General features: G+C 41.5%; 1 long non-coding RNA gene across 1 annotated transcript; it reads left to right on the top strand.

Annotated features, from left to right (window-relative positions):
• Positions 1–30,699: 30,699 nt before the first annotated feature.
• LOC115566747 (uncharacterized) lies at positions 30,700–141,035 on the top strand. The gene is made up of 2 exons (XR_003981076.1): positions 30,700–30,939; positions 139,189–141,035. It is a non-coding gene; the product is annotated as an uncharacterized LOC115566747 (long non-coding RNA).
• Positions 141,036–144,179: the final 3,144 nt, after the last annotated feature.

The raw sequence follows: 144,179 nt of genomic DNA, 5'->3' as shown, positions 1-144,179 counted from the left end.
AATAGAACAATCTACAGACAAAGAAATACAATCATTATAAAACAAAGTTTACACAATGAAAATAATGTACAAGAAATAACAAATGGACGGTGTCTTAGCACGAAAAAGAAGGTACGTGGTACAATTATTTTTCATTTCTTAAACGTGTATTTAATTAACGACACAATGTTGAAGACTTGGAGTCCTGCTACATCTATTTTATGGAGTGTTGAGTGTTGTGGAGTCTCACAGCCTGGATTCTGACACTGATCTGTTGTCTGGTGGTACAGCAGCAGACACTGTATGTTTTGTTAGATGGCAAAACATACAGTGATGTGACTGACCCTCTCTAGATGGGTACCAGTGATGTTGTGGTTGCCAGTGGCTTGATATTTTAGCAGAACCCATGCTGCTCTCTGAGAAGATTGCAGGTACAACTGGAGGGATGAACTTCCCTAATTCATTGTGGGATTGGTGTGATCAATAATCAAAGCAGTTCATTGTTTGACCTGGTTTCCGAAACTTTGATCGGAATAAAACAAGAAGCTCCTGAAATAGCCCATACAATGCAGAAATTACAATGTGCGAGACTGTCATCGTTCCCTTTTTCTCAAGTTTTTCCAATGATACAAAATTCAGACCTTTTTTGGGGCTGCATACATGCTCAAAGGCATGATATACCCATGGAACATTTACTCTAAGCATCACAAGCTTTTCCATTCAGTATGTTGGTGCCTTTAGTGACAAATGGGAACACTGTTTTTATCTAACGGACAAAATAGTAGTTCCCTTTTCTGCAGCAGGAGGCAGTCGGCTGATCAGTCGGGTCGAAATAGAATCGTGGAAACACCAAATGTTTAGACTGACTGAGGAAGAGCCGAGTGGCACCTTGAAATAAACTGGGACAGTGACAACACTGTTGAAACTGATGACAAACCGCTGACAGTGAAGTCCATAATCATTCAGACCATATCATTTAAACCATTGTATTTAATCTCATTATGACCTATTTCAGTTACACAATAAAAGCAGGCATAGGTGTTGATTGATTGCAGTCTAAATAAATATAAGTACTATAAAATAATGACAGACACTTGACAGCTTAATTGTCAACAAACACTAGTAGCAGAAGTATTTTAAGCTGTGCTGGTGGCTACCCTCACTGGCTCAGAGAGTGTGAATACATTTAGAACAACGTCTGTGTTCCCGGTTTAGGAATTTTAGCTGTCTGTCGGTTTTGATGTCCAAACTCGAGGTTGAGCCCACTGGAGGTTTCGTGGGCCTAATTAAAGTTCGATGAGCCCAGTGACAGCCCCCTTTTGCATGTCCTAACCAGGTCGTTTTCCACTTCATAAACACGTCTCCTGTCTTGGACTCACATCTCATCCTTGACTTCTCCCGTGAAAGGTCGCGGCGATAACGAGGAGAGGACAAGAGCAAAGATACTGGAGGCTTCGCTAATGAGATGGGGGAACAAGGACGCAATCAACGGATACGTGCGAGGTACTGAGGATGGTTACCATATCACCTCTTTGGAGCGGAAAAGGAGAAACGGCGTGCCTGAGCAAGAATAGAAGGAGACTGCCGGTGACCACTGACTCATAGGCACATTTTTCATCCACACATCATCACACTAATGCAAGCCAGGGCAGGTTTACAATATGTGATGGTAATTATTTTGTTACTTACACCTCAAAGTATCAGATTATAATATATATTGCCAGAACACGTATCTAGGAGAGCAGGGCACAACTGATTATCTATAAATGCATCTTTAGGTGTGAAAAAAATTAAGTTTAAAGTAGCTTTTTCGATTATAAGAATGAGACATTTGATGTCAGAAAACACCTTAATTTTTGTCATTTTGTCAGTGTGTCGATGCAGTTTTGTCTAAGCGCTGATACCTCTATCTGTTTTGCACGGACACTGCAATATTCCCCAGTTCGTGTACGTCAAACTGGACAGTCTGTCCGATCTCAGCCTCTGAAGTTGTCCTAATTGCCTCTTTCATTAGTCTCCTTTTTGCTCAGTCACTCTCTTTTTCATTGACAACCAGACAGATTTACATCTGTGCTATCCTCTTTCCATTTCTTAATTTATTTAACTGGACTCAAAGGGATGTTCAGTAACACTGAATCGCCCTATTATCTATCCCCTGACCTGTCCTTTTCCACCACCTTCACGTGGAGCAAGTTGGAGTGGTCCTTTGTCCTCATGGTGGAGGTTTTGCAACAGTACTGACTCACCAAACATTAGACTGACTCCATCAAATTACACTGCTGGTATAAGCCTGTGATTGGGCAGCTGTCTCACGTGGCATTCATCCCTTCCTTCCGCTATCTCGCTGTTACTTTTTCAAAACCCCTGTCACTAACTACAACAACAACATCCTCTGAGCTAGCGTCCTACATGCTGAAAAATAGCAATTTACCCATCGCTAAACAAGCAGCTGTTGTTTTGTCTTTCTTTAGTGGGGATTAAGCCATGTTAATGTCAAGGCTTGCCTCCCAACATGGAGAACAAGTTCCCCCACAACACTTTTTTTATTTGCTGGAGCACAGTCACTGAATGGTGAATTTAGCGTTGCTCAAAAAGATGGTGATTTGTGATGGTTTGGTTGTGGCAGGATCCAAAGGTGGACACCAAGACTGGGAGTAGGTGAAATAAAATGTATTTGTTATAGGCTCAAACAAGTGTAGGTGTTGGGATAGGTGGAGGTAGGCTCGGGCTTAGCGTAAGTGCTGATGGTGCAGGAAGACTGAGGCTCAGGGGAAAGTAAAAGATTTTGAAATTTAAAAAAGTCACAGTCCACAACAACAGAGGGTCCACAACAATGGACAATGTGAGAATACTGATGTGTTTTTTTGAGCATTAAAGCATGTAAATTTATTCGAGTAATAACACAAAATAAAATTGTAAGCAATAAGGCATGACAACCAAGCTTGAATACGTTTTTATTGTGACAGCCAGAGATGCATATTTAGATTGTCTGGGAAAACACTGGGTGAAACTGTTATACTTCTGTATCGTGGGTTGACATTTAACATTACAATAAACCCAAAAATCTATTAAGGTTTGCAAGGGAAAATATATATATAAAACAGTTCTTTCAGGAACATGTCAGAGGAGATTATGATAAACATTTCTTTTGCAGAGAAGGCTGCACCTGTTTGTGACCAAGACTCAAGAGTGCTTTGTTTTTAAGTTATGTTACCTGTAAGTTAACTGTAATGAATGACATTCCATATTTGAATGACGAGCTTACATCACTTACATCACGTGACGTGAGTTATGCTACTTATAGAACTTCCGTAACCTAAGTTATGAGACTTGAAGTAGTTATTTTAACCCCAAATAGATCTTCTCCTCAACCTAACCAAGTAGTTTTGTGCCTAAACCTAAGCAAACTACAACCATTTGTAGTCATAATATGTCATAATATGTCAGCAAGCTTTATTTCTAAAGTCTAACCAGACATTGAACATAACCTATTATTGCTTGACTGCAGAGTCCTTCACAAGCAAAATGGATGCTAGAGGGGTAGCTTGAGCATCATAGTTAATGTTAAGGGCCACTGGCCAAGCTGCTGTATTTAACAAGTTGGAAGTGAGAACGCATTGTTCCTAGAATTGTTTCAAGTCCTTTAGTGGGCTACCATCAATAGCAGGTTGACTTATTGTTCTCTGGATATCTGAGGGAGACCACGCACATACTGGATTTTGTTGCAAAGAACTATGGCAACAATTTCCATTTGTCCATGCGAATACAGACAAGCCACATGTTTGTGTGTGTGGGGGGGGGGACGTTATACTGTCACACCAAACAGTTAGTTTCAGGACAAACTCTCTTTTAAGAGAAAACTCTTACCAATGTCATGTGTGGATGAATATGTAGTTGTTGTTAGCAGTCAGTTAGCTTAGCACAAAACTGTAAACAGTGGCAGACACCTTGCACCTAACACCGACACTGGTTTAAAACAATAAAAATATTAGTTATTGAGTTTGAAAGCTGCTTTTGTTACCTTTGGACAGAGCCAGGCTAGGTGTACCCATACCTTTTGCTAAATTAATCTAAATGGCTGCTAGTTCCAGCAAATTTACCTTAAAGATGGTGTAGTGTGATCTTCTCATCTGACTCTTGGAGAGCAACTGAATGACCACATTTCCCAGGATGCCAAGCTATTCCAAGTACTATACATTGTGGAAATGTTAAAAATGGATACAAAACTTAACCTGCAAATGCTGAAGGCCTGTTTCCTCTTGAATGACATCACATCTGTCATTCATTTTTGGCTGCCAACTTTAAGTTCCTGTGTCCTTGGCTGTGATATTATAAAACTTAGTGTCACATTCAGATGTAAATAAACATTCAAGATATATTGCCAACTTTGCAAAACAATAAGATAAAGGGGCACTACCTGCAAGATTCACAAATCGCATTACTGATAGACAGGACACTTTCCAGTGTGATTGTCAGCTTGACTGACGGAGGAGTGAGGCCATATACTGCAGAGAAAAACAGTGGTGTGCCTTTGTGCTACAGCATGCACTTGTCTTGAGTGCTCCCGTGCGGGGAGATGACATACACAAGTTCGAGGAGGCATGGGATGAGTGCAGCAAGGGAACTATTGACATGAGGACATGCTGAAAAACATTGTTATGTTTCATTTAGCCAGCTGCCACTCTGAGCAACTCTTTGTAATGTTAAACAGCGAGGTCATGACATTATTATAAATCTATTCAAAATCGACCAGAGACATCATTTTGTAGACAACACGCAGAGTAGGATAAAAAAAGGAAAAACTGGCAATTGATCTCCTGCTGTGATAGCAGTAACACTGGGGGACTGATCTGATCCGTGGCTTTGTTATAGGACTGTTTAAAAATGCAGTGCACATAAAGACAGCCAGTGTGAAGGCCAACAGCCAAGTAAAGTGGCTCAAAAAGATCTCCAGGTCAATTGCAATGTGGAGGACTAACTGTGATGACACTCAGGACTGTGTGAAAAATATAAACCCCGAACAGACTGGAACTGGCGCAAACTCCAAGTAAATCATGATGTTATTCCGTAACTGCTGGTTGAATTAGGAAACTGACAAGTTTAACAGGGATGTCAGTGTTTTCCTAAATGGACAAAAAACTAAAACATTCAACCAATTTCTATACATTACATAGCATGTTAATCTATTTTCCATGGCATCTTCATTTATCTATTTAATTTTGATTAAATTGGCTGTGACTTTCCTTAAAAAGAGGCAAAGAAGGACAAAGAGGAAGCCCTCATTAAAGATGTCCTGTGACGTTTTTGACCACTAGTAGCGCTGTGGAGCATCGCGATATGCCAACAAAGAAGAGGAAGAAGATGGTTGCCAAACAATGTGTCTTGGCGAGAACCATGGAATTGTAAATATTTAACTTTTGTTTGTCAAGATCAATCCACACAGTAAAACCATATATTAGGAGGACACTGCCAAAGCCAAAACCACATGAGGCGCTTATCGCCGAATATAATATTGGTTTACTGCAACACGATGATGATGAGATTTAAAATCAATAAATAACGTAACCTCTTACCTTAATTTAACATTTTGCTTTCCCAGAGTATTTGCTGTGACCTTGTGCCAAGGCAACGCTGGCTTCCCACTGTAAGGATATTTCTGTGCATCTGTATGTGGACGGGAAACTCAAGACCACGTATCAATGTAATAGTAACACATAAAATAAATGGTTGGCTTGTTGTTTTTATTTACATAATTTATATTTAATCAATCCATTACCCCCCCTATTTATATGATTTCATTACGGAAACAAATGATCTTGTTGATCTATTTATACGATGGTTAATCACTACAACTCCAGAATAAGCTCTTATTACTCTAACCATGGTGCCCATCACTTCCACTGCAAATGCAGCAAGGTGTTCAAGGCACAGGTGCATTTAATTTAATCATGCCCTATGATTAAATATTGATGATTACTCTTGAACTAATCATGTCTACAAGTCAACGTCTACCTGACCCCCAACGTGCAACTTAATTAGGTTAATTAATGCTGTTTTTATAACCGCCATCAGAATATTGTTGTTTATCTCTGTTGGAGAGCTGGAATGCTGTCTCACTTTATGTTGCTATCAGAATAGAGTCTGTGATGTGTCCTGTATAAAGAGCATGCTTTGTAAGATTGTATTCCAGATTCAAGACTGCAGGTCACAAGTATGATGTTGGTATGGTTTGGTATGGAGCACAGCAATTTAAGATTGTTTATCCCTCCCTAATAGTCTTTCACTCATCTCACTGTAATGATAAGGTGTATCATTTTTTTTTTACGGGAAATACACCAAAGTCTACCAACTCACATGTGTATTTGATCCTGAGAGTATAAATATGAAATGACCTGGACAAGTAATTTAATATGCAAGATGGAAAAATCTAACAGCAGCTAAAAGTGTTCAAACTATCAACCACAGCGCCGCTGACACACTAATCTTAGCCCAGGGCAATCCTGGGATAACTTAGCCCTTTGCACACAGAATTTGTTAACTCAGGGTTAACCCAAGTTCAGAGCTACATGATTTACACTGCATTTCACCCTGAGCTAAATCTGCGCTGGAACACAAATCTTAGGTTTACATTTAGAACTCCCTTAGGCCGGGCCTGACACCTCCCTCAGCCTGGGGCTACGAGGATTTGGAGAATGCTTTTAGGTCTCGGCTAAGGGAATGAAGAAAAGCCCACATGATTAGTTCCTAGAGGCAGTACATACCAGCGCAGACTAAGCATGTGAATGCGAAAAAGACTCTGTTTTTTGCCAGCATAGCCAAGCTCTCCTCTCTGTAATTACAGAGAGGAGATAATAATTACTCAAAAAAGAAAACAGGGGAAAAGTGTTTCATCTAAGGAGACCATCATGGTTAAACAAAGGGTGTCTACCCCCTTCTCGAACTGTGGAGATGGAATGAGGTCTGCACAGCTGTGATGCCTTGGTGCTGCAAATGTGCACTTAAATTATGACAAAATGAAAAAATTATTAAGTAGTATTAAGCAGCATTATTCATGATCACCAACGCTTGTGTCTCAGCAAAACAATCCCTGCCACTCACACACGGACCTCAAACTGAAAATCATTTTCACAGCACTTTGGAAATTCTGTATCAATAGGCTATCAGACGTGAGGTGTGGGTTAAAGGGTGTTGGGATCCACAGTTCATTTCCTCTCGGCACACTCCACTGGTTCAAAAACTCAACAAAATGGACTTTGAGAGTGAGAGTGGAGAGGGAGTGGGCCTCTGGTTCAGAGTGGCGGCCTTGGCTTTCACCACTTCAGCCTCTGTAGCTGAGTGCTCCCGACCGGAAACAAGGGCTTTGATTTTTTGCGTAAAACTCAGAGACCAAATAATAGCGTCATCTGTCAGTCAATATGTTATCAGTCAGATAATGGCGTACCATATCCTGCGGTAGCTGTCTTCGTCTTGACATTCGCCACGTCGTGTTTGAGTGACACATTGAACCCCCCATACATGACAGGAAATCCTCTGAAGCTTGCCATTAATCTTTCTGATAATCCAAGAAAAAACGGGATGAGGCATGACCTAGACATAAAAAAAAGTGCAATGCAATATATGTGTACATTTCTGAACAAGAATAAGTTTTGTAACGTTACATATAATGTAGTTCCCGGCAGGTATAAGTTTATTACAGTTTTTCTCCATTGGTTTGAATTTTTCATTCATTTCATCAAATTGCAAATGTCTTAGTACATCTTTGCAAATGATTAAGTGCAGGTAGCCTACAGTTAGCACAGTTAGCCTACATTTAGCACAATTTCCAAGTGAATAGATCTTGTTGATCTAAACTGATTCTCAGTCTAAAGGTTGTTCCCTCCAAAACATGTCAGCATCATTTCATTGTATAAGTTATCACATGCACAATAGTCTGTTCAATTGTCTAAATAAGTCAAGAACAATGGTGAGAATGGTGTGGCCACTCACATCCCCAGTCTTGGCCCATACAATACACAGAAGCTCCTCATCTTCTTGGACCACCTTCATTGTGATTTGATCCATGAAAATGAGAGAGGTCTCGTAGGGCCTCACCTGCCAAAGTACGTAATTGTGTGGGACAATGTGAATTTCCACCGTGGCCCGCTCATCAGGGCCTGGTTCACTACTCATCCAAGGATGGTCATGGTGTTCCTACCACCTTACTCTCCTTTCCTCAATCCTGTTGAGGAGTTTTTATCCTCTTGGAGGTGGAGAATGTGTGAGCATCAGGCTCAAAATCAGAGGTCCCTGCTCCATGCAATGGATGCTGCATGTGATGATATTACAGGAGATCAGTGCAGGGGATGGTTGCGGCATGCGCGCCGGTTCTTCCCACGTTGCATGGCAAGGGAGAATATACGCTGTGATGTGGACGAGAATCTGTGGCCAGACAGACAGCAGCATGTGGACGGCCAGGAGGGCGAGGATGGTGGCCTGGAGAGGGAGGGTAAGGACAGCGACCAGCGAATAAATGTTAGTTTTGAATCTCCAGCTTTATTTACAGCACTGTAGGCTACATATAATTTTCCTTGCTTTTTGTTTATGCGTTTATATTACAGTATATTGTGCTGTATACATTTTCTTTTAACTCTGATGTGTGAAAGTCACTTTATGTGTATGAATAAAAATGGTTACAATTGCCTTGGCAGTATGAGTGCAATGTGTGATGTCAAACCTTGGAGGGTACTCTCTCCGTAAAATCCTATTTATTTATTTATTTTTTCAGTTTTCTACACAATTGTATTCTGTTAGCTAGACAAAAAAAACCCAGTAACCATTGTCAATAAAGGACTGGGCTAAGACTGAGAGGTGGACATGAGGGATATTTCAATGGTCCTCTGCCATAGTGACAAAACATTTAAACATTTTGACTCGCAGTGCTCACACAATGCCAAAGGGACAATGCATTTTGGGGGCACTGACTATTTATATGAGAAAGGAATTTAGTTTTGACACATGAGTGAACTGTTTTGGGAGAGATATGAGCTTTTGCAGGTGAACCATGGTGTCGTGCTTAACCATCCAGGTTATTTTGGCAAAAGCACCAAGAGTGTTGAGAACGTCCGGTCTGTTTCGAGAAATGAGCCAAAGCAATTGAGAAGGATCTTTTGCCTTTAGGTGGCACTGACTGTTTATATGGGAAAGGAATTTAGTTTTGAAGCACGAGTGAACAGTTTTGGGAGAGATATGAGCTTTTGCAAGTGAACTATGGTGTTGTGCTGGACTGTAAGACTGTTTTGCCAAATGATCTTTGAGTTTTGAGAATGTAATTTCTGTTTAAAGAAATGAGCAAAACCAATGGAGAAAAACTGTACCGTGTAGTAGTCCTCCTCCTCGTCTGCGGTGTATAAAGCGCCTGAAAATGGGAATTATGAGGGATTAGTTTTTTTAACCAGTAAAAAACTAAAGATAAAGTTCAAACCAAGTTTTATGTCTTAATTCGTCTTTCAAAGAGAAATGATGGTCGAATCATCAATTCTGGTGATGGCGCGGCTGTGAAACAAGTCTACTCAACCAGAATTTTGTAATGAGCTGTAAAACGGAATCTGTCAAATTTGACCTTGAGGGGAATTTAATCAGCTTTAATTCTTCTTGTCAGCATCGGGCATCATGGAGGCTGACTGATCTTTGCACTCCTGGCTGGTAGAATGAAGGCTCATAGCTGCTACTGGAATAGTGATGACTTAAAAAAACCAACTGGTGTCTGAAGCGAGGGAGCAGACAGAAGTCTATAATGCTCATGAGGTAATCATCAGAATCAGAATTTCCTTTACTTGTTCTGCTAATGGGGACATTTCTTCATCACAGCAGCCAAAGGACAGTAATATTGTAATGAACAATAATAATATTAAAAGAATAAACAATACAAAAGTAAGAAATACAAAATAGAACTCTCGTATACATTGTATATAAATGTATGTCACCATCTCAATGTCTGTTCCCAGGATGTTGTCTGTGCCTGCGGAAATCCACCACCAGCTCTTTGGTCTTCCCAGAGTTGAGCTGGAGGTGGTTCTGCTGGCACCAGTCCACAAAGTCCTTAATAAGTTCTCTGTAGGCTCTGTCGCCCCTGTTCCTAATGAGGCCGACGGTAGCAGAGTCACGTGAACAGCTGTTTCTTGTGCAGTTTGTTGTGAGTCCAACATGATCAATAATGCAAACTAAAATAACGTAGATTATGGTGCAGCAATCTTCATGTGGAGAAAAATCAAATGTGTGTGCTGAGCTCGAGCTCAGCGGTGCCTGTTTGAGATTAAAGTTGCACGGGCTGAGGTGTTTTTGCCGCACCCAAGATGCTGGAGATTGGAGACAGGGACCGGCCCAAAGGTGATTTATTCCAACAAACAAAATTAGATGCTGGGAGCGAGGAGGGCGGACGGGAGGGATGACGCTGCGAGCTGAGCAGGGAGTCGATGAGGACCTGCACACATGGAGAGGGGAAAAGCACAAGCATGAGATGGAAAAATAAGCGCTAGAGGGTAACGTGAGTGCAGGTATAATCACCAGTTGGACGGGGCATGAGTGGTAAAGGGACCAGGGTCATGCAGAGGCAGCTGATGAGTCTGATGCTGAACAGGTGCTGAACAGGCAGGAACCGGTAAACCACTCCCACGAACACAGACACACAAACAGGGAAGGAGCAAGTGAGAGAAAATGAGGGGGGAAACAGGTAGGGAGAAAACAACTGGGAAGACAAGAACAAAACAAGCTGCCACGGCACAAAAGTGGAAATATAACCGTTGTAATGTGATCAGACCATCATGTAGGTCAACAGCAGAGCAGCTTATTATGACCTATTTTGTAATTTTCTGTTAGGCGGTGACCTAGTGGCTGAAGTAGTTATTACAGCAGAAAAGGATGTAGTCAGAGTAGTTTGCATCGGGAAGGACTTTGGAATGGACGGTTTGATCAAACAAGCACAGGAGGTGGCCATTAGTCCACGGTGAGATATTTCTTGATCTTACTACATATGTTAGACTCGTAGCTGAAGTTAGATTAGTAACATATCAAGATAACAAACCCCAATGTTTTCCTAAACCTAACCGAGCAGTTTTAAATCTAACCAAACTGCAACATACGAGTATGCTTCTCGCTCGTATGCTGCAACGGTCATATAGTTTCGGTGACGCTAACACGTGACTTCTTGGGAGTAACTGGCAATCATTAAGGTGTGAGGAGGTGTTGGATGTGATGGAACGTTCACGTCATGCCACAAATTCCCATCATACATCCCTTTGTGCCCAAAGCAACATGTCACAAAGGCAAAAACCCTCTTTCTTCCTGAATCTCCTTACTGCCGTTGTGATCCAAACTGATGCATCCTTCGTTTAAAGAAAACGAGGAGGTGTCTGACAGGCTGTTTGCCAGAAGTCTCACAATGTTTTCCTCTGCTCCTTTTGACAGTGACAGGTGCTAATTGAAGATAGCTTGCTGATTGTCACAACGTCTTCAGAATGAGCTGAGCAAATTGTTGGAACCGAAAGCAAAAACCAAGGCAGGGGAAAGGTTAAAAGGATTTATTGAAAAGACCAGCAAGTAGATGGAGCGTGGCTGGACGCGACTTAGCTGGGGCTCTGCGAGGTGGCTTGGATGGTAGCTGAGTCGAGAGAGGCTGGGCTGCGTCTGAGTGGAAGAGGCGCTGGAGCTCGCGACGGCAGGCTCTAGGAGAGAAGAAGCGAGGAACAGGTCAGAAATCACAAAGGCAACTAGAGATCACTCGAAGAGCCATGAATAACACTACGTGGGGAGTTTAACAATCTGGCAGCCAGGAGAAGAGAACACTAGCCCTTTCGAGCTGGCGCTGATGAGGAGATGAGCTGAAGGTGAGTGAGCTGTAGGAGCTCCCGCCAATCAAGGGCGCCACGAGACTCAGACACAGACACACAGCCTCTAAAATGCAGAAGGATAACATGGAGTCCATAACATCGAAGCAAAGGAAACCACACTTTGATGCCTCTGCTGACAAAGTATGAATTTTCCATCCAACACACTGGCATAAACAGAACAGAGGTCCAATTCCCGCCGTCTTCTGATAAATATCCCCTCTTTACTGAGGTCCAACTAAACCCTATTAATGTCTCATAATAATGTTTTCCCCTGCTGCCCTCATCATGAGGAAGAGTTACAGGAGGGTTGATAATTATTATTATAATTAGGCTTCATCTCTGTTTGCCGAGACAGCAGAGCCAGCTGTGGTTCTCCTCCTTCAGAAAACAACAAAAAAAAAAACCTCATGATTTATGCAGAGCAGCTAGAGGTTTGCCACAGAGATTATTCTCAAAGTTATACAAGACTAACTTTTATCTGGATACACCAAGCCCCTAGGAGAGGATACTTATGCTAAAGCCATTGCATTTAAAACGTTGTAATGCACATAAACGTGAGACTGCCCTTGACTACATATAATGTAATGCAAATATGTATGCAAAGTAAATCCTGTAGTGCAACCTTGATGTGGGAGGTATATATGCGTACAATATATATGATAATATAAACATGTTATACAGGAACGATGCAAAGAAATTAATTATATAGTGTATATTAAATTGGAAACAAATACCATGACAAAGCTAAAATAATGTAGGAATACAATTATAACAACATAATTATATATCATAATTCTTATTATTATCATACAGTGCTATGATAAATAAAGTGTAAAAAAAAAAAAAAGGTGAATTACATATGTTACTACCACGCCCTTCTCATCATAAAAACTACTATGTAGGCCTACTGTGAAAGCAGGGTATCACAAACTATATGTTTCTTGTTAGATGGTGACCTCTAGTGGCTGTAGTAATTATAACAGCAGCAAAGGAGGAAGCCAGGCAATGTAATGTAAAGAGTGGCAAGTCAGGACAGGTGGGAGGATGGGAACGGGTGGTTGGGTCAAACATTACAGGACTTATATTCATGAGGCTGCTGTTCATGTCAAGTGTGAAAGCGAAATTCAATGGTGATACTTTTTAACACAATTTACATCGTACACATTAAGTAACTGAAGCTACACATGTTATGTAGGTAGACTTTGTAATTGAAATCACATAGGTAACACAGTTATTTTAAGCCATAGCTCAATGTTTTCCCCGGATCTAACCAACTACTTTTCTTGCCTAAACCAAATTGCGATTGCTATTTGGGGAACAGCCATATATTTTGCTTTGGGAGTCACTGGCAAGGTGTTGGATACTTCTTCTTGTGCTGCTACATCCACAGTATGAATAATACGGGTGCAGGTGTACGATCTGAATGAATGATTTGAAATAAAACTTGAAAATTGTAAAGTCAACCAGGGCATCGGTCAGTCTGACGGGACCACAGAAAGGCTCTAAATCAAATGTTATATGGAAGGCGTTGCATGAAAACATTGGAGAAATACATTTTCGGCATATGAGCTTAGAGAGAGACGCTCCCATTTCAATCAGGGGCTGGCCTGCTTGGATTCGTCATTCAGAGTTTGATGCAACCATGGCTGTCAAACTGAATTAATGTGAATATCCCAGCTTCGTTGCAAATTGTGTCACTGATGATATCTTGTTGCTCAAATCTTCACTGGATGTGATGCTGCAATCACCACTTAATTGGCGTGTTTAGAGGGCTGAGTCACCGTCTGCAGTGTATATTGAAGATTCAATCACCATTTATCTAATCACCTCTGATTAAATAAAAAAAAAAAAAAATCCTTTAGTTTTCTAACTTATTATACAGGAATTCTTGAGTCAAACAAGCTGTGTGCTTGTAATGAATATAAAACAACTTTGCCTTTAGGGAGGGGCAATAAAGCTTTGGAGAGAGGCATGACAGGATATTTTCTCTCTGAATATAATTTGAAACTAATGAGCCGATGACTTGATAAACAATGTTTAAAACTTTTGTAGGGCAAGGTCAACCTGCCTTTTAATAACGATGAAGGTGAGATGAAACATTGGCTCGTTTTCTGGATAGATTTGAGCTATTCAGCATGAATTAGGTCACCGGACACAGAAAGGAGGGATGCATCCGTGCAAATCCCCTGCAACATAACATTTTGGCCAAAATGGGGAGTGTCAGCAGAATTAAGAAAATAATGGTCCATCCCTTTACGGCAGCTGTGAGACATACATCGTCTCCTTTGAGTTTTTCAGTCACGCTAGCTGCATGGTTGGAGATGATAATGTCTGTTTGTTAGCCAGCTGTGAGGTGAATTGGCACAATATTTCTATACAGTTCTCATGTTCCTTAGCGGGGACGCGTGCAAGATAAGTTCCTTGATGTACCACTAACAAGTCCTTGTCCATAATGTCTGTCTTTGGCTGTATAACACTCCGACTGGCGTGGCCCTGTTATAGTAACCCTCCCATTCTACAATAACCACCCTGTCAGATGTGTCTCCTGACGCTCAGCATGTTCTCCGCTCTCGAGCCTTGTGGTTGTGCCTCATCTTAAATCTAATCGTTAGAGGAACTTCTCCAGTGATAGCTCCAATGCTCTCGCCCGTGTCTGTTGTTTTGACAGTTTCATTCTGTGTTTCTTAATGAAACTTTATCAAGTAAAGTTTTGTCTCTGCTGACGAAATTCCAGGAAGGAGTTTTTCTTCTGTCTGCTCCTGTTACCTGTCAAATTGAGCCCTGGTTTGACAAGAGCCTGACAAAGATCTTTGTTAGACCGATCATTGCCATTATTGAAATTGCTGGGAGGTATAAGTGCACTTTGTGGATCTTTTGTCTGATTTCATTAATTGGACCATTTCCCTATGCTAACTGCAAAGTGTCTGGCACACGCATCCAAATTAAGAACAAATGCAATTCATCAGCATACTCAGGTGGTAACAACAGACTTTGCTCTCAGCACATGTTTCATTAATCCCTGGTAGGATTTCCTTATTGTATTTCTTTGTGCAAGGACAAATATGAAGGCATCACCATATTCTGCTTCTGTGTATGCAAATGCATTACCTTTAGCCTATAGTACAAAGTCCTTTAGATTTTTATGAAATCCAACTAAACTGGCAAAAGCACAGTGGAAAGGTCAGTCAACAGAGACGCATGACAAAACGGTCTGCCATCAGCAGATACAAAACCTCTTAAGTTGCAATAATTAACCAAAGTCTTTTGCTGTGTTCCGGTTACTGCAGGAGGTGAGAATTTCCTAGTTGAAAACTCTGACTTCTGACTTCCAAGCGTTCTAGGTGAGCGGCGCCAACAGTTAAAAAACTTTGCTGACCGCAACAAACTGATGTCGGAATCTGTATCTGAGTGTTCCATTCACTAACCTGAGTCAAAAACTGTCGTCTACAAATACATCCTACCATCTCCTCCTGGCCGCTGCCTCTGATGTATGACGTCAGACAGCTGCTCCTTCATGAAGTGCCAGATGGACGAGCCGTGAGTTTACAAATGGGAATTCCAACTCTGAGTGGCACTACATTGTATTTTTTCTCGTAGCAGTTCGTAAATTTTCAAGTTCTGAGGTCTGAGTGAGTACTCTGGTCTCAGTCATGCTGTTCAACATGCTGTCAGATTATATCCCCTGTTTGTCAACTAGACACAGTGTTATAACTAAGGATCTTGCTTTTATAGGGGAGAAAAAATGAATTTCTCCCATCGCCGAATCGTATCTAAGGTTGATTCTGTTTGCTGCAACAGTGATTCCAGTGCATAACAAGCGTATAAAATGGCTGTGATTGTTCCAGGTATAAGTCGTACCCTCAGGTATTGCTTTGAATTAGATTTCTGTCTTTCGAAAAACGTATGATTGCGAAACGAGGCAAAGAACTAATGGTCTTTTTTTGTCGGCACGTGACCATGGTATAAGCCGGATAATCCCCTTCAAGGTCGCCCTTATCAGGAATTATAGTCTTTGACGGCCGGGCCTCCCAGTCATTAATTAATTTCTAATGATGGACACCTTGTCAGACATTATCTCTTACATAAGCAACACCAAATGCACGTCACGAGTCAGTGTAAGATATTATCAGTTCCCTCTGTCCAACCACCCTGCCGGACACTTCACTGTGGCTGACGGTCAGTGTTGGCACAGATGGGAGGCAGGGCTGCTGAGGAACCTGCTGAAATGAGGCTTTAGAAAAAACATCAAGTGGTTAAAAAAAATAAGTCGATTCAGATTTGCAGCAGAGAGAGTGGCCGCTTTGACCTCCAGTATGGTCTGTCGGCATTAAAAAGTTTGCGTCCTGCCATTTAATATCACGTCATTATATATACTGACCTCTCAGCACCCCAAACTGTGGCTGACTCACATTGTCCCTGAGTGTGGGAAGCTCTGGCTGAACACACCAGAAGCCTCTCTCTCTCTCTCTCTCTCTCTCTCTCATAAGCTTACAAAATTCTTCCACTTTCATGCTCAGCTAGACTGTTGCATATTGGCCAAACATGCTGAAATAGACCTTCCAGACAGTTCATTTGTCACCAGCATTCGAATCCAGCTGTGTGACTCGGTTTGGCCCAGAGGAAATCTGACGTTGTCCTCATGATCATTCTCACGATCCATCACTGTGACTTGTTAACCAATATCGTTTCAGTCTTCTAAGAAGAATGAACCTGTGGTCATTGCCGTTGTATTGATGATGCTGAGTCTTCTGGTACTGGATTTGACTCACCCTTGGAAAAAGCCAACGAATCAGTCAAGCGCGGCGGCTTGGTCACAACATGTTCACCCATCATCATAATCGAAAGTGCGCCAAGTTCCTCAGATTCATCTTCCTTAATGTCCCCCCTGTCTTTTTTTTTTTGTTCCTTTAACTCCTTTACCACGCCCTTGAAGTTCATGCCAGTTTTGCTTTCCCCTCGCAACCGTTTCTAAATCTGGATGGCGTTTGTGATCGGCACCACACAAGAACTCTTCATTGCGCTGCTTATCTACAAGCTTTGAACCACATTCAGTGTACATCCTAGGCAAAGAAGCAGCTGGTGGATGACTCCCAATCCCATGACGGCTTACACTTTTCCCATGCACTTGCAGCCTCTTTCATGTGTTTATAATCCCGGTTTGGATCTTGCAATTCTTCATCCACCATGTTGTTCATCTTTCTCATGTGGAAATCATCAAAAGCTCCTCTCCACGAAAAAAAGGCTCATGTAATTGTGGGTACAGTGATTCTGTGCAGGCTGGCAATTTGCCCACAAAAGGATCATTGTAGCACGTGTAACAGACTCATGATTCAACATGTGTTTTATCCTCGATTGGATCAGGAGAATGAGCTGGTTGATTGCCATTTTTGTCTTATCTTTGTATTGTATTGTTTTTTTTGTATCCCTTACCTCTTTAACGTGCACATTCCTGCCTCCTACAGAATTCCGACTTATCGGAAACTCGAATCAGATACCGTGGCACCATTCCTTTCGGCGTGAAACTCAACTCTCGAAACAAATCTGAAAAATCACATTTCATTTCTCTTCCTACGGAAAACGAAAAACACCCTTATCTTTTGACAGGAAAACATCTTTTTCGGTACATTGCAATTTCAGAAATCCCAGCGAGAGGAGAATCACTTGAAAAGAATCAGTGACCCACCTCAGTGGAGGATCCCGCTTCCGACACCAAAGTTGTTCTGATTGATGACTTCATCAATTACTGGCCCGACCCTTTGGAGTTTGGAGGGTTCTGGCAGCAATGAGCGCTAGGGGAACAAAGTGACACGAAGCAGAGTTCAGCCACACAATGTTGTCAAATTTAATAAAGGACACAGGGATAAAGTTTGAGATAAGAACAAAGTACATAGAAACAAAGATGGAGTTATAAAATATGACCCTACCTGCAAAGCCCAATGCCCTGACTGTGATTGTAAATGTTACCCCCCCAGAGCCGAGGCTATAGACCATAGTCGATAAGCCTCTGGTTTCATGCTATTGTAATTGACTTCCGCTGACTTGTAGCTTTTCGCAGTCTGGATCTACTCTGCTGTGAAGAATGCAGGAAGATGCAGACTTTTAATTCTCTTCTGTGGCAGTGAACAAAGTGTTCAGCCTTTCAGTTACTGTTTTGCTGCAGACTGAGCCTAACTGGACAGTTTATGACTGTCAAAGTAACTTAACTACTCCTGACTCAGCAACAGACTCATTCAACCCCACTGCCTACAGGAAATCATCTATCTATCTATCTATCTATCTATCTATCTATCTATCTATCTATCTATCTATCTATTTTGTTTAATAAATTTTTCCTCATTCCAATTTACCTGATTTTTTCTTGTGTATTGCCACCAGTTGTCAATATGCATTCACACCTGCTTGTGTGAGTGCACGTGTTTCGGTCTAGACTGCACAGAGCGGGAGCACAAAACGGTCACCTACTCATCAAACATTGCCCCCTTGTGGTCAAAAACACTGTCTTCACGTGAAGTCAAGACAAAGTCTAATCTTAATGCAACTTATCTTGTAGCTTTCATCAAGCCGTGTCCATGTCTCATCCTCCCACACGTTTCTGTCTCTATTAAAACCATTAAGTAGAATTAGGCCATCTTAATTAAAATCCTGTCTTCTTTCTTCTAGATGCCCGTTGTCATGGAGACGGGGCGGCTTTACCTGATCAACATCTGGTTCAGAGTCAAATTCGGCCTAATCAGGTTGACTGTCTCTTTGTCTGCCTGCAGTGCACTTCTCTCCCTCTCTGCACCATAAAAGCGGCAGCGTCTATTCATCACTCCACAAAAGTCAGACACAAGACTGAGCAAATGGAGGTCGTGGAGATCAGCACTACGGGTGCTTTTATCATTCTGTGGGTTAGGGTTAGTGAGGAGTTAGCTTTGTTTTTTTAGTTTATTGCAAATCATTTAATGCTGCAAAAAAAAAACCCAAAAAACATATTTATCTTTTGCCTTTTGGATAATGGGACTCGCCAGTTGGCATTTAAAAGCAAGTATTTGATCTAAAGCGCTTGAATTCAAATATATGGAGGGAAGGAATTCACTGTGAAAGCTCTGCTCGCAACCCTGCTGACAACAAGTTGTATCTTTTAATGAAGGACACACAGAAGCCAGGTGAGAGATACGTTTACCAGTAGGGTTGGGTGGGGACAGGAGATCAGATGTGTCAGAGGTGTCAGAAACAGAATCTGCAAGAGGGGCAAGACAATGCTTTGTAAACAAAAAGTAGGCTTTCATGCATGAATTATTAAATCACAGAGTAACATTTGAATACGTAATACGTGTAAAATCAAACCAGAAACACTTTTTTTGTTCATGATATTTTGAAGGGACACCATGCATCAATGGTATGAAAAGCGAATAAAAGAAAACTGGGCAGTTGAAATGACATTCGTAACTAAATATGATGCAATTCAAAACTTTTGTCCGAATGTAAAAATATTTTCTTTCACATCTTTCTTCTGTGACTGACAATACAGCCGTACACTCCAGCGGATGTTGTGCACCCGAGGGTACATTATGGGTGTTGGATGTTCATTTAGATGGAATCTGAGGAATATCGATTTTTGCTTTCTAATCAAAACTATTGAAGTAAAAATAACATTATAATTCTAACAATACACACAAAATAAAGAGAATAAAAGACAGGTACGATGTTGCCTTTGTTACATAACAGCCTCTGGAGTGGAGAGTCACAAAAAGATATTGATAAGATCTGACAAAAAGCATTTCTAACACTGTATTTAATAAAAACAATGTGTCTGAGAATAAGTGGATTTAAAAGTTATTCTAGAGGGATTTCATTATCCCTCCACCATTTTGAATTTATGATGCCATATTTGAAAATGACAGACAGACAACATTCTAATCAAATGGAATTATGGACAAGCTTTTGGGGATCTTGCCTTCCAAATAGCTTTTCCCTGTAGTGAACACCATACATGTGATGTCATTCAGTTTTTGATGGCACATGGAACACAATGGAGCAAAGCAGGTTAATTGCTGCCTCTTGAGATTAATTGTAATTCTCACACAACATGAAATAGAGCGATTTCCATGTCTTCCTTGAAGTGAGAACATCACATCAATTAGTGCACACTGGTCCTCATATTGCGGGCGGCAGGACGTATAATGCTCTGGAGATTTCATAAACAGAGCTTTGGTGACCTCTTCAGGTTCAACGTATCCCGTACTGTGAATTATGCCATGTGGGATGTTCTCATTCAGCAGGATGTGACAGGCATACCAACCAACACCAGTGTTGAGGTAAAGGGTAAATCAGGACATGTGCGTTTCCATTTCAATGAGTCCCCCAAGCCCGTGCCTCCAGACTTATTTGGCCCAATCTTTATAGTGCTAAGGAGAAAAGGAGGAGTGATATTCACATCTGATGTAACCTTTGTTTAAGCTGCCCACAGGGAGCCATGGAGAGGGGAATTAATTCAACGGTTTGAAAATGTTTCAGACGGTGGGATTTTCTTGAACTAGCACAGTTTTGAACTCTTTATGCTTAGGGTTTGATGGACGTGTGACACAGAAGGGCAGTCGAAGTCACAGAGAAGTACATATTTACTCTTCTTTACAATCACAATTTTAGTCGAAACACACTCAAAGTTTAAATGAATTACTATGTTAATTATTATATGAACAATGACATTACTGAATTTTATAAATTTTGAAAATAAGTGTTTGATTACTTTTACTTGCTTGATTTAGCACAACTGTAGGCAATATTTTAAGTTTACAGGATATGTCTTAAAGGAAGGTCAGTCATTATTGGTAAAAAACAGACAGACTATGCAATCTTTAGCAATGCTAGTGGCGTGGCTCCTACAGGTCTGTCGGTCAGTGCACCACTTTGGTCCAGACTGAAATATCTCAACAACATAACCATTGTTTGCCATGGCATTAACAACAGATGTTCAAGGCCCCTTGTGGATACACTCAGAAAACTTTGGTGATCCTCTGACCACCAGCAGGTCAATGTTTTCAGCTGATGTGACACAGTTCATCTCAACATCTTTGACGGACTGCCCCCGGAGGATGATCTGTTAAAACCTTGATTTGTCGTTTCATCGCACATCATCGTCATCTTAGAGGTGCAACATGTAAGATATCTCAAATTCATATTCAGAACAACTAGGGGGCTGTGTAACTGCTCACTGCTGCTAACTGTAGCTGACATTAGCTTGTTAGCTCCATTAGCTGTGCAGTTAGTGGTTGAATGGTGAACTCGGTGCACCGGGGGAGTGTTGGTGTTTACACTGCTATCAAGGGAGCTTTGACTGGTTAGCATGCTAACCTCTGTAAATATGTATCTTTACCACACAATATATACATGTCATAATGTCAGAGCTGTAATTTCTAAACATTATCAACATTGTGTTGATAATTGTAGTTTTCCTTTTCAACTAAAACTCTTACATATTGCACTTTTAAAATGGCACTGTGCTTTGACTTACAACCCTATACCTGCAGAAGTAATGACATTCCCGACAGCCTCAGCCGTACTTTGTGTTTAACGCCAAAAAGGTATGGAGCCAGAACAGTGACTTTAAAATTTGGCATCCAAAAAAAAAAATTGGCATTGAAAACAAAACCAGTACTGAAAAAGGAAACATGGTCATTGAAACATTTGTATTGAAAACAGTTGTATTGGCATTGAAACAAGTATTGGCACTGAAAAAAGAAAGTAATTCAAATAATTCAAATCTGAAAATCTTATCATTTTATTTTATTGAGATTTTTTTGTATTTTTCAATGACAATCTTCAGATTTTTTCTTCATGTCACTTTTTGTCAGTTTTTTTTCAGTGTCACTGATTTTCAGTATCAACTTTCTGTCACTGTTTTGGCGTGGAGAGGGAGGGGCCTGAGGGGAGGGGCAAGTAGAGCGTGGTTTGCATATCATTTGAGAAGGTAATGTGGCAGCAGCCTGTGGGAAGGCGGGGCTGGACGGTTCAGCCACAATACCGTTGTAGCCGGCCGTCTCTGGGCAACACAGAGTCCAAGCTCTCTCCTGATGTGCCCAAGTCTCTATATATCTGGTTCTGTCCCGGAGCTCCGGAGCTCCGGTCTCTACATGCATATGGAGTGTAGTAGTAGTACCGGGGCGCCGAGCACGGAGCATTAGCCACAGTTAGCACAACAGTAGAACAGCCTGTCGCTCTGAGCCGGGGCTGCAGCGCCGACAGCAGCGCTCCGTCTGCTCCCCGAGCTCTGTAACTCCGCTACCGGAGACCGGAGACCAGAGCTCTCCTATAAACTCAGTTCATGTGAATAATATCACTATTCCTACAATGACTCCTTTGAGTCAAAGCGAATAAACTCATCAAGTCAGTATGCGGGTAAAGTCAGCTGTGATTGTGCTACTGTGGTTTATAGTAAAGTACAACAGACGGCTGTAATCAAGTAACAGACACATATTTTCATAACTGACTGACTTTTCTTCAAGCACTCTCTTTTATTGTCCGGTCTCTGTATGCGTGTACAGCGGTGCGGTGGCACAGAGCTCGGGGAGCAGACGGAGCGCTGCTGTCGGCGAGGCAGCCCCGGCTCGGAGCTACACAGCTGGGGCTAATGCTCGTTAGCTCCGTACTACTACCACACTCCATACACATATAGGTACCGGAGGTCGGGAGCTCCGGCCTCCGGTAGCGGTATGGTGGCACAGAGCTCGGGGAGCAGACCAGAGCGCTGCAGTCGGCGCTGCAGCCCCGGCTTGGAGCAACAGGCTGTTCTACTGTTGTGCTAACTGTGGCTAATGTTCCGTGCTCGCCGCCCCGGTACTACTACCACTCTCCATATGCATGTAGAGACCAGAGCTCGGGAGCTCCGGGACAGAACCAGATACACAGAGACTTGGACACATCAGGAGAGAGCTTGAAGAAAAGTCCGCAAGGTAGTTGGACTCTGTGTTGCCCAGAGACGGCCGGCTACAACGGTATTGTGGCTGGACCGTCCAGCACCGCCTTCCCGCAGGCTGCTGCCATTACCTTCTCAAATGATATGCAAACCACGCTCTACTTGCCCCTCCCCTCAGGCCCCTCCCTCTCCATGCCAAAACAGTGACAGAAAGTTGAAACTGAAAATCAGTGACACTGAAAAACAACTGACATTGTAAAAGAATCTGTCACTGAAAAAAAAGTGACATGAAGAAAAAATCTGAAGATTGTCATTGAAAAATACAAAAAAACCCCAATAAAATAAAATGATAAGATTTTCGGATTTGAATTATTTTAATTACTTTCTTTTTTCAGTGCCAATACTTGTTTCAATGCCAATACAACTGTTTTCAATACAACTGTTTCAATGACAATATTTATTTTTTCAGTACTGGTTTTGTTTTCAATGCCAATTTTTTTTTTTGGATGCCAAATTTTAAAGTCACCGTTCTGGCTCCATAAAAAGGTTTCTATACAAACACACTAAATCAGTACATTGAATGTGTTAAACAGAAACATGTTGTTCAAGGTTCTCACTCATCCAAGTCATAGTAATTCTAAGTGCTGTATCGTAGGCAACTGGACTTCAGTTTCTTGAAGACAGTTCACCTCTCATCCAAGAGACTTCTTCAGTTCTATCTAGGAGGGGAGTTGGCAGGCTTTTAAACTCTGCGTGGGAGTTGACCCAACGAGCCTTCATAGGCTCACCTAGCCCTAGCAACCTACATGAAGGCCGGTTGGGTCACATCCCACAAGTGGCCCTTATGAATCTCAAACTCAGAACTCACTCTTGTCCTAAACGACTCTGTAGGAACTCCCACACAAAGTTTAAAAGCCTGCATATTCCCCTCCAGTTAGTTAGAACTTGGATGAGAGGTGAAACGTCTTCAAGAAACTCCAGCTGTCCATGATACTGCCTCTGATACAGCACTTGAAAATTAAACAGAAACATGCTTGCATCAGCACACTAACATGCTGATGCGAGCATTTAGCTCAAGTACAGCCTCACAGACTCTCTAGCATGGCTGTAAATTAACAAGAGTCTTGTCAATCAACTTATAACTCATACTCACAGAGTGCAGACATGAATTGACTCAAAAATCAACTTTCTTTCCAAGTGAACCTTTAAATCTAAATAATGCACAAAATACGACAGTTAAACGGTGATGTCTGTCATCATAGGAATTCAGGGAACAACTGTGATGATTACAGTTCTCCACTTGATGGCAGCATTGTGACTTGGTGGAACATAACGTGCTTGCACACAATGCCATGAAGACCATAGAGACTTTATGAGTACTGTATGGACTACATTATTGATCCCTTATTCTGTATTCATTGAGATAATGTTGAAAACACACATTGCGACGGCGATCGGCTTGACTATTGGCTTTTCCAGTATTCATTAATTCATTCAGCATGCATGCGTTGGTTTAACTGTCTGATTTAACGCAACTGTCTGGTTTGATTTAAGTGTCTGGTCAGTCAGATGGTGTTCATTTCATGTTCGATCATCTCCGTCCTGCGGTGTGGCTCCTTCTCTGAATATCTTTAGCACATGAACTTGTTTGAGCTGATAAAAAAAAAAAAAACAAGTCTTGATGAATTGCGTAATTTCCATTCACTTTCACCTTGGGAAAATAGAAAGCGCCGGGGAAATGAACACAAAGAAATATAGTTTCTTACAGCCCCGGTGTAAACACTGTCTCGGCTTCTATTCAGCCCACCGGACGATAATGCGAAAAAAAAAAACCTATAAAGAAAGTTCCCGGACTGTTTTTAATTCTCGAGGAGTGCTCATTTAGTTATTTCCTGTTGACTTGTTTTTGAAGAGTGGTCTTTATTTCTCCGAGGTTAAAATTCAATGAGGAAAAACCCAATGGAGTGTAATAAGAAAAACAAAAATAGCCCTGCATGGCCAGCCAGGAGGTATAGAACGCCTTTTGTGTTTCATTATTTATGGTGAAGCCATACACTTCTTTTCCTTTGTTTCCTATTTTTTTAACATGTCCTTTCCCCTTTGTTGCCGGGAATTATGCACTGCCTGTAGTGGAGCTGCCATGCTTCACTGCTTACTAAATCGACAATTCCCCCATAGCCGAGCATCGTTCTCAAGCACATCATGCCAGGGCCCGTTTTGATGACATCATCATTGCTGTCACTCTCATTGTGGACCGACCCCTCTGGGTAAAAAGGGTGTCACGGACTGCTGCACACCCATATCTGCTCGTCCGTGGCCAAACACAGAAGTATCCCCTATCAGGAGTCCCTGCAGTGTGGCTTCGCAGCGGCAGCTTATACTTGATGACTTCATCTTAATCACATTCAGTTTAATTTTCTTTTATCTTTGCGCCGCCATGCCACACTGGCCGCGAAAACGCTCCACAAGTGGGTGCACACGAGCTTTCCTCTGAGCGCACGCGTCTACACACGGGAACACACACGTCGGCAAAGTGCACGTAAGTCCGCTTTCTGTTCAGTTCGACAGAAAAACTTCCTTCGCCGATGCCGCATGTTTACCACTGCTTTTAAACTAGAAGACTTCTAATCCAACCAATAACCACTGAACGGGTGTGTTACATACTGTTTAAGTGATCGCACTCGACGCTTAAACGAACAGGTAACTTGTCATACTTTCTGACATTAAATACAGCTCGTAGGTTCTTTAATTGTTCTGGAGTTGCTGTTTCATAGAATTTCTTATGAGTGCTCCCACTGTGAAATGACAAACATGTACCGTACACAGTTCCCTTTAATCTACTTTAAGATGAAAAACATGGTATGGGTCATTAATGGTGTTTTTTAAGTGGTTATGCAGCCCAAACGGATGACTATTCACAATCTAATAAACATTAAGGTGAAAATCTTTAACAATAAAAGTTACACTGCAGTAAGAAAATATCCAAAACATGACGATGTATCAAAATAATTAACAAAACAACAAACATAAATACATGTGATTAATAGAGATGAAACAGAATTAATAATTCACATGTTTAAAAAAAAAAAAGATGCACATGTCTAATTTTCAGCAGTTAATATTTGATATGCTCTCAGAAACTACTGAGAAGTTCTTAGAACCAGTTTGGCTTTTTTTGTGTTTGTTGTTGAAATGACATTTTTTGTAATCCTCAAACATTTGCACACTGGAGTAGGGATATGGTGTATTTTTAAGTCTTTGTGTAGCTGGGACTCACATTTTCCATTTTTCCCACCTCTCCATGCCTGTCAGTACAGTTAATAGCGCGTACTTCTCCAGCCCAAACCAGCCCAGACGTGTCTATACAGTGAACTGTATGTAAAAGTACATAAATTCTGGCGCGTGGATTGAGGGAAAAGAATCAGAAAGTAGCATGAAATGCCAACACTAATGTCAAGCACCTCAAATTTGTACTGAAGTAAATGTACTTAAGTAGATTCAACCACTGCATAAATAATGCTATATATATATATGTTTGTTATTTTACATTTTATATGGGGCAGGAAAAAAACATATTAAAGCACATACTGTATATATGGAGGCCCCCCCAAAAAAGTTTTACCAAAATCAATTAAAAAAACAAACAGTTTTGGTGCTGATGTTATAAAGTTCTAAGAAGGGCAAACTTATAATACTGAACAAAATGGTTTTAATGTATAGAAAACAGAGTCTGTAATAATATTATAAGCATGAATGTTGGCTTATTCTAGTGTTATGAGCAACAGCAACACAACGCATTTCTCAGTTGCACTAACAACAGTGCAGAAATACTCACTCATTTGCATTTGACACAAAACGTTAATGAGGGAGTCGTTAACAATGTATAACAGTCACATACAGGTAATTGTCCGACCACAGCCGCGAGTGTGCAGCAGCCTGCTCTCTGTTAAAGTGAGCCGGGTCTCCTCACTGTTCCTTGAACACTTTTGACCTTGCTCCGTGACTCCAGACACACACTTAGAGAAACATGGTTTTCTCAGACATGGCAGCGAGCCAAAATAAATAACCTGCCCTCAGAGTGTCGGCAGGACCGCAAGAAATCCAAAACCCCAGACCCGGCCCAGCGGCACTCACTCACAGGGCTATCAGCGAATGACTTGCTGAAATTTTAATTGTCCGAATGCATCATGTGGTTTGGAAACAAAATCAAATCAGGACGGATCATCCTTCCTTCTTTGACACTCATCCAAAGGAGAGCAGCATTTTTGATTAGGGTTTCATTTATTTATTTTAGGTGGCTCTGATTTCAAGGTCAGGTTACACCAACTTGGGGGACAAACGGATGACATTGTATGGATAGGTAATTCAAGAGTCTGCATGCTTCGATCCTCACAGATAAGAGGGAGATAAGAGACAGGTGTCTTGTAGAATAGAGGACATCCATCTAGAAATTCAATCGCCAAAGCTCAGTCAAAAATGGTGTCCACGAAATAAAGGGGATTGATATCAATACCTTCCCTTCAATTAAGTAGATCAGAATTTCATACAGCACATACGTCCCGGTGCGTCTGCGGTAAAGGATTGTCTTCTCTATCTCTGCAACACCTTTTATTCAGCTTGACAATAAAAAGGATGTAATTGCGGACACCGACTTTATCAAACATTTTACAGGTTTTTAATAATGAATGAGGTGTAAGTGCGATTTGTAGGAAGGGAATGTGTCCTCACTCACTTCCCCTCCTGTCCGGTCTCGCCATCGTATCACTTGTCTGATGTATCACAGCTGTAAATGTGATTAAAGAAATGCTAGCCATGGACAGTAGACAGGACAGCTCGTGCAAGATGGAACTGCGCGTCCGTGCGTCACAATGATGTATAATTCACCACCAGCATGCAGTTCTGATGTTCAAAATTAAAATTTTGCAAGTGCACGACAGTCTCCTCCTCTCCTTCCACCAACCATTTCTCAAAAGTAAAAAAAAAACAACAACCTTGCAATCACTGGGTCCTAATGTCGAGCTGCTGAAGGGGCACTTTTCAACAGTCTGTGTTCATAGTCTGTGTGAATGATGGGACCGGACGATGGTGAGCAAATATTGGAAAAAAAAAAAAAAAAAAAAAAAGGGTGATGAAGATCTCTGACATTCAAGGTAAGGACATATGGTGGAGAAAAAAATCAATGATATTCTACTCAGCAGGAGGGACAAATGGAGTGAGACCTTATGCAGAGTGCCTGATCTTTGTCAAGCAGATGAAGACCAAACTGATTTCTCTACAGCTGTATATGTAAATGATGATGATATTAAAGGTGCACTATTTATTTTTTCGGTAAGACATTTCATCAGAAGAGAAAGGTCTTTTATGCCTAAACGGACTACACATACTCGTCTTTTCTTGAATGAATAAACATTCAACTGACCTTAAAGGACAACACAGTTTCATACTGTTTTACTTTGTTTATATGTGGCGGACCCTGCCACCAAACATTGTTCTTGGGGCCTTATTTCCCCTTGAGAGCAGCTTGTTTATTCCCTTGTGGGGAAGCTTAATATTTTCATAGAGTTATACAGTTATTACCTCTGAAAATAAAAATATTTATTGACTCGTATGAAGGTCAGAGAATAAAACAAGGAGCCGAAGACGATACTCCACGTTTATGATTATTCAATCTACCCGCTGATTTATTATGCAACCTTTTATTTCCCGAGGATGAACAGTGTGGTGGAATTTCAATGTGCCGTCCCTTTCAGGTTATTATTAATCGCCTCGGCCATTAATAATTGGACAGTAAATATTCATTACAAGCCCTCCATATCATGACATAAAGGCTATGTCTGGCCAATTAAAAATGCATAAGGAGTAATGGGGCTTTATGAATAACTCAGCAGATGCCTCCTGAATGCTTGAGCATGGGAAAAGCAACAAAGACTTGTACAATATGACGGTTTCACACACAACTGACATTCTAATTGGTGGCAAATCTGAAGGCTTTAAACAAAGCATAAGCAGTGAATGACTTCCTGAAGGTCTTTACAAACCAAGAACGTATTATACAACGACCCAATATTGTACAGTGGTGACACATTCTCAACATATGCAGCATTTACTCAGATAATGTGTTTGTATCTCAAAGGGAATACGATTGCTTCCCTTGCTCCATTGTATTTGCTGTATTACATTTTAACTCACTCTTCCTGCTTTCTGATTGTTAACCCAGGTGTACTGTGGTCGCCCAGTAGATGTCAGGTTTGTATAAGAAAAGGTGTTAGTGACACCTACCTCACCGATACCTCCGCGGCCACTCGCATTCTGTTTGCACTTACCTCCTAATGTATACTTCTGTAGGCAAATGGCCACCTGGTGTAATGAATGAATAAACACGTGTGAATCGCTGGCAGCATCTGAACATCTTTTACAAGTTTATTCAGATCAGTGCGAGCAGATTGTATGAAATGTAATTGTACTATGATTATTTTAGCATGTCTGGGTGGAAGGATAGGCTGCGTTCGACCACTACTCGATTGAGTCAACATGCTGCTCCTCAGAGCGGTGAGCTTCTGTCTACAGCAGGGGTCTTCAATGTGTGTAACGTTAGCTGATAGACAGATTGGGCAGAGACCCTACTACATGTATTGTATATATATTGTAAGTTAGGCGCTAGCGTGCAGGGTGGCCTATAGTGCCAGTCGGCTGCAGCTGTACCATGGCTTATGTTACCATATGCAATTTTTATTTAAACATTTTTTTTTGCTAATAATTTGATGGATTTCCACTAATGTGTAATTTCAGAGACATTTAAACTTTAAATCAAAGGGTAATTACACCTATCTTACACATCACAGTGTGTTTACAGGTCTTGGTGAGTCCTACTGCATATGTGAAAAAAGTAGTTTAAAGCCTCCTGTGGCTCCAGAGGAAGCTGCATGTTAATCTGATAGATTACCTCCAGTGATGTCACTTACAGATGCTGCATTATGGGTAATGTAGGAACCAGGTTTTGAGAAGGAGTCCACTGGTTTTGCATTGCCCTCCTATAATGCTGTTGGACTCATTCTTGAGCGAGTGAAAACTCTAGAGATATCGCCTTTTTATATACCAAAAGCTGGCGCCTTTATTACCCACAATGCCACAATTGCTGAGTGACATCACTAGAAGCAATGTATAAGATAACATGTAGTTTCCTCCACTACTTTTTTCACATATGAAAAGCAGAACTCCCCGATACCGATAGATACACTTTACTGTGTAAAGTCAGAGTTTCCCCTTAACTTGAGTTTAGAAACTATCAAAATATTATTACGCAATAAATTGGTGTCCCCCTGCAGTAGCTCTGAGGAACCCCTAGGGATCACGAACCCCCTGTTGAAGACCTATAGTCTTTAGTTAATAGATTGAAGACGTATTTGCAACATAAGCTACTGTGTTATGTATTAAACATTAAATGAATTGAACAGTCAAGATCCAGCTCAAAAGAAACATTTTTCCTTGAATGGCTGAGTGTTCTTTTTGGACCCAGTTGTATGCCGGTTCATACTTTTTCATACTCTTACATTTGTGGAAAGAAACTTTAGAAATCCAGACGAAACGAGCTGAGGTAATGTGAGCACATTGTTGAATGCTGGCAGCCGCATACATGGACTTAACTAACCTCACTGATCAGCTCGGGGGGCTGCGTGTGGATTGAAACAAATATTATTGGTGTTACCAGATTCATTAAGCTTCTCTAAAGTGGAGCTTAAGCCAAGCCTGTGTTTTCAGCTTTTAATTTGGACGTGTTGATTACCAAATTGTCCCCGTTGCATTTATCTCCAAAAGTCTTCTGACAAACATGTTTTTTTGGCAGGGATTTGTTTTTATTTTCAGAACACTCAGCTGTCAGGTACACCTGTCCCCTCACATTATTTTGAAAAGGCATTGCTATGGCCACCTTGATTCGAGTACTAACCCTGATGACTGTGATTGAATCCACCGATTAAAGCAGCTCAGCGTTTTGTTTTGTTTTTGATCCTCTTTTGTTATAATGACTTCATTCAGACCTGACAAAGTCCTAAAATTCAACAGCATCCAGGGCCCAATGCTTTCATTCTTTCCTTCTTGGATCCTGATGTCTTATCCACGATCTGGACCCAGGATCAAGCAAATCTATCACCCTGGCTTCTCCTGTGATCATAAAAACATTATGTCCTGGATCATCCATTTGTGAGTTACCAGTAGATAAACTATTTGCGTTTTTCTTGTATTGTTCTTTCCTACCTTTCCCAATCAGGTAGGGAATGATGATTGTGACGTGGATAATCTGACAGGGAAGTCAGTCTCTTAATGATTTGAGGAGATTGCTGTTTTCTTTGCTCCCACAGCATGAATCATGAAAGTAAACTTAAACTATAGGAATAAAGTCCAAAATCTTTAAATACTTGATTAGCCGATGCCCTTCATAGGATGCCCCGACAATGGATCATCGCCTCTGCAGTATCTGTGTGTTGTTTATTTGGATTAAGAACCAAAAATGTGTGAGGCAGAACTAAAAGTGAGGTAAGACGGGTGATTTTGTTGTGATAAAGGGCGCCGTGCCGTTTCTTCATTTCTTTACAAATATAATATTTATCCCATGTCTGATGGTTCTGAGATTTTAATCTGTTCATGTGTCCATGTAAATGTCAGTGTGTGTGTGTGTGTGTGTGTGTGTGTGCGTATCCCTGTTTGCTCTGGGAGCAAACGAGGATACGCTCACACAGTGCAGTGCTTTCATTTAGTACCCATATCTGACTTAGTCACTGCAGGGAATTACTCATTGCTGGAAGAAAGACACCTGCACATCATTTACATAGAAGTACAACAACAGAACACGGAACACCAATGGTAGAAAGTAACTCACTACATTCACTCAAGTACAGTACCTTATCATTTATCTGATTTCAACGAATCTCCCCTTAGCAGGCAACTATGTTGAAGTGAGTTGTCACAATTTCTTCCAAGTTTTAGAATTAAGATGGGATCATCAGCAGACGTTAAGCAGAAACCAGCTGGAAATTTCCTGAAAGGTTATTAAAGAAATGACTAGCTGTTTATTCACTGCTTTAAAATTAGCATAACATTATTATTAAAACCGGTTATGGTAATTCAATACATTTTAATGTAGTGTAACACAAATTACGGAACAGATATACAGTTATCAATATGGAAATATACATGAACATGTAGTGCCTCTTTTGAATGCGTGTCAGGGTGAACGTAGACAGCAGCAACAAGATGTCGATGATAATGTGGTCGGCATCATCATATCAAAGGTTCGACATCTGGGAAACACGGTCCATCAACCTCCACTGTGTGCGAGCACCAAGCATCAGTGATATAAACACCAAGTCCAACTTTCCCAGTCCCATTTTGTCCACTTCCTGTGACCGGACATTGGCCTGGAGCTGCGTTAAACCTTAATTTAGGTGTACTTTTAAAGAAATTTCAAATAAGTTACTTGATAGTTACCACCTACTCACCATCAAATACTTAGACCTTTAAAATCAAGTGATTCCAGACATGCACACGCTAACATAATTAACACTTAACTACGCTATATAATTGGTTTATTAGACTTTTGAGTGAGCCCTGACTACCTGAAAAAGAACACCACGAGGATGACACAGCTAGCTTACCAGTAGCTTGCAGCGCAACTTCCAGTTAAATACACTGTCTGCAAAAATGACAACCAGCTGACTGGTACCAGAGGGAAATCTTTTTTTTCTTTTCTTTTTTTAAATTCTTTTTCTTTTTTTTCTCTTCTTTGATTCGTTTTGGAAGGGGTCACTGAGATTTGAGAGACCAAACTCTGTAACAAGCTGAATTTCTGTCTTTTGTTTTGTTCTAAATTGTTGTAACCCAAAAAGTGTTTTTTGTTGAACTCTGGAATCTTTATTGTTGAATTGGTACATATGGTTCGAACTTGCCTTCCCCTAACACGCAAAAGGCCAGCAGGATGATTTCAAGCTGTTTTCGTAAAACCCCTATGTTTTGACTGTTGTCACGGCATAATACCCGTGGTCTATTGATCTCAATGAATCCAGAAGTGATATTCTAACAATGGCAGAGCCGTCAGTGCAGAGAAAACCCTAGAACCCAAGTACAGTTTTACTTGAGTATCTTCATTTCCTGCTACATGATACTTCTACTTTACTACATTTTGGAGGCGAGTATTGTACTTTTTACTTCACTGTATTTAAAAATGTTGTGTGCTAGTTAATTTTCACATACCTTTTATAAAGCAAACAACAAATAAGTGATGAAGTAATATTATAGATAAAAGATACGACTTTATTGATCCCTGGGTGGAAAACGACAATATACCAAATGTTAGTAATTTAAAATGAGCTCCTACCTCACCATCTTCAACATTAAAGTGATAAATACACTAATGCATAAATAATTACAATCCAATATGTGAATATAAATCATTCTGAAATGGATTATTCAGCATAATCAGTTCTTTCACTCTTAATAATGGATTGATATTTTAAATCTAACACTTTTACTTTTAATGTAAGTCAAATTTTGCATCCAGGAGCCTTACCTGTAACAGAGTATGTTATTGCTACCTGATTTAAGTCTCTGAGCTGAGTAGATCTTCCACCTGTACTGCACACTGACAGCTCATTTTCGGCTGTGAATTTGATTTAACACCATGACCTAGTTCGAAGAGCTGGCTGGCAAACAGACAGCGGACAAAAGAATACCTTACAATGTAATGCAATCCAATCCAACAATATAAACGACTGTGTCAAAACGGATCCTCCAGTTGTATCGAAACCTCTGAATTTTTTGCACATTTCAGTGTTTACAGTAAATACGAGTACTGCAGGTCGGCTGTATTATTGGAGTGCGATACAAATGTTATATTTAAACCTTATACTCAAGTGTAGTAATTAACATCTGAACGAGCGGCATGTCTTCATCAGAGTAAAAGAGTGTTATTGTGCGGACCAACTGTATGGAGGGTCTACATCTGACAGCAGTCAATGGACAAGTGCTGGCTGAGACTCCTCTCAAACCATCGAGTGTTACTTCGGAACAGGTGGTGCATTTACTTATCTGAACAGCTTGTTTTGCTTGGTTGCTGAAAATAAACATCGACTGATCCAGAAACTTATTACCAGTATCCGTCCGCTCTTTGACTCTTTTGTTGCAACAATGTCCAATTGAACATAACTTGTCTGTAATTGCTTTTTTTTTTTTTTTTTTTTTTTCATCCTCTTCTGAATCGGAGCTTTTTTCTATTGCCAATTGCTACCAGGGCTCAGCAGAGATGTTATAGCTGCGCTGCACACTGCGGACAGTCATGGAGCCCCGGAGCAAACGGGCGGACATATATATCACTTGACTGTGTGTCAGGACGATTACTGGATAAAGATCACAATATGACACTTTTCCTTTTCTGTGCTGGCTCAGTGAACAGAAGGAAAGCTCCTGCAGCTCAGCATGCCCCTGTCCAGGTTATTGATCACAGATCTCAGACTTAAGACCTCTCGAGCCTGTTAGGGAAAAATCATTCTGCCTTTTTTCATTGTCAGAACCTCGCACTCGATCTCATTTCGGGAAGCACAGATTTTACAAATGATAATCTGGTCTATTCTTGTTTTCTGTGTCTCTCTTCTGCAGTTCATTTTTATGATACATCACCAATTGGGCACAACCATATACGAATGTGTGTTTTTAAATTGTCAGAAAATACAATAAAAAGACCAAAACTAATATTGTGTTTGCCAAATTTCCTAAAGCTGATGGGCACTGCAGTTATCAGCAAACGTTACTCAAACAGTAAATAGTGTATTTGTTGGGGACTATTTCCAGCTGAGGATTGATACAAATTTGGTGCGCTGGTGAGTATTTACAAAAGCAGGATGGCAGATAAAAAAAAAACAGCTGTGCCTATGTTTTATATTATATCGTGATAAAGAAACAGGTCACTAAGATTAACATTGTCGCTCATTAATGTGTTTTCATATAATTTGGACGCCAGGCAGTCCTATGGCACAGAGAAATAAGCCATTGGGATCAATTAATTGTTGGTTTTGGTTTTTGTTAACGATAAGAAAGATGCAGAATATCACCAGACATGTCCATTAGTTTTGTTTTTTTCTGCAAAGTTGTGCACTCTCTGTAAAACCCCCCCAAAAAGAACAGTGTTGTTAAAAGTACCCAAAAATCATACTTGAGTAAAAGTAAAGATTTGTGTTAAGATATTACCTTGGTGAAAATGAAAATCAGCCATATGAACATTACCCATATTAAAGTATCTGATATTAAATGTATTTAAGTATCAAAAGTAAAAATAAAAAGTAAACTATGCATACTTTTATGATTACCGGCCCAGCTGATTACTGGATCTCATATTCAGCAGTTTCCTGATTATCGGGATCAGTCTTATTTTTATCTGATTGCCGAGTAAAGAAATTAATTTAAAACTGCTACTTCAATCTGTAAAGTAACTAATAACTAAAGTTATCAATAAATGCAGTAAAGAAACAAAAACAATATTTGCCTCCAAAATGGAGGACTGGCAGCATAAAACAGCACAATATTTCAACACTAACTAAAGTACAAGATACTCAAAATTGTACCTCAAAAGTACAGTACTTGAGTTGAAATACTTAGCTACATTCCATCACTGAGAGAGAACGTACTTTACTTCTGGCGACCTTTTTGCAGTGTAATAAGTGTTCCCATGCATAGATTTACGTGGCAGTTGCTTTAATACATATTTGCAGCCCTGCTGGTTGTAAGATTATCTCAAACTAAACTTAGGTGCCTGGTAATAAAGAAATATGTCACTCAGTGCACTGAATACGATGACTCATCGATGTGTTTTATAGCTTTACGGCACAGACGAATAAGCAGGAATAAATTGTTGTTTGTGATGTATCCATGGGACATTAAGAAACATAAAGAACACAGAATATCACACAAAATATTCTTCAAGGTTTCTTTTATTATCCATGCAAAGTTTAACTTACTGTGCTCACTTTGCTTTTGGTGAAAATATGACCCTTTTCTCTCTGTGGTAAGAATTACGGTGCATAAATTTACATGGCAGTTGAACTAATGAGTTTACTTCCTGTGTGTGCTAACTAAATCAATCACATTTTATGACTCTGTTTTTGTAATATGGCAAACACATTCTGCACACCCTGCAGAGGTGTTCTATTTTTCTTTTCCCCTCACTGCCCTTTTTCTTGGTGGTGCTAACGGGGGGAGCGAGGTCGCCATGACCCTTAATCTTTTCTATTCTTTTCCAGAATGGCCGGGAACAAATCAATAGTGCAAACAAAAGCATTTTTATATATGCAGTTATTAGGTCATAAGCTACAGTATGTCACACTTCATTTTAGCCACAGCTGAGGCCTCCAGTGGGGCCGGTGCTCCACCAGCCCTGTCCCCGCAGGGACATTATGAGAATCATAAATAATACGTGCTAATGAGATATGAATTGATTACGTGGGGGCAAAGCCTGACGCTCTCAATCCATCACCCTAAATGATGTTTAACAATGGATTACCAGCCAATAATTCCTCCAATATGAGATTAAATAAAATAGCAGGGCAGTTTTCAGCGGACTACCGCCGCCTCCCTCTCCTCCCGCTCTCCAACGGGTGGAAATAAATCTGCTCAATTACTGTACCATCAATCCGTTTTTCACCGCTAAGGACATTATTATTTCATTTAGAGCTTGTTCATGCATCATAGATTATTTCATTTTACTCAGTCAATACGGAGAAGTGCAGTATTTTATGTTATCCACTGGGGCTTCTGGTGAAGTGGGGTTTTAATGGAGTATACACGGCTGCGGAGGAGGGGGCTCGCTGTAAACGGGAGAAAACGCGGTTATCACCTGGGTGCAGTTAAGAGCCCCAGATGTATATATCCCTGCTCACATATTCAGTTTTTCGGGGAGATGTATACATTTTACTCTGCGCTGTCCTCAGGCACCTCACAGACAATGAGAAAATGGTTCTCCTTCAAACCTGTGATCAATTGAAACCGCATTAGCTGTGCCTATAAGATGATTTGGAACATCACTTCAATCCCAAAGAACAATGAAAATTGGATAACACACATGCTCACTGGGCTCTAACTTAGCTGCAAATCATGTTAAGGTTTTCAGTGAAGCTAAAGTTGTGATTGGTTATTTCTCCTTTAACTGCATCAAGTTGTACCTCTGAGGGTTTACTTGTGATGATCTGTGTTAATGTGTGTTCTTATCGCCTTTCTATGGCTCAAAGACACACAGGCCCGGGAACAAACAAACGCAGAAATGGAATGAAATTCCAAATAAAAGCTTGCTTGTTGTCTTGCAATGGGCTCGAAAATGCAGCATTTTCATTTAATAGGCCGGCAGTTGACTTATTTCTGACATCTTTAGGTAACTGCAGAGTTCAGATTTCATAGACAGGTTTTTCCTGAGAATGGCATTAGCGACGTCTTTATCCTGGGAGTGTAATGCCACAGACCGAGAATCGTTTGCTGATCCAGTGACTTTTCGTCTCCTTCGTGTTTTTTTCTCTCTGCGAATGCTCCTGTGTCAAACCATTTTCAGAAGTTCTGCTTCATGAAAGTCAAATAAAAACATTTTCATCGAATCACAGATTTGAATCAGCTCAGGTGAAAGATGTCCCGTGGTTGGTTGGTCAGTCTGCAGGCTTGGTTCAGACTTTAAATATCTCAATTATCACAGACCACAGACACAGATTACACACAGATTAATCGGTCTTCACAAGACGACGTTATACTGATTTTCACTTTTGCACCACCAGCAGGCTGATACTTTAACTGACATTCCCTGATGACTATGCCATGAGATTTAATGCAGACTTTCAGGGTCTGCACCATGGATATATTATATCTCTATACTGGAGGCAAAGGCGGTGCGCATTCAGTCCAATCAGAAGCTTGCCTGGTGCATACACCAAAAATAGCCTCTTTGTAGCTTGCTTTACCTGCTGGTTATGTGCAAGACACTTAAAAAAGAAGGAATGGATGCTACGTCACTGAATCTTGCTTTGGTGATCTTTACTGTGGTGCCAGCTGTATTGAAGTCAGTGGGAGATGCATGGAGAAACACACTAAAACCCAGCATGTTGTATGACCTCTGATGAGGGAAGGCCTCCCGAAAAATAAAAGAAAGAAGAACACTCTTTAGAGAGTGGGCTAATGACTGAGGCATTTCCTCATCAGAAAACACACAGTATAACTATGCTGGGTTTTAGTGTCAATACAGCTGGCACCACAGTCTAACACCAAAGCAAGATTCAGTGACGTAATGACCCTTCAATTATTATTTTTTTTATCAGTTTCCTCAGCTCAAGGAAAGTCTTAAAAACATAAACCCAGCAAGAGTTTTACGGAGGTCGTCTATGGGGAAAATCAGGATTTGTAATTTTTCGCTGCAATTCTGCGAGTGGCAGCTGAGCAAACCTGGAATGTTTAATTCTAATTACTTTGGTGACTCGCTGACTTTAAGTGCCACCACGAGGCTTCCATAAGTCAAATGTCTAAGGTGCTATTCAACAGACAATTTCATTGGGTACAGACAGAAGTTGTTCAATGTTATGACACACTACCTTCAAACCTAAAAACATTCCCATAATCCTTAGCTTGTACTCAGCTGTGTTCAGTGCTAATTAGCAAATATTAACATGCTAATATGCTAAAATAAGGTTGTTAACAGTAAACACTACCTGAAAGAACAGATGTGTCTAATTAAACCAAAGTCTGTGAGTACGCGTGTGTTTGAGAAGCTTAGCGTGAGAGGCATGCAGGCCTTAGGCTCGTGAAGACACGGTTCAGAAACGTGATATGATGTACACTTAAGTGAATACATCAGTTTATGATCCATCCGCGTCGATCTTTAGAAAATAATCCCCCACAGGCAGCGCACTACAGTTTATCTCGAGCACCAACTCTTGTCAGGCTCTCACATCTTTTATCTGTAAGTCCTACCCATCATGCCTGAGTCCCTTTATACCTCGGCTTTGTCGCATCCCTCCTCATCCCTTTCTATCCTGTCTTCCCAACGCCCATTCAATCCTCTTCTCCCTCTGTCTCCCTGCTCCCCGCGTGGCCTCCTGTGGGTGAGGAGTTGAGTGGGCTTGTCTAGGGGCTGAAGTCGGGGCTGGATTGGGAAGAAGTGGCTGTCACAGTGTCTGATTAATGACCCGTCGGTGGCGTGTCCAGCCACATTAGGGCTCCATGTATCTACCAGCGTCCACACGGGGCGAGGGGCTTTGTTCTGGGAGGAAGTGGTGTCAGCTGCCCACAGCCGTTTGCCTATAAAAAGAAAAAGATTTACTGTCATCAAAGGGCAGATTAAAGCTCACAATGGCGACATTGATTTTTTTTTTTTTTTTTTTTTTTTTCTAAACCAAAAAATTCACATTTTGGGGAAAGCCATTCTAGGCCTAGAGAGAGATATGATCAGCTTATTTAGAAAGGATAATATGGAATCTTCTCCCAGAATGAACTTTGAAAGAAGTAAATTGTAAATATTGATTTCTGAAATGAAGTGTCAATCTTGGTTGGGCCAAGATTATTCCTATCATCTGGCTGAACCCCCGGCAAACGATGAATTCAAAACTGCTGACAAAGTGGAGTGTATAGGATTTCTGTTAGGAGCAGTCGGCAGCGCTTTACCGCTTGGCCGGCCTGAGCCCCTGCCGGTAATGGCTGTTCAATTTTATCAGATAACGGAGGAGATCTCATCAGAGGCGAAAAATGAAATGAACTGTGACTCCGAATCAGGATCCCTGCTCTTATCCCAGCAAAAATCATCCGCGCGGGGCCCAGGGCTTTCCATTATTTCAGGTCACTTCATTACGGCCCTGCACACAGGACCCAATTGCTACAAACAAAGCAGGCCCTTCCTGTCTCACCCAGGGGTCGAATGTGAGGGGCAGTTTGATAGGCTCTTGACGTGTCCAGGGTTATCCCATTACCACTTAAGAGGGTTGCTGAAAGGCAGCAAATCTCGCCCACTTGTTTGTTATCCTTTCTTACCCTTTTGTATCATGAGAGGTTTTATTGCTCACCTTATTTCTCGAGGTTCGGAAATAATTCATCTTTTCCAGTTGTGGCTCAAAATTGATTTTTTTTTTTTTTGTCCTGTGGATGATGAAGATAAGGCAAACCAAAGAGCACACATTTACTAACGCATTATTTATTGTAGAGATGAAGTTATACTTTTAGATATGACAATGAGATCATGTAGTGGAAAACTTATCTTTTTTCAAGCTTCCCTCCTAAAAACTCAACCCTAAAACCCCAACCCCCAAACCCTAACCCTAAAACCCCAACCCCAAGACCCCAAACCAAAAACTCTAACCCCCAAATTCTGACCCTACAATGAAAACCCCAGCCCCCAAACCCTGACCCAAAAACCCTGACCTTAAAACTAAAACCCCAACCCCAAATCCTGACTCTAATACCCCAGCCCCAAAACATGACCCTAGAACTAAAACCCCAACCCCAAAACCCTGACCCTAATAAGACTGACTAGACATTTGGATAATTAAAGATGAAAAAATAAAGTCTGTACAATTACTACTCATGACTTTCTGAAGTGTGTGTTGTACCTCTGCGTGCACGTGTGTGTTTTCCTTACTTGCAACAATGAATGAAATAAAGCCGCTATCGCCGAAGAATTTGTAGCTTTGTGAGTAATTACAGTTTTTGTTACAGCCTCCGTGGGCCCGGCATTGATCTGCGGGAGGAGGGTGGTCGATACACATGGGGGCAGGGGCATTTGATAGCTACATGGGAGAAAAATGACGTCGGCCCAAGCGGGGGAGATTTGTAATAGAGCGATAAGACGAGCTAAAGGTGGGGAAACAAAGGGTGAAGTGCTATCCTTGACCCGTTTGATCACATTCTTCACCCTGAAAGGCGGAAAACAATTTCAGGCTGCTTTTTTGGATTAGCATTCGGCTTGAAATAGTTCCCAGTAACAGAGTAGAAAATCAATGTCAAGGAACAGACTCACCTATAATTGTGAATTAATAATTCAGCGACGTAATGACATTTAAACATCTCAGGTCGTTTTCTTTTGCATTGAAATCCAGTCATACTTTGAAACAGGTCACTCTGTTTTGATCTTTTCAAATGCTAAGCTAAGAGCGAGTGTTCAACCGATTGACACTTATCTGATCCGCGATGAGCGGCAGACCGCTCGATCTATACATTGACCCATGCAGGCTTGAGTTACATCGTCCCTCTGCTGCTTCTTTTTATGTCACTGATACATAACCGCTTTTACTTTCTCACTGTCACTCTCCGGTCACACAGACTTCAAGCGCAGCATGTATAGTACATGTCAGGCTGCTGGAGAAGCTGTGTTTGAGACACACTGTTGGTATGAAAATCAATCCATAGAAGTGTGTGAGACACATTTTATGAAGCTTGATGTCCTTTTGAGAAAATATTTGTGTGATTGACATAGTTTGAAAAAAAAAAAGAACAATGTAAATGTTTTCTTATTATTCATGGTTAATGTTTCTTTTTTTTAGGTATGAGGGTCAACCTTCCTTGTTATTAACTAACAACTTATGTTACAATTTTTACATTTTAAAGGCAACAACAGGATGATATATACAGTAATACATACATACATTAACGCATCAGTCATAATAATTCACTAACATGATATATGATAGTTTAAAACTGACAGGGGCAAATTTTTATGTTTTTTAAGTCACTTTCTTTTTAGGTCAAGCAAGCGGTTCTGTAGAAAGAGAGCTGATCCTTGAGTCTCATTCCCAGGTAGTCAAACACTGAGGCTTTGGATCAGTACCGTAGGTCAGGCTGGCTAGCAAACAAATGTGTCAGTATTTGACAACCTGTGAAGGAAACTCAGCAGTCAGTTATCTCACCAACTACACCTTAAAAGCTGTACTTTGACTTGTAATTGAGAATTTTCCTTTTGCAGTATTGCTGCTTTAACTTGAGATCCGAATACTCACTCCCCCACTGGAAACCACAACCCAAAAACAAACCAAAACAAAGTAAAATGATCATGTTCTAAGTCAAATACTTAATCCAGTTTACACAATGATCATTCGCTGAACAAGACTGTAAGTTGAAAGCCCCCCAAAAACTTGAGAAAGCAGCTATGTTCATCATTTTAGCTAACTTCCTGTCAGTTTTACAGTTGGCAGTTGGCCTCGCTCCACTCTATGTCACTACACCTGCACAGCGCCTTTCTTTTTCAGAGGTGGCACTTTTCTTGCTACTTTAGTGTTTTCGTGTGGCCTGTCTGGAAGTATAGTTCGTCAGTGGGGACTGCTGGAATTGGTAGCTTTCCCTGTTCCGCCATTGCCGGTGTAGGTACCAGAACAGGAAGCTCCTGCTCTCTGGGTGTTCCTTTGGGCGGATGGGACTCGGCGGGGATACCAGGAATGTATTTTCTCTTTTACTGCATGAGCAGGAGGAAAAGAGACATGAGTGACTGACCAAACACTCTGTAAAAGTGATTACTGTTGGAATAAAGAGATATTTAACACTTATTTTGATAAATAATATATCGATCACAGCAGCTTAAGAATTATTTTGAAACTTTAGCTGAATTTTGGTTAGTTTAGCTCTTGCATAATGTTTTATAATCATATCAAAAGTTTAGCTGATAACATTTAACGCAAACAAGCAAGTGTAAAGTTGTGATATATAACACTAAAACCATCTCTATTGCAATGTAACATCACGTCGAGTATATAGTTAAATTCATTAAGTCAGATCAGGTGTCCGGTCTGCTCAACCGAGCTCTCTCAGATGAGACAGGCTGTTGTACTGTCCATGTGGTCCACAGTTGTTCCACCTAAAGAACAATGTCCGGAGAGATTCCTCCGTTTGAGAGACAGATGCCATGTGGAAGTCCCTGAAGAGGTCAGCTTTCACTTCCCAAAATTGGCCCATGTTGAAAATCCTCCGGTCTGCTATCTCCTCGGACGCCCCAGTGTGACCGCGCAGAGGACATTTACAACAAAAAAGAAAATGGCCTTATTCCCTCTTCTTATCTCCTCCTCTCAGAGTAACACAAAGTTGACATTAATAGAAAATAAAAAGGGAAAAAAAAAGTCTTGAAACAAAGTTGAAGCCTTTGGTTACGTTTCAGAGCACAGGGCAATTTAAAAGCCTGAAATGTGGAATTAGGGAGGATTTGATGCGTTTCAAATTGAACGGAGGGGGACACCGTCGGTGGCGTTTGCACCTTCAGGCATTATTTAAGTAATGTCTTGTGGCACGTTTGAGTCGTCGGAGGCAAGGGCAGAGAAATGAGGGATTTATGCAGACGCCGCTGCGGTTTTATCTCTCCTCCCTCAGTCTGAGTGCACGCTCTGCCGAGTCAAAAAACAAGCAGACATACAAGCAGATTCGGATCATACAGAGTGTGTGTTTGAGCTATCTGGATATTCACTCTAGACATCTAAATCAGGCTGTTCTCACCGGACCTCATCCACTCCTTATCGAAACACAGGCAGTGCCAGATAACTTGATTTGCTTAAGGAACGGAGGAGATATTAACAGCACTTGACTACGGCAGTGGCCCCTTCTGCTGCTGGTATTAAACCCATCCAGCACTTCATTATACCTTCACTCTCTGGAGAGTCTCTGCGTACAGTCTCTCTTTATCTCCTCTTTTCTCCCGTGTTCTGCTCCCTCCATCCCTCCCTCTCTCCACCTCATGATACAAGCATCCTGGCAGCAGACAAGAGCATCATCAACATGCGCGGTGTGCCGGTGTCATGCAGATAGCCTCTGTGTTGGTAATGGAGGGAACAGCGATCGATAGGGAGCAGGGGATGGCTGCAGCCGAGGAGCCTCTGTTTGGCTAGCCCTAATCCTGATGAGTAATGTTGCTGTCATAATAGCGGGCGATAATTTAATGCTGACACTTAACTCCGTGATGAATGGCCTGTCGCCGGCGCAGGCGGCCGAGTCAAGCGGCCTGTCACAAGTTTTCTGAAATATTAATTTCGCTCTGAATTTCGGAGACCGCGTGGCGGAACGGGTGTTAGGAAAGTCCGACACGATCAGCCGAAACCGATCAAGGGTGAAGAAGGACTCAGTTTATGTTTTCTTTGGGTCTGGGACAGATCAGAGAATGTAACAAGAACATCAGAACCCCTCTGCAGTGCTCAAGCTAGCAACCTGACTGTGTTGGTGAACATTTTTTTCATAGTTATAAGGATGGTTGATTGTGGCAGTTGATGTTTAAGGTTAAAGTTTTGGGGTATTCTCTAGGATTTTAGTCTCTCTCCCTCTCTCTCTCTATATATACATATTTATACATAGACTAAAATCTACATGTATACAACAGGTTTTAACTGATACGCAGCAAAAAATAGTCTTGTCTTTTGAAAAGTTACATAAAAACACATCCTAGATTTGTCGTTGCTAACTACCATCAGTATGCTTCCTTCTACAGTGTCAAAAGCTGCTAGCATTCAATCTCTTCAGATGTTTAAATGTGCACTATTTAGGTTTGGGGAAGAATATTAAATCAGAAGAGAAAGATATTCATTGATGGATTTTTTTTTATGCCTAAACAATCTAAGCAAACAAACTCTCTTCGCTTTCATGACTGAATAAACTTAATAAACAAACTGACCTTCAAGGACAACACAATTTATACTTTTTCACTTTGTTTATATTTGGCGGACCCTGCCACCGTCCTAGCTTCAAATAGTGTTCTGGGGACCTTTTTTTCCTCTGAGAACAGCTTGTTTATTCACTTATTGAATAAATAAGTATTTCTGAGTTTGTATTATTACTTCATTCACATTCTTAAATATCAGAAGTCTTTGAATTTCCTCTTGAAAACAACATAGCGCCCCTTTAAAGATCAGCATTTTCTTTTTATTTTATTTCCTAAAACCAGCAAGCAGGTGGAGTAACCAAGTGCAAATAGTTTGTGTCAGTGTCTCATATCTGGAGAGACGCTGCAGCCGCTCGCCTGTATTTTCTTAGTTTTTCAACTTTTTGACATGCCCGGGACACCTTACTAACCCAAAATGATGGTATTTGAGTATCAACTATCTTTGTGGTGTGTTTATGAAGTGAGTACTTTTTACTGGAGTACTGGAAATCTTTGAAAGCAGTTGATCTTAATGCGGGGTTTCAAGCTTTGAAAAGTGCTTAGAGTTTGGAAAAAGCACATGGAACTGTACATATATAAGACACAATAACATCTGATTTAATATGATGAGGTGAAATAATCACTTTCAACTTACAAATGCATAGACATGTGATTTACCATGGATAAGTTGCTAGAATAGCTTGAAAATGCACCTTGAAAGTGCCTGAATGTGACTCAGGAAAACGTGCACAAACTCTAACACTAAAGCTTTCCTTAATAACTTCCTACAGTCGTTTAAGGCAACAGGAAACCACCCTTTAACGCAGATTTGTGCTTTAATATGCACATTAAACATCCAGCGTCAGACGCTCGCTATTGTATCTTCATTTAATGCGCAGGGACAACTGAACAGCGCGGGGGAGTGTCACTTTATGACACACAGGGTAGAGATACAGTCACATCTGTGCATTTGATTGTAGTTTGGAAGTAAGTTAAAGTACGTTTAAGTCGGAGCAGTGTCAGCGCATTTGTATAATCCCCGCTTTACAATCCACCTAAGATTTTTTTTATTTTTTTTTTACTCTCCACTTATGTGAGCAAGTCTGCAGGCCGGGGTCAGATGTGGATTACCATCCACTGCCAACAGTGGGGAGGAAATCCATTTTTTAACCTTAAACCTAGTCTTCTCTTCCCCGCGTCGTTAAAACACTTGCATACTTTCTGTGTCGGTGCAGCTTGAGATGTAGCATGGCTGCCATTAGCACAGGCAGTACACAAGGGCCTCATCTGTGAGGTACTGCTTACTCTTCTACAACATCAATACAATGGACATAACAGACATGCTGACAAATGCAAAAAAAAAAAAAAAAAAAAAAAACCTTCATTAAATTTCCCGCAAGAATATAATATAAAGGACATTTACACAGTTTTGCTTGGCTCCAAGCACTTCCTTTATGTGTCAATATGTATTTTTCTATAGTTTTTCCCCGAAACATCTTGCATGTGTTAGACGTATTCTCCCCCGTATAAACTTAATCACTGTTTGATATAAATAAATGACAATGACAAAGAAAAAGTTTCCGATGAACACCAACTGCACCGTTTAAGAGACACTTTGTGGAGTCTTATGGCTTCCTTTGGGGAGAATAGTAAAAAATGACTCAGGCAGCTGGAGACAATGAGCGCTGCAGAGTTTTTTTCCTCTTCTCATATAAATGCCTTTTTATGCTTTGGGAATGAATGTCTGGAGGGAATCTCAATGCCATATACTGACAAAGTACACTATTTTGGCTGCAATAATAATGATTGAGTCACAGATACCAAACTCAGTTCTGCCTCAGTACCTGGTCATTATACAAAGACGAGGATTATTTTTGTAGATTTTATGAGCTTTTGTGCTGTATTTTTTTGCAGTTTGATTGCCCTCATTGTTTTGATGCATTCCAAATAAAAACATTTTCAGACTAAATTATTTCATCGAAATTGTCCCAGAATTCTTAAGTGCTCCCTGTTATTTCCAAGAATACCACCATGGGCCATTTTTCCTAATTTGAGATAGCATTTCTTTTCATTTTCGTTTTTTCTCTGAAGGGACGTTCTGACCCCGTATGATTTCTGTCAGCCGTACTGTAGCCGTGTTTCGGTGGATGACATCCCCCATCTCTTCCCCGCACCAATCCATTTACAGTACCTTCACGTTGAGATGCTTTTGATACTCGACGTGTTCGCGGGGGCCACACTGGGACGTTGTGTACAGAAACTTAAATTGATTTGATGCCTAACTCCCTTATCTCTAAATGTTTAGGAACAGAGTAGTTTTTTTTATGATTTATTACTTCAAAGCCATAAAGTCTCTTGTTGACACAAAAGCAAAGAACTCACTTACTTCTTATCCAGCGCCGTCTATCTCTGAGGCCACCGCCGCTCGGCCCACAGCTGCACTTCCCTTTTACGCGGCTCAAAAAGGCATTTTGATTTTGTTGACAGAGGTTGTGGAAGAAATAATGGAAAAGATAAAAACTCCAATTATGATTTTTTTTTTCTTTTACCTGGCAAAGCTTTGCTTCAGTATGACAGATTGTATGATAAATGACACATTTGGAAGGCAGTTGTTGTTGAAGATGTGACGATTTCTTGAGCATTAAATACGCAAACTTGACCTTTTTTTTTTCTCTGAGATGCAATTGTTTGCTCCCCTGATGCACTGACTGTTTCTGCTGCAGGGAACGATATAGAGTGGTGGTGAAAAGGACTACATCTCTAGATATTTTCTTTATCTCAATATTCTAAATGTTACACTATCGCACGTTCATCGCACACGCCGCGTGGAGTCAACATCCTCCCGTTGCGAGGCGAGCTGATGCAAAAGCTGCCTCCTGCCCTGCTCTGGATTTGTGTACATCGTTTCTGCTGAGACCTAAAGACCAATGTAGCTAAGCTGGAATGGACTAACGCAGCCATTTGACCTTGGGTGGCTTATTTGCTCCAGTGAGACAGCCTAAATATTTACCTGTCATTGTTGATGATACTCCAGGCTTCAATGCCCTTAATGGTTTTGATGGAGAAGCAGGGCTTTGCGGCAGCGGGGTGATGGAATTGCAAAATTAAGAGCAGTGAATTGGGCTATATATTTAGGACACTGCAGGCTTAATTCTGTGTCTTATAATACAACTGCCTTAATCTGTAAAAGACTGGAGCAAGATAGAAGAGTAGCGGGGAATTGCAATGGAAAACAATGTGTCAACTGCCGGAGTTTAACCTTGACAAGGTCTGTGCAGTGGGAGTGGAGTGTGGGAAAGTGCAGGCGTGCAGGTACCAAACACAAACCCTGCTTAGTTGGTTATAATCATACGTACATTAGAAACAGAATACTAATACTAACCTGTGGTCATAGATGTAGATGCTTAAAGATCTGACCTGAGGGAGTGTTAGGGGTACTGATGCAACCCCCGCACATAAGATGTAATACAGGATGTATTTACATTCTGAAATGAGCCCTGTGGGTAGGAGATACATTTTTTTTTGTTTTCTATTTAAGATTGAAATCGCAAGTGTATGAAAACCGGTAGTACTGTTTAAACTAATAAATAAATATTTATTTTTAATAGATTTTTAGTCAATTGTTTATTGTCCTTTATCCCATAGCTTGGATAAACTGGTGAAAGACTGTGGGACTTTTATTGTGAAGGAGTCACAGGTAACGGGACGTATTTGCAGTTCTGCCCCGACTAAAGATTTCCCTAGTAGACCAATAGTCGTTAGTCCAAGCCTTTAGCCGCCACATGATTATGCTACTGAGAACATTTTTAAATATATATTTCATGAAAAGAGCTGCCTGTTACAGACAGTGCTCATTAACACGACTCTGATTGTGTCGAACAACCGGCGAGAAGGAATTTATGACAACACTGTAGTTATAGCAAGAAGCGCTGTTCAAAGTACAGGAATTTATAACTTCCAGCTTCACAAAAACAAATGATATGGGACTCCTCGGCGGCTTCACGTCTCACCTGTTCCCGTCTGAGCCTGAATTCCCTGTCCCAGCAGTCAAAGTCATGGTCGGTCCCTGTTGTCAGACTGGCCTGTGTCTGTCTTTGAGGTTGTGTTCAGTCCTGATCCGGCCGTGTTCACCGCTGAGCCCGGTTCTTCTGCCTGCTCGCCCGGCTCCAGTTCCCTAGCTCATGCCTCAAAAAACCTCCTCCTCCTGGTGGCACAAAGCTCATGTGCTAGTGATGCACGCAAAAGTTAAAATGAAAGGTCTCTTTATGTTGCAACTTTATGTTTGCTTAAGTTACATTTTCTACCTCTCCTTTGTCACAACGCTGTGCTGATGCTCGGCTTAGGTTTAGGCACAAAAAACTTAACCTTAGGTTAGGGTTAGGACGCATCATGGAATGGCTTAAAATACCAGCTTTTGTAACAGCGATAAAGGATATAGATGGTCTGACTTTCTGTAAAAGAAATAGCCAGTTTTGGCTTGAAATGTCTGCATGCAACCGTATAAAACACCCAGGTTTGACGACGCTAATAATGGCCGCCTCGTTGGCTTGTGATAACCCACCACCTTCCCCTCCACCTACAGATGTCAAAGGGGAATAAAAAGCATATAATTTGAAGCTGATATGCCACATTTGGTACAAATGTCTACTTTGGATGCATCAGTGGTTTGCAGAAACGTTAGCTGCTAACATTAGACGACATGCAACATAAGACAACATGCTGCACACCTCCAACTTCTCAGCAAACTAACTAACTCTACTGTGCCTTGAAGACAGATCCAGTTACACCATTTGCTCTTTTGTCCCTGGTATTGTTGGTAGAAAAGGTCAATAATAAGGCAAAGAACGCTAACGCTAACCCTAATCGTAGGTCTTTGACAGGCTTGCGTGCTGCTTAACGTTGGCGGTGGAAGTTAACCATGAAGTGTGGAATGTTCCAGTTCGTCAGGACTCTGAACTGTCTGATCTGTGGTCAAATGCCAGCAGGTGCCCAACAGCAGGTAGTCAACAGGGAAAAGCAATGGTCCTCAGGCTCTAGCAAGCCTCCTCCTCATCCTCCTCTTGCTCTTCCTCCTCACTCAGCAGGCTCTGAAGTCTGCTGCTTTGAGTCTCATAGCCACGCACCAGAGGGATTGCTGATCCCCATTTCAGATAATGGCCCTCAATCTCTTATCATTTACAGCTGTCCACCAGTAAACAACAGAACGAAACAAAACAAAAAAAATGATAGAAACAGATGAAAAGGAGGGAGGAAAGTCAAAGACTTTCCCTCCCTCAGAGGTTTCACTCCCTGAGCACCGCTGTTGACCTCCTCGTGACGATAGCCATCAAAATCATAACTGTTTACACTGCTGTCACTTCCTTATCCTTGCAGCACAAGTTTTCAATTTCAAGATTGATTTGTTTCAGGGCCGTTTATCTTCTCGACAAAGGAGGAGGGAGAAAGCTGTGGCTTTTTTCATTAAACTTTTGATTGCTCCTCAAGCCAAAGCTGCTTCCTCGGGAAGGCAGTGAGACAGAAAGGTTAGGACTAAACTGCCCTTCCACAGCTATTACTACACCATGTTATGTAGAATTGGCCACCGTAGTACTCATCCAGATGCACAGCACAACATGGACCATTCAGTGTACCATCTGGCTAATATAATAAGGTAAAGTAATGCATTTTTAACCCTCCCTAATTGGCTAAGTCATTTCATTATTATAAATATTAGGTATCTGTAATGGGGAACACTAATTCCTTTGACTAGACTAAAGATTCCCGCCTTCAAATAAGCATGCTAATCTAATTAGAAAGCTAGCAGAGCCGAACGACTACATTTTCTCATACTTAGCATTGGAGGGCCGGGGCTTTGTGGAGCAGATGTGCTGTGAAATTAATTTCCTCTGGTGTAACCGGAGACGCTCTTCTCACCGTCTCTGTTATGAAATTTCCATTTCACAGATGATAACCTATTATCACTTTATTCAAGGGAAACATGTTAATGGCCGGGAGGAAGATTGAATTATTCATATTTGCTCATTTCTATTCCGCGGCGCGGCCCTGCTCTTTTCATGCACTGAGAGAGGGCTAATGTAAACATGACCAGAATCCTTGTAAATTGGCTTGTAGAGGAGGCTGTTAGCATAGTGCCTGGGGACTGATGCTAGACGGGGATAACAGCTGATATCTGTAAAGTACAGGCTGTGCATGTGAGCGCCTGCGTGTGCCTGAGTGTGTGCGCGCGTGTGTGTAGGGATAAGAAAAAGAGAAGCAGAGTGCATGTGTGTGTGTGTGTGTGTGTGAGAGAGAGACACACAGAGAGCGGCTGAATGAATGAGCGAGGGTGTGCATGTGTGGAAATGTGTGTCAACAGTCTAACGGGGACGCTACCAGCTGGTAATGGAAGCTAATTGGAACAGGGAGCAGTTAGCCACACTGCTAAGTGCGTCACACCGGCCCAACGAATCCGGACTCAGGTGATCCGGATATCAACTTCTATCTTGGACGCACGTTTTCCGTCGTTACGTTACAGTTTCTGGTGAAAGAAGGGCTTGAGCAGCACAACACTGTCAAAGAAGTCACCTCGTTGGATCTGCTGTGAGAAGTTTAATCGAGGGGGGAGGGTGAAAAGTTTCCTCCAGCAGCGTCACGTGAAGGTATCTTATTTGTTTCAACGGTTGGCTCAAAGTGCTTCAGCATGGCAGGACAGGAAGGAGCTCATTCACAAATAATGAGCCGTCCCGTCCCGGTGACGTACCCCGCTGCTCATTCACTAAGCAGCTCTGACCCCCATGGGACTCGAGTGTTTTGCATGTATGTGTTTGCATGTGTTTGCAAAGCGCCGAGATAAGCCCTAATGCGCATTCATCTGTTAACGCATTTCCGTTTCCTCGAATAAAAAAGTAAAAACACATGGTCACATTCTGTTTAATGATGCGTCCGTCATCCAGTTCATTGTTTGAGCTCAGGAAAGTGATGCTGTTGCTGTACCAAAAACAATTTGTTTATCTCTCTTTTTATCTGTTTTCCCACATACAGTGAGCAGCGTTGGGTCAGTCGGCTTCCATATTTGGTAAGAAAATAATTTTGCCGGCAAGAATAGGATGTATATTCTTACAAGTTTGATTAATAAATGCACTTTTTTTCTGTAAAGGTATGCATCATTTTTTTTTTTTTTTTTTTTGCCATATCAAGATACAGAAGGTGTATTTTGTTGAGAGAAAGAAAAAGAACTCTGTGACCACTTTGCTGCAAAGACAGAGCAGAGTGATGGTGTCTGTCTGAACCATTAAGTCTGCCTTTCAGCCCAGACTGCTTTATGAGAGAAATTAAGCTCAGAGAGGGACATGAGCAGCATGTCTCCCAGAACTTGAATTGAAGCCTGTTCTTACTTTTACAGCCAATAATGAGATTATATTTGAGCTGAGATGTGGGCCATCCTCTTTAGCCATGATAGGGATCATTATAGATGCCTCCCATTTCGAATCCATCTTTCCCATGGGAATCCGCTCTGAGGACATTTGCATCGCCTCTGCTTTACATAATGCCTGTGGCGTCATAAGTATTGATTGTTAAATCTATGGTGGGCCGCGCATGAAAGCAGACCGGTGTGCATCAGCTTTTTATCTAATGTTTTGGTACTGTCTTTTGTAATTGTAACTCATAATTACTTTAGATGATCCTTAGACTGTGATGAATGTAATAATTAAAGGGGCACAAAGTCATTTTTAGAAAAGAAATTTGGAAACGCAGAAAGGTAATATTTACAATATTGATAAGGTAATGGTTCAAACTCAGAAATATGTATTGATTCCATAACGGACTAAATAAGCCTTCCTCAGAGGAAAATAAAGTACATGGTGCGCCTTTACTTAATTACAAATACATATCTTAAGATGTTCATATTTTTAAAATAATAATAATAATTAAGAATAATAATAACAGTAGTGATAATAATAGCACACACAACATTTCACTTAGAAGTTTTTGATATGAATCAGGAATATTTGGGTTCACATAGCTGGATCTTATGCATGAGACACAAAATAATATTCACATATTCGAAGATCACTAGGTGGCAGTATAGTATACTGTAATTGCATATATGCATATCGCCCGTGTTCAGGGCCACTCCACCGACACTCGTCCTCCAGTCACACAGAGGTCTCTGGTGTGATGTGACCCTGACATTTCCATGGCCTTTACCTCCACTGTAGGAAATGATGTTTATCCCCGCTGCCATCATTACACACGCACAGAGATCGTATAGATCCACTGTGTTACCAGATGGGAAGTTTTTCCACTTTGTTGTTTTAACTTTGCATTTTTTTCTGCACTGAAATAAACATTTTTAGAAACATTTTGACTAATGTGAATGTTTTACAAATGTGTCCTTCCAATTTTTGCATGTCAGTCACAGGTACATCCTCCATCATCAGAGAAAAACATGTCTCTCCAAATGTGGTGATTTTTAATTTTGAAATAAAATCCTAGAGAAATAAAGCGTTCCTTTAAGGGGTGAGAACATTTGAGGAAAAATGTGTCTGTGAGGTGAGACAACCAATTAAAAAAAACAACAAAAAAACCCAAACAAAGCTGTTTTGGAGATTGGATTACTGTTTACTTACTTGTTAACATGGAAATAAGTGGATCCACAAGCAGAGAAGCATTCTGGTGGACTCAGTCTGTCCCAGTTCACTTGAAACTGAGAGTGTGGGGGGGGGGGGCGCGAGAAAAATAGACAGAAATCGCAATTATTCGTTGGATTAGAAGTGCTGAAATTCAACATTAAGGGAGTCAAAAAACTTGTCTATTGAAGTGACTCTCTGACCGCAATCCTTTTTGAGGACCTCTCTATTATACTGCTGCTTAACGCAATCCATAGCAATCCAAATCCTTATCAATATCAATTTACTCATATCAATAAAGATCAGGCTCCCTCTGGATCAGTTCTCACTGGCATCTGTCTGACATTGCAGGCCCCTCATCACCCACACAGACAACTCCCCCTCCTCATCGCACACACACACACACACACACACACACACAAACACAGCAGCCCTTGACTTTGGCGTCAATAAGGCTGACCGTCTTTGTGAGAGTATCGACAGTTATCAAAAAATGCCCTTGATGTAATTTCATGCCTGTCGACACTCGCGGGCCATATGCTAAGGATTATGGGATGCCTGCGTGCCGCATAAGCACGAGGCACTGCGGAGCCGGGGGGCCCTGGGCCCTCGGCCACTTTACGGGAGCCTTTAATGGCCCTCGCTGAAGGAGTTAGAGCCACAATGGCCGAGTACAGCAGAGTGTCCACTGGGGGCTTACCATCAACCTCAGCCGGCGAGCAGCCAGGGAATCCCGCCCCCACCCCCCCACCTCCCGTGTGCAACACTAACTTATCACATTAAAGCGTCCGCGGTGTCACAGCATATGTCGAGCCTCTGTGTTTGAGGCTTTAATGTCGGAAGACTCCCATTTACATTTTCAGAGGTGGCCACAAATGCGCAGTGAAACAGAGGGCAGTGAGCAGGCGGTGAGTGCTCTGGTGAGGGCCTTTTTATGCCCGTTTGGTTCCTTTCTTCCGCCGTGTCATTGAGGATGGAGGTGGTACGTTATTTCGACTGTAAGTGGACTTTTCTGCTGCCACAAACAGATTGCAGACGGCCTGGGAGCTTAAGCACTGCCACCGTAACTCACGCATGATAGATACGTGGCGCGTGGCCGGACATATTAATTGTTTTAATGCTCAGAGGGTTCAAGTTGACTGCCGCTGTATTTCTGAAGTATGATGGATGTGGAATTAAGTTGTCTATTTCCTTCATTCAGTATTGAAATAATGTTCTAATAATATATAGTCTTATATAACGCATATAAGTTAAACCTTCTATCCCCAGGCTGCATTATGCTATCAATCAGCTGGGGTCATGTTTCTCAGATTTGGTGGTTTTGAATCTTTTCAGGTCAACTGAAGAATTAGACGTTTCTTTATGAAATGAGCTAATTTCTCCTACATCTTTCAGATTTTTCACGGCGTCCCGGCGGCCAAGGGGTGAACGAGATATCCACAAAAAACTGCAACCTCCCCGGCGTGCCTGCATCGTTCTCTCCCTTTATTTCCTGTCATCTCTCCGTCGCATATTTAATAAAGGCCGAACATGTCCGTGAAAATCCAAATGTGTAATCCCACTGCATAGTCTGATAGGTGCCTCACCACAAAGTTAAAAACAGGGCTGTCTCTCTTTTGATTTTGCAAAAACACGTGCTTTTCAGCACAAGTTGGAACAGATCACAGCATTTATGACCTCGTTTGGGAGTTCTGGTTCAGGTGTTTTAAATGATCACATACAGCTTCAAGATTTGCCCATGCGTATTCTCATACATCCTACATTCATAGTCCTTTTTGGCAAGTGGGATGTTTTATTTCCCTTTTTAATAAAAGGGGCAGTGTGACATATTGTATGCTGCAGAGAGGAATTTCAGAGTACCCACCAGCTCTATCATGATGTCTCTACAGAGCCTTTGGTAGCATCTTATGTGTTTCACAACACCGGCTAAAGACTTTTGCAGTGATTTCTGTATGTTTGCATCCTTTTGTTACCTCGAATCTAATCAGCCCCCCTCCCCTTCTGCACCGCTTTGTTTTTCTGCTGCCGATGGTAGCCGAAGCGCCTTAGCTGTTTTGTAAGCATGTGCACATCCTGATCTCTCATAATATTAGTTAAAATCAATGTGCTGCTTTTTTAATTATTGCTCATGGTACAAAGCGGGGAAGGCTCATTTAAGGGGGGATCGATATGGGAGAGCGATTGGTAGACGGTGGAGCTGTACATCAGGCGGCTTGATGTGAAAATCATTGGGGCCTGTGCAGGCTGTGGCTCGCGCTGATCATCCTGGTTAGCCCCCCAGCTGGCTGCAGGGCCTGGGTAATGGGTGAACCCTCCGTGAACCAGCATCCTTAGCCTCCACAACACCCCTCGGAGCTGCACACAGTCTCACACCGCCCCAGCCGCTACGCAGGGCAGGAATAACACATCATAAACTCTATTACAAATAGAATCAAAAAAAGTAAGGCAGAAAATTCAGGTGCATTTCTCATTCCCCTCTCTTCATCTCTCCATTGATTATCTGTGCCTGGGATTATTCTCCTTTTATTTGGTTCTGTTCTCCTCACTTGTGTTACTCTTTCCCCTATCCCTAGATACACCAGCGCATTGTTCCTCCATGTGCACTTCTATTATCTCTGCTATCTGTCCCCTGACCGCGACCAGGCCTGACTGGAGGCTTGCGCTACTCTGCTCTGTGGGCTTTAAAGAGGTTAATAACTTGGGCCTGCGGACATTATTTAAGGGTGGCCGGAGGAAATGTAACGCTCCCCTGTTTCTGTTGCTTTAGATCCACCTTTGACCTGGGAATCGTCCCTCCCTCCCCGGCCCCACATGACAAACACATCCTTATATCCACTACATCCCACTTTCCCCCCTCGCTCCCTTCACACTTACTCCTTCCTCGGTTTTAGCGGAGGGCCAATCCAGACCTCCTTCATCATGCAGTTTGGCCCCTCCGGCGCTAAACTGATACAAATGACGTTAATCTCGGAAAGTGTGAACGGCAGCGTTTCACGGCCTCTTACCGTTATTTGTCACCATTTCTGTCTCCAAAATGGCTCCATTTTGCACGGAGATAAAAAAAAAAAAAAAAAAAAGAAAAGAAAAGAAAAAGTTAAAAGCCCAAATAATTGTTTTCATCATTAGGTCAGTACGCATTCATCATGCAGTTTGTATATCAGCGCCCAGCGGATGATTTATACGGGCTCTTCTGCGACCAATAGGACACCACTATTAGGGTATCAATCCCTATAAGCACTGATCCAATGTACAATCAGCATCTAGGAAAGCTGGGTTGCACATTCAATGTTCCCAAACGGACAAAAAGGAAAAAAAAAACGAGGTTACTAAACAGCAGTTAAAAGTAAAAACTATTCAAAACCATCATGTTATAACAGAAATGGAGGATGTATGACAAATATTCAAAGTTCCAGTGCTCTCATTTTCTTTCTTCCTACACGGCGCAAAAAAAAGAAAAGAAAAAATGGAATTCGTGCACGAGCCGTTGTTAAAAAAACACATCAGTATTGCTTAAAAATGCATTATGACATTAGCTAAAGGCCCCCTTCCGCAATCACTTAAATCAAATGCCTCTATTTTGACAAGCTACCAGTACGTAATATGTCCAATTAGCATTTAATACTGGTTAAACACAGTGACCCTTCCCTGTATATCACATTCTGAAACACTAATGTAATGGCCGATCCTCGTTCGGCCCGCTCTTTCCCCAGATGATCGTTATACATCATCTGCATCATTCACATGCTTACATACGCACACACTCATTCACTCACACTGAAGGCAGACGGTTTATTCGGGGCATCAATCATTCGTCCATAGGAGCAGTTCATTTACTAATTAAAATCTTTAAAAAAAAAGAGAGCAAAATTGACCAAGCACTAAATTCCAAATCGCAAGTTTTGACCGGCGACTGACAGTGCGATCCATGGTGAGATATCAATCAGGGCCGATGGAAATGGCTTTTTATGAACCGGCCTCTTTTTGTCTGATCACCAAGGTCATTTGTTCTGCCTTTAATTCCCCCTCTTAGCACGCTGCTTTCAATCATTCAGATTGCGTTGTGCGGAGGATGACTCGCCGCGTCTCTCTCCGTGATGACAAGGCACAAAAGGTAAACAAAGTTGCGATATCAATAAATTACACGCATGCTTAATTTTCCCTGCTTGTCAACGTTGATGCCTGTCAATTTCAAAGGGGGGTTCCGTGTGCTTTATTCTAATGAAAGAGGCGGAGGGCACGGCACTCTTTCATTCGGCTGAAAATGCTCTGTTCAGCCAGATTTAAGATGAAATGATGCCTTTGGTTATGGACTGTGATTAATGTCAAGGACACCGGAGTTCATCTAAATATAGCTGATTTGCATGTGCCTTCAGCGATCCTGAGTCGGCGCCCACGCAGAGATCACACACAGACAAATATCATCCCGGCGCCAATAATAACAGGGGAGAAGTAAACTTGAGTTATCTGGCCTGATAGGGACTGATACAAAGGGCAGGATCAACACTGGTGTCCAATGCAGAGAGCATTAGCTACAGGAAGTTGAGAAGAAAGAGGGCGAGGTGCATAAATCATAAAACCTTGATTGTATGCCTTTTAAAGATGGTGGTCACAGACTTGACACAAATCCTAAAAAGACAGTTACTTCCCTTGATGTTCGGATTTAAAGGCCACGGGGAAAAACACTACAAATAAAATGCGTTCTGGTTTCTCCGCCACATTTCTTGTCCATTTGAACTAGCAAGCTCGTTAGATGCGTTAATCTTCAAATTACTACATGTCAATATATGTCTTTGGTATGGTAAAACCACTTCAATCAAACAAATTAAAACTACTGTCAGAAACTGCAGAGATAACTTACCTCCATGAATACAACATTACTTTCTCATTAAGGATTGGATTCAGCTAATTCCCACTGTAGCTACATGGTACAATATGAGATCCCAGTTGTTGAAGGGGCTCTGTGAAACTTCTGTGTTGTGGTGGAAGCCAATCGTTTATGGTAGCAGACTCCATTTCTAAACTAACATTAGCTACCGTTGCTGTCTGTGAGCTGAGCATAATAGCTTGCATAAAGTCCCATCTTTTGGACTGTTACGGGAAATCTGGTCCGAGTCCTTAATTAAAAAATCTGTGAATAAAAAAGTTTAAATAAGATTAAAACATGTAAATATCTACATCTAATTGTTACAGCATGTTGGATCATCATTGACTTTTCAACAAACACGTATACATGAAAGAACCGCTTTTATCCAAGGCTACTTCATTAGCGAGCCTGCTAGCCGGAGTGCAGTTGTGATGGGCTAGTTTGTTTGTTTACCTTAGCTTCTGTGTTTCGGGAAAAATGATGGTAAAACACTTCAAACAATGAGATTCCGGTCGATTCGTCCAAATACGTGCATGTCTGGCTTCATAGGGTAGAAAAAGGTCACAGTCCTCAAATCAGTCTCATGTGGTCCAACGAATGAATGCACATAGACAGAGGTGGAAGAAGCATTCACATTATTTACCTTAGGAAGGGAAGCACATTATAGAAATACATCATTACAGATGTCTTGAATTTAAAAGTTGCATCAGCCACAAATGTACCCATTATTCCGGATGTCCCCTGTGACAGTTAGTTATTTTATAAGTCATATTATATGATTGGTTTATTATTACAGTAAGTACTTTCATGTTGTATTTGTTCATTTTACTTCATATGCTGTTGGGAAGTTGAATCCATAACAGTGCTTCATATTGTATATTTCATATTTTATACTCCTCATATGTTTTGTGTGTGAAACATTTTTAAAATCTGAAAAGCAGCAGTAAAGAGTGTGTTTGAAATGTGTTGGGATAGGTGTAGTAAAAAATGAGAAAAGCCAAGTAAAATACCTCAAAATTGTACTTAAATAGCGGTACTTGAGTAAACATACTTGGTTGCTTTCCACCACCGCGTACGGATGTAAAGAAAAAAAACAAAAAAAACACATGTTCCAGATCTTAAACTAACAAGTGAGACATGACATTTTCTCTTGCTCGTCCTTGTCAGCCGACTTCTGACAAACACTGTGACGTATGACGTGCGCGTAAACGTCTTGATATGGACATGTTGTGAAAGCTTAAAAAACGCCGGCGTTCAGATTCAACGGAGCGTGCGTTCCCAGCAATGATATTTTCCATGATGTGTCCAAACAAACATTGCATGTCGCCACTACATCATCCTGTAACTGCCTCTCCCCCGGCAGAGGAGGCAGCGTAAAAAGCCAGATCCGCAGCTGCTTTCATCGAGATTGAGTCAAGTTTCTCTTTGATGGGGGAATGTAAATGTGTCATTTATACCTGTCTTGTCTTTTATCATGATAAAGCAGTTCATACTCTGGGAAAAGGGGGAAAGAGAAACGCGAGCAGTAGCTTCATTCATCGCCTGTCCTGTTTCATTCACACGCTTGTGATTCTCTATCATGCTCCTCTCAGCAGCCGTCAAGAGGCCAGCTTGCATTGAAACAAATCTCTCATATTCTGCTTTTTGATTTCATTCTTTCTCCCTGTCGTCTCTCCTATTAGCTTATTCATTCTTCACATGTGACTGCCAGCCTGTTAAGGTCATATTAAACCAAAGCAATCCACTTTAAATGGTTATCTACGACGCGCATTAAAAAGCTCTTTGCTGCCCTTTAAATATTGTGATTGGGTTATAGGGGGGTCGCTGTTTCGGAGCGCTGATCGCTCTCCCAGGAGCCCGCTTCAGAATATAAATTGAGTAATATTATAAAGGCGGGCACTCCAGAAGGACTGGGTAATGAATAGGATTCATGATCTGAGGAGGAACAGGAGGTCATGCAATGAAGTGAAATACTCTAATAACTCCAATCCAAACCCACTCAGATGATGATACATTAACTGAGAGACCCTTGTATTCCTGTTTTTTTTTTTTTTTTCTCTCTCCCGCGTCGGACTATATGAGCGTTACATCTATTCCAAAGCACTCGCTGTGAAAAAAAAAAAAAAAAAAAAAAGCTGATCCGGGTGGTAATGGTTATTTAAAGTTCTCATTTTGACTTTATATGTCAAGGCCACCTACAACTGTAGTAGAGGGTCAGATCAAATCTCTGCAAATCTTGTAATCTTCTGGAGAGACATGAATAAATAAAAAAAAAGAAGCAGATTTGTATTGTATCACTCGTGCAATTTCATGATCGTCTGCAAACGTCTCAAGAAACGTAGCGGGCAGATCAGACAGCAGATTACACTCCCACCGAAGGGCCTAAATACAAGATATTAAGATTTCAGACGTAATCCCCCCGCGATTATGATTTTTTTTTTCATCTGCAAGGAATTACATTCATCATCTTACATAGTAAGCTGGTGTTTATTTGAGGTGGCCCATGGATAGTTTTGCATGTTATCCCTTCAGATCAGGACAAATCTGGTAGATTCTGTCATTGGCCTTCTGCCTCTCTGTATGCGACCTATCTCGCTTGTACCTGAGGATGACTGATTACATGTTACTTAACCGTGCCCAAGTGGGATTAACTTTGAAGCTTTGCTTTTCAGTCATAACTTATCAAAAGGCCGCTAGAGATAGCTTTGAAATGTCATTCCCTTACACATATCATGAATATTTTGATTCTTTGAATGTGACGATGGCTCTTCTGTGTTGGATCATCCCCCCGTTGCCCGGATCTGATGATGGCGGTTAATGTTTCTGCAAATCACAGATACCAAAGTTTGACTCGAGATTTCCAGACGTTTTTATGAAGACCGAAGGCGGCTATAACGCGAAGGTGATTCTTCTCCAGTCATTTTTTTGTCCAGAAAAATAAAACGACTGGAGATGACCCACCTTCCCGTCACTTTAAGAAGACCTGGGGGCATTTCCAATTGTTTTTGTGGTAACTAAACTGGGTGTTCTTTGAGAAGACCTGGGAGAATTTCCAACTATTTTTGTGGAGATAAATTTAGATGTTTTGTTAAGGAGACCTGGGGACCTTTCCAATCGTTTCTGTGGTGTTTAAACTGGGTTTGTATAAGGCGACTCTGGGACATTTCCACCTACACTATATTGCCAAAAGTATTCACTCACCCATCCAAATAATTGAAATCAGGTGTTCCAGTCACTTCCATGGCCACAGGTGTGTAAAAGCAAGCACCTAGGCATGCAGACTGTTTCTACAAACATTTGTGAAAGAATGGGTCGCTCTCAGGGGCTCAGTGAGTTCCAGTGTGGTACTGTGATAGGATGCGACCTGTGCAACAAGTCCAGTCGTGAAATTATTTAGCTCCTTAATATTAATCAGCCAACTATCAGTGATATTATAACAAGTGGAAGCGATTGGGAATGACAGCAACTCAGCCACAAATTGGTAGGCCACGTAAAATGAAGGAGCGGGGTCAGCGGATGCTGAGGCGCATAGTGTGCAGAGGTCGCCAACTTTCTGCAGAGTCAATTGCTACAGACCTCCAAACTTCATGTGGCCTTCAGATTAGCTCAAGAACAGTGTGTAGAGAGCTTCGTGGAATGGGTTTCCATGGCCGAGCATCTGCATCCAAGTCATACATCAGCAAGTGCGATGCAAAGCGTCGGATGCAGTGGTGTAAATCACGCCGCCACTGGACTCTAGAGCAGTGGAGACGCGTTCTCTGGAGTGATGAATCACACTTCTCCATCTGGCATCTGATGGACGAGTCTGGGAGAAATAGAAAACCGAACCTAAACAAATGCGATGTAACAACATAAAGAAACACTAAGTTTGAACTTATCCGTGGTTTTGCAGAAACGTCGTCTGGGTTGAGGCTCTTCACGGGATTTTTTCAAACTTGTGATACTTCTTAGTTTTTGCCTTTATGACGAGATCGAAGAACATTTACTGTTATATCACACCTTTTAATAGAAACCAGTGGGCTTTCTTTCTCTCTGTCAGTGGATCTTGATGGAGTGTATAGGAGTGCTGGAATGAGTCGGGCTTCTTGCAATCAGGCACAGGGAAAATGGTTAATTCCACTTGTGATGACACCGGCTCGGCAAGCACAACAGTTTTCAAGTGCTGACACTGACCAGTAATGACTGAACGAATGGATAGAGAATGGAGAAGGTGTGTGTGTGTGTGTGTGTGTGGGCATGTGGTGGAAGAGGGGTGGGGGCTGGGGGTGGACAGAGAGGGGCTAAGAAAGGATAGAGGAGTCAGTAAAAGAGACACTAGTAAAGTATGAGAGAGCGAGAGAGAGGGAGTAAGAGAGACACAGCTGCTTCGGCACAATCGCTTTTCAGCATCTACAGTCCCAGGCCAAAATACCATTAATACAAGTGTCAGAGGAGTGAGTGGAATCAGGCACAGCGCGATGGCTTTGAGTGGCTTGAGAAGAAAATGCCCAGTATCCTTCGGGGACGGGCCTGTCCGAGACGGCCGTCCATTCTTCTCCGGCCCCTTTTGTGGCGCTGCCTCTCCGTCCGTCCTCTCCCCCTTTTATTTTGTGCGAAGATTAAATTGCACATGATCTCTAATGTCTCCGGCCCCAGTCGCTTGTCGTAGGTCGACGACCTCCGCGCGGCTCGGATAATAGATACATCCCCTGTTTGTCTTGTGCTGAAACGCTCGTCCGCCACAGTCCAGTAACCCGCCATTGTCACACGGTCTGAAGCAATTAAGTAAAATGGTGGATAAAGCCTCGGTGCGTCCTCTCAATATTTATTACATCCTCCGCGTGAAAAGAGCTATTTAGTCGCTGTATCTAAAATGATCACTAATGCAATTACAAGTGCATTTAGAATACACATTAAGGGCAATCTTCACCCCCTTAGAGGGGGACCCCAACGAGGGGAGATAACAGATGAAAGTTACAAAGGGTGCTACATGTCTGCGTATAACAAAGAACACAGCCTCCGTTTGGAGCAAACGTTGAGGCAGCTTCAGATCAGCATTTTCTTCATACCTTGTAAAAGTGGTCGCCTGTACAGTTCACAATGACTTATTCCTCACTCTTTTTTTTTACTCACCACTTGTCCTTCAAGCAGCATGAATAGCGCCGTGACAACTTTTTAATTCAGCTCTGTGTCGGTACGTGGCTCTTTCTTTTCTTTGTCACTCCAGACACACCGGGTAGAAACTCCCCTGCTCCCTCTTTTTTCCCCCCTCCGTATTTCAAACAAAATCCGGAGCACAAAACATAGTCTTGATATATGTTTGCGGGTCGACTGTCAGGAAGTTTGGCTCGTGTGATGAGATAGTAAAGAGTTTGAAAATGTGTAAGCTGAAGCCTCATGAAAGTGCGGCTCAAAATAGGAGCGGTGATTCAGACAGGAAAGTGCTCTTGTCAACATCAAGCCTTTGGTTACAGCAGATGTAGTTAACTAGATAGCCGCAGAAAGACTTAATTAAAACCCATACAGGAGATGTCTGCTGTGTTTGCGGATTTCTTTTTTTTTTTCTCCGACATTTTTACGGGATAAACTTCTCCGTGAGGCCGGACAACAACACGTAGCCATGAAAACAATCGGGGTATGTGCGGCCTTTGCCTCGTTCATCACCCGGGATGAGTTAGCGTGAGTTGAAATGTGAGGAGAGTTTTCTTCATGAAAAGATGAAGATGAACAGTGTGGTTGTGCTCTGGATGATGAAATCACAGGGACAAGAGGAAGTTGGGGTTTGGTATGAAAGCTTGTGGGCATGTAAGGAGTGGATGCTGCCATAAACCTCTCAACAGGCCAAACTACAGTAGTTGTCTCCATACGTGTGTGCCTATGAGAAGCAGCGTTGGACAGTAATGCATCGCTAACGAGGTTCCGCTAACAATCCCATTTCCTTTGACAAAATGGGGGACAGTTTGATGTATGATCGCTTTCACTTTGATTTAGCAGGAACTGGCCTTGTACTTGTAACAGTAAGTTGGCATTGGGCGGGATGTGGTGGGGCAGCTTACTTCAAAACAAATGCGACTCCAGGGTTGTCTTAATAGCTATGTTGCCACTTTATTGTCGAGCGAATTGGAAGGTAACTTCGAAAATGTAGAAAAGACACACAAAAACAAGAAAACACATTGTAAGAGTGTTTCCAGTAACTAGGTTGAAGCAAATAGGCTATGCAAAGTGTAGTTCTGTCTAACGATGGCAGTATAGGCTACATTAAAGCAGCTCTAAAAATTATTTTCTCAGCAAAATAAGTGTTTAACGGCTCTATACTCCAACAGTCATCACTGTTATAGAGTGGTCACTAACCCATGTCTCTCCTTTCCCTGCTCATGCCGTAACAGAGTAAAGACATTTTCTGGTATCCCTGCCCATGTTATCCAATCAGGACAGAGAATTCCATAAAGAGGCAGTCCTGTCTGCTCCACAACAAGGGAGCAGGATCCTCCTTTAAAGGTAAGCGGGCTGTAGGTGACATCCTGTGGTCCCAAACACACCAAGTGAAGAAAAAGACTTCAAATAAAATGGCACGGGGAGCCACCTAAAAAAAAAAACTCCTGAAAAACAAAGAAAGGAGTCATGCAAGCACAGGCGGAAACCATGGGAGGGGGCGGGGGGGTTTGGACTAGGAAAATTTGAGATTTGTCCAATTAAAACAAAATGATATAATAATATGCAATGAAAAAACTAAAGTTGCGGAATGATGTGTTTTTAAGTTTCTAAAGATTGGTTCCCCCCCTCCATAAGCCTAAGAGTGGTTTGGTCCACTGCCAATCAACCTGCACCTCACACACCTGTCTCTGTGGAGCGTGGTGCTGGTGGTTCTGGAGGTGCTGGTGGACCATAGTAAGTAGATATTTAGCAAAAATGTTAACTTTAAAGAAAGGTACTATTTTTCTCTTGTCAGAAGGAAGGTTTTAGGTTTAAGTACAAAAAACTATTTATTTGGGTTAGAAAACACCATGTGGTTTTGTTGCAACAAACAGGGCCAGGAAACATTCAGGGATGTCCCATTCAGGAGTGCTCTTTAGAACATTTTCTGTTTATTGTCCCCCCTAAACAGTGAAAGTGAAATATCCGTCCTTGTATGCACATGTTGTGACGAAGAGAGGACGGAGGGGATTGCTATGTCACAACTGATTCAGAAAAGGTATTTCCCTTTCCTATTAAACACACTAACTTGTTGTCCACCTATAGCAGGTTAGCGAGTTACATTTTTGCAGTGGTAAAACTCCTAGGAAAAGGTGTTTCCATCGCACATCAAAAACATTACTCAAACTTGTTTATGCTAGCTTGAGGTAAAAAGCTAGCATTAAAACTTTTGGGCGAAAAGGGGGACTCTTTCAAAACGTGCTGTTTCTGTCGACCTTTTCTAATGTGAAGCTTCAAAATGAGCATAAAAATTAATTAATTGTTAATGATAATAATTAATTAATAATTAATGTTGTCTGTTGTTAGCTGACTGGCTAACATTGGGCAGCGGTTAGCCTGCATGTGAGGACAGGACTTGCACTGCTGCACACGGTAACCAGGGCTAACATTAAGCTAGCTCTTAATGGTCAGTCAATACCTCCAAACTGTAGCGTGGCTGCGTTGGACCACATTAGCTTTCTATTTCTACACATGTTCAATACAGAGTATGTGAGTTGTGTATGTTAAGGCTTTGGAGTTACTTTAAGCCTATTTTTTGATGGCGCTGTGCTGAGTTGAAAAAATAATAATAACTGCTTTTACTTTCGAGTGATTGGTAAAGTAAAGCAATTACTTTTTCAATTTACAGAATAGGGTATAAAACGTTTTCAAGTTTGCTGTCGACATTGTTAATATGGCTGCACGTGTTCATGTGACATCTGTACCTCTGCACATTGATATTGATACTATATATATTTCGACAGTTACCCTCAAAGCTTCATAACACTGGCTATATGTAAGGTTTGAAAAAATGTTATAAAACAAAAGAGACATCAATCTACTGGAGACTGTGACTTTGAGGCAGACTACAAGTTGGCGTTTCACAGAGACAGGGTTACATTGCAGTGCTGGATATTCCATCATCCGGCACTGGAACATTGACTCCTGTATGTCTGTAGCCTGGACTAAGTCTCTGAAACCTACTTCCCTCTGTGAGAACCAGTCTGCTGACAGCTTGGAGCCAGTCCCTCTGTCCCCTCTCTCTCTTCCTCTCTCTCTCTCCCTCTCTCTCGCTCTCTTCCCCTCTCTCTTAATTGACTTCCCAGTTTGATAACACATGCCTGTCTGATTGGAGCCGGGCTGTCTCGGTGATGCTCAGAGGAACGTGCCTCTTCAATAGCGGATCAATTAGTCTATTAAGATAACCGGGGACACAGGTCCTATACCCTGGCTCCTGTCCGAAAAAAGGCTCCAGCGATGTAGTCACTGTTCTTCAAAAAATATCCAGACTGTTATACTTGACTCTTATCTGCATATGGTCATAGATCACTTACTAAAATGTTATAATGATCAGACTTTAATATATTTCTATACATATACATGGGAAGCTGTTATCAAAATAAGTATTATCCAGGCTTAGGGATTTTTTTTTTTACCTTTATTAATTGTCATACTGTATAGTGTGTCTCTAATCGTGCGTAAATGCTTTGTGATGCAGACAGATGGCAGGTTTCTTATTATTTTGTATGCCAGCGTTTCGTCTTGAGCCATGCCAGGTGGCTTGAATATTCATTTCAATTTGATAATTCCACAGATTACTCCGAGCGATCTTAAAGCTTCACCCGCCAAGATTTATATGTAAAAAATACCACTGTCTTATCAGAATCACAAAGTGGGTTTAGTAACAGAGACGAGTGTCCCTGAAGATTCACCCGCTTTGCCTAAAATTGATGTCTGATGACACCGAGATTGCTGCTTCTTTGCATGAAAAGTTGCCTTTTGCATCTGATAATTATAAAAGGATACCTTTTATGCTTTTCTTTTATTCTCCTTTCCTTCAGTCTTTTATATACGTTCTTGTACATGTGAAGGGTCTTGAAAGTCAGAAAGGACTGAGTCCGCACTGATAGAAGCTCCTCTCTCCCACAGAAAACACTGCGCCTTAGATGCCTCATCAGTAGCCCCGCCTTTAATTCATAATTTAAGGCCTAGCAGCTTGTTTGGCACGTACAAATTAATTTAACACAGCCGCTCGGTTGTCGTTAGCAGTGCTGGCTCAGACGTGTTTAGGCTGACTAATCAGAGAAGACTGGGTATTCAGCTTAAAAAAACACAGTGGTTAAGACAGAGGGGGATTACAGGGCCACAGTACTGGACAGTATGAGAAAACGGATGTGTCTTGTAAGCACTAAAGCATATAAACCTATTCTGAAAAGTAAAGCAAAATAAAATGATAAACATGAAAATTAGCATAGTATGTATCCTTTAAAGTGGAAGCCAGTGAACTGTGGATTCAAAGTGCAGGGTTGCTGGGTGAAGGACACCTGATAGAGGGGAAAGTGTGTTTTCCTCTTCCAGGTGTTAAAAGCAGAGGTCCATGCAATAACCAGGCCATATAGCAGGTCAACTGACACCACATCATTACATCAGCTCCACAGATCTGGTTTCCCACCTCTGCCCACTGGGGTACATCTCAGCAATTGTGTCCTTTTGTAAGCAACTTTTATAGAGGCTCACTGAAAAGCCACCAAGCCCAGAGGTCAGGGGCCAATGTGCTGATGGATTATGGGGTTTCGCCGTGCCCGGTGCTGCTGACAGGCTTTATTGGTTGGGAGGATGAGCTTGTAACCCTTTATATAATTATTGTATTAAGGCCAGTGTGCCCCTGCCTTGCTGGCACTTGTCCTCGGATCAATGTGGAGATAATTTCAGAAATGAATAGTTAGTATCGATCAGCCCCCTTAGTGATGGCTTATCAGCCTCTCGGACAGGTCGCTGTAGATTATTGTGCCATTGTCATTTATGGCCTCTGTCATAGAATTTGTATTTTTTTGAAGCAGGCCTGGTTCAAACAAAGACAATTCAATTTGCAATGGATTTCGCTCTGTTTTTTTCCACCTCTCTTCCACTCTGTGGTACACAATAAGCAATAAATCACAATCGTTTGTGTTTTTATCTCCTCCCTTCCTCTGTTGTTCGTCTAACACTCCAGCGTTAGGCTGGTCTCTGAGGACTATAGGGGAGGAAGGAGGAAGAGGAGGGCGAGCGTCAGCACTTGAACTCTGGCTGAGGGATTGAGTGAGCTCTGGTTCAGACAAACCGATGACCTTCAGGCCTAGTGTTTGTAGAGGACGGAACTTGGTGTTTTTGTTATTTAGTGCTCCCTATGTGGCCTTAATAAAGAGCTATTCGTGGGGACATGTAGGCTTCATGAGCACCTTCAATTCATCGTGCAATTTTTACCTTTAGAATTCAAGCACCATTCACACACTAGAGACTGAAAGATATGGTTGATTTGGTATCCAGAGCATGCAAACTAGTGCACCATCTAAAGTCGCAGCACCGCCGTAGGTGTGTTTGTGTGTTTATTCATCCGGTAGCCTCTTTGTTTGAGCAAGGCGAGCCCCCCGGTGTCATGTTTGTACTTTCCCCTCTTGCCTCCTAAACTGTGAATGACAAGATGTATCCATCAGAGGGCTGGAGCTCGATTTCAATAGCAGCTCAGGGGGAATCATTCAGAGAAATGTAATTTACTCACTATTGGTCAGTTTGACCCATGACCTCATTCACTTGACACAGTTGCCATAGAAACCATTGAAAAAGAACAAGAAGAGAGTCAGATAGCATCATTTCAGCTGCTCATCCAATACTCAGTCGAAAAAAAAAAAAAAAAAAAGAGCCAGGTTGGCAGAAATAGGTAAAGAAAATGTAAAAGCAGCAGAAACAAATAAAGCAGAACAAACTGGATTAACAGCGCATCGCAAGGATGCGGGGGTTCATTAGACTGAGTGGTCCTGATCGTTACATAATTATATCAACACTGCTATTTGTCATAACTGTCAGACACAGTCATTTTTTTCACACTTCTGACAGATTAATTACAGCCAATTATTTCAGAAGTGTTCTCATACTAATTAGTCATACAGTTACACAGCGCTAATAGCTCAGGGATCAAAGAAAACAAATGACTATCATACATCATTTCAATTAACCAGCATGATGGATTAATTAACACTCTGTCATTTAAATGCCCTGGGTGGTCGGATATGATGAGGGATGATCAGAGGAGGATTTTTCACTTCGGTAATGGGGGTGAATCCAAGAGCATGCATGTGTTTTGTAAACAGTTCAAAATATGAATTGCAGAAAAATGCTCTGACTGTTTGGAATGTAGGAAAGAACTGAGGTATTTGGAAGTCCTACACTTTTTTGCTGCGTCACAGTCGTCACATCAAAATGTGTTTTTTTAATCACCGGGCTAATTTATTTTTACATTTATTGATTTAACAAAATGAACAAGATAAGCAGTAAGCAGTGACTTATTTGTTTAAAGGCAGTGAAAAAGTTTTCCACCTCACAAGAAGATCTAATAAAATTGTTTCATGCTGAGAGCATCTTGGTATAATACAAGACCTGTGGACAAAATCATGACAACTGCATGAGAACTGATTGGCCATGAGCTACCATACCTTGCTGAAATTTACACCATCAGGCTATGAATAGGAACACAATTTTCACAAGACCAACCTTATTCAACCTTCTCCATCCTTTGAAATAACTGAGAAGTGGTAGAAATAAGGCTGTCTTAAATGTTCTATCAAGATAATGTGGTGATGTTTAAATTAACATACAAGTTGTAAGTATGTTGTATCTCATGCTATTTTTTTCCCACTCTGTACAGGTTGTAGAAAGATCACGGTTTTGGTCTAATGCAGTGGTTGGTTTAAAAAAACAATGTGATTGTTAGACCACAATCTTTCTAAACCTTAACCAAAGTTTTTTTGATGCATACATTTAACTCCATAGATTGGAATAGGAAAAAATTAAACAAATTGTTGACATGACTACTTGTATTATACATTATTTTACACATAAAGGTTTTCATTTTTGATTTGAGTTTGTTGATGTTTTTACCACTTGTTCTGTGTCTCACGTAGAAAATCAAACAAATGTATGTGATATATAGTATTTTGTATGTACTGCTAATTGTCAAAAAATAAAAAATAAAAGTATACAATTTAAATACCATTAAAACAAAACACAAAAATGAACGTACATTTTTTTTTGCCCATTGTTACTTCACTTCGACTTTCAATTATGCAGATTGAGGTGAAAAGCCGAACACTAGCAGACTTCACATTCTTTGCTGAAGGGGGAAAGTTGATCTGTGATCATGATAAATGGAGTTTAACAAGTAAATGTACAAGATGATTATGGTGACATGACAACTAATTTGGAGTCAATAATAGAGACATTTTTCATTTTGTCCATTGGTTTGTCTGCTTTTAAATATTTTTTGGGGCTAATAAGTCGCTTTTAAATTATTTTAAAATTGATGTGTGGAGTTGATAAAGCTAATATGGATATCCAAACCTCTAATAAGTGGCACTCTATTGTTGGTGTACATAATATCCAGTATCTCACATATGTGCCACCATGTCTGACTGACCAATATTCTCATTAGCTCTGTTTTACCCTAGACAGCAGAAGCAGTATTTGTTTGTCCATGACAGTTTACAGTAGGTCAGCGCTGACCCGCTCTTTGAGGAAGACCCTCCATCAGTCTCTGCAGCTGAACATTCATCATCAGAAGACAGGACACTGGCCTTTTACTCAGTTTGTCAATTAGCCTGCCAGCTGGATTTTTCTGAGCTCAGGTCTTTTTTTACTAAACCACCTCAAAAACCAAATTGCCAGATGCTGCACATTTTTGATAGACGTGTCTATATTCGCTCCAAACTTAACGGTCCATACAGAGGACTGAATGTAGAATCTATACCTTTAAATCTTTGTTGCTGCATTGGAACCCCAGAGAAGCCACATCTCTCCTCTTATGCCTTGTTGACCCACAGCGATCAGACATCATATGTAAATTGTTGACCTTACTAATGAAACATTGACATTGATTTCTAAATAGGCCATCATTGTGTTTTACTGTAGAGCCTTATGTGGCGGCTCTCATCCAGTGTTTGAAGCTGCAGGCAACAGTTTTCCACTGCCTAATCCAACTCAATATGGCAGACACACTCACTCTTCATTTAAACAAACAAAAGCAGCACATAATGATCAGCCCTGCCATTATGGCCGATTGATTTGATCTGGTCCAGGGCGCCGTGGATTTATTTTCTTTTATGCCCATATGGATGTGTGTCACAGCCTCAATATGCATCACAAGCATGAGGGTGTGTGTGTATGTGTGTGTGTGTGTGTGTGTGTGTGAGTGTGTGTGTGTGTGTGTGTCAGTCCCTATCCAAACAAATGGAGGCGGTTTGGGCCAGAGAGCCTGGAGCACTGCTCGTCCTTTAATTGCCATTTACATACTGGGGGAATCATTAATTTCTAATTCCCCTATTATTTGTCACCCCCCCCCACCCCATCCCTCCATCCCACCTCCCCTCTGTCTGACGCTTGTGTCAATGTCAGGGGCCGTCAGTGTCATCAGACTACAGGAAGCCCCATAGACAGCTTGCCACGTCCCTCAGATAACTCATGTTTACCCCGTTGTCCTCATTTTCATGAAGGTTCATCGTGACGTCAGTGTTTATTCTGTTTAATATTATGACTTGTTGAGTGGTAATAAACAACACTGATGCTAAAGTGATTTATGTGACTCAGACAGAAGTTTTATTTATGTGTAGTCACCGACTTTTAGGTTCAAGGTGATTTCTCATTACACAAGGGTTTGCAGAATGAAATGAAAGTGTGTAGCTAGAACATATACATGCTTATTTAAAAACAGTTCAGCATTCTAAAATGTACTCAAGCGAAAGCACATAAGTATGATCAGAAAAATGCAGGATCAAAAGTAAAAATACTCCCTTTGATGCCATACAGTGTAGTCAGTATTTTAATACCGTAGCTGCTGGGGATGGAGTTAATTTTAAGCAGGGGAGGTTATGTCATCTTAATGCACCATATGAGTAACTTTAGCCTTCAAATAAATGTAGTGGAGCGAAAAGTAAGATGTTTCCGTTGTTACTGTAATGAAGGGCCATTCATTGTAATCAAAGCACTGAACACTGGAGCTTGAATATGCAAATACATTTACAAGAAACCCAGAGTGTAACATCGTTCTGCGCTTTGCATTTCATGTTCAGCAGTTATTGTTGCGTTCTGGCAATCAGGAGACGCTGAAATGCAAAAACATCAAAAAAGCTTTTTGTTTATGATTAAGTTGGGGCCACTGAAATGAATTCCACCACTTAACTTCCAGTCAAAGGGGATTATTGAGCTTTATGATGCAGCCAGTGAAATATCAATAGTACTGGATGGGGCTGTTGGGGCTTTTGCTCACTGCTCTTTTGTTTGGTTGTAAATGAGCTGCATCAAATTCAATGACCACAGAAGCCATTAACAATGGACACATTGGATGAGATCCATGATGCAAACATGCACACTTTGAGCACAAAAGCAGAGGATGCAACACTGGTTGAGACACTGAAATGAAGAAAGATGACCATCTATCACATGCAATTCAATAAAATGATGAATAGTGCACATATGAAAAGGCATTTCAGTCCAAACCCAAAGCATCACCAAGCTGAATCTCTGTTGTGACCTTCTTGTATAGATTTCACTAAGCCAGGTAAGTGCTTTGCATGTAGACATTCTGTATTGGACCTGTCGCTGGCATCAGAAGCCCAGTAGTTGCAATTACTCGCTGATCATCGCCACAAGCCAGATAATAATTAGAGGTTGACAAAATTCAGGGCCGGGTTGGAGAGCTATTGATTTCCCCATGTTCCCTCCTTTGGAAGGATCAAGAAAATAAGACATGAAATTTACTGTCTTCATAAAAGTTTTAGTAAATCAGGCCATTTGAAAGGGCTATCGACAGTTTTTTCATTACCATACATAGTGTTCTCTAAAGCGTTTTTGATTATTAGCAATGAGAGAGCAGCTTTCTCCTTTGTGTCTTTCATGCACCAATAAATAATGGCTCCTTTGGAATATTTGGAGGTAATTTTAATCACCCAGTCGCACATATAACCTCGGCGAGGTCATAACAGGATTACTTTCCAATTTAGCGTTGACAAAGACTGCCTTAAGCTCTCAGCTGAGAAATGCACATATGAAGGTGTGCAGGGAAAGGGGGCCGACAGAAACACAATGCAACAAGGCACATCGCTGAGGGCAAGAAACACACATGATTATACGCTGTAACATTTTTCCTGTAACGAAAATTTAATTCAGTCTCTTGTTTCGAGTGTCAACGATGGCTGCAAAAGTTCTCCAAAGAAATTGGGTGAAGGAAGGCATCGAATGAGGGAATTAGAATTGACAGAGACATGAGGAGCAGGCCGGCGTTCTGTTATGCACGCAGACAAAGTCAAAAGCAGTTGCATTTGAGTTGCTGAGAGATGCGCAGGCTGAAGCCCAGGGGGTCATTTCCCTTCCTCGATGGACAGACTATTAACTTTTTGATTGGCAGCAGGGCTGACGCTGCCTGTTCATCATTGAGCCCTGTCGATTCCTCAGCATCTGGAAACGGCACGTAAATTCAAAGGCCCGAGTATGAACAGTGCATCTCAGCATCCTTCCGAAAGGGCTGCATCACATGGCCATAAAGAAAAACAGCAGCATTTCACTGACGCTGATTTCCTCGCTGGCAAAAAGTCACAGAAATAAATGGACTTGGAACACTCGGCAGAAGAGAAGATGCTGAGTGCTGACAGCCTTTCTCAAAGTAGTTTTGTCGTATTTTTTTGCTTTATTTTCCCCTCCTCTCTGCCGTTGACAGGAGGGAAACAAAATCTCACTGACTGGATGCAACGATTTCCGGCCACGCTTGGCCTACAGTGGAATATTTAAGTGATAGAACTTTCCAAACTTCAGCCCCTCAATTTAATTACTTGTTGGTGTTTTTATAGGGGAAGAAAATATGGCTGTCAGGGTTTATGGGGGGCAGAAAAAAAGGGCTGACCTGTTTTATCTGCCCTTGCACACGCATCAGTGTAATGATGACAAAACGGGATGTTAACTAATGATTAGTAGAAATGGTTGCAGTTAATTAGTTGGTCCTTCGTTTATCGTTCCATTTGCACATTTTGGGGAGCAATCGTTATTAATTAGGGCCATCATGCCGAAAGGGGTGAGGTGGAACCCTACAGCCAAGTTAATCAGGCTGCAATGAAAGCTCCATTATCCTGCTCCGTCCCGTTGGCCTGTGATCTATTAGCATTATCTAAAAGCTGCAACGGGATCAACGACAAGGCTGAAAGAAAAAAAAAAAAAATCAAAGGGACATAAACGGAGTGGCTTTGATCGGCCCAGTTCTTGGGTCACTGGTTATATGGGAGAATCTCACATGATATTGTGTGGCTTTTTGTGTCATTGCATAAATCCAAGCAGTTGGTATTGAGTGCATTGGAAGTGGTGTTTAGTATTTGTGGCTGTGGATTTGTCTGCTCGGGCGGTGGAGCTGTCTTTGATACGGCTCGGTCTGAATGGCTGAGGTTACCGCTTGTAGGTGAAGTTGAGGGTAAAACAGCCACTTTGGTTAAGGAAGTTCTTAGTAGTGTGTAATTTATTGTCTGTGGAATGGCAGCAGAACATGCAAGGAGCAAAAAAGGTGATTTTTAAAAAAATGAATTTTATCGCGTATTTAATCCTTGAAGGGGCAATATGTACGAATGTTAGTTTAAAACATTAGAAAATTAAGTCAAATTACCAACAGAATGAAATGAAACACTATTGAGATCATGTCAAAATGCATATGTATTGTGTTGCAGATGTATGTAAGTTAGCATGCTAACCAGCTAGCCCCAGTCTCTTCTGTCGCCTAATAGCAACATTATATCCTAAGAGGTGATTGGTGCTCAGGCCTCCAGAAGTGGTCAATGACTAATGCCGACCTCCCAATGCTTCAAGCTCCCAGTTCAAGCAGGCTTTAGTCAGCTCGTATGAATGCTAGTTAATTGGCTGTAGCTCAGGAGGTAGAGCAGGTCGTCTAGTAGTCAAAAGGTTGCTGGTTTGAATCCCAGCTCCCCCTAGCTGCATATCATAGCATCCTGGGGCAAAATACTGAATCCCAAACTGCTCCTGATGTTCTGGTCAGCACCTTGCATGGCAGCCAACTCCATCGATGTATGTATTGCTTTGGATAAAAGCGTCTGCTAAATGCCCTAAAATGTAAGTGTATTAATTTGACTGGTGGCCAAATCTTACATATTGCACCTTTTAAATACTGACAATATTAATTAATTAATTGATCCTGCTAATAAGTGCTGCCGTGTAAGCAAAGCCCACCGTGGTCCAAAAACTATTTTTAAAGAAAACAAAACAACAGCAACTACAAAAGCCATCCATGTGCTGGATGACATATTCCGCCCCACATACAGTACACCATTCTGCAGCTAAGAATACACAAATGCACAGCAACTGTGTTCATTCACGTCTGAAAATAGTTCCAAACAAATATTCTTTGAGAAATGTTTTTTAAAAAACTACAGTGCCCAGCTGATTTAGGAAATCACTGAGCCTTTTTTAGAAAAATTAAACTTTACAGTTGTAACCTTTTTTTGTTAACTGATTTCCAACTAAAGTAGGAACAGATCTACAGACATATGGAGGTCAGACAGAAGCAGACAAACTAATAGATTGTTAACAATACAAAAACTTCAGAATAATTTCAGCTTTAAAAAATAGTGGAAAGTCATTTGTTGTGAAAAATAAATGAGGTGGCCATTAAAAACTGTAAAGAGCAACTTTTTTCATTGGAAAAAAAAAAATAATATAACCATGCAAAGGCATGGGCAAAGCTAGAAGAGAGCAAAAAACACAACCAGTGGTGCTTGTCCCTCTTAAGACCCCTTGAGGCGCTGGGCCTGCACTGAGAACACTGGAAAAGACAAGACATTTTTTTTATCATATCAGTGTTGCTGGTTGCTAGTTTAACGTTGAAATTTGGATTGATGCCTTCGAAAACATCTGCACAGAGCCAAACAAGCGTATCATGCTATTATAGTTGTTATCTTTATCATATTTTCCACTACACGTACTGTATTATCCCTGCACCACTGCATCAAATGAAATTACACGAGCTACTCCCGTGCTCCTTTTCAAAGTAATTACCCTGAAAGACACATTAACTCTCTGTATTATTGAGTTGCTAAACCTGCACGTTTGCAGGAATATGAGCAAATGCAAATGTGCTCAAATTCCTGCAACACTGCGAGCTGATTATGCTTGAGACTTAGTACCATGAAATACTGGGCGCATTCATCACAAATAACCAGGGACTGGGCACCAAAGTGTAAAGGAGGAAATCAATGCATTTTCCCCGGCTTATTTCATGCAAATGAGCTCTGAAGGAAACTGATATGGTTAAGGCAAGGTTACGGAAAAGAAAAGGAGGGGAAAAGGCCAGTGTCCCCGGGAAAATCAATAGAATAAACTTGAGAAATGATTTAGATAGAGCAGATATGAACATTGAAATAAACAAATAACCTTAAAGGAAATCAATCATATAATTTAAAGAGTAAACGGCTCGAACCGGGGGGTGATCTCCCTCATGGTTTAGACAAACGGAGGATTTTTAATTTCATCATTGATATTATGCCAGACTTGGAGATTTTGCAGATGGTTGCAACCGGGAGGAGGGGAGGGAAAAATCAATCGAGTCTAGTACTGTGGTCTTAAGAGATGTTAGATATTTACAGCATGGAGGTATGGAGCCTTGTATAAATTTACATTTTAAGAGATAAAAGACCTCTGTATTTTATCTTGTTATTGATAATAGAAACTGTCGACTTTTATCCTGTCCCATCTCAGGGAAGCCGAGCTGTCTGCCCGGCGTGTTCGTGTATGCGACCGAGACAGGGGGATGAGAGCATGTTCGTGTGCACGAGTGGGGAGAGAATACGAGAGACAGAGCAGTGGTCTGAGGCAATTTCAAGCCTTTATTTTCTTGATACACAAAAGGCAGGCTTTGTGTGCGGTTGTTTTTTTTTTTTTTTCCCCTTTCTCTCTTTCTTTCTCTCTCTCCCGCTTGCACGTCAAGGCAATCGAGGTGGCATAATTGCATCAGAGGTCCAGAAATATAGGGTTGCAATTTAGAAGGAGGATGAGAAGAAGAGGAAGAGGAGGAGAATGAGAAGAGAGCGAATGTGAATGTGAATGTGTGTGTGTGTGTGTGTGTGTGTGTGTGTGTGTGTAGGGAGGGCAGGAAAGGCATCTCAGACAGGTTCATTTACGGCTGGAACAGGGACAGAGAGGTTAAGACGTTGTGACAAGAGACAAAGTAAATGTATATGTAAATGCAAGAGGTTGTTATCACTCCTAAAACACTATGCAGCTTTTTCACGCTTTGGAGACCTAAATTATATTTAGGCCACATAAAAATCCAATAGTCCAACTGTGACCCGACCGCTATGTAAATGGTTCAGGTAATTCTTTAAAACACTGCACTGGTGGGCCAAACGGTGAGACCAAATAACAACAAAGTGTTTACATCATTTGAATGATTTAGGACTACTTGCAGCGATCACTTTAATAGACTCCAGTGTGCTGGCGCAGACTTCCAGGTTACAGCCTTCCCGGGCTCTTTCTCCACTGCATTTTCTACACAGACTTAACAAGAGAGCACTCGGAAAAAGACAAAAGTAAATGTGCCGCTGGAGTTCTTTCTTTCGGCAGCTCTGCTGTGTACTTGGAGAATTCATGTGTTATAGATGTCCATATGGAGAATGTGATTATGTGATTTGCTAATGTACCCCATGTACCCAAGTCCTGTGATAACCCACGAGGCAGATTACAACATCTTGTCAAGATAAATGTTTAACAAAGTATGTGTAAAATGTAGCGTATATTGTCAAACTAGGATTGTATGTGAGTGTTTTCATTCACTCTTCTATTTTTAGTGAACATACGTGACTAATTTTTGTCTTCAAGCTGCTCTTATAAGTAAGTCTGCATGATACGGAAAGCAAAAACATATTGCGATTATTATTATGACAGCTATTGCAATTGCAGTATTATTCATAACCCGAGTGATCATTTTTGGATCACAATTTTCATCCTTACAGAAAATGTTTTAATTTAAATCATGATGATGTGACATTTGTTGGGGTCAAACAAACATGTTTTCTTACATCTAGAGAACAAGATCTGTAGGCCAGGGCATCTCTCGCAGCACTACAGTGTTTCATTGTTATAATGTTCTGTCACACATTTTTCCTTTATCCACAAAATTGCAGCTTCTGTGATTTGGATAATGCACTTGGTCATTCGATTAATTGTGCAGCCCTAATTATCAGGTTTCTTGTAATGACAAAGGATCAAATGAGTAAAATGGCCCTTTCTGCTATTTTGCTCAACTCTGTTGGAGCATTTTAGTGTCTCTCGGCTTACTGTTTTGTTTTTCTGGCCCGCAACTTTACTGTTGTGGTTCAGTCTCAGCGCTCTCGTAGAGCCGTTGTTGACCCGCATGCAGGAGTTATGAGTATAAGCTCTAAAAATTCACTATGTGCTACCTGAGCAACACAAAACAGCAGGCAGATGGAGTTAGCTACAAGCTTGTGGACATAGTTAAGTATTTATCAGGTTAAGAGAAATACATTTTACTCAGAAGTTGGTGGAGACCAAAACAGAGCTAAAAGGAGAGTTAACTGAACTTTGCCAGATGGATGAAAAATCAAAATGTCTTTTTCTATGCTAAATGTTGGCATGTTTGACCTAACTTTCTTAAAAGGTGGTAAGTCAGTGTAGTTGTCACTGCCCCCAAGTGGCTCAAATAATAAAGCTCAATTATAACATTATGCACTGAGTTGATTTACCTCATGCGCTCCTTACTTGCGGTCCAGATCATTTTTGGTGTTTTCGTAGTGCTGCAGTCTTAGCGTTTAAGTCACCGCGGCATCCGACAACATACATTTGAGCTGACCTTTAAAATCATAGAATGAGACATTATGCTTGGGTTTCCATGGGTTCATAACAAGGACTTGACATATTTGAGAAACGCATGTGAATATTCAACAGTTGGCGCTGACAGCTCCTCTTTGATCGTATCCGGATCAGTCAGAAGCAGATGTATCAGCAGCAGCACCTAAGAGGCAGCCTCATTTGGTTCGCCACCAGCTCGCCTTTTCCTTTTTTTCCCAACCCCGATTGCCTGCTGTTAAAAGAGGTGTATCCAGCCACCCCTTGTCCACTTTAATTTTTAATTACCATCTTCCGCTCACCTTTGTTATAGTCATGACACGCTCGCGTTAAGCCGTGTACAGCAGGCAGGCAGGCTGGAGAGCGAGAGAGAGAGAGAGGAGCGAGGGGGGACGAGGAGGGCTACTCTTGTTCTACGGAACAGAATGGCTGGATTCACTTCTCTAATTATGCAGGCAGACATGCTCTGGGGTGAACTCTGGTACCAACATGCTGCCTCTGACATGGGATCAGGGCCCCGGGGCCGCCACCGAGGCCCGCTGGAGGATAGGGGGGTTAGGAAGGCGGGGAGTAGGGTGGGGGGTGCACTCAGAGAGGCAGCCGAGGACGAAGAAGTAAATCTGCACAATAATGAATAAAGAGGTTGAACTGAACAAGTGGAAATTAGCACCTGTAGTTATTTTTCTTCACTGACTGACACTCCCCTGAAGACAGAGAGCGGGAGGCTAACCACAGGAAAATTCAAGTCGAGAAAAGTGGTTTTGTTTTCGTGCTCATTGGCAAACCGCATGATAGTTTAAAAATGTTCAGCTGCCTTTATTTGATGCCTTTTCAGGTATTATTTCACCTGCCGAAAATACAGCATTTAACTTTAAACTCTCTTGTCCATTTTAAAGTTAGATTGAAAATATAAACTTCATTTATCAGTATTTGTGTCCATAGCTTAGAGCAGTTAGCCTGAATCCATTCCATTTCGCTTTTTGCCTGTCTGACCACTATTAATGTCAAAAATGAATCTGAAATTTTAAGGTAGCCTAATCACACCACATTGCATTTTGTGTTTTAGCCAAGGCCAGCTGCCTGTCACCAGCTAGCCGTACGTGATTAGTGGACTTTCACACGGACCCTGCAACTGCATGATTCGACTGGAGTCAAAGGCTGGGATGACAGTGTTTTTTTCCCATCATATGGTTGCTTTTTAGCAACAGAAGTCACTGTCTCATGTGGAATAACTGACGACAATTGTCAGCACATGAAAGAGGATATGTTCCATGGAGCCTATAAAAGCAATAGAAAATCAATAAGTAAATGTAATTTTAGTTTTAGCTAAGGCCAGCTACCTGTCGCCAGCTAGCTTAACTTTTTCAGTTGCATCTTCCCAACAATGGAGTGAGAGCCTGGACACCCTCCAATATGGACACATACCTGGACAGCTGTGGACCAGTATTAGCTTAGCCTTGTTCTGTTGACACTAGTTTCTAGAGGCTTGTTCCTGACATGCACAGACGTGATTTTAGTGGCCAGGCGAAGGTCAGGGTTAGAGTCAGGGGGGTCACAAGAATCTACACAGACCCAATTTGTGTGTAACTTCTGATGGCGATGCACACGGACATGGTAAGTATAATTTTTGCTTACGGTTGACAGCGGCTTTAAGGTTCCTCAGATCACAGAGCCAAAGTTTGGTTCAAGTAATAGTTGTAGCAGAATTGCAAAATAAAGAGCACTTTCCACAAAAAAACCCTCCCCCCACACACACAATTTTATTGTTTTAAGTTTTCATTCACTCATCCATATAGTTATGCCACAGTATGCAGTTATTGCCGTCTGCTGTTGTAAGGCAGTATGGTGGAACAGTACTTTGGCAGAGTTATGCCAACCTGTTCAATCCTAAACCCAACCAACCGATGAAAGCATTAAGCAATCCAACATTTGTATCAATTATTAAAACATGCCTGGTTTGAATGCGCCTTCAGAGAGGCCACAGACACGAGATGATGACTATATCGCAGTGATGGTCCCAGCTCCCTCCAGTCTCACATGAATATGGAGAAGTGTAATCAGGCGTGCGAATTAACACATCTCTCTAACCATGTATAATTGATATGAATTGATCCTTGTCTGCACTCCAGAAACCCCTCTATTGCTATGTGTGTGATTGAGCGTTTGCATACGCGCAGTGAAGTTAGGTAGAGAAAGAGAGAGAGAGAGAGAGAGAGAGAGAGAGAGTCGGGACTGAGCTGCCATTAGTGCCAGCCACTTTAATGGGGACAGTAATTGATGGGTCAGCGTGTTTCGGAGCGACCGCCGAAGCTTTCGTTAATTGTCATAAGAAGTTCAAATTGATTGGGCCCGCTGCATTAGTACATACAGCCGAATTGATTAATGTTTTTGTTCTGAAATGAATGCGCGTAATGGATGGGTCGGCGCGGCACTTTATTTATCGAATTCATTAATGCAGGCCTCGGGACGAGAGCGATGCCAGTGGCCAGGGGCGCGCGAGAGAGAGAGGGAGAGAGGATGTCAGGTTATGATGCAGCAATTTGTGTCAATGCGATGCCAAGAGCGGAAAGTAAGGCAGCTACAGTGGAATCAACCTGTTGGCACACCCACATACTGTACAGCACACTGTAAATACAGCAAGTGTACATTCAACGGAGAGGCGCAGAATGAGATTTGCTCTGATCTCATTTGGTTTAAAGGCAGGAACACACTGGCCCAACCGTTGGACGTCTGAAGCGTTTGGAGAGACTCGGACGAGGTCGGGAACACATATGTTTGGTGTGTTCAGCTTTGTTGGAAGCTCTCGGAGCCGCGCGGACGTTGTCGGATCCGACTGAGCATGCGAAGTCTGAGGAGGAGGGCCGTCGGACGTCTGAGCCATTGGATTCTCTGATTGGTTGTGTGCCAGCTGAATGGCCGTTCTGATTGGCGTTGTGCTAGCGAATCAGCGCGGTGTGTGGGAGGGGCGGAATACTGTGTGCGCTTTGTTTTTCTATGCACTCCGTTCCGTCATTCCCCGTTGTCATGTTTTGCAGTACTGGCACCAGACTAGTTGTTATGTCCGTTCAGGACAAATTAATTTGTGTTCGTTTGGTGATGCCTCGCTGCATGTTTAGTATGCAGCTGTTTTTATCGGAAATAGTTAAGTTTCGTTTTGATCGAAAGTAAAGAGAGTTGCGTGCACAAGCCTCTCGTTTACAACTCACAACACAAGCGCCACCCGCTTATTGCATCTCGCGCAAGCGCAGAACGTACACTCTACTGTGGAGTAGGCAGCACGTCGAGGCGGTGTGTTCAATGCAACTTTTCTGCCGAACGGGTCAGACAAGAGGCAACGGAGTGGTCGGAGAGTGGTCGGATAAGGCAGTTGGACGTCTGGGCGGTGTGTGGGGGCCTTAACCTTTTTGTGTATTTACCCATATGGTGGCACCAGAGAGTATGGACTGTAGCCTCTCAATTCCATCTATTATCTTAAGGATAATAATAAAAAAAAACATATTAGGAAGGATTGGATTACTAAAACAGGCCAACTGGGCGCGGACGACAAGGCCTATGGAGTCAGGGGGCCCCTGAGCCTGGGCCTCTGTATAAACTGATTAACATTTCTTGTTGAAAAGTCTAAAGGCTTATTCAAAGTAAGAGTGTCTCGATCACATTTTTTCCCGTATTTTTCTTGTACAATCTGGTATTCCATTTGTTATGATTGTATTCAACGCAGTAAAGCTGCACGCTGCGCACCGAAGCTACGAGTGGTCCCACGTTAAAATTATCTTTGAAAATAAAACATGTCTGAGAGGAGAATTCCTCCGTCGAAGGAAAACATACAATCCATCACAGCTTTCCCCTTTGACAGTTTCCTATAATATTTTGTGGCATCCTTTAGTATTTTGTGCAACTTAAGCGCAATTTCAGCTGTGGTAGGACACTACAGAGACAAACTGTCTTCACCTCATTATGTGCAATATGCCGTAGTTGCAGGTGCAGTTCCAGTGTGACATCATTATATTATATCATCATATTCATCCCTTGTTTACGATATGATATATTCAGTGTAGGATTGCTACAGTTAGGCGATTAATTGATGAGTTCAATAAAGCTGCTAAAGTGATAATAATAATTAATTAATTAATAATTAAAATATGTGTAAAATAGCTCTATATTCCAACATTACTCACTTATTATATCATAGAGTGGTCAGTAACTTACATCTCTTCTCCCCCTGCTCATGCATCTGATATCCCTGCGTACTTTGTCCAATCAGGACAGAGAACTCATTAAAGAAGCGGTCCTGTCTGCTTGTCGTGCTGCTGCTGACCCTCCTGTTTGCTGCCATGTCTATGGTGATTACATTTATGTGGTGACTCAGAGAGGAGGGGAGGGGACCGCTAACTACAAGACAGACAGGAAGCAACAATATTTAGAAATTGGCATTTTGTGCGATTTGGCACATAGTTTTCGAGTGCAACACCACTGTTGTTGATATATATCGCAGGTCAGTTACAATTTGTCAAATGTAAAGTAGGTGCTAACTACAAACAAAACTCATTACATGTAATGGTTTTAACTTGAAGTAACCATGTATGTAATGCTGTCATCCTACACTATCACTGAAGTTGCATAGAGGAGAGACAGAGGGCAGAGTCGTTGTGACAGATACCATTCACCCTATTACAAGACACTTTACAATCAAAACGTTGACGCTGTCATTTTAAGGTTAAAGAGTTACATTCCTCAGGGCACGTCTGCTTATAACACACCAGTTGTTAAACATATAAATGTAAGGATTGTTGCTGTTGTGTACATTCATGGTTGTAAAAAAAACACTTGACACTATCTAGACGATGATGGATGACAGATTAGATGATCAATCGATGAATTGTGAAAATAATCATCAGAGTAATACAAAATAAAAATCATTAGCTGTAGCCCTAAATCAGTCTTTTTGTTCTTTCATAGCTATGCAGTATGGTTTACTTTTGGATCTGAAACAAAGGCATAAAGCCCGTAATGTCACAACATGATATGAATACCCTGTTCTTTCAGACACAAGTGTTTTCATATAGACTGTGTTGCAATTGCAGCAAAAATCACCTTGGAAAATGTAAAGAAATAAGACTTCGACACTGTGTCTCTAAAAAATACTCATATATGCATGCTACAGTCTTATTACTGTATAATATACTGCATTTGGGTGGAAAGTGCAGCCAGCCTCTGGGGTTCAGTTGTGTTTTGTGTGTTTGTTTAACACAGCAGCTGAGAGAAGTTACAAGCAGCCAACTTCTTTCTAATCATGTTAAGGAGAGGAAGAAAACAAGAAATTTACCCTTCAAATGGAAAAGTGGAGCCTCTTAACCAGGCCACAATTGTATTTACAGACCTTGCATTGTGCTGCTGGACCGAGGTGAACTGAAAAAGAGACAAACCGAGAGAGGGAGGGAGGGAGAGGGAGAGGGTGGAATGAATGAGGACACACGATTGCACACACAAATACTCAAAAACAATAGTGCACAAAACAGCTTACACCATTAACAAGATTACATCCTAAACCATAAAGGGATGTTGTAACAGCATAAACATAAGCTTGTCGACATGGCCGTGGCAGGATAATAGCTGGAGGGAAAGCGGCGGTTTAACCTTTACAGAAATGAGACGATGAGCTGGCTGCTTTGAAATCACTGCTTGTGTTTTTTGATGCCGTGAATTGTTGAACCCCCTCCTTTTTTTTTTTGTGTTACATAAATAGATTTTTATATACTGCCGCATCATTTACAGAGATCACCTTGCATTCAATTCCATCTAGATGCACAAGCTCAGCACAGGACTTTTATGTTTGCGTTTCATTGGAAAAATATGTCAGTATTTTTTTTAATGCACCCGGGCAGCAGGCCAATCCGGCGATCGTAAACCGTCCGGGTCCTCGGTGCCACACAAATAACCATGTAAAGCACTGTACGATTACAGCGGGGGTAAAAGAGAGACGGAGGAGGCGGACAGTAGCTCGGTGACAAAGTGTAACACAATTAAAACAATAAAGTCTCACAAATGAACATGTCACTGTGGAACCTTATCAATTAGGCATCAAAGTGGAGGCCCCCTCTGAGGTGCTTCCACCTATTCTTCCTGGCGCGCAACACCGTAATAACTCCCCCTCGCCCCTGTCGGCTGGGAACCTATTTGTATGCGTCTGTGTTTCCTCCTCGCACAGCGGCATGGTCGGACGCTCTATTAATCTTTCTATATGAACAGTTACTGGCGCTGATGAAATTGGGCCCAATGAGGCGAGCCTCCAGTGGCCGGGATAGGCCCCATTCATCTTGATTTGATCCGCGTGCTGACACTGGAGCACTCCGATGACAGAGGTTAAGTCAGTGAGTGGCCGATGCCTTCTTGTTTGCTCTTTCAACTCCCCACCTTTAACCATCGCTGCCCACCGAAATGAGAGGTGGGAGAAGCAGGAGGTGTCTCATGTCGGTGCTATGGGGGGCACAAACTGGAACATCCGATAACTCCCGCACGGCTGATTTCACCCCCTGTCACCGGCCGGCACATCTCAAACAAATATATACAGCAGCGGCACTTCTCCTTGATAGTGTGTGACTTCAACAGATCAGAGATAGATGGGGGAATAGAATCAGCGGCCTGACAAGCGGCACCTTCTCTCATCCAGCAATTTCACAGTGTCATTTTGGGATTATTTCATTACTCGCCATGATCCATGACTGAAACTCATTTTGGCCCTGAGTGCTCAGAGAAAATGTGTGACATGCAGTTGAGGAGAAGTGAGAGATGGTAGCGCTGAGCAGAAGAAAAAAAAAAAAAACCCGGAGTACTTACTATTGAGCCATTTGAATAATTAAACCACAACTCCTTAAAGTATTCATAGGAAAACTTTAGGCCGTCACTGGATACTGTGTTTTTCTTGGACAGAATTTTTTTTTTGTCTTGTGGTTCGGCTGTTTATTTGCGAACTGCAATACATGTTTAAGTAATTAGTGTTGCAGCAGTGGCCCGGCTAGTGATACCAAATTGTCTGTTTCCGTGCTTCACCAGCCACTCAGACAGCCCATTCAGCCAGGACTATGATGTCAGCTAGGAACAGGTCCAAAGGCCTGTGGCGGCTTGTAGCACGTCGCCCTCCAGCACCTCTCGGCTTTGCGAGGTGCCTCTCGGGTTACAGGAGGATTCCAGGCAGAGGACGTAGGAAGTATCGCCACATTGGCTCCATTAGATTAATTAAGAATGTTTAATTTCTAAAATGGAGCATGAGACGGAGACATGACTCACAGTGTGCCATTTCCGTCCTGTCTTTAAATAAAAAAAAAACAAAACAAAAACCCCTGACTTAATGATTTGGCGTGCGCAGAGGCAACACGATACTGCGCTCATTTTCAGCGCGTGCGGCGTATTGGCACTTTATGAAAACTAGCTGCCCGTGTTGAGGAGCATGAATGATGAGGTGGCTCTTTGAAATAGGAGCCTCCACTGTGAGTTGCACACACACATTCACACAGAGGATGTGTGAGTGTCTTCTGAGTGTCGAAACACAATGCACCTATATTGCTGTTCATCCTTTATTCAGGAATAATCACCTCGAAATGTTGTAGTGGATGTATTCAGCTGCATGTTAAGAGGCTTTGTTTATGCTAAAGTCATCCTGCACAAAACCCAGAATGGTAATTATTCCTTGTCTATCATACCGCTTTTCATGCTCTGAATGGGAGTGATTCACACCAATGAGAGATTACCACTGTAGGCTGCCCTGTTACCTTGTCATATGCCTGCACACACTCACATCTGAGACAATACCAGTGGCGTATACATCCACCACTGGTATTGTTACCTCCCAGTCGGGGTGCACTGTAAACCGCTTAGACATGGAGAGCTTTGCTGCCTTTATAGCCTCACTTCCCTAAGTCAGCAAGGGAGACTGGGGGACCCTCGTTGGCAGACACACATGTGTACACACATCAGTTCGTGGAAGTGTTTTATTTTGCTGTTCTAAACATCCATTGTCGATGAGATCTGGGAAAATGCGGTTATTTTTCCAGCAGCAACAATAGGGGATTGTTTAAGCATGAAAAGCATAGTGGCGATTGCCATAGCACCGAATGTATTGCTGGAATAAATCCAAAATACCTTACTTCTAAAAAAACAACTCTTTTTGATGTTTTTTAGCATTTTATAATATTCTTTTTATTTCTACAGATGCCTGGCTTTACATACACAACACTCACACTCATACAGTTATCTACAAGAGAGTGCACAATCCTTCAAACCTGACCACGTAAGATCATAAAACTCTCTCACCACGTCAAACCGAATACTGTTGACTGATAAATCAGAGGTAGCTGTGGTCTGAGAACCATGTGCAGACAACCCCTCATTTGCATGACTCACCCAAGTGATGTGTGTTAAGTGGGGACCGGGGAGCCTCAGTGTAGGAAGTGGTTTGCATCATGACGACAATGAGCACAACTATATATTTTGTTTGAACTGTATGTTGTTGCTGTCATCTGGTTAAGCTAAAGGTTGAAATTACATAGCCCAGTATCCTTGGAATCACGTTCATATTGACCACTTCCACACCTCACAATTTACATCCAAAGCCAACGTTAAAGGCCAATGCAGAATCTCATGGACCCGTTATGTAGTGAGTTGGCGATTGGGTTGGTTCTACAACTGGATGGTCCTAAATGGTGGATTGTTATGGCTAAATTTACAGTACGATTTAGGCATTTGGTTGTCCCTTCGAAAAAATAGCAAAGTGACCATCACAGAGACCATTGACATGAGCACTTTCTAAGCAACAACCACTTTAGGCAACTAAAACTGGGTTAAGATTGGAAAAGATGCTAATCATGGCTAAAAGAAGACATATTTCATTGTTATTGATAGACAGGATGCAAACCACAGTCTACAGTGCTGTAGCAAAGTCATGTAGCTTCAATCTTTGGTTCTGAGATGGGTCGCTCCGTATCTGAATCAAAGGTCCTCATGAGCCCACTCACTTCTAAATAACTGAAAACTGACCTACTACCCACATTGTGCCAGCTTTTAATTCAGTGTAATCAAGTTGGGATAGGTCCCATTGTTCCCACAGGTGTCAGGTCTGGGTGTAAATTTGTCAAATACGCAACAAGATCCTAGGAGACTTACAGTACTTGCTGTGTCATAATTACCACTCAAGAAAAGATTGGGCACAGTGTTGCATGTGAACTGTGCAGGGAACACTATATGCTGGTGTTAAGGTTGGTAGGATTAACCAAAGTTAGCATCAAGTTTAACCTCCACCAAGAAGGTCAAGTTGCCATCCATGTCTGCTTATTGGTTGGTTGGTAGGAAGAAACTTGGATAGACAATTGGTCTAGGCCCAAAATAGACCATGATAGCTTTTGGTGTGGATCTGTATAAAGGAACAGCTCCAACCATTTTCTACACTTTGTTTAACATTGGGAGGCAGGGCCATTCTACAGTAGTTGTACTTGGTTCCAGTTTGGGTTGGGTCTTTTAAACTAAGTTATGCCCTTGCATACATCACGCAGTTTCAGGTCTGGTCAAAAATGTTAGATCTGTTAAGACCTCTCATTTGCACAACCACAAGAGGTCGCTTACAGGAAAATGTCAACGCAGGTTAATATTAGAATCCAAACAAACAACCAGTGCTGTTAGTTTTCTGGTCGGGAAAAGTTTTAATTTGAGGTGCCATGTTTTTACAATTCAAACCCCCCACCAGCAAATGGACAGCCCAGTTACAGGTATGGCACATTTATCCATTCACTTGAAGGAAATGTTTGTTTTGATTTATCAGAAAGGGAGAACACTTGTCCATGCTCATTAATAACAAGCCAAACCCAAGCAAATGCATTGAGTGAACAGAATACAGTGAATTACACCACCTGTCTTCTGTTGTTTATCTTAACCAAAGCTGTCTAATTGCTTCAACTCAAACATTAGCTACCATTTTCATTATCACACAAGGGGTTGTTTGTTATATCCAACTGCCACATAAATCTGTTTGTTGTGGCGGAGCATAATGCTCACATAATTGCTCTCTATACCAAATAATCTGCATTTCAGAGTATGTGCACATTTTACATGGTTTTGTTCGGGGTGCTATAGCAGTGACATATTGTGTCTGTAAGGCAATTATTTGTCTGTTCCTGTGTGTGTGTTGTGATGTGACATCGGGGGCTGGACAGGCTTTGGTGAGAAAGTGTGTGTTGGGGAAAACCTGGCCCTTTGAGGTTTGGTCATTCTGACTGCACTGGGCCAGATGGGGATAATGGAATGTCATTCTGTCAGCTCCTTGGCTGATTAGGGAGTGTTTGTTATTTATTGATTGTCTTTCATGGCGAATTATCTATGCACAGGTCAGTGCCAGCATTTTATTCCTGGAGCTCTGATGGCCGGCCATTCCCATCCTCACACAAAATCAATGAGCACAAATAAAATGGAATTTTAAAAATGGGGGGAAATTAGCAAACACCTCGACGCGGCCGCTGTCATGCATATGTTAGCGTTGATCGCACGCAGGCTGACATGAGCCTTGCGTTTCCATGAAAGTGCACTCTCACCAAGTATTCAATTTTAACAGCAGTCATGTCTCATCCTCCTCCAGTCCTGTCTGCACCCTTTCAACCCTAATCACCATGCAAGTGTCTGCTATCTCCATGTCTCACATCTTGATCATATTTGTCATTAGCATAGCACTGACAGCATCCTGACTTGTCATATTGGGTAACACTGTCATCTCTCTTTTAGGCGGCTGCATCTCATTTGGTTAGATTTTCACCATATACTACATGGCAAACAAGACTACGCAATGCCAGCAGCTCTGTGAGGGTGTACAAAGACACAGTGATACTTTGAGAACTGGGAATTCAAACCAAGGACCTTCTGATTATTGGAAAACCCACTCTGCCGACTGAACTAGTCTCCCCATCAGTTATCTTTCTTTTAACCACGCCCGCGGCTGCCTTCTTACCTTAACCATGTGGGTTTTATTGTAACCATGACAGAGATTAAATCATTTTAAAGGATGTATATAAGATTTTTTGTATGAAAACATTTAAAAAATACTAAAATTGTCTGTGAAGAATGTGAGGAAGCAGCAGTTTTGCAGGTGTCAAAGACATGTATGTATTGCTTTGGAGATAACTTCCACCAAAGTTAGCATGCTAACCAGCTAGCCTTAGCTCGTTCAGTCTCATATCAACACTTCCTACCTGAAGAGGTTATTGTAAGTCACTGTGGCCTCCAAACGACCCTCAGTCCTGCACGGTCCCACCACAAAACCATATACAGTGGCAAAGAACAGAACTGATAGAAATAGAGATAAAACAAGAGTAAATCTGGACATTCTGTTTCACTACTGAAGACAGCTCTTAGCGAGTAGGGAAATAAATGTAAAAGTAAATGGCTGCTAATAGTGGCATTTTAGTTGTATTTTATAAAGGCAGTTGATTGTATAACATTCTGACAAGAATGTTACAATGTTTGCTAAGTAAATTGTCAAAGGAACGAGAGACGTATGGGAGGGACTGTGCATCTCCTAAACATTAGCATCTTAGCATACTAACATTTATTAATTTGCACTAAACACAAAGAGAAAACATCTAAACTAGCCAATGGGATAGGTTTTGCAGGTATTTGGTCAGGTATTGGTCAACTTGAGAACTTTAAACTGATAATGGCCCTACTAGAAGAAACAAACAACATCAAACGTGTTACAATTCCTCCTGAAGGGAAGAAAAGAACACATTTGTTATTTGATTTTAAACAAAAAACACAAATGAGTAAAATTCATAGTTTAATACTTTTTTTCCATAGAAAAGTTAAGTTAGGAGTCATAATGCTTCAGGGACCATAAATGTCTGCACAAAATTCCTCTTCTGTTTATCCGATAGTTGCTGAGATAATTTAGTCCGGACCAAAGTCTTGCCATTCTGCTTGCATGCCTAACAATCTTTGTAAGATATCATATAAATCTGACCACACTGTACGTGAGGGGGCAGCAGTGGTCAAATTGAACCCTTAAATTTTGTAAATATGGTCAATTCCTAGTTGAAATTACTGTAACGTAGCCCTTATTTTGCTTTGGACTCCTGTAAACCACTTTAAGGTCCCCAGGCCCTATTTTGAACAACAATGACTTCGAGAATGACCTCATGTTATTGCACTGCATCTGCAATCTACCATCCTAGCATTCATTTATTTGGTTCATTTCTCATTGACAGACAACAGCTACTATTTATGGTGCGAGAGAGTCAACAACTGTCAGGCCTGTCTCGCCTTTACACACAAGCGTTCTCTTCCTCTTTCTGACTTTCTGTGTTGTCGGTGATGTTTGTGTGCCTGAGATGGATGCAGCCCTCTTTATTAGATAGCATCAGTCTTTTGTCTGACGACTAGAATTGCACAGTGGTGGCTGTCTGTGCCGCTGCACTGGATTCCGCTTCAGCCCTCCGAGGCCTATCGCTCAGAGGCTTTTTGTTTAACCTGGCGGCCATGTGATGGGGCCCACTTGGCCTCGTCATCCCGAGCATAAAAGGCGTCGGTGTCGGGCCTTCTTCTCAGACCACACGGCTGTCCGAGCCGCATTGACTTTCTGTCAGCGCCTGCTCGCTTATTGTTTGTGAGTTTGATTAAAAAAGAAAAAAAAAAGGAAGAAGAAGGAAGACGAAAAATGCAATTACTCAAGTTGGAGGAAACCGAATGCAGACCTCATAGAGATAATCACAGACTAATGTGACATTCCTCCATCACCACAGCAACCAGAGAAAAGCCTCTGAGCAGCAGAAAAGTAGTATGAGAGAAAAAAAAAAAAGAAAACACTGCTGTGCTGTACAGATTCCACATCTTCTGTAAAGTGTTTTTGGATGTCCTTCGTTGTTGCAGAAGTGTAATGGCTGGTTGTGCACAAATGGATTTTTATGAAGCATCACAGCTGCATCTGTTTCACTTTGCATCCATTAAACCAGCTGAGGCTACAGTATTGTGCGCTACATCTGGACCCTAAGAAGTGTTTCCGCTACATGACTGATGGTCGCGCAAGGATACAGCTTTTTCCTTCGACGCAGTGCAATCAGACTCATATAGTTTTTTTTTTCCTTTTTTTTTCTTTTTATGAGAATGAACAATATACGGAAGACAAACGCCAAAAATGGGTAGGAAAATAACACGTGTTACTTACGCAGGCACACACTCACTTACACTCCGAGTAAGTGACTGCGGGTGGTATATCTGTGCGTGGTGCGTCTCTTAATTTCTGCCGAGTAAACGGCTTCCAGATGCGCAAGTTTCCTGCTGGCCCCGCCCAGTCCAGATGCCCAGTCTGCCAGCAGATCTGCCTCAAATTGGGCACATTCGAGCAATCATTTAGTTCCCATCTTCCTGAAGGGGGACTTTTATTAATAAAGCCTTTTCATCTCCGTATCTTTGATTAGGATGGGTGGTGCTGGGGAAGGGGGGGTGGGGAGTGGGAGAGGATAATGGCTAAGTCATGTGGAAGCAGGTTGGGTGGGGGATCACTGTTTTAAGGGGGAAATTGTGTCAGGGGGGAGGGAGGTGTTGTTGTTTGTGAACGTGTGCTGCAGTACAGTGGAAGGAAGCCGCTGATAGGAAAGAAAAAGGACATCCTCTGTTGTAAGTGGTTCCAGGTTAGCCGACCCCCATACTTACTCGAGCATGTTGCCCTCAGCCACAAAGTAAAAAAAAAGTCCTACTACGCTTTAAATCAGCCGTACACCACCGCCTCTTATCTTGAGCTGGGGGTTTCTAATTATATTTTTGGTGGTTTTTTAAAAAGGGATGAAATAGAGATGTCACAGTGTGTGTGTGTGTGTGTGTGTTTGTGTGTGTTTCTACAATCTAGCTCAGTGCCCATTACATGCTCATTAAGTCCAGTTACATAGCAATGATAAATGTTGAGTTGACTGCAACTTCAAGTTGGGGATCAAACAACCGTCAATTTGAGAATTACAGCAGAATGTGAGAAAGACCGATGAACGGCTGTTTCAACATTGTCAAAGCACATACTGGACACTTGAAAACATCCTCTGAAACACCTCAAACTGTCCATACAATAGAAAAGCTGCAGAAGCTAAACAGATAAAGGTAAATAAACAAGGTGCATCCTTTTTCCCATCATAAACGCTTGGTTTCTGTACATATAGCCTATCAATGATGAGAAGTGACTAAATATATTCGCTAAAGTACTCTCTTACTTTAATATTTACATTTTCTGCTACTTTATACATCTACTCCAGTTTAGAGGCAAATATGTTAATCTTTACTGCGTTTATTTGATAACATTAGTTAGTTTACAGATTACGTACTGCATCATAGTCAAATCAGAACATTTTTTAAAATAATTGATTTACATGCACTTAGATAAATGTAAAAATCAATGAAAAATTAAGAATATTGGCTTCAATGATTGGTTCACCCATACTGTACAGTAAATGCATTAATTCAAATATATGAATAATTTGTTTTACTTGTGCTTTTGTAGCTTTTGTACCTTGAATATAATGTATTATTGAATGCTTTTTTACGTAAGTATAACTATTCATTACTTTATCCGACACTGAAAGGAGAAAGCATTAAATAAAATTTAATTTTGAAATTGGGGTGCTGCAGCCCCCTCAGCAGCCCTACTTCCCGTGCATATGTGACGGTATGCTCTTTGGATCATGTAGAATACCTGGGACTCTCCCATTATCTCAATTCCAATGCAGTGCAGGCTGAAAGTTTCAAAGATGATTATCTTAACATCTTGACAAACAATTGTGATTAGTAAAATATCCTTGTGTGAAAGTACCCTATTACAGGAAAAGTCCTATGGTAACAACTTCAGTAAAAGCTGACATCTGAAAAGATGCTTTAGGTATCCAAAGTAACTACACTCATTAAGTAGAATAACCTTTTACAGTTTGTCTGTAAAAAATCGACATATTTTTGAGGCTGATCACATCTTTTATATGTATAATATGTAACCCTGCAAAGTAACTACACAGTCAAACAAATCCATTCAAATAATGCATTTTCCTGTCACATGTAGTGAAGATACATAAAGTTATTCAGAACTTAAAAAACAAAACTATCTACATGGTAAGACACCACTAGAGATAAGTGATAAAAAATGTTTTTTGTATTTTTTTCATTTATTTATTTCATAATTAGAGTGAACTGACCCTTTAATTGTGCTTACTCTGACACTTGAGTCATAGTTAAATCACATGCAAACTCCTCTGCATCACAATTTTCTTATACCGCTGTGACCCGTAAACAGACAGGTAAACAAAGACAGAAAATGAGACGAAGGAGCTTTTCAGCTGCTTGATGTTTGATGACAGGGAGGCCCGGCTCTGCCTGACTGCGGGTCAACCACAGGGATGGCCTCATGGTCGCTTGATTCCCATTTCAGCATCGCTGTCATCCTCCTCGGCCGCGACCGGCCGTCACTTTCCATTTGGGCCTGCTGTGAAACGCTGACATGCTCAAAGACATATAGGATTCCATTATTTTCACTCATATGAGGGTGCCACACTTGATTCAAGCACAGCTGTCATGGAAAAAACAGGAGGCCCTCCCCTTACACACACACACACATACACACATAAACACACACACTTCCCGTGAACCTGCTCACCTTGAAGCCCTGCGATTCACGCCAGTGAAAACGAACTAATTCTGATGTGAGCGTATGATCCCTCTCCATTTAGCCAATGAAATGTTTTATGCAATCGCTGACTTACCCCGTCGCTCTCTATAAAGCAGCCGAGAGCAAGGCGGCTCATAACGCTGCCACTGTAAATCAGACAGATTTAATTTCAATTTCATTTCGAAGGGGTTAGCCATCAATAATTAAAAGGATGTGTTTATGACTTACAAAGATCATAATTAATCTGCTCCGGGGAGAGAGGTTTTACACAGATTATATCCATCATGTTCTGTTCTGCCCCGTGCAGGCCATGGCACGGCAGAGGGGAACATTGATTAAGATGTGCTTAGTGGATTATAAGCTGCTGTTCCTCAGGCAAGTCATAAAGAATAAAAGCAATCTTTTACCTTTCTGCTAAAGCCCATACAGTTTTAACAGGCTATGATTCATAAGCCTGTTCATAAGCAGCCTGATTCATAAGCAGGGCAGCGAACATGGATGTGGGAGATTAGTTTATGACTCGCCTAACATTGGGCCGCGTGTGATTAATTCCGAAGGGATCAGATGAGTGGCTACAGTTTTTGTTTTCATGTAGAGATTATATAAATCTTGTGTTCTACATTATTTATCGTCAGTTAAGTGCCAAATATGGGTTCCTTCTATTGGCATAGATTTGGGTGTGTACCTGCATTTTTACAGCTCAGTGAAGCCATGTTTGTGTGTTTTCTATTATGATCAAGTGTGGCAGAGTACTGTCGTACACATCGGCTGACTGCATCACTGGCAGTATATGTAGCATCATCTGAACAATTTGAAGCGGTTAGTATTATACTTTAAGCATTTCAGACATTGTACGTTCAAAACATGTTCGCTGGATATGCAGCAGCTAACATTTGTGCAGCCGTTACATTTCTGGTGTAAAGTCTGACAATAATTTTAAACAATCATCACCAAATAAAAAATAAAATGCTTAAATCCTTGTTTTAATGAAGTGTAATGAAGTAACAGCTCACATGTTTGGTAATCAATCCAAACATTGACGTGACGCTCTTCATTTTTTTTTTTCAATTTGATTAGGAGTTAGGCGCTGTTGTCGTATAGGTTTTTATTTCTATGCACATATATTCTGCATCGGGTAAATTAGCGGCAGCTTGTCCAACTGATTAGTATGTTTGTGAATGTCAATCATCATTTCTTCAGGAGAACTTCTGGTAACTGCAGCCTGGTGACGGGGACAACACAGACCGGTGAGCTGCAGCTTTCAAACGAGCTGTCGTGTTGTAGTGAAACGTCTGACTGTAAGTTCATGGGCAGATGAAAAAAGAACAAGGTGGAGGTTAACATGCTTTAAAGATGAATGGATAAATGTTATTATTGTTAATGGTAAAGCATTTCTGAGGCTCTGTCATGACGCGCCAAACTTTATAAACCAATCATCTTTAGAATCAACAGACTCACAGGGCAGATTTTGGATAATCGGAGGGGAGGTTTGAGCAGTAGATGGTTGGTCCAAACAGAGTAGCACATGACCTACTTTAGCTTCAATTAAAGAAACAAATTAAAATCAGAGAAAATTTCCAACCCATCTCACTCCCGACTTGTCAAACAGGCCAACTTGGTCCGTCTCCTTCAAAGCTTCAAATTGTGACGCTCCACTTACCCTTATAGCATCAGTTATAGACATGGGTTAGGGTTAGTTACTGCTCTGAGGTCAAGTTGTATTTTACGTCTGGTTGGACTTTAAAGCTTGCTGACAATCTTGTTCACTTCTTATGTCATATTATGTCTTTTAAACTGTAATTACTGTAAAGAAAATAAAAGTCTTGGATAGGTTGAGGCTCCAAAAGTGTTTTATAAGGCTTAGGATCCAAAGTAACTTGGTTAGGTTAAGGCGAAAAAATTACCAGGATAGGTTTAGGAAAAGATTATTCTTTGAGTTGAAATAAATACGTTCAGTTACATAAGTTGATGTAACACACATCACGCAACGCATGTGACGTCTCTGGAGGGAAATGACCCAGTGTATGGCCCAGCCAACCGCCCTAGCCACCTCCTAACATGGACTTTTTCTTGCACTTTATACTACTGCACTTTAGGGCTGCTGCTGACAAGAGTGGTACCTAAAGCGTCAAACTTAGAACCAGCAGGCCACTGACCAGGCTGCTGTATTTGTGGGAATGGGCTGAAAACGTTCTATGACCTAGGTGGGTTAGACAAGAAATGGCACACGGTATAAAGTAAATGTTTTGTAAAGTCGAGGTATTCATCTGTGTATGGTGTATTGTGCAGACGTTTGCATATAGGGAAGAAAAAGAGATATAAAGAAAGTGCACTAGTTCACAACGGGCCATGTCAGGGAAAATGTCCCTATCTCAGGCAAAAGCAGACCTCTGCCCTTTGTTCCTTTCAAACTAAACCTTGTAAAAAACAAACAAAAATGCAGACTGTACATAAAAATGGTTTTTTTTTCCAGTGTCTTTTTAGTCATTGAAACCTTAATCAAGTGGATCTGGTCCATTATTCTTGAGCTAAACAGCAGCCAAACTTGGCAATCTTTAGAAATACATTGAACTTGTTTCATGGTGAGTTGACAAGGGAAAAGCACATCAGCAGTTACCAGTCAAACAGAAAATGGAGAGTGTCAAGCAGTACACCAAATCAAGACAGATCCTGCAGCGAAATGTGTTTAGGCATTGTACCGATTTCACTTTTCCCGTCTCGCTTCTTTTCCTGCTCCCTGGGCCAGGCGGGGAGGAATTAGCCATTATGATGGCTCCTAGCCGGGGCGCCTCGACTGATGGGCAGAGAAGTCTGGCCCCGTTTTCGTCACCTGTCTCTGCTTCTGGGATTTAACATGGCTGGGTGTCTGGCAGCAGACAAGGCGAGGCGGCGGGGGAGGGAGACACAGGTGGGAGGCAAAAAAACAAACAAACACAAAGAGAAACACAACATGCTTGTGAACAAAAGAATTAGACGTACCGGGCATGGAGAGATTGCTTTTCCGTGCCGGGGTCAGTTGATTTGACGAGCAGCGTTTTGCTTGGTGTATATTGTATAGATGTATGTACAGGCTGCAGCTACAGCCGGCGGAACTTTAGTATGCAGGGAAATAGCGAGGCAGAATGGAGGAAAAAGAGGAGGAGGTGCTGGATTGATTTTTTTTTTCTTCCAGTGCTCGGTATGAAAAGGTCACTTTGATCAATGCTGCATAATTGGGACTGTATTAGGATCATATCGGGTCATTTTACTGTTTAATGATGAAATATTAAATATTGGGTAGGTAAGATTGCAGTCATTAGCAGGCTCTTTCATTTATAGCCCTTTAATTAATTTGAACCTGACCCCCAGTCCAATACTTTTGAGTGTGCAGGACTTGAAAGCCCTCTCTGCTGAAACCACAAGCTCTTAGCCAATTGGATCCACTTACCTATACACATACCTCACTTTGTTAATGGACATGGGAGAATAGTATTAGCACTTTAGTAAATAATATGACTCTACTAATAGTATACGTGCGAGCCGGAGAGGAAACAGAGCTAATTATGTTGCATTTAACCCTTTATTTTTTCACATTCGGTACGAGAAAATATGCTAAAGTTGAGACACGCGAGGGCTTGAATTTTCCGTTCAGCAGCTCTGAACGACGACAGACTTTGCATTTTCCACACATCAAAGAGTCGAGGAGAGTTTTAATCAGACGCAGTTCATCAAATCATAAAGTAGCCCGAGTTCAACTTAGAAGAAATCTTTTATCACTGTCAAACTTGACTCCATATCGCCCCCCCCCCCCAGACTTTAATTCATTCATTTCCTCCCTTCTAAAGCTCTTCATTATTAACCATGATTGGACATAAAGACAATATGTGAGGAGTCATGCCGCCGCGTAGATGAGTGCTCTTTCTGTAAATGACCAGCAGTGGGCTGGTAAAACAAAGAGTGCATCGGGGCAAAGGGAGGACAGTAGGACGACTAAAAGCACTTTAATGACATGGCTGGACTCGTGTTTCCTAATGATGCAGGCGAGATTAATTATGCTCTGTGCATGGGTCATAATTATACGAGCACTGATCCTTTCCACCGGCCATGCTCGGGCACTCTCGGCCCCTGCCTTGAGTTTCAGATCATCCATCAACACATTCACATATTCCTTTCATTGTGTGTGTGTGTTATTTATTTATTATAGTTGTATATTTATTTCTTTATTGTTTGACATTAGGAAAGTAAGCAGGGTGGATATTAGATCCTGCAGAGTGATCGCATAACATCGCCCACTATGCTGTTATGAGGTGAATGAGAGAGAATTTGGAATAGGATATCATCCTGCCAAAAAACACTTCTTTTTCCTGGCAAAATGTCATTAAGTGTAATTTAGTGTTTCGACTATTTACATCTCTGGTCACTATTTTAAGTCATTCTACAAAAATATTGTTTGTTTGTATGTATATAATTGATTTGCATGAGAATTGCGTGATTGCATGTGTGATTTTTGCCCTCATTTAAGAATAAAATGCCAGACCCAATGTACCTTAAAGCTGCTAGATGTAAGAAGTGACCACCTGTCCAAATTAAACAAACTGGGGGCAGCATATCACCAGAAAAGTGCACCTTTTGCAAGTGACAAGGAAATGCTCAGTCCTTAGCCATCATTAGCATTAACTGCCAAGCGCTTAGGCCATTAAGTTAGCTAAAACTATGCTGCTTACAGTACTGTTAAATTCGTACGTAGCTCCTGTAACTACTACATGACCTACACGTGCCTTTTAATGATGAATTCAGTCATTCGGGTCCATAGGGATAAAAAAAAAAAAAAAGGCAAGTATTTCTGTGGGATAAACAGATTAAATAGTGACAAATACTTGGACTTAACTATAACTCAAAAAGAGTTGTTTTTTCTTAATGATGCCTTCCTGGCATCTCAAAGACCATGAGCAGGGGGAAACGGTTTGGACCGGTTTAGCAGTGACAGCTCCTCTGCATTTGCTCCAATAGTCTCTCAAAAGAAAGAAAGAAAACAAAAACAAACAAGCAGTGGCCTTGAGAGTTTTTATAAGAAATGGAAAGAGCTAAAAATGAGCCGTAACAGAAACCAGTGATGACTGGATGAGATGTGTCCCTATTCACTATTATTCAAGATGAAAACCGTTACATAACGACATGTCCCTCTGCTCTGATGTAGTTGGCTGAAGACTTCACTTTTAATTAAAGTTCTGAAATAAATTTTTCAGTGTAATTTGCCTTCCTCTGTTATTTCTTCATATGCAAACTGTATATCTAGCAGTGCAAAACAATACAGATAACGTATTCTCTAGTTTTTTGTAAAATAATTCCCTAGCCGTATTCAGTCATGTTTAATAATGTCAAGTAATGCTACATAAGACACTTAGTGCGTGAAGAACAGAATAGTGATGTTCACGCTTATGTAGACACCTGAGAGGCCGGGTGGATTTTTTGAGGTAAGCAGAGTCAGTGCTTGATTTAATAAATCTCTGAGATGCTCCCATCCAGCATCCTGAGAGAACAGGGTTGTTGGGGGTGGGGAGGTGTGTGAGTGTATGTTTGTGTGTTGGGGAGAGGGGTGACGGGGTAACAGGGATGTCTTAATTCCTTGACATAAACATACACACAGATTAATGAAGCCCTGGGAGATTGTGAAGAAGGGGAAAGATTGCTTATCGATCCATATCAAAATTTTCATGCTAATCCCAGCCAGGAGACAGAGTGTCTGGTATCAGAGTTAATAATCTGATTTCTAGGCTGTCCAGGACAATTCCAGCCAACGTGAGGGCCTAATCACAGCGCCGTCTTCCCATCTGAGAGCAGCTGCCTTGGCCCCGCTGCACGTCAACCCCCTTTACCCCCCAACCCCCATCACCCCTGCCTCCCTCCCCCCGGTCCTCTGGACCCTTGCCACCGACTTGGACAGTGATGGAGCATATGATAGAAACATGTTGACAAATTAAATTTTTTAAATTTCAGAGCAGATTTGCAGCAGAGGGATTGGTTGTTGACGGCGGGGGCTCGCTAAGTGCTGGCGGAGCAGCGCTGACCTTCGTCTCTGAGCGCGCTCATTGGACTCCTCTGCATGTTCCCTCCCCGCGTTGTTTCACCCCCTGCGCTTGGAGTTCTAAGGTCGTATCCGGGCCGAGATATTAATACTCGACCGTCCAAACTTTAGTCATTTTGAAACAACAACCAAAAGTTAAAAGAAAACATGCGTTCTTCATTTTCAAAACACAAATGGACCCAACAAGTACCTAAATCACCATATGAATACATCTAACAGATGCTCTTTTTCCTCCCTGTAACATCTCAGGTTTGTGTCCTGGCCATAGTGGCCTCCTGCTGCAACAAGGGGTAAGAGAAGACAGGCTGGGGCACCCTGAGGAGAGCCAGCTGATGTGTCTTAGTTAGGCTAATATCCTCGCCTCACATTTTTCTCTATTAAATCTTAATCACAGACTTGTCGAGTGTCACTTGACATTTGCATTTTGCCAGGCGGAGCCGCAATGAACGCGGCGCTCTTAGGTTCGACAGCTTCCTTCCACTGAGGGCTTTGTTCAATCACCAGATCTCATCTTCAACAGGGTTGCGGAGGCAGATTGCCGATGACGAGACAGGCTATATTCTACGGTGGGCATGCTGGGCTTTGTTTTCGACAGTGGAGTACGGCTCTCGGAACATTTTAAACAAGAAACCCGCAAAGCAACATTTGTAAAACACGCCACATTAGGCTTTTGTGCATCTGCACTTGAGCTTTAAGGTATAATAAAAGCTATAGGCTACTCCTGTTAAGTGTGCTAAATGAAAATCTGAAGCACAACAACAGAGAGAAATGACAAGGACATGTGAGAAAGAAGCAGTCGACTCTGCTTTAACTTCTCTCAATAATCAATCTCCTCATCTTGATGTTTACAAAAAAGAGTCAATAAGTGGAGAGGGAGCTTCGTGATTGGCTTTGATTTCTACTTCCAGTCCAAATCAGACGTTATTGTCTCTGTCTCTCTCTCGATATGACATTGATGACAGCGGACGTGACGATGGCCATCCGCGTCGGTGAAACGCACAAAAAGCATTCCTTTGCTGATGTCAAACACTTCTCCGTGACTGACTGTACCATAAGACCCACCTTGATGACGTAAAGCCTCAGTAGCGTGTTTGTGGCAGGCCATAAGAACCTGGATCTAAGCGTCATGCCAAAGGTTACCACAACGGAGCACTCGCTCTCTGCTGTTTAGGAGTAGTTAAGTTGTCACCTTTTGTGAGCAGAAGTGTCCAAACCCAGCAACAGAACTTAATTTGGCAAAATAGCTTCAATCAATTGTATTTTAATTAGTGAGGATGAGGCACCCTTTCTTTGCAGCTTCACTTTCTGACTGAGGCTGGTATGCTGCGTGTATTTTGACAAAAAGAAGGTGAATTCCAAAAATGTTGGAGAGATGGTTTGGCATTTAAGGAGTTACACTAATTTGTTTTTATGACAGATGAGAAGACTGATAGAATTCTAATCTTCTTCCTATTTGTCTTTTTCTAATCTATGGAAAATATATAAACACAACCGGCAGCTAGCAAGCTTATCTCAGTTTAAGAGCTGGAAACAAGGGGAAACAAGTGGACTAGCCTGGCTCTGTCCAAACTTTACAAAAAGACAGCATTTGAAAATAGGCAACCTCCTTTATAAAGTAAACACTGAGCGCAATGTGCAGTGTAAGAGTGACAGCACCCACGAACAGATTGTTTCCACCTCCCACTCGATATTAAGGTTGAATTAAGGCACATAGGAAGCGTGTCTGCCATTGCGAAACCAAAACAGAAAGTGGCACTCTTTTACCTGGTCACTATCCCCAGGTAACGGTGGAACAACTGGAATAACTGTGGAAGCACTACACTGCAAACGAAAATGAACCCCGCTGACGGAGGAGGCAAAAAAGGTAAAGAGGGAAACTTATAGAAGCCAAGGTAAAACCAGACTGAACAGACAGGCATTCACTCAATGGAGGACGCTGGTGTTGTGTAAAAGTCCGTTCCCTGTAGTAACGTGTTTTGTCTTACCACTGGGAGTTATGATGGTTCCAGCACTCTTTCTACTAGATCAGAGAGAAAAAAAAAAACTTGTTTGACGGAGGAGGTAGAGAAGGTGAAGTGGGAGCGTGATAGAAACAGAGGTAAATCAAGGGGAAAGGGACGGGCATTCACTCAATGGAATGTTGCTCTCCCTTACTACAGCTAATTAAGTTGATGCAAAACCAGCATTCTTTATACTACATAAATAAGAAACCAAACGTCCCTATCTAAGTGCTGTATCGTAGGCAACCGGATGTGTTTCAGTTGCTTAAAGTGAGTTGCCTACAGAACAGCACTTAGATTTAAGATTACCTGAATGACTGAGAACATTCATCAACAAAACCTGCTTACTTATTATCCCAGCCTGATGTGACACACTTTTCCATAACACTTAGATCAGGGTTTTCTAGGTCAGATTGGTATTCTTACATTTGTTTTTTGCTTTGGACATTTGCCAGACTGCTAGCAATAGCCATTTAGCTGGCACTGTCTTTGGGAAGGGCGACGGCAACACTAATAACACAGGGAAGCACTAGGAGGGGAAAGAAAAAGATAAAAATGTAGTCTATTTTCTCTTTAACTAAGAAATTATTTCACATTATTATAATTATTATCATCATTATTATTATTATTATTATTATTATTATTATCTTCGTACTGTATTCTTATTACTGTTTGTAACTCTCAACAAGAAAGTGTATATTTCCCAAAATGTTGAACTTTTCCTTTAAGTGACTGATTTACGAGGCGAGGATCGCATCTACCACAAACGTGTCTAAATGCATGTTATGATTCAAAAACAGCGGGCAGCTTCAATAAGCCCAATTTGCCGGTGGATGTGGTTTTATTTTTTCGACATGTGTGTGTGCGCTAATGGATGTGTATCTGCATAACTGTGCGAGCGTGTATGTGTGTGTGTCTGTGGTGTGAATAGCCTCTAACAGTGCCTGCCAGTAAGAGCAATAATTTGACAGTAATGTTGCCAATAAACAAACAAAACCCAGCCACTCTCATAATCTGTATCTGTTTGGGAGAGTATAATGATGTGTTAGCGTGGCCCGGTTTTCCATTGTGCTGCAGCCTTGTCATGGTGGCTCAGGGGAAGACTTATCCATATGAGAGGCTTAGGGAAGCCTGTTCAGATCCGCCAGGATTAGGCCCAGGCTAATACACTGGGTCAACAGCATGGTTCTCCTAATGAGACAGGTGTACAGTACTTACGACTGTCTCTCCACGTAGCGGAGGCTCAAACAAAAGCTGATATCATCCCTCCCGGCTTAGCCCGACTCATATGATATCCCCCAGTAGTAAATACAGTCGCTGTATCAACCTTAACACAGGCATCCAACAAGCTCAAGGGCGATCTGGGGAATTGGGATGCCGCTGACCATTTTCAAAAATAAGAAATCATTTTGGGAGGATTTAAAATGTCTTTGTCCTCTCTCTCTATTTGTCTCTCTGAAAGCCGGCGAGACGCTATACACAACAACTACAGCTGCAGGTACAGAGGAGAACTGGGAGCACAACATGTTCTGTGGTGCGACAATGCAGTGGTGGAAGAAGTATTCAAACACAGATACTACAATGCAAATACCATACAAGTACGGCCCTGCATTTTTCTGAGGTGTAATCAGCAAAATGTACATGAAATATCAACTTTAAGGGTAGAAAATATTGTTTTAAATAACTAAAAAAGGTTTAGTTATACTGATGTATCAAAGCAGCATTTTAATGTTGTAGCTAGTAAAGGGTGGAACTAGTTTTAAACACTGGTTTGTTTAGTCCAGCCATTCATGATAGACAGACATGATAAAGTGCCCTCTAGGCTGCCCTTCCAGTGGACAAAATGCGGTCAAGTGCCCTCCAGGGTGCCCTTCAAGGAATCAAAGGATTGCCTTTCAGTGCCCTTTCTGCACGATGCCGCATACACCTGGTGCCCTTTTTACATTTCTTTGCCCCTGCCCCTCAGAGATACTGAGTCCGCCTCTGGTGAGCGGTCATGAGACGATTACTGGGGTAATAAAACTGATCTACACGTGATTTAAGAATTTGCTTTCTCTAATCTTAACTTTTTGCTCCAATGTTGGATCATTTTATGTATGTGGGCCCTAATGAATTTTATAAATAAAAACATCTCATAAGTGAAATGGGAAATCCATCCACTCTATTTCCGACACCCTGATGAATACGAGTCCTGCAGTATACTGACTCTGTTTCCGCCTTGCTTTCGGTCTGGTCTCCACCACATCCTGAGTAAACTATCTCGCTCTTAAACAGTTTACTCTGTTCATCAGCTAGCTGCTGTTTGGTGGTGAGCAGGTAGTGTTCTGCCAGTTTTTAGTTTTTTTAGTTTTCTTTTTTTGTTGAAAACAGCTGCCTGCCGCAGTTGAAAAACAACACTATGAGAGCAGTGATTATGAACCAAAACAGTAAATTTGTGGGCCAGACAGCTAAACAATGAGCTGAAGCTCTTTATAACGCTCTATAAAGCTGAGGCGAAGTGCGGATACCGATACATAGGGTGTGATTATAAAATAGCTGCTTTAACAATGTATTGATTTTATAAGCGTATCAGATTGTGTTTATTGTGAAGTATATCATATTTGCTTTTAAATGTGATAAATAGCATGACTGGAAAAAGTTCCTCTAACTTAATTTAGTTTACCTTCTTACTTTACACCACTGCCACATTTACAAAAATGCGTATCTATTTCAAACTTAAAATTAACTATTCATCTAAGGCTTGAGGATGCTCATGGAAACAAAAAAAAAACTGAAGATTAAGTCGAATTCTGGTTTAACTTTCAGTAATCTTAGTTATTGGCTAAAATTTGACTCTATCATGAAAAACACTTTCAGTTTGGAGTCCTCTTCATTGTGTTGTTGGGGTAATTAATCCCCGATCACGTGATTCATTTTGTGTATGGTTGCTTAGATACAAGAAAGGGCTCATCTCATCCCAGCTGCAACAAACCGCCCCCCCTCACCACCACCACCCCCTATCCCCATGCAAATCCTCTGTCATGCTGTGATTTGTGGCAAAGATGAGACAATCGCCCCGCATTCGAAACTGCTCACAAACCACCAGGTATTTGATCCTCACGAGTTGCGTTTCCCGCTTCTCTTTACCTAACCCCTTTTCATGAACCCTGCTCGCAAACCATGAATCAAGCCCCCTTCTGTTGCCTTCAACAACACCCCCTCCCTCCCTCCCTCCCTCCCACCTTGCACCCCCCCTTCCTCCTTCCGCCTCCTCCTCCCCCCCCCCTTTTGCTTGTCAAAACATTTGTGAAAATCCTATTTTCCTTTAATAAAGTATAGTTCTGTCCTGCAGATGTATGCTTGGATAACATGTCATACTCTGTCTTTGTTGAGACTGGCGCCCCGCTGATGTTCTTAGGCAGTGAGAAAATTGCCTTATTGAAACACGTTGCTCGGAGTGACTATAATGCCACACTGAGGGCCGGCATTATGCACATGACATATTCAGGACCTTGGAGTGGAAAAACTATGAATATAAAGTAATCACTGAAGGCACCTACATGTTTCTCTACCATGATGGCTTTGCTTTCCCTCTAACCTTTGTCAAATATGATGATTTCATGATTTTAGACGTTCCGCTCCGAGCTGGCTGCCTCCGCACTGAATTGCCTGTTTGTGAGACGCACAAACACACATACACAAACTCTGACTCTTTATGGCAACAACAGTGTGTGGAAGCAATGTGAAGTATAAAGATTATTAGACACACCACTCATTAATCAATATATTCCTAATTATTAGAAACACCCACTTTGGAAAAATTTATCCCATGTTGTTCATGGGCCTGAAAATAATGCCGCTCCATCGCAGGCAGTACGAGCACTTTGAGTTTAATGGGCCAGGCTGTGTGTGTGTGTGTGTGTGTGTGTTTGTGTGCATGTTTTGTTTGTGTGTGCATGTGTGTATGTGTGTGAGAGAGAGAGAGGGAAATGTTCCGGGGAGCTGTGTAAACAGAAATACTAAGCTACCCCAAGAGTGTGCTTGCTGTGTGAAGTTAAGAGCCGGGTACACATGTTTATTACAATTTCAAACAAAATGCAAATGCCATTAAACAAATGGGGCTGAGGCAAATTAGCCAGGAATTTAATATTCGCCGAGTCTATGATATAGGACATCTTGTTACGAGACAGTGGTCTGAAGTATCAGTCGCAAGTCGAGCCTTTCATCCAGCCGGCTCTCTTGAGGATATTTGTAATTAGCATCATTTGCCTAATACTTCAGGTTAATTAGAATATTTAATTGAATAGCTCTAATCTTCGGAGATGACTATATTATAATCAAATTAGCACCACCACTAGGCTGGCTATTGAACGTGGCAGACTGCCTGGCTCCTGCTCTCTTATCTGCTCCCATCTCCATAGAGCATTCTCGCATACTTAATGGTCCATTTGAACTATGCTATCAACATTTGATTATTCCTGAACAACAAAGGCAGCCACACAACCAGTAGGCATAAAAAAAGAAAAAAAAGAAAAAAGAAGAGATGATAAAGAAAAGCGCTATGGCTCCCATATGGCAGGTTGGGGAGAGCGCTCGCTCGGTGCGAGAGCAGCCGAGCCAGGCGGCGGGGCCTGCGAGGCCATCAGGGAAAGGAGTCGACTCAACTCTTCCTCTCCTCCATCCAGCACCCTCATCTACCGAGCCAAGTGTTTGCCAAGATAAGCAGATGAGGAGACATATGCTTGAGAGGCTTCTGGAGAACTATTGAGGGAGTTTTAGGAGTCGAACCAGATGAAAGGAGGTCCGTAACCCCGTGCTGCATACAGTAACCGCTTTCCATGCCCTTTATTGAGCACGAGCGAGTTGCAGACGTGCACACGCCACCTTAAAATGCGTGATAGGATTCCTCTGTTTTGAATAAGGAAGGTTGCATTTTGAAAAATGCACTCAAACGCCATCATCAGATCAAATCAGTCATCCCGGCTTTATTAAACACGAGCAGTTCTTATGTTCATACACGACGATCTGTCTCGCTGAGGGAAAAACAAACTAATGAAAAGCTAAATATTACAGTGCGTTCAATTACAACAAACAGATGGCAGCTAAATTAAAAGAAATTACATATACATTATCTTCGCTTTATGGCTCCGCTCTAATTGAGGCGATTATAACTCCTACCTTTCTACTCTATAATGAAGTGAATTAATTCATTTAGGCTGGAACGTGTTGAAATTGTACTTGCCAGTATTTTGTGTTTAGCGTCTCAAGTGATAATTTTTGACAGTGCCATATGTTTCGCTGGCAATATTTCTTCTTGGTTGAGTTTTATTACATAATTTTATTTGTCCCTGCGCTGATTTCTTTATATATCTGCAAATGAACTCTTGTTGCAAATAGGTAGCCATATGCCACGAGGACTGCAGAATAGAGGGTAAAAAATATTCCTTAGGCTTTCCCGCTAATTTGTTTTCTCAGCTCAGTCTCGCTCTGTATTGCAGCTGATTGTGCACTGTGGCTATATTAAAATGATAATGAATAAATGTATCATTAATTCAACCCCGCCTTCAGTGGATTCATTGAACATTGCCACTAGGAGGAATGAAAACATAATTGTGTCCTCGGCCCTTTTCGGTTTCATAGGCTGCTTAAGTGAAAAGACAAAAAAGCAATACAGCAGGTCATCACGACACCTTTTGTATGGGGAGAATTTAAAACAAGGGAACATCGCTACTTCACAATCAGGGACGCATCTTTCGAATATGTTCTTTAGATGTACTTGCATTCACATAATGATGATTTTTTGCCTTTTCATTTCTGTTTTCTTGCTTCAAAGCTTTCTGCGAGTTTTAAATCAGTTTGTTGTCCTTGGTAAACTGTTCCTCTTCTGAAAAGTAGGGAGAAATAATCACAAGAGTGACAAGATGGCTTTGTGACAACTTTAGTGTGGTCAATTTTTTCCTCAGCGACACATTTAGTCCGACGTGGAAAATACTATGACTTCTCCTCGGTACGTGGGTGGAGACAGAAGCAGTTCATCTCAGTCTGGCAGATTTAGACTACTTTGTAGTTGAGCAACCTAATCACCAGAGTAAATGTTAGCCAAGTTACGTCTCTAAAAAAACACAGATAAGTTGAAGCCTAACATATCTTTATGGTGACTTGGTTCCATTTTGTATTTATCCCTTGTCATGTGCCTATGGTCCGGGTTTAGACACAAAAACCCTTGCAACCCAGCAAAACATCGTGGTTTGGCTTAAAACAGCTCAAAATAAGTTGTCGCCATGAAAACAGCTGGAAATGTCAAACTGCAGTGGTTAATAAACACATAATATGAACTTGTAATGCCACGTTTGGTACTAATGTTAAACTCGGACGTATCCGTGGTTTGCAGAAACCACATAAATATATCATTTGATATTGTTCAGTATTTGGGTGACTGGGCCAAGATCCCAGTTTATCACTGTATAGTGCTGACATTTTACAATAAAGAACCAAGTAAACAATGAAAAACAAACACTGCATTGAGATTTCAACAATTTGTAATGGCTTTGAATTATTTATTTTTTTGCTATTTTACTTAGCTGCTGTTACTATGAATTTGAAATTATTTTAACTGCATTATACATTTTAACATTAGCACAGACCATGAACTTACAGCAGTGTATATTTAAGCTTGTAACACTAATCTTGCACTTCTACTAGTGTTGTTGTCATAACAACACCAACGGCAACAATCATGATAATAATGATAATAATGACTGATTGAGGGACTGACGCCTTCTTGTACCCATCTGCCTCTGCTTCACTGGACGATGTCAGTCATTGAACACACTTGCACTGACTGTCACCCTCATTGTTGAATACGGGATAAAGACTAATTATATGTGTCTGTGGGTGTCATGTTGTGTGTGGGGGGGCTAGTCGTGCTGACATCACCCCCTGTGGTGGCAGAGGACAGCCTGATGCGTCTTGGTGAGCAGAGGGTTCAGCTCTGTAAAGCAGACCCCAACGTTTCTCGCTCCGGTTTCCGAGTCGGACCCCCTGGGTTTTAAATTGCCACATAACGGATGCCGCGTCGAGAGGTAAATGTTGTCTAAGCAGCACTCATGCATTTCGATCCATATTGTTGTTATTTCGGAAACAATGGTGCTGTGATTGGCACACCTCCTCAGCATCGGAGAGGACAGTGTATGATTGGCCCCACAGCTCGTCAGTGGAAGCAGTCAATTAAATCATTTACCAATGCTCCATTAAGGTGTCTGTAATAGGCAGCTCTGAGCACTAAAATTGTATTTTCGTCTGAAAAAGCCATCAGCTCTTATTAGAAATTTGGAAAATAAAAAAGCCAGCGAGGCCTGTGATGGTTGGGAGTGCCTTTTAAGTTGCTCCCAAAGACACTCACAGTGTTGTTGACATTGTGAAGCTCCTCCCGCACAGTTTGACAAATTTTCACAACACTTTATCCTTCCCTTCGGGCGGAAATGAATGAAACACGCACGCACATATGCTGAGTGTACTTCCTTAACTATACTGCATAATTAGAAGGTTCAACATGTTTGTCCAGGGCTTTCAGGGTTGTGATCATTCCCACAAAAATCCCATGTTCTCATAAACATTTCAATTTTAGAATACATTTGGGTGATTAAAGATGATTAAAGTCAACCCAATTATATGAAATACTTAATTATGTCAAACTAGTAACAGTTTTATTTGGGAAGTGCGGTATGGTTAGTTGAGATGCTCGGATTAAAAAGCAGTTCAAAGGGGGCAAGTCTTGATGCCATATGCTTTGATATTAAATACTACACAGCGCAAAAGTCTGGAAGATCTGACGGGATCCCTTTTAAAGTCCCTCACTTCAAAGAGGAAATATTACACGCAAATAGAAAAAGGGCAAACGCAAAAGCATTGTCTGCCAATAAAATCTGATGGCAACTGAACATACCTCTGCAACAAATGCACACGTTTCACTGTGAGTGTAAACAAATAACTCGAGGCTTCCGCTAAAAAATGCAACTAAAACACCAGCAATTCTGCAGGGAGAGGCAGTGAGAAAAGAACCCTCTGTGATCTATATTAGGATTGTTTAAAAAAGCCTGCACCGGCCTACTCCATGATGTCCGAAGCAGTCAGACCCCCAGTGTATGGTCAGCAGCGGTTTGATGCTGGGTTTGATGGAGTATGTCAGTCCAATCAGCCCGGCTTCCAGAGTCTGATTGGGTCTGCCAGCCGGAGAGGCAGCCCTGATATTAGCTCTACAGCCAGCTGACAGGCAGCATTGAGAGCAGCTCATACGACACACAGCAGCAGAGCCGGCACACTGAAGGGCCACACTTTGTCTGGAGGAGTGTAAAAGATAGTAGGTGTAAAGAGGAGAAAGTGGTTTTCAAGTGCCAAATGTAGCTAGAGTGATCAGAGAGAAACGCTTAACTCTCTCCAACCTCTTCTGCTGGAATATCTTTGTTTCTATGTTTTCTATGGATTTTCCAAGCATGTTTTCACTCCCAGTGCGTCAAATATGGCCGCTTTAGTCAATAGCCATAAGCTACAAATTATGATTCTTTACTTAGCCCTCCAGCCTCAGTGCACACACTCAGGGCTCTGTGGTCAAATTAGTACATCCAGGAAAAAATATATATAGCCTGCTGACAAACTGCTGACAATAAATGCAACACCACGTGACTTTTGGACTGTCAATGTTGCGAAATTGTTGCAGTGTGGTAAGGTTTAGGCACAAAAAGTACTTGGTCAGGTTTAGGCGCTGACATACATATTATGTTGACCTTATGAAAACCAGAGATATATGTAAGTATCAAAGCATTAACCCTTCCCTTTGCCACATACTGGAGTTTTACATGCAATGAATGTCACATAACAGAAATGACTGTACAGCGTTGTTATTCCGGCCCATAAAGAAGTATTTAATGTCCCATATGCTGTTTGTGCTAGCATGAAGTGTAAACATAGGGTTTATCCATTTCATTTGATAAAAAGCCATCACACACAGTAGACTTCTTACCTTTGGGGCCAGTTAGACCAAGGGTAGGTCTAACATCCTATCAGACATCTTATGGTCAGACTACTAGAAAGGTCCAGTAACAAAAATTCATATAGACATATTTAGTATTTTGTGGCCAAAAAAAAATTGTAAAACCATCTACCCATGCTGGAAAGCTTGACTCCCTGAGACCCACAGACGTGATGCATAATTTGAAACAGGCCATCTGTTTAAAATCATGTTTACAGGCAGTGCTCGTAAAAAGAAAAGTCATGAAGTATAAAGGTGATGCACAGCAACCACTGAGGGGGGTCTGGGGTGTACAGGAGCTTTAATCGAAATACGGTAGGGTTATATTTAGGTCCATGTATGTATTCACAAGCGTTAGACATGATGAATCAGGGACTTTGGCCTGGGCCGAGTGGTGATGGGCTGAAACAAGGTGCCGAGTTTGGTTTGTGTAAAGGGTCTGTGTGAGGCTTAAAGGCTTTGTAAAAAAGTTCTGGGGGAAATTTTCTCTAAGGTTTATGAGCCATAGCAGATGAGTAGATGACCCAAGTTAATTATTATTGAATTTGTTTTCCCTGCTCCACTGATACTTACCTCTATCCTGATGCAACAATGACAGTGGGGACTCTCATTAAAGCGAAGGATGAGGCTTTCTTGGGTCCCTTCTTCGTGTGGAATTTTACCGGCAGCCTAAACATGTTAAGCCTCAGCGTTGGCGTGGCAAGCGCGTACTATATATGTGTCATCATTTCAGAGCAACGATAATATGATGAATACCTAATATAACGATGGTAAATGTATAGGTAAGACAGCATTGGTTGTTTTTTTTTCTGTGGCATTTTGAAGACATCTATATGTTTTTTTTCTATTTTAGACAATATTTAAGTGCCTGTGAATAAACCAACTGATGTGACGGCAGAGCGGCATATAAATAAATGATTGAAAGATGAGACAAATTACTTCAATCAAACGCATAATCTTGAAATTAGATGGTCAGGCATGTAATACAATAAAACAAAATTGCTGAAAGGTTTAGGGGCAGACTTGCCTTCTGTTGTGTCTTATTTAGACACATGACATAAATCATCATGATATGAAGCTAAACCCCTTCTCTCCTGTCATGATTGAATACAAAACAGATGAAACACACGCCATCTGTAGCTTGTCACGCTGGAGTTCACCAACTTAACTGAAGCAATTGTTGTGTGCTCAGATGTGTGTTTTATGAATTAACGAGACTAAGATTGCACTCTAATGTGAATTGGCAGGGAGGAATCATTGGAGAATGCACTTTTGTCTCACACATTATAAAACAGACTTATAAAGAAAAGAGTGAAAACTACATGCAGCTCTACTCCAACCATCATGCTTTACTTGCACATCATTGAATTGAGTCATTTTATGCAGAACTCCTCAGTGAAAATGATCTACGAGGTGTTCTCAGTTGGTAAATTAAGCAATATATCTGTTATGTATATATAAGTATTTTTGTGTCCTAATAATCACACTGTATTGTTACTTTAAATTCATTATTGTTTCATGATTGACTTTATTCATACTATTATTTTATTATTATGCACTGTTGTATAGCGTTAAGTATAAAACTTCCCTAAAAATACCAAAAACTTGTCATGAGACGGATTTATTTGTTTGCATGCTAGCCTAAGACGGAAGGTAGGTTAGATGATTTCTGGCATTGGTAAAATGTACATATCTGTGACAAAGAGTTCACAACCATATGGTTATAGCCAACATTGAAGTCTTTAATAAAAAGAAAAAGTAAGTGGCTTCCTCGTATAAAATGTTTCCAGACCCATAGTTTTTGTGTGACGTAGTGCCGTAAAGTGTTATACATTTCTTGCTGGCGATCTTACCTCTTCAACCCAAGTTACAAAGTGTGAATGGAAGAAGCTCCATTTACCCTACTACAAGTCAGTGTACCACTGAAATTATTTTGAAGACACATCAGACACAAGTAGAAAGACAAAAGTGAACCTTTTTAAATGTTAAACGGCAGCTGTGTCCAGCCATTAATAATGACTACATATAGGAAATCACCAAAACAGATGTTTCACTCTTCTAAAGGTTGCATATTGTTGAAAGTGAGTTTTCCATGCCCTTTGTGACCAAAAAGCATGGCTAGGTGCTACATAAATATTGTGAAAGATCGAAAAACATGGTGGGCGGTGACTGCACAGGCCTGTGAGAGCTGACCAATCAGAGCAGAATGGGCTTTTCAGCAAGCGGGCCTTTAAGAGATATACATGGTGCATGGTGAATATAGGTCCTGCACCAAAAAAAGAAAAAAAATGTTCTCTTAGAATTATTTTTCTATTTTTTACATTAACACATTCTAAACATGTTCAAGTAGACACCCCAAATGAAAGTATGAAGCTGAAAATGAACATTACATGGGACTTGGAACACGATGATGAGTAAGTCCACCTCTGTGTGAAGGAATGAAAACGAGATACAAGACCACCCTGACAGAAAAGAATGGCAGAGCATCCTGTTGACTGAGCAGCACTGAATCACTGTCATCCAGAAGAGGTCTAACGTAAGCACGAGAGAGCAAGCCTCAGAACAACTGAGACTTCGCCTCACCCTCACTGTCACAGTGGCAAAGTTACATTCGAGGATCTGACTGAAAGAAGCCCAACCTAACCGACAAATCCTAGTCTGGCTAGGATAGGACACTTGTAACATGCTTAGTGCCAAGACACATAAACCACTGCCGGTGACGGTCAACCATGATGACCAAGTGGGAGCAGGAAAGGCAGACGTGTGCACAGCCTTCTCTTGAAGCCACAGGAAGTTATGTTTTTTGTCTGCTGCTGCTGAAAAGAAGTGGGTGGAGTAGACGCTTCCCTTTGATGGGAGCAGGCCTCGTAGAATTTTATTCTGAACTCTGACTGGATAACTTTGTGAACGACACAGAGATGTACAAAACCGTATCATGGACAACATTCACAACATGATGATGTGAATGAATTGCATATTTTACCAACATAAATGAACAGGACAGTTTTTCAATCAGTCTAACTTCACTTCCGCAACAGCTCACATCCAAACATCGTTTTTCCGTACTCCGTCTCTGCTCTGGGACAATATGTAGGGGCGTTTGTCATTGGTTATCAGGGGATGATATATAGTCTAGCCTGCAGAGAAACATGTGTTGTGCTTTAATCTAGAGTGCATAGGCCAGTATTCATGACCAGCAGCTGGAGAAAATCACAGGAGACGAAGAGTCCACCATAGAGAAAGGAGACATACTGCCTGCCTGCCTGGCAGATGCTGGTTCTTGTTATCAGCCTTCTCTCCTCCTTATTTATGTGGTGACTTACAACCCGACACCCTCTTTTCCCCCTCGCGCACTGCTCCTTTGCCCACACAGACACATATGAATAAATGTCTATTTTGTCGCTCTTGTTGTCAGTGCATATAGCACTATACACACGCAATAGCAATTTTTAGTATCTTGCAAGCACGAACATCAGATGTTTTCTGATGATTAAATTAAGATAGAACAATATCTACAAACTTATAGGCCTAACATTAGACTTAAGATATGCAAACAAGAAAAAAGCTAAGATGCAAATGTTCTCACAAATGACAATCCATGTGCCACTGTGGTAAAGAACAGAAGCCTTGTGGTGAGTTAAAATCTGTAGCTATTTTTAAAATCTAGCAACAATTCCACTACAGGAAAGGAAAAAAAAAGAGAGAAAGCTACCCATGTAAATGTCTCTGAGTCTGTATTTACATTTACATCACAGGGCATTTCACTGATGCTTTTGTCCAAAGCAACTTACAAATTCTTTCACATTCTTACACTGATGGCAGAGGCTGCCACGCAAGGTGCCAACTGCTCATGAGGAGCAATTTGAGGTTCAGTATCTTGCTCAAGGACACTGCGACATGCAGCTAGGGGGAGCCAGGATTCGAACCAGCTACCTTCCGATTAATAGACGACCCGCTGTTGGTCATGGGCGTCCTCTTAGTTTAGCTTGTTAGCTTGACACAACTCACCTATAGTGCTGCAGGAATCCTGAAAACCTTAAAAGAAGTTAGCAGTGTCGCACTTCCTGTTCCCTCGTCTCAAAGTCTATGGGGATTTGAAATGGGTTTCTGGTTAAATGCCTGAAATAAGAAATAAATAGATTAATACCTCAATTTTTAATTACACTGCGTATAGAGAGAGAGAGAGAGAGAGAGAGAGAGAGTCAGTCCCCAAGCCATGCAGAGGAAAAACAGAAAAGAAGAAGAAAATATTTATTTTGCAATTATGTGTCGGAGGTAATATTAAACAAATGTGTTTGTTTTTATTGTTTTTTTAATGCACAGAAGCATTCCCTGCTTATTCAGGTGCAGGGAGACTAGTTGGGTGTCTCAGCAGCAGAGAAACACCTGCACAGCCTTCTCATCTCCGCTCAGCCTCTCGTCCATATATTAGTTTCTCTTTTACGCCCCAGTTTCACACTGCTGCTCTCCTATTGACAAGCCCCTACTGTGATATTTATGTCACATATTTAATATGGACATGGGAATGATTATCAAATCCATAGTTGCCAAGAGTGTCCGATCAGCCTTAAATAATGGATGAGCAAGGATGCGACTCAATTTGTGAGGCCGCACGGAAAGACAGGGCAAGTGCAGCCATCGACCCCCTCCGCCCACCCCCATCGCCTTCTCCCTCTCCGGAACGTCATTATTCTGGTCGATCTTTTCTCCCCTCGCTTGACATCATTCAATGTAATCATCCTTCAATAAAAAACCTGCTTGTAATAAAAGGAACAACCCGGGTCAATACACAGAATATGGAGAAGGATGACCCTGTGCGAGGAGACAGCGTATAAATGGGCCTCTTTATCAAAGCGGATAGCCGCCTGGTGCCTTAACAGGAATTCGACCGTGGATGGAGTTATCATTACTGTTACCTTTTGTATCATCGGTGTTTGCGCTCTGTGAATATGAGGAAGAATGATGGCTACATTAATGAATCAATGGGCTAATGAAGCAGCCATTGTGTTGGTTTATTGAAATACACTGAGGGAAATTGAAGACCTCCGCGGCATCCTCTGCGCTGAATGCTCCGCTGTCATATCACCGGGTCGCCACGCTCACCCACGGCAAAAAAAAAAAACGACGGAAATCCCAATCGACATTTGTCATGTAACACCTGCGCACAAAACTGCAATACGTGCAAAGGAAAGGAGAGTGCCGGAGAAAAGAAAAGTGCATAAAGGAAACAAAGGTCACACTGTTGTCGCAGGCTGCTCCACACAAGCCACTCTGGACTGAGGCTGGTTCGGGGGGTCAAATTAGCTGACAGGGTAATTTTGTCAGGACGACATGCAGAGCTGCTGATTATCCCTGAGCTAGCATCATTTTTGTTTATCAAAAAATGTTAATTGCCTGTTTTTACGAGTGGGAAAAGATTAAAAGTTAATAGGAGAGACTAAATAAACACAATGCAATTGCACGCGGCTGTAGAAGATGGTAATTAATTTGTGGCCACCCCTGAGCTAATTAGCTAATATAAAGCAGGAAAAAAGAAGTTAATGAGGCTTAATGTAACTGATACACTGAAAAGTTGAGACTAATGAATTTATGAATGCGTGAGGAAATCAACTTCATGCTCACTCCGACTCTCATGTTGCGAGGCACCTCCCGGAGATGGAGAACTTAGTTTTCTCGCCAACTTGATCACCTTTGATGTGCGATGTAAGAGTTTAGCGCTATATAAATTTTCATAGCTCCGTTTGATTCAGTGTGCGAAAACAGAATCAGAAGTGCCGCCTCCATGCCGAGAGGGAGATGGTGGACCATGGGAGGGCCCATACCAGCCCAGCGGTGAGCTTGTTTTGTCAATCCTCGGGGTGTAGCTGGTCGGAGGATACAGGAGCTCGTATATCGACAGGTCTGGGGAGGTCAGTTTGCCTGGGGGGGAAGGGAGGAACGGAAAATAATAATCCGCGGGGCTCATGGTGAAGATGGTCCAGGGGGGTTGATGTCACAGTGTCAGCAGCTCCATGCTAATCCCCAGCATATCTAAACTACACCTTTCACACCCTCCACTGGATCCTGAGTGATCGGTGTCTCACTTCTTAGCATGTTCATCCCTCTAATATCTGTCGCTCCTCTCACCCTGCGATGTTCATTTTAAGAAACAGCTTATTATTTCACTTACCTCTGTGCTGGCCGCAGAGGACATTACTTACACTCAGTAGGGTCACGCTGGCATTTACTGTTGACACTATGGACTAAGGTTCATGGGTAATTTGAATGAAATTATAGGGCCGTGATGAATCCTGCTAGTGAGTGGGAGCCAGAGCGGCGAGGTAATCAGGTAATTGCAGCTTTCATAAATGTAATTTATCACGAAGGCAAAGGCCAGCAGTGGTAGCGGACTAGCTAGCACGCTCGCCATCTCTTCAGACTGACCTGCAAAGCTTTCACGTGGTGACATGTGTCTTTATGAGCTGCAGGGAAGCATAATGGGCGATAAGACAGAAATACCCCCCCATCAAAGCTTCCCTGTCATATTACATAAATCAGCGCTCTAAATGGACGTCTTCCCACACAGTTTGCTTCCTTGTTCATGGTTTACAGCGCGTAATTTGTCAATCACACTTTGATGGAGCGGCACAGATGCTTTTAATGACGTTGATATAATAGATTTACGGGTGTCAAAGACTATAACGCAGTGTCACAAATGGGAACCTGATGGATGAGCTGCTGGTTCATGTAGTCTGTACAGTACATGATCAGCACTGACAGGGAGCAGATTGTACTTTATAGCTGAAGTTACTCAGACAGAAATGTGCCATCAGCGAGAGAGAGCAAGAATAAACATACGAAACAGTGGTTAAATGAGCATGAGCATAGCTTACACTGATGGTTCCATGAATGATGTCAATTGTATGTATACTTCAAGTTACACACCATGTAACCTCCTCATGAAAAACTGCTCGGTACACAACTTGTTATATTGCACAAAAGGACATTTATAAAGCTACCCAAGACACTTTGACATGTGGACAGACTTAGCTGGGGACTGCACCACCAACCATTGGTGCTTCAACCTGCTCTCACCAAATGGTGCCAAACATGTCAATGTCTTAAGTCATTTGGAATGCTATAACACGTATTTTTCGCATATTTCATCCTTGTGTCCCCATGCGATATCACATGTTAATGTTGTGTAATTGGTTGGTTTGTCAGCAAGATTAAACAAAAATTGTACTTTTGGTGCAGATCTGGATAGAGGGATGGATTGCAGAACTTCCTTCTCACTTTCTTTGGAATTGTGAGATTTTCCACTTGTCATTGAGTTCTTAGGAAATAATAAATGGATTTTGATGAAAAAAATGAAGTGCACTTAAATAGTATCTATAATGAAAAAAACTGATCTTAAATCATGGTTAAGCAGTTATGGGGCATTTTAAAATGTTGGAGTTTCATATTGGATTACGTTTGCTTGAATTAAGGGGGGCTATTAGGCCATGGCGAAGGTATGTGCTCCACTCAGTGGAGACTAGAAACTAGAATGGTCTAGTTTTAAGCTTTAACATATTTAACTATCATCACATACTTACTTAGCTAAACCATCTTTTCCTAAGCCTAACTCCCATCAGGTTTGACAATGTAACCACGTTTATTATTGGCACTACAACCACTAAGGTTGCCTGACTTTAGTAGTATTTTCCTGCACATCCCAAAATCATAAAACGCAGGTGGTGTTAAAGGGCACGTGGAAACCTTAAAATGCGTAGTCGCTTTCAAACGCCGACTGACCAGACCTACAAGTGTCAGTATTTGACCAGTTCAGAATGACACTCAAAAATGAACTTTCTTACAAAATGGACCTATAATGGTACATTCACATTACCTGAAAGCATAGTTTCACACTCTTGAAACATTTCCTAACCTATTACTTATTCCCTTTTGTGTCCAGAGTTGGATAAGAAAATTGTCTTGCTATTGTGCTAGTCCAATGGTCCGATACTCCGATTCCCCTCACTAATATTTCATGAGACTTGCGATGACTCTGTTCTGATTAGCTCTGACCCTGATGTTTTTTTTTCTAACCATAACCAGCTAACCAACTATCTAACCCTAACCGAGCAACACTGAAAAATGACGCCCATGTCCCTTTGATTGGTCAGACTATTGGGGTTTTGAAATGGTGGGCCATCAGAGCAGTGGGCACCCTCCCTTCATTGTCGGACAAACAGCTGTTTCCAGTCTGAGTGCTATAGTTGCATTACAGTACAGTACATCAATTTCTTATGATGACATTCGGGATTCAGCTGGTATCCTCATGATGTTTATTGTGTTTGAGAACTGCAATCTCAAGCAGCGTGCTCTTGGATGAACAAACATCGCCGTCGACTTCGCTCAGCTCAGATCTATATGAAATGCTGATATCCAACCTGTTGAGAGGCATGTCGAAAGCTCAGTCACAACAATTTGTCCCCTAATTCGAACCTCTACAGATACATTCAAGGCTGATTCACACATAGCCAGACAGACAAGCAGGTACACATCATCAAAGGTGAAAAAAAAAAGGAGGACCGCACCAGGCAAAATGAATAGAGTCTATACATGTTGGTGGATTGATCCCTGTTTTATCCGCTGTAATAGCCTTTGGTGGTCGGTCATGGAAAAAAAAAAAAAAAAAACGGAGGAGGATGACAAAGGCTTTGTTTATGGGTCAAATACTCATTTCATAAGAGCTTCCTCCAAGAAAACTGAAACATGATAGGTCAAATACAGGTCTAAATGCCTTTTCCAGTTTTCCTATTTCCCCATTTCGACATATCCGTCTGGTGTCCATGCTCTCTCGCCTCTGTAATGGAAAACTATTGCAGAAGCATTTCTCCGTCAGCCGAGGGTCAAGGGGTCATCGCTGATGTCACTCTCAAAGTAACCAGTGGCAAATAGGTCCTGACATGTGCTCTCCAATGAGAGAATGAGACCGGACAGCTCCTCTGGCTCCCCGACTGATAAGCCATAGAGTGGAATATGTGAGGCTCGGAGCATCACGGCCACTGCTTCTGCCTTTTGAGAGACTAATACCAGCTGCTGCATTAAGGCACAAATAACATCTGGGTGATCTGAAGGAGAGGCGTGTTTTTTTTTTTTTTTGTCCTATTTTTTTCTCTGCTAACCTCCCACAATGCAACGTCAGTTTGACAAATTCAGAATATCTCTTTTTTGGTTTGTTTCTGCAAAATCTTTCTTTGTCAACCTGTGCATGCATTTAACACCAAAACACATCCGTATTCCAAGAGGTGTCATTTTACCCCTCAGATGTTGTATTTTTACTACATGCAAGTGTCACCCTTCCCTCTTTCCTCCTCCTTCCCAGGCGAAACGAATTCCCCTTGTTCACTGTCAGATGCATGTCGTGTAGCGTGTGATTTGCTATGCACATCCCCGGTCTCGTACAGATTTCCACGCCTGTTTGTTCTGTGCAGGCGTGCAGTGCGTCGCCATGCAGCGTGACCGCTCACTCCCTGCCCTCGCTCCAACATCTTCAATCTCATCTGTTCTCCTGTCGGCAGAGGATATACTCTGGGAGTGACATAAATTACAAAAAAAAGGAAACACGGCGAAGAGTTAAAAAATAAAACCTTGTTCCTCAAACATACCTGGCACTTTAATGAAGAGCTTTGGTCTCTTTTATTCCTATAGAATCTCTGTCTCTTCTCTCCCGTATGTCTGACTCTCCACTCCGCCAGTCAGAGAAAGGATGACTGAATGAGCAGGAGACTGGCATTTTCTGATAGAGTTACAGCCCACAAATGGAGTCAATCAAGGGGCCGGCTGAAAAAATTCATTTTCTGACAGATGTGTCAGCAAGATTGTCAGGCCGCCATGACAACAAATCCATAGCACTAAAAAGAAAAGGAGAAAGAGTGTAGGGGGGGGGGGGGGGGAGGAGAAAAGAGACGAGCGGGGGAGTTAAGGAGGACCGAGAACCCTGACAAAGTGTAAAACAGGAATCCTCGGAGTGGATTCCCAGTCAATCAGAGCACTTACCTTTCAGCTGTCCATAACGCTATTTCATACCAATTATTACCCCCACTGAGCAGGTGACAGGCTTGTGTGCCGGTGGCAGCGCCACGCAAACTCCCGGTAATCCCGAAATGACGGATTGGGAGGGAAGCCTTGCAGTGATTTGTGACAAAGTAACTGAACGTAGACTTCTGTACTTAGAAACGTGAGAGCAGTTTGTCTTCATGCTTATGGTAACACTCCCCGCTTTGATTTGATGCATGGGTTTTAGTCTGCCTCACCAATATACTCCCTCGGCTTACGGCGGGGCCATCGCCATTCAAGGTCTAAATTGAAAAATTGCTGTAGGGTGTCCGTTTGGTGTTTACGGTGTATTAATCAATAAAGGTGGTGTTTTTTTGTTTATTTACATCATCATAAATAATGTCATAGATCCCCCTTTGTGGCTGCTTCAGTCTTTTGATTTCTTGCACTTTTACCCTAAAACTTCTCCAGCGCTGCACAACCGAAGCAGGCGTATTCACAGACAGGCCATAAAGACGGTCGCTTTGTTTGACTGTTACCCATAAAACCCCCCAAACCCTTCTTGCTTGTAATTTTTTTTTTTTCCCCTCTGCCCGAGCCCTTAAGTCTTAAAGCTTCCCGCCTGTTATATTTCCTCCACATCAATATGTCACCTAGTTCCGCCGCAGCAGGATGTCAACTTAATGCAACACCAGGGTTAAGAAAATACCGTCCCTGCGCGCTGACTGATCGCCTGTCGCCGCTCACACAAAAAAAGTTTAGAAATTTGATCCACCTGTCATCTCGCCCGCGATTATGAATCTCTTCCTCCAGAGGCTCCGCGGCCCATTCAGGCGCAGTCTAGCTTGGCCTCTCCGCAGCATTAGTTACATGGATGAGGGAGCAAACTTCAAATCACTCCCGAGTGAGTGAGAGAGAAAGAATCCAGCTCATCTTAATGTAAACAGTTGGGCCGAGTGGCAAGCCCACCGAAATAGACACGGCGGGTGGGGAGGACTTTCTTTTTTGAGAGAATCTTGTAATCTGATTTGACTTATAGGAGTCATACAGCACAAATTGAGACACCTGGGGGATTGTTAAAAAAAAAAAAAAAAAGAAAAAAAACTGAAAATAAAAGGAACAATCTTAGGATTTCCTTAAAATAAAACCTTGAGGACAAATTGAATTTGAGCAAACATCTTGCCGTATTTCTTCGGCCCCCTCCTACCTTCTGCATTTGTTTCCTTTTCATCCCCGGAAGACGAGCGCAAACACAAAAAAAAGAGAATATGTGTTTCTTTATCTCTAACCTCACGGTGAACTGCAAATGACCTTCTGAGTCAACTGCATTAGCTTTGGGGTGGTCAGGCTAAAGAGTGTTTGTGTGTGTGTGTGTGTGTGTGTGTGTGTGTGTGTGTGTGTGTGTGTGTGTGTGTGTGCTTGGGGGGTGCGAGAAGAGAGAGACAGAAAGAGAGAGGGGGATTTTTCATGCTCTCCATTACAGTTGTTTAGGTTAGAGGGGTTAACTCAATGAGGCTAAGTAAGTTTGAACTGTGAATCACATCAGCAGACTTGCACATTCACTTATGCACAATTGCAAATGTACTGCCCAGAGGTAATCGCATTACATCTGCTCTACCTTTATTTAAATTGCGGGACTGAGGCACGGCAGATATTAAGAGGTCCTTCCTTTATCATTCTGTTTCTTTAAAACCCTTCATTGTTCAAGAGAAGCCTCCATCAGGGCATTAGCAAACCTCGCAACCTCAAAGCGGTTTGTCCAACTCGCTTTCTTCAAACAAAATTCAATGTATTGGGCTTTAACACAGCTTTTTCCTTGACAGAGCTCTTGTTTTATTTCTTTTTTCCCAGATAGCCTGAGACTGATTTATTATAGATTTTCTCTGTTTTGATTGTTTTGCTGAGAAGCAGGATGGGAAGATGGGACTTCCAGCTGCTCTGGATGCTTGGGAGTCCTGGGAGTCCTGGCCCGGCTGCCCTCCCGGCTGGCCCAGCCAAGTGGGCATGCGCTGTTGCGGCCCGCGGCGGGGGGTTGATGGGGCTGCAGAGGCTGGGCCAGAGAGGCCACAGATGCCTTAAATGACTTGGCATGATGGGATAGCAAAGGGGGCAGGAGCATGGCTCGCAAGTAAATCAAAACAGTTTTTTCACTGATATGTGTCGGGAATGTGGTGACGACCAAATATGCTCCATTCAACAATGTGAGTTGCAAAATATCTGGTATTAGGTGTTAACGGGGCACAATGCTGAAGTTCAAACTCAGATTTTTTATATTTACAATATTAATAAGGTGATGATACAAACTCAAATTATTTATGTTTTTCAATAAGTGAATAAACAAGCTGTTCTCAGAGGAATATAAGGTCCCCAGAGTACTGTTAGAAGCTAGAAGGTGGCAGGGTCCGCCACATTTAAACACAACAGTATGAAATTGTGTTGTCCTTTAAGGTCAATTTGTTTATTCAGTTGATTCAGTCATGGAAATTAAGGGAGCTTGTTTATTTTGTTTGTTTAGGCATAAACAAGGCTTTGTTTTCTGATAAAAAAAAATCTTCCTGAAAACTACATAGTGCACCTTTAAGTCTGTTACAATCCCTGCACCTCTTCACATCTGTGTTCTTATAAATGCAAAGCAGAATATTAGGCCTTTCAAATCATTTTTATTTATCTTTTTATTGGATTCTTTACTGTGAAAAATGTCAGTTTTTGGTCTGCCTGATTAAACCGATGTTGAAAAGAGATTTACCCCTTTCTCCAGGACTTGTTCAGCGCACACCTTTGAACCGGGATGATCCCAGTTAGTCTTGGCTCAAACAAAGACGCCCCAGGAAGCACTTCCAACCTGCACTCTTGGTACCACCCCACCAGAAGGGCCCCCATTAGATAGTAATTCATGTGGAAGCTTTGGGACCGTAAATATCATTATCGAGGACCAGACCTGCCAGCTTTTTGTTGTGCCGCATTCTGGTGCGATGCACATTCTCTGTCTCCGAGGGGAAACAAACGTATATCACTCATGTTTAAACAGAACGGAACATATAGCTTGCGCCTCCATGACATGCTATTAATGCAACACAGACTCCAAACTTTAGGAATGATTTATTTCTCTGATCCTCTGCATTCTAATCATGGCTTTTTTTATGTGCAACACTGGTCCATCAAGTTTTGTGGTAATCATTTTAAACCACAATCAATCCCACTTGCTCCAATTTACATAGCTCACGCTTCAGCTTAAACATGTGGTATTAATACATCCTTCACAAACAGTGGCAAACAGTGTATGAGTCTGCACAATTAAACCCACTTGACAGAAGGATTTTGCTGTGACGTACACTTTAATAAGGAACTTTGGTGCATACATATCAAATTTACCCAAAAAAAAAAGAATCAGTTGATCAGTCGCACACCAGCACAGAAGACTCTCAGATATTCGCCGTCTTTTTTACTTTCTGCGTGCTCCTCCACTTGCAAACACTCTCCTGTGACAGCGCTCAAGCACAGCAGCTCACACTGTGAAATGCAGGAAAAATGTAGGTGATCAGGTGGGACCCGGAGAGAGAGGGAAAGAGGGAGGGAAAGAGAGAGAGAGAGAAAGAGAGAGAGAGAGAGAGAGAGAGAGAGAGAGAGAAAAGCCAAACTAGTCCCTTTAACTTTTTAAAGACTTTTCAGCATTTGTTCTGCACACTTACCTACGCAAACTCCAAGGGGCCACAGTGACTGGGGTCCCATTTCAGGCCCAGCGTGGAGCCGGAGAGCTCCTCAGCTGTAAAATGAGAGCGCCGGAGCGCAGTGTGAAAATGGATTAGCCTCGCTGAGATAAGGGGAGCCCTCAGCGAGCCATGCACGCCTTCAATGGGGAAAAAGAACTGCTGTACAAATTGTTTTTGGTACATTAAGTACCTGTTACTTTATTTCACAGATGGAAAACAATAACACAGGCTCTGGGGTTGGAACCACCGCTGCACCGAGGAATGGGAGAGGTTTAGCCCACCTAGCGCCCTCAGAGTTTGCCCCTTTTTTCTTAATATGCAAAGTGATTTTCGTAAGGACTTGTGACTGAAAGAATTCAACGGATTGACACACATAACATATGATGATAAATGACAAAGTGCCAGGTCGGCAGCCAACAGGCTACTGAGGGAAATCATACAGAATATCAATGTTAATAAAAAATAAAACAAAAAAGGGCTGAATGTTCCCACTCAGCAAACAGGGCAGGGATTTTTCATTAATAGGCCCGCTGCTGCGCCAGGGTCCCCCCCACCCTCCCCAAATTAAATGAGTGTGTCAGATCCTGGATGATTTATACATTTGGACTGATCTAACAGCTCTGTGGAACAGCTATGACACCCTGACAAGCCAACAATGGATATGAAAAATGAGCCAATACCGCGGCACTAAATCTGCGACTTTCAAAGCCAAACGCACGCATACAATCGAAAACCTCTAACATGCTCGCAAGTATAATGAAAATAAAGTAGGGGGAGAAAAAAAAAATCCCCATAAGATTCTCCGCGCAATTTTGGCTAAATCATTCAGTGTTTATATGAATGGAGTGATGGAGACAAATTGGTCCGAGTGGAGAGTGGCAGTACTTTGCTTTTTCTGATGTCTTTTTTTGTGGCTGCGTGGAGAGCACATCACTTTACAGCCAAATGAGATATCAGGCCTATTGCTCAGCTTTGACTCAATAGGAAAATGTCAAATCAGGTTAGCGCTAAGGTGCTTTTCAAAACACCTCAATTCTCCTTCTGTTTCTATCAAATTTAAAATACCTATGCAATCTATTGTGTATTTTTTTTCCTCCGCCTTTCTTTTCTGGATGTTTTATTCAAAGAAAGTGTTGTATGCCGCTCAGCAGCGGCAGCAGCAGCAGCAGAAACCAGCCTTTCTCCAGCGAAGACGGTGGTGGCAAAAGCTGTGTTTATAATTACGTTGTGTGGAAGGGCTAGTGGCCTTACTCACTTGTTAGATGAAGTGATAAAAACCAACATGATGGACTAAAGCATTTTTGCTTTTCTTAGTATTGTCCTTTTACCCTCTCATTCTCTGTCTGATGAAAAACTGCACTTGGTGTTCCTCAGAGCTCAGCAGATTTAGAGGAAACAATTACCAGTCCGGTGATCTCTGCTTCTCCAGTCCCGCCGATAAACACCCAGCGCCCTGAGGTATGGTCTGAAAATGATACAGTTTTAAACGGGTTAAATTTCATTGTTTCCTTCATCCCCACCTCCCTCCCCCCCTCACCACTCCCCTCCCTCTCTCCCTCTGAGGTTTATTTCACAAAAGTGTGAACACATTTTTTTGTCGATGGGGGCAAAAAAAAAGAGGAAGAGAGGAACAATAAAGAATATGAAAGGCCCATCTTCACAGAACATTAGACATCGCAAAACAACCCAGAGCCACGATCGGATATATCAAAACTGACAAGTAAAAGTTGATTGCTGAGTGTCTATTGATTGAGCTATATTTCACTGGGAGAGCACAGGCTCATAGTTGTCTTCACAGTGCACCAAACCCTGCTGCAGAGCCACAGCGAACGGAGGCAGTCAGCGTAAATACACAGAAATAGTCGGTATGCTACAGTTGGTAACGTCTATTATTATTATCATCTGTATTGACTCTCAAATCGTTTAAAAATTTGACTTCATGCAATATAAATAATAGTCTCTAAATTAGTATCCAACGTGTAATTTAACATACTGCATTTTGCCATATATAAACATACACTGTATGTACGTGTGCACTCAGTTACCAGTGTACTTAAGTATTATAATCTTTATTGAAACTAATGCAGTCTTGCAATAAACCCTCCCTATGTGAACATAAGAATGTTCAATACAGAAAAGTATATTCAATACTCTACTGTATTGCATGTACTGACAGGTTTTTCTATTATTTTGTCCACTCAATTCATATCAATATTGGAGATTGGGTTGTTTGTTTTGGGACTCAATCAGGGCTTTTTTAATGTACCTGGTAGTCACATCTGCATGATGAAATCTCATGTAGCGGATTTATTTTGAGTCTGACCTCCATATGAGGCCAATTTGTTATTGTACACTTCTTGGATTTCAGAAATGCAATTATTATTTTTTTGTCCATCTTTCAGTTCAGGCAGAGGTCAACAGCGAGTGGCTTAAGACATTGCTTTCATACTGTACAAAGTCATGGAACACGCGGTTGCAATGCTGGTAGTCGACTGTGGCTCATCGCGCAAAAGCCCAATACCACCAAACTAATAAGAAATAAAAAAAACCCTATGAATGATACTGTATTATTACAGTTTGCACGTCTTTTGAAAGACCGAATAACAAGTTTGTTTCCAATAACTTCCAGATTGCATCATGCATTCACTTACATACAATTGGATTGTCTTTTTTTTAATTACGCTATTTTAACAAGTATACATCTAATTAATATAAAATGCATGTTTGATGCTGTAGTAACTGATAACAAAACTTTCACTAGCAGTAGGTAGGAGACTTACATCTCATACTAGAGAAGCCACGTGTGACACTACCGCCAGCAGCCGGCTAGCTTAGCCTAGCAGCAAAGCTGGAAATGGGAGGAGACAGCTAGCCTGAATGTGTCCCAAAGTATCACCGACAAGCGCCTCTGAAGCTCAACAATTAGCAGCTTATATTGCATTTGTTTTAATCATGGAAAGGTGTAAAAATACAAATTGCACCACGCTAAATCGTATTAGCTTATTCACATGCATGAGAATGACATCAATGTTTTGTTGTTGATATTGGCAAGGAGGTGGATTGCTGATTCAACAAATACTGTATAAACGTTTGTTAAAAAAACAACGAATTGCAAAAAAAAGAAGAAGAATTTATGAAGATACAAAGCAGGACATTGAAGCTACTAGTGGTGAAGGGTTTACAGGAAAGCAGCGGTGATTTATTGGTGGTAAAAATAGAGTTAGCTCATGAGAAAGGTGAGAGCCAGCAGATGAGAACTGACAAAAATGTGTCTCCTTTATTTTCCCTGCTTCTTTTTGACCGCGTGACTTCTTAGTTATGAGGAGCGCGCTGTTGTATGATCTTCTGTGATTTGTGTCTTTATCCCTGCGCAAGTAAAAGACAGAGACAGGGGAAAGAAGGGGATGAAAAATCGGAGAGACGCTGACAGGGAGCGAAGCACTTGAGCTGTAGAGAAGGCCAAGTGTACCGAACACAGCACAGCCTGGGAGTGATTGAATGATCCCATTCTGGGCTCTTTGTTAGACACTAGGCAGCGATGTATGAAGATTGATACACAAGTGCCCGACTCGGTTTGCTGGATCATCAAACGGATTGATATTATACTCCAGCCAAGGATGAAGACAAAGTAAGTGTTATCATACTCAATACTGGGGCTTGTCAGAGGCGGGAAATCATCCAGTGTCACTGGTTATGGGAGCATTTCGCAGACTGTCATGAGAATTTATCTGGGAGACGTGGCGCTCCATGGCAGCGCACAGCTGACGGCGGAGGCCCCGGCTGTACCGTAAAGATCTTAGCTAAAGATTGAATTACAGCATCGTGCTCCGGACTACATTTATTTCACTACTATCATGTTTGTCCCCGCAGACACTGTAAATCCCTGCTCTTCTTATCAAGTGGCCATTTATTGTCGTTCGAATAACATTATTCATGGTGATATCATTATTTAGATAACATTACAGCAAATGATTTGTTTATCTGTTGTACAACAAGGCCTTCCTACATCACCCCCGAGGTTTCTTCAGGCGCCTCATTATTCCTCCGTCCCGGGTGCAGTCAGTGCAAAGTGAAGGTAACAGCGCACGTGTCTGTTTGGTGGTGCTACCCGTAGCTTTTTAACGGCATTAAATGATCACTGTGCTAAAAGTGAAACAGTAGTATATAGTAATTACCATTCTGTATAACATAATGGCGATGGTTTGGAACTGGCTGCAGACGAGGCCATGGCGTTTGTTACACTGACTTACTGCTAGCTTCTCTGGTGATTCCTGTAATTAGAGGCTTTGGAATTAGTGACAGACATGTTGAAAGTGAAATATATCTTCAAACATGTTCCTTATTCCTATAAACCAAAGAGAACATGTTGAGCAGAAAAAAGCTTCGCAAGAGGAAGCAAATGTGGTTTCAATCTGAGACTGCAGGTACAAACTACCGTAGAGGTCTCATTGCTTTCATTTGAGAGTGGTCTTTATTTAACAGATATCGATATACAGTAGCGTCTTTTGTAGTACTGTGGAAACCACCCATACATGTCATTGAAAAAACGCTGTATTAACATCTAGAACAGTTAGTTACTTACAAGACAAGGTTATGGCAAATCTTTCATTTTCCTTATTTTTCTATTTTCTTTATTCTAAATTTTCCAATGCCAATGATGATACTTCTGGCCAGTTATTAAGATATCCAGCTAAACAGCTATACTATCGGCTGTATTTAACACAACTCATAAACTGGAGCTCAGAGGAGTACATTGTTAGCTGGGCATAGAGGGGTTCGTTAAATGATTTTGCAGTGGTAGAAGGACATATTCAAAGTAGCAATATCTCACATTATTGTCTGTGTTTTCTGCTGATCTGTATGTATTGCCATGTTGAGTTTGTGTATTTTAGAGACCTGTCAAAAAAACAGGCATTGCAACAGCAAAGGCCATAAATGTGGTGGCCTATGGCATTTGTCCATATGACTGTGCCTGTCAAATAACTGTTAAATAAATTATTATATCAATACATTTAAAGACACTGCATTCCAAGTGGAAGTCGAGTGTTCAAAATGTATTACAGTAGCAAAATAAACAAAATGCAAATTGAGGTACTTATTATACTGAATGGCACCTGTGTAATTGTGTAATTTAACAATACTGGATTATTAAGACATCCACATTAATGTGTCAGCAGCATAGTGTTTTCTATTTGCTCAGAGGAAAAATTTTCAGCCCATTCTCAATCCCAACTCGTCAAATACAAAAGCCCGATGGGGCCCTATGTTATGTTTAGAGTAAGATATGTTACGCAAGTAAGCTAACGTACGTAATGACATAACTTATTTGCATAAGTCAGTTATGTTACATGAGGTGATTTACGTGACTTATGTAACCACTGTTAGTATTGTTTGTTCTGTAAACTTCTGTTCTCTTTCGAGTCGTTCTGGAGCTTAACCCTGACCAAGTTTTGAAATGTAAACCTCATCAAGTATTTCTGAGCCTAAAAATAATCAAGTAGTCATGTAGCCTGAACATGAACTAGTAGTTTTGGAAGAAAAACTAGCCAAGAAGTCTTGGAGCCTAGACCTAACCGAGTAGTTCTGACCCTAAACCTAACCAAGTAGTTTGGGGTGCCTAAACCAAACCAATGCGCAACCATTTGTTAATGTTAGTAGCAGTCAAAAGTCAAAATAAATGATAATATGTGTACTATTTGACAGCAATCTTTATTTTGAAAGTCTCACCTGACGTTGCATATATCATATTATTGCGGGGTAGGTAGAGTGTCGTAGTTTGGAAGCTTAAGATCACAGACCAAGCTGCCGTATTTGACGAGTTGGGAGTGAGACTGTGTTGACAGTTTGACAGTTGGGTGGTTTAATCTGAAATACTGTTACCATGCTTCATAAAATGATGATATGGGTCACGTGTCAATAATGAATTTGTGAAGTAGCAGCTCACATGAAATAGAAACACAATCAAAATTACACTTCAGTACAGCATTTGAGTAAATGTACTTTATTACTTGACATTACTGTTTATTTGCAGCATTTTAAACAATGATGTGTCATGTTGACAAGGAACCAGTTCTGTAGGCAACATGTTAATCACATTTCACTAATTGAATTCAACTAAAATCAAGTACAAAGATCATTTTTATCTCTCAGAGGCTCAGTAAAAGCACTGTGTCATTTGTAATTTGGGTATATCAGGTACTCTACAATGTCCTGACTTACTGTTTGAATAAGTGATTCCAGTCTGCCCCTGCTACTGCCAGCACCAGCTTCCTGATGCTGTTTGCTTAAGAGTTGGAGACACAGGGCAATATAAGTACGCGCTCCTCTCTTCGGAGTGGTTTTATGCACACTGTAAAGCTGTCATTTATGTCTGCGCATACAGTGCCCTCGCCATGTCGCCGGGCTCCGTAAAAGCCATGTATGGGAAACACTGCAGGCCGCAGCACTTATGGATATTTCTCTTTACATTCATCACTTTTACATGTGCTTCACTGGAAGCCGAGGGGCCGTCTGAAAGAGTTACAGCTTTTCATCTTCATATTGAAACACCGGAGGAGGTTGTTGTCTTGCTGTCTGTATTATATCATTTCTATTGTAAAGTTACACTACAGTTGTCCCTGAGCACAAAGGCCGACACAAACACACACACACACACACGCACACACACTCACACACTCGCACGCACACAGTCCAGGTGGGATGCTTGTGCCAAGAGGTGCTCGCTATGATTTGGCCTTATTAAGCTGTTGACCCTGAAGAGAGAGAATTACCTCTGTTGGGAAGCAGGCAGTGCATTTGTGTGTCTGTGCGTGTGTGTGTGTGTGTGCGCCATATACGAATGTCTGGTGGTGATGGGAGCAGGAGGGGGGGTGCACTAGCTTTGAGTTAAGGGTTCTATCAAGGGACAAACTTCTCCGGCACCACAAAGCCACATGATCCATCTCCCTTTTTAGCTCTTGTCAGGACCATTTTATGTGATGATGATTTGATGCTTGGGCACCGGGCCTCCTTCTCCCCCTTTCAGATTGAGCTATGATAGTCAGAGCTGGGATCGCTGGGATCACTGAGCTGCTGGGCTCCAGCAGCCGTCAGAAAGCTGCAATGTGTCCCTCAGCTGCGAGAGGACACTGACAAATCTTCTTCCTTCTGAATTCAGAGTTCCCAGTGGGCTTCACAACTTTACACAGACTCTTATCTTTTCAAATGCCATAACTTCAACTTTTTCATAAGCAGCAGATGACCTAAAAAAAAAAAAGTTGGTCATTGGTTTTGAGCTTTTCATTTTCAAAATGATGAAGCAAACTTTGTTTTCACAGAAGACACATGTGACATGTCACAGTATGAAAAGCACAGGTGTAACAACTTTAATTTAATAAAAGGACAACTTACAATTAGCTGCTTCAAATTTAGGGTCATCGTGTCACAAATTCTTGCTCTCTGTCACACTGCCATGGTTTATTGGGAGGCTTGAATATAATAGAGCCATCGTTAATGTTCAGTAGCCTTCAATAAGGTGAATCTAATCTGGAGTGAAGCTGTGAGTTACACGGGTAACACTTTATAATAAGTATCATTAATAAACAGTAGATTTATAGTGAATTAAACTTTAGTTAATAGTTATTTCAATATTAACAATTACATTATTTACAGACTTTAAAGCAATTGTCAATTTTTAAGTTACAACTATAATACTGTGTAAAAGGTTTTAAAAAATGGGACTATAGCTCATTCATAAACGTCTTTTGGACGGCCATTATAAAGTTGCAACTGGTTTATAAAGCATTTAACTGTTCACCGTTAGGTAACTATTAACTGAAGTTTATTTAATGATACATTTACCATTGATTGATTGAACTGTACCCAAAATCACCCCAGTTTTACTGTATTTTACTTTATATTTACTATACACCATTTTATCAATTTTTCACTAAATATTCCCCTTAAAAAAAATCCCATAATAGATCAAAATGCTGTCCAGCAATGCAGTGCTTCACATTTACAAGGTGTTAAAGTTACCAAAGACCAGTTGCCAAACTTTTTTTCAAGCTGGCCCACATTCAACAGTGGGACATTTTTCATAGGGGCGGCTAGACGGGGCCATTCAGGAAGGGCCACCCTGAGCTGTCCAACCCATGACATGACACACATATACAGTATGTGCACAGATGCTTACTGTATCAGTTTAAACAATGTCATTTTTATTTCATGTTACAATGCTATATTTTGTCATATAACATAGTTGAATAATACAGGCCATTTCTCAGTCATTCAGAATAAAAGCCAACAGGCACACTGCAGATGTACAGATCAATGTTAAACCTTAAAATAAGCATTGAATTCAATTAAATACGTTTACAAATATCTTTACATTTCTTGAAATCAACACCTTACATCAAGGTGTACAAGGAAAAATAAACAGAGCAATAGAGATAAAGGTTGCAGGCATTTTACTTGAACATGTGAGGCTACCGTTGATGTGTGTAGAGAGAGCACAACCCACAGGTCTGAATCCACTGACAGGTGGGTTCTTTTATTGTTTACATGAATGCCATGAGAATGCAATGATGAGAGAGACACACGTCACACACATATGATATCGGATACGCATAATACCACAGTGGATGAGCTGCTGGACAATAGTGAATACCCGACTTCAAGAAGCAGCCAAAACCTGTCTGAGAAGGCCTTAGCCGCTAAGAGTTGAGTCTGATTTAAGTTTTGTTTGAGTGTGTGTTACACAGGGAGTAGAACATGAGGGAGAGATGTTTGGATTCGGGCTTTTGGACGTAACGAATGATAATGCTGTATGTTGTCTTACCATAACAGGTGAGTCATAACCAACAGAGGGGGTTGAGAGATGTCAGTGAATCACAGTTTGCACACTCCCATGCAGTCCTGAGAACGGTCTGATAAGGCAACGTTATTCCTCCGACACCAGTGGGGTATCTAAACCCTCTCCAAGCATCAGACAGACACACTGTATTAAGATGTATACTATTTTGTCTCACAGATACCAGCTTGAAATTCGGGCGACCCTGCTTGCAAATGTGCGGAAAATGTGTGTAAAGGGTCGGTTCACCCAAATTACAAACAGATCATATTTCCACTGTTGCTGTCAGTGGTAAGTCATGCACATTTGTCTTTTCTTCATGCGCAGCTGTCTTCGCAACTTTTGCAAGGTTTCTGATATGAATCCATATGAAAAGTGTCCACATTACACCATAATAACAATTATAATCCACACGAAGCTGTACAGATCTTGTGAATACTGTTAATATCATATCCTGTGGATCCAAGCTGGAGTAACCAGGACCCAGTGTATTTAAAGTGAGATGAATTTGTTTCAATGCCGTGAGAATAAAAAAACAAAACAAAACCACATTTGTCTACATTGTATGAATTGACAATAACAATAATGCCTGTAACTTGGGTGAACTTACTCCGTACGTTCCGCAGTTCTCTCGCCTAATGCACATCCCGTGGCTGCCACCTCTGCGTTTAGTGCCGGCAGTAAACAAAATCCTCTAACACATCGCTATTATGATCATAAATGCAGTAAATCTCCAGTATTGTCCAATTACACGCGGCTTTTAAACAGTGTCAGTGTGTTGTGTTTGCGATAGGCTGTGTAATAGTGTAATAACTCTGTCCCCCCTGTAAGACGGCCAGGGAGACTGTGTTTAAATGAGGCGGTTCTGCTACATTAGCTTCATAACACCATAATCCTTTCTCCATAAACCATTACATGCGCCGCAACATTTCTGATTTATGGGCGGTGGAGAATCAATGGGAAAAAATTAATGCTCGCAAAACGTCCCTGGGACAATATTGAGCAGATTTTAATTGTGATTTCATTCAAGTGGCTGTTAGCCAGATGATGAATGAGAGCTAACCTTCCACTCTGCCGAGCACTGGAGAGACTCTTTAATATGACAATTAAGTGTCTGTCCTTTAGATTTTATTGTATCTTCCTCTCTCTATCTTGTAAGCTACTCTGTCCTCCCTCCTCCTCCTCCTTTTTTTTTTTTTTTACCTCCCACCCACTCCCCTTCTTCTGTCTCTCTCTCTTCACATCACTTCATCTGTACAGTGCAGCTTTTTGCGCAGATTAAATTGAGACTCCGCTTTTCTCCATCTCGGAGCACTTACTTATGTTTTATGACACGCACTAAGTCAATTTTATGTTGTTATTGATTTTTCTTCCCCCCTCCTCTTTGTATTACCCTCTTGCTTAAATCGACACAAACCATTTTGCTTTTTGCTCTCTGATTCTTCCCACTCTTGTCTCGGGGTGACCTTAAGTGTACGGCAGAGAAAAACATCTCTGATCGGGGATGGGGGGGTTGTTGAAGCTTAAAAAGTGTTTTTCCCTCAGAGAAAAATGAAAAATGAAAAGGTACGACCAGAAGGTGGCAGGTTAAACTTGGAAGTGCCACTTATCAAAACTTTACTTGCATTTTCAGGATTCGAAAGATTCACAGACATATTTAAACTCAGAATTTGCTGAGCTGCTTCATCAGCCCCACACCTGACAGGATAAAGGTTTTCAGATTTTTCGCTAAAGAATGACATCACCTCCTGAGCCCAAACTGTGGGCCCCCTGGGGGGGGGGAAATAAACCCCTTCCCTTCACACATAAGGCACACTGTTTGCTCCTAATACTTTCATAGAAAATAATTGTCTGCACAAGTTGTTTTCATCAGGCTGTTTGAGTCAAAGAAACATGGTTCAGAGGGATTTTTAATTTCACCTTCATCATTAAGAGTGACAATGCCTCAGGCTCAATGTAAGTGGTCTCTTCTGACTGTGTATTTATTCACAAGTGTCTCTGCAAACTGAGCCAAAAGGACTGAAGGCCAAAATTTTCGGTGATTGTGTGAAGCGTTACTGAATAGAAATTAACGAAATGGAGTTCAAAATAAGTGTACAAAGCAGATCTCTTCGATCGGGAATTTGTTTTAACAGTACCGCTATTTACATTTTCGTTCCAGTTTACTTATACATCGCTTTGAGCAGAACTAACTGGTAGGAGCGGGGGGTTAAATGCAATAAGAGCTGGCTTGATCTCAATCAATTTGTCCCTGTCTGCTGGCAGGTGCCCAGGCTTTGCTGTGTCCCAGTCCCCAGTGTTGGCTCCATCAGGACTCCCAGCAAAGAGCTAAGCAGCAGCATCAATGTGACCATTTAGAGTGTGATCTGTGCAGATGCAGTGGGAAGGTCAGGCCATTGTGCCGCCCTCCTCCCCCTCGCCTTTCACTTCACCCTCTAGGACGCCGTCCACATCAAAGTTGTTATTGAGGCCCCTCAATCGGAAATCCCGGTTTGGCAGGGAAGCGAGGTCTTTAAGAAAAGAATGAGGGCCTTGACCCAACATGGGCGACTAAATCAGCCCGCCGACAGCCAAGAGGAAGATTAATACTCATAGGCCCTCTTTTACACCTGGTGTTAACAAGCATCTCATATCTGGACCGAGTTTAGATTGTGTTTATGCTTGACCTTAAAATGCTTTTCAAGTGGAATCATGTTTTTAATCCATAAAGTCAATTTTAGATGATATATTATTGATTTTCCAGGAACCTCTTTGAGGTGCATTTTGTCACCCAGTCTGTATACAGCTGTTAATGATGATCTACAACAGTGATTATTTTCACCATATTACAGGCCCTCTTTAACTCTTTTTGTTTTATCACCTTGATAGTCAACAACTTTTCCTCATATTTCGATTACTTAGGGTCTCAGGAATGGCAGCTGTAAAACATGGTTAAAACAACGTTGTGTAACTTTTCATACCTTTTCCATCACTTGTTTCTGTGTTATGTAACTTCAGTGAGAGGGTAGGATAACATTTACATACATGTTTACTTCAACATAAAAGTTTTCAACACATAACATTGTAACAGTTTGGATGGTAGTTAGCATCTGACAAATTGTTATGGACCTGGATGTTCCTTCATGACAGTGCCAATTTCTATATAATTTTGCTTTAAATATGATGAATTTCCACAAAAAGAATCAATTCCTGCACAGTTTTTAAGTCTAGATTTATAGATTTGTTAAAAAGGTCAATGTTTCAGTCTTAACGACCCCACTTTTGCATCTCTCATCCAACAATAAAATGACTGTCCGCAGCTGTATATATAACAATACTGATACACCATTCATTGAATTTGACATATTTGCATGTGCTCGCTACCTGTGATTGGTGTTGAAAGTACTGTTTATGCAGAACCCCAATCCAAAATAAGTCTATTTGGACTTCTATTATTCAAGTTTTATACATTTTAAATTACATATATTGTCATGCACTCTGAGATGACACATTTGCACTCGATTAAAGCAACAGTATGTAGATTTTAGCGTTTTGTGTGATCTCTGTGTCTTGAGTGTGACACCACTGTCGTAAATACAAATCCCAGATCTGTAACAATTAGTCAGACATCATGTAGGTGCTCACTACAAATAAAACTCATGTCTTAACAGTTTTATGTGTTGAAAACTTGCATGTTGTAAAGTAAAGTAAACATGTATGTATCGCTGTGATCCTACCCTCTCACAGAAGTTACATAGCCCAGAAACAAGTGATGGGGGGGCGGAGTGGCTGAGACAGAGACACCATTCACCCTGTGACACTGTGCCATCAACATGATATTGAAGCTGTTATTTTAGGTAAAAAAAAAAAAAAAAGTTAAGTTGGCAAATGTTGCACAATGTTGCCTACCTGGGAAGTAAATGTTTTACGGTTTGGCCACCCACATCAAACGTGCAAGTCCAGCAAAGGGGAATGTTCACTAATTTATCTTCTACATAACTGTATTGTGTATTTTATTGAGGTTGGAATCCCAAGTTGCAATTACTGTTACAAGTGTGACACATACACCGGTGGGGTCTGACAAAACACATGGGTGAAAACCTTATTTAGAGCAGTGGTGCTCACACCTTTTCTCTTAGAGGGCCAAAACTTAAACAGGATGGTGGACCATGAACCAAAAGCAAACACCTATTGTGTTAAGATGCAAAATGATAAAATACAGAAGCCCCAAGAGGCTTCTGTATAAGTGAGAAGTGAGAGAAACAAGTATTTTCCTTTCTAACTAAGTAATATGTGACAAAATGTTTTGCCAGAATAATTTTTTTTCAGTTGTCTTCCAGGGCATTTATAGTAGAAGGATCCTGAGTACCTTGAATTGACAGACTTCCTGCAAAAAAGTGCCACTCTGCCACGGTGCTGAGACTGAATAAGTATAATAATAATAATAATAATAATAATTAGGGATCACACATATTTAAAGAACATTTCTACCTCATAGCAAGTAAAGCAGCATAAACAGCAATTCATATTACAATTTTCTTTTGGACCAAATAAAAACCTTTAAGCCCAGCTTTGGCCCATGACCTGCACTTTGGGCAGCCCTAATATAGAGTGTTGAAAAAAAAAAAATAAACAACAAAATCATATTTAATTTAACATCCTATGAATGCTGAATGCAGCGGCATAATCAAATTAGTCGATGAGATGTTTCTGTACTAATGAGAAAACATTTTCTTCAACAAGTTATCTTATTAAAGTTAAGTTAAGTTAGCTAAGTAACTAACTCTTGAAGTGTTGTGGGAAAACACTTGAAGTTCGTATGGTCAAAGTGTCCTGTGTACATTTACAGCTAGATTTGGCGCACTTTATCTTTGTCTGATTATGGTCCCATCAGTGTAGACAAGTTAAAGGAGGCCACGGTGTACCTGAGAGGGAAGAGGTCTCTACATCATCTCTGTCTCCACCAGGAAGGAAGAAAACAGAGGCAGACTGAGGAGAAGGTGTCACCGATAGTGGGATGTATGACTTCTCTCCTCTTCCGCTCTCCCTCTGTTTCAGCTCATGTGGAAAAGCTTTTCAAATTATGATGTGGATTGACGTGCAGCAGCTGTCCCCTCTCCTGGGTCCTGTCCGTCACCTCACCGGTCACCGCTGACAGCACTATGATGGATTAGGAATTGTCATCCAGGACGCTTGTCACTTGTTTACAAGTCGGCCATCCCTCATCTCTCACCACAGGCCTTATAATCTGGCCGACACTCCTCCAACCCCAGCCCCCCACTGCCAGACACGCTATACAAGACAACACCATACATTACAACAGCTTTTTTTCTCCCCCTTCTTCCCCCTAACCTTTCTCTCTCTCTCCCTCCTGCATCCCTGGGCTGAACACAGTCAACACATTTAATGCATTAATATATGTGTTGTGTTCACCAATCTCCCAGGGACTGGGGCGACGTCTTCTCCTGTCAACCTCTACCCCTGAGAACTGACTGGGTTTTATACAAACATCCCAGTGGGAGAGGGAGGGAGGCTCAGATCTAACCTGCATTCTGTTGTTTGAACAATGGGCTTTTTAAATCTGCTGCCCAGAACTATTGAAGATAAATCCACTATCACTACAACTTTAGTACCATGTGTGTTATATGGAGGCATGTATGTACTCAGAATAACATTAACTCTTTATTTCCCCTTTTAAAATGTTATTCTAAGGTGTGTTTACCTTTATCTTACAACGACTGAATTAGTAGTCGTTGATTGACGTACATTCATTTAATATTCAATATTAATTCAATCAAACAACGGGTTTAACTATCATGATATTGACAATAATTCCTGATATTAAAATTAAAATCTTGATATTGTGTTAATAATGACACACGTATGATAACATAGTGTGAATAATCCAGCAAATTTCTTTGGCCTTGTACATTTTTTTGTTCATGAGTTCACCTGGTTGCCTTTTCACTAGTAACTGGGTGTAATTGTTCTTTCTGTACACTTTTTTAAAAGTTATGGTTACAGACTCTCTCCTCCTCCCTATACTCGTATTTTAATGGAAATGTATTCGCCCACAAAAAGAGACACAACACACGGTTAACACAAGTTAAAGATTGATTCTAAAGCGAACATTATTCTTTTAAATTTCTACACATCATGATAATATTCACTTGGCCATGATAATCATGTAGTGAAAATCTGATATGGTGACAGACCGTTTTTAAACTCATTTCTCAAGTGAAGGTGACACATTTTTGCTTGCTTTACTTTGTTTTCATATCATAAATTGAATATCTTAAGATTTGTTTTTGGACAGTTCGTTGTCAAAACAGGTCATTTAAATCACCTTGGAGTCCGTTAACTTTTGGTGGAATTATTCATTTTTTCCCCCTGAAAATCAGCAGACCACATTCAATGTTTGGGAAGCTAATTTAAAAACTTAGCTCTGCAATTTAGCAATACTTTGAAGAAGAAGCTTTACATTTTTGTTAAAAAAGCAATTAAAGACCTTGAAGTGGTCAATGTGTATGTGATATGAAATTACAACAAAACATAATACAAACAAGTCACATGCCAGCAAAAAATGTATTTTATTGCAAAACGTGCTCTATTGTTCACAGGTCATACATAATAAATAAAAGAAATAAAAGACCTCAGTATTTATAAGAAATTGCAATGAATGTCAGCTTTGAATTATAAAAATAAGATACATGATAATAAAACAAAAAAAAAATAAAAATCATGTTATTCCTTTTAAGGCCCCAAATTGTTTTCTAGTTTTAGTATTTACATCACAAACAATCTGAAAAAAAGAACTGCAGCATTTGAATCACCATGCAGATATGAATGCAGGCACAAGCAAACTACTTTAAAATGTTTGAATAAAATGAAAAAAAAAAAAAAAAGTTGCAAAATTAGAAGATGTGGCCAAAAGAGACACTTTATACTCACTTAACTTTGTGTTGTCTTGATTTGAACTGGTTTTCACAGTGTGAAGCAAAGACAGTCAAACCGATCTCAAGAACATTTTCCGAAAAGCTTTCAGACCCAATGGTGTCGAGCCTGCCATCTCGGAAATATTGAGGAAGGAAGCCCCGCCGAGTGGACTTTGATCTCTCTCCACAGCATCTCTCAGTCTGTGGCCTGCTGTGGGAATGTGTGAGTTTATGCTCCCTCTGCAGGCATAGTCCAAACTGGAAGACGAGCTAACCAGCCTGCCTCTCTAGCTTGGACTCGGCCCTGCCAGCTGTGCTCCTGCAGAGAGGATGAGTGGATGCCATCTACCCTGCACTGCTGAGACTCTCCCCGTGCTCCCAGTGTGGCCCTTGAGAGAGGCCATAATCTTCTCCTATCTGCCTTAATGGTCCCCTCTGTGGATGCCGAGATGGCAGGCCTGGGAGCGGGGGCGGCGTGCTGAATCCTACCACGAGCATATTGTCATTAAATTAAAAATTTCCAAACACTCCCTTGCTCGTGGCATAACCGCCGCCGTGAGAGCGATCATAATTGGCTCTGAAAACATGCATAATTGCCTTCAGCTGGCGTTCTTTTACAGTTGACATTGTTGAGGCGGCGGCGGGGCGATTGGTGAATTGAATATGCAGCTTGTTTCACAATGGCAGCCGTAATTGAAATATGGTACGTGTGAGTGGAAGATTACATTAAAGCTCCTAGATAATCACCTGACAGGGGAGTCATTGAATCGACAATCTGCCGCGGAGTTTCGGGGAGCGGGCCAGAGCGAGCGGGCTGAGGGAAGGAGGCAGGGAGGGAGGGAGGGGAGGAGGGTGAGCGTGGTGGGGGTAAAGGAAGGCATCAGGCAGAATTAGAAGAAGAAAAGAAAAAAAAAAAAAAAAGAAAAGCTCTTGGCTGGCTCACTTATTCAGAGCAGTCCTGGATTGCCAGCCTGGCATTCCTGGGCTCTTTCTATCACCACATTTCTCCCGCTCACTCACTCCCACCCTCCCTGTCCTCTCTTAGATGCTCACCCCTCCACTGCTTTGAGGAGACCACTTCCCCTTTAAGAGCTAACAGATGGCTATCCGTCGCTGTTGCATTGTATCCTCATTTGCATTCATATTTTTATTGCTTTTTCTCACAGTGGTTAAAACGGCACCATCCTAGGCCACCCTGGCACACAAGGCTGCCTCCGATCTGTTAAAACGGAGGTTAAATGAACAGAGGGTTTTGCGCTGTGGTTGATTTTCACTTCACCTGTGAGACATCTTTTTATAGCGAGGAAGCGGCTGTAGCGTCCCATGATTCCACTGTCATATTGATGGTGTTTGATATCTCTGAAACCATCTCACACCATTTTTTTTTTTTTTTTTGGGTGACAGTCCTTTCACTTCCTCAGCCTCATAGACAGCAGGAAGGGAAGTGCTGTTTCACAACACGCACGTTAGGGCACATTACTGGGAAACTGATAGAAAATGCACAAATGATGCTCACATTCATCCTCTCCACCTCCATGCCTTCTGTAGACTATCAGCGCAGTCGTTGTTGTTGTTGCTGAGGTAAAAAACCTTGCAGGTGCCTCCTCTCTTTAATCTACTTCTCCCCTCACCATTATCTTATATTTGGGTATAAACACACAGACTGTGCAGCCCGATAATATGCAATTAAAAACAAAGATCATTAAAAAGTTATTGGTGTCTGCCTAATTACTATAACTTCACCCCCCTTATAATGAGCGTGCATGGGTATTGATTCGAAGCAAATCTCCCTTTCCTCCTGGAAAAAAGCAGGTAGTTACTTTGTGTTAAATCATTAATATAGTAATGATTTTTCCAGAACACTCTCAATTAAGACCAGAGCAGAAAATGACCCAGGGGAGTTGAGGCTCACGCTCTTAAAAGTGTGATGTTCCAAATATATCCTCGCCTCTCTCACCAGAGAATATGGATAGGGCCGAGCCGTGTCTCTGAATCATTTAAAGCGGGGCTTGTTGATTAGGATGTGTGTGAATGTGCTTCGGTGCTAAAGGTCTGCACCTTTAATGTAATACAGTGTGCGCTAATACGCCGCACCGCATAAGCTTTGTGCGAATGCAGAGTGATGTAATGGTGAGGTTTGACTTCCAGTAGGCGATGGAGACAGAGCCTGCCAGGTGGAAAACTGGAGGAAGCCTTCACATTAAAAGAGAGACAGACAATTCATTTAAAACACAGCAGTCAGCCCAAACCTCAGAATACATGTTAATAATATGTTAATGTTAAAATAATTTAATAAGCTTAAACCATGCGTTTCTTTGTGTTGCATTTATACATTTCTTCAGGTTCAGCTTTCGGTTCTATGTTGTGACGGCGGTGATCCCACCATCTGTTACACCACAACCATAACTTCCTTCTTGACATGAAAGTCTACTCATAAACATGTAATATGAATGTTGTGCAAAATGTCTATATGACATGTACAAAGTTGAAAGAGACACTAAAAAACGCCAAATGCTTAAATGGAAAACTGGTAGAGTGAATACCTCTGCCAAGGCCCGACACAAACTCCAAAGCCCTGTGTCGTCATCACCCGTAACTGCTTGACCATAATCTAAAGGTCTAATTTAATTTATGATAGCTGATTGTTGGTTATCTGACACTCTTATCTGACTAGCAAAGCCCGTCTATTAAACTTTGGCGCTCACCATCTGCAAAAACTGTCCTCAAGATCCAAGTATTATTCTGTGTGAAATCAACAAAAATCTTTAATGTCGAATGTGAGAAAGAAATCCCTGGCTTCATCCCTCTCCAGACCAGCAATTTGTTTTCTTGTTATCCTGGTAACAAACCAACAAACCAAACAACCGACAAATGAATGGACAAGGGTGAAAAAAAACCCTCCTTGGCACAGGTAATAAACAAAGCACAGAGTAAATGTAGAGAAAATACAAATAAAGTAGGGTAAACTAGTACAGAAACAAAGGGTTTAACACAATCATCATTGTACCCATATATATTTAAAATAAAGCATATTCTCTTGTTATTGGCTTAGGACTGGCTTAAGCCTTAAGAAACAGGGTCCAAAATGTGGGAAGACATGCAACAAAGGTCCCC

Source organism: Sparus aurata, chromosome 17 (genome assembly GCF_900880675.1).
Source record: "Sparus aurata chromosome 17, fSpaAur1.1, whole genome shotgun sequence".
NCBI lineage: Eukaryota > Metazoa > Chordata > Actinopteri > Spariformes > Sparidae > Sparus > Sparus aurata.
Note: the sequence above shows the minus strand (reverse complement) of the source record. Positions and strands in the feature narration are given on the sequence as shown.